This window comes from Pinus tabuliformis, chromosome 7 (genome assembly GCF_031772625.1).
Source record: "Pinus tabuliformis cultivar Carrire ecotype Pingquan chromosome 7, CPIR1, whole genome shotgun sequence".
Lineage (NCBI taxonomy): Eukaryota > Viridiplantae > Streptophyta > Pinopsida > Pinales > Pinaceae > Pinus > Pinus tabuliformis.
The window spans coordinates 631,133,694-631,277,872 of record NC_142293.1 but is presented as its reverse complement, the minus strand read 5'-3'; positions in this window follow the sequence as shown (position 1 = coordinate 631,277,872).

Here is a 144,179-nt window from a genome sequence, read left to right as displayed (position 1 = left end):
AAACTTGAAAATGTAACCATACGTAATTGCCCATTGTTAAGGAGAATATCAAAGATTATGTTAATGCTATTCAAATCCAATAAAATGGATTGTTATCGTCACGTTGCTTGAAAGATGAGGGGAAAATTGCCCATTGTTAAGGAGAATATCAAAGACGATGATAAAGCTATTGAAATCCAATAAAATGGATTGGGATTGTCACGTTGCTTGAAAGATGAGGGAAACATTGATAATGATGAGGATGAAAGTATTGTACTTGAATTTCAGCACGAAAAAGATAAAGAGTATTATGAGTGAATTAACCATTTATTTTATACTTTGCTAATTTCAACTTAAAAGGCTTCTTATATGTCTCTCGTTAATAGAATATGAGCTTCAGCACATTCAAATTTTAATATTCGGCGTATGCCATGTTCGTTGAAGTTTCCAATCTATGAATATTTTTTTCAAATACTATATTATGAATTGAATTATGATCACAATTCCTTGCATGAGCCGGTGTGATAATGATAGAGGGCAAAACCATGTACAACAAACTAAAGAAAAATTTCACATCCACCGTCGGCTCGCTTCTTATACTTTGAAATCTGTTAGATACATATGTTAATACAAATAATTTCTTTAAAATATACACATGTTTATTAGTGTGATACATACATGAAATAAAATAAAAATACAAAGTTATCACTTTATAAACTTTATGGTTGTTTGTTTATTGTTCGGTATAGATGTTATTTTATAATATTGAGTTGAAAAGTGTACTTGTTGTCTTAATAGTTGAAATAGAATTTTCTATAAAATAAGAAATTGTAACTATAAAATGTTGCTAGAATCTGTAGATATGAGTTGATGTGAGTAAGATGTTTAAACCTTATATTTCTCAAAAATATTTTAACATGTTATTTAAATAAATTATTTGAAGATCTATATTAATCAATTTATATGAATATCAATTTCATATATAGCAAAAATGGAGGCATTAAATTTGCAATTGAAACTACAAACTTAGTTGTGCAAACTTAATGGCAATGTCACTGCTAAGATAGCAATAATATAGGTTATTGGAGAATTTTTTTTTGGGATGACACAAATTAAAAGAATGAAAAGAGAGGATACAAAAATTTCATGAATCAATAACAAGTAATAATACAATGGTCCAAAGAGAATAAATAATACCATTATTTTATAGTTTTCAAATATTACATGACTGAAATAACGATAAGAAGCAACAAGTAGCCAAATTAACAACATTATATAACAAATAATGAGGGAGTTTATTAATGTTCCCCTTAATATTAAAGCCTTTCTATTAAGTTTTCCTCATAAAATTAGGCCAATTTTTAATCAACAAAAACTATTATCCATTGCCTTGTGAATTAAGGTGATACAATATTACTTTATTATGAAATGTTTGATTTAAAACATTTACTTATAACGGTTTTAGAATCTTAATGAAGAGAATTTTCATAAATCCTTTGGAGTGAAGTGTTATGCATTACCTTCACTTTGCACATATCCTAGTTGGAATCTCCCTAAAACATAACATACGATAAAAAGCAACAAAATTACTAATGTTTCTTATGCCATTGCCTTACAGCGTTTCTTTTGCAACATGCGGTGCAAATGCTAGTTCTTAGCCTTTTTAAATGAATTTGTGGTTAAAAATTAGAAAATAATGTTCATATTCTTATACCTAACAAGTGGGTTGAGATTGTTGAGATGTGTAGGTCAAAAGGAGGCTTCTAGAAGACCTTTATGTCGCACTCTAAGGCCAAATTCGAATTGAGTGGAAAGAATGATGGCATCATGAGGATATGTGTCACATCTCCTAATTGTATTGAAACTCTAAGAAGACATGTGTCTTATCAATTTCTATTTTGATTAGGAATTTAGAGGTAGAGGGAGAGATTCATGGACTCTCATTAATGAGATGACTTCTCATCCTTTTCTATAAATATGATATCTCTCTCCTTCATTTGTTAGTCTTAGTTAGCTTGGCCTTTTACTTCTTTAGCTTGGAGTTTGTAGTTCTTCTTTAATGGCTTTGGAAAGCTTTAGAGAGCTTTGTTGTATTTTGTAATTTTGAAGAATTTGAATAAAGTTTTGATGTTCTCAACATGGAAGGAGATGTGAAGTAGATGTCATGGATCATATTAGAATGTAAGGTAGAGTAGATTTTATTTTGTAATTTTGCTTTGATTTTATTCATGTATGTCATTTTATTGCTTTCAAATTTGATAGTTTAGATTTTCCATTCATGCAATTTTAATTCATACAAGTGTGTTCAACCAGTTGATTGTAGATTAGTTTTTCTTTACATGTTTTTGCATCAAATAGTGACATGAGATTTACCTCTCTGTCGAACTTTTTCTTAAGATTTTCAAGTTCAATTATGCTTTGATTTCAGTCTTATTTATTTGTTGTTGTTAGCTAGTTTAGATTTCAAATTCTTCATGTTATTTGATGTTATCTCCAGAGCCATGGATTAACCCCGAAAAGCTACTTGATGAGCTATCGGATTATAAGTGAAGTGATTTGATTTTACTTTCACTAATCTGCAAATAGCCAGTTTAGCTATCAAGTTCTTCATGTTATTTGGCGTTATCTCCAGAGTCATGGCTTAACTCCGAAAAGCTACTTGGAGAGGTATCAGATTATAAGTGAAGTGATTTGATTTGACTTTCATTCTGCAAGTAGGTAGTTTAGATATCAATTTCTTCATGTTATTTGACGTTATCTCCGGAGCCATGGCTTAACCCCGAAAAGCTACTTGGCGAGCTATCAGATTATAAGTGAAGTAATTTGATTTTGATTTCATTTAGATATCAATTCTTCATGTTATTTGATGTTATCACCGGAGCCATGGCTTAACCCCGAAAAGCTACTTGGTGAGATATCGAATTATAAGTGAAGCAAATTGATCTTGCTTTCGTTAGTCTGCAATTTTTGGTTTGTTTGAGTGCAATAGTTTAGATTTTATTTTGGTAATTAGATGGGCAGCAGAGACAATGATTTCATGATCAGTATTTCATCTTTTGTTTGGTTTAAGTAGCTTCATATTTACACTTTTGTTCAAGTACTGATTTGATTAATAGCATGTTTTGAGATCTTTTGAAGTGCTAAGTTTTAGAAGTTACCATAAGGGACATAAACCTTGTCTTGAAATCTCTATCAATACTTGACCTTTAAAAGTATTCTTAAGACCTTAGAATATGATTTCCATTTGCGTTAAACACTTTAGGAAACCAACAAGAACAAAACCCCCAAAACAACATAAACTATAAAACAACGAAGTAAGAAAAAGATTAACTAAGCACATATGGTGCACCACACTTCATTAGTCTACGATACCCAGATTGATAATTTATGTAGAGCAATTTAAGACATTAAATTGACTAAACATTTTTTCACCGTTGTCGGGGAAGGCAATTAGGAGGCCTTATTTCTTACATCTAAAAAAAAAAATTGATAATTTATTGAGTATGCTCTCCTCCTGCACTTTGTGTGGTCTAGAGGATCAGAAAAGGGATTGTTATGTAAAAAAAAAGAGGAGACAAAATAAAACTTCATCATTTCAATTGATTCAATAAAATAAATAATTAAATAAATAAATAATGAAGCCCAACTGCTTTGATAGGTTTAGCTGTCCAAGATTGACTGGTTATGGTTTGTAGTGGTCCTCAAAAAACCGTGTCCTATTTTAATAAAATTTTCCGAACTAGCTGCGGAATGTAGCTTGATTCCATGGCTAACTGTGAATTCTGCAACTAATTTCAAGGTTTAGCAGGTTACAAGCATCCAATGAAGAAACTGACCACATGGGCATCTCTGGAATTGTCCTGACATGGATCCTATCCTTGTCATCCAGCCCAGATTGATTAAAAAATTAGCTTAAGACCTCAGTAAATGTCTTATTTTTAGCATGTTTACCTTGAAGTCTTTGCTGCCTGAAATTGAAAATCATTAATCATTGTTATAAAATTTCACAATTTCAGAAGAAGAAAAAAAACAAAACAATCTATGGCTATCTCCAATCCTATCTTTCCTATTGTCAGTCGTTAAACTGAAATACAGTCACGGAGGTTGCATGAGACTGTTAGCATAAAAAACAAGAGGTGTGGTGTAATCAAGATTGAATGCCATTGTATAATTAGTTCCCAAATCGGATTTCGATCATTCCATATCCATATTTTTTTTTACCAGTTGTTCCATTGTACATACACAATCTTCTTTACACAGTCATTTCTCAAACAGTGAAATGAAATTTGAAAAATAGCAGAGAACAGAGGTTCATGAATGATTGGTCTTGTGCACTAGTTGTGATCTTAGGCTCTCTCTCCCTAGTACTTGATTGCATAAAATCTCTTTTCCAATAACTTAAATCTGAAAACTGATGGTTGGTTGTCTCTTAGCTATGAAATGTAGCCTGATTCCGCAGCCATTTTCATACTTCTATAGGTTATAGGTGTCAAGAGATGAAATAAACCACATGAGTAGCTGAGAAAATGTCAGTACATGGATGGTGTCCTATTCATTTGATTCAAGTCGATGAAAAAGACCCCGGTCAAAGGGAAGTCAAGGTGTGTGTTATCACTAAGTCGCCGCATGTCAAAAAAAAATAAATTGAATCAATGAAATGAATAAGTTATTTTCTCACTTTTCTGAAGGTATTCATTAATTTTGAACTGACGATGAAAGATGAATGGCTAAATTTTTATTCAAGATTTTTAGCTATAGAAATTGTGCACATTCTGCAGATAAAGTCTAATTCTGTAGTTGTTCTCCAGCTAAAAAAAAAATCTCATTGTTCAAATCAGCCCAACTTTCTCATACGAAATCAGATTTTGATGATTCAAGTATCATTGGAAAGATCTCAACAAGATCTACACAATGAGAAATTAATATTTAGAGTTTGAAATAGTAAATAATGAAATAAATTGTTGAAAAGAAGCAACATTCAACTCGAGGCACTAATTCCAAAGCAGGGATAAATTCTTTTGATTTTTCCTTTGAAAACTTGTTTCACTAATACAAATTCTTAGTTTTGTGTGTAAATATCATAACTAGAGAGATTGGCCATCTCTCTCCTTTAATAATCTTACATTTCATTGCAGAAGAAGTATTAGTTTTTTTGCAGGTTTCAGGAGGAATGACAAATGACTACAAGTGAATGGTGTCTCTCTAAGAGACCAATTTGTTTCATAAGAGGGTGATCAGCAACAAAGAGGAAATATGCTGATGCAAAATCAGATCCAAATACTTGAAAATATTTCAGATACTATTTTTTCCATCACATCCATACCTCATAATAAACCATTCACCTCATTTCACTTCATACTTTCCATTTACATTCACATACACTTTCCATCTCTTTTTGTCCATTCATAATCCACAATAAAAGAAAGAGCTCATTCACATGCTTATTTCCCATTGCCCATTACCATCTTCCATTTTCATCTTTCATTTCTTGTCATTTTCATTTCGCAAATAAGCCCTGCTTCAATGCAAATTATTGAGTCCATAGTCCTTTGAGTCTAAGTTCTTTGTAAAAACACCTTGACGCTTGCATGCCTTAATGGCAAGTCCTCATGCTGACAAACAATGGGAATACATTAATGTCCCTTGTTCATTAGATATTATAGGTGACTCGACATCAGCAAATTCATTCATACCTAGCAAGATGTGTTTGGGCATCTTGACTCTCATTGTCATCAATGGTGAGAGTTCTCGTGTTGACTAGTGGCATCCATCAATCGCCACGAAGTCAACAATTTCCTGCTATGTTCGAGATCAGAACATTTTTTTCACATAGTAGGAATTGTGCCAATGAGTTTTGAAGACATGAAGACTATTATTTCCATCATTTTGGAGCAGATTCAACAAGTTTTAGTAGAAGCAATAAAAAGTCATCTTAACTTTTTATCCATGACTCCTCTTGTTTAGCCATTTGAAGAAGAATATGATCATAATTTTACAGCCATCACATATACAACTCATCCATTCGAAAGGGTAAGTTAAGGTACATCATTTTCTAACTTTTGACCATAGAATTCCATAAAACGCTACAATGATAATTGTTGGAAAAACATTTCTCTTCCTCATTTCATAAAATTGCCAATACCATCAGTTGGGGGGGAGGGGAATACATTTATGTTCATATCTTTCCATGTCCATATCATACTCAAGAGCCCACATACTTCCAACATATATTAACTATTACATTGTTATTATGAGCATACAATGGCTTTTCAAAAAAAATTGTTTAAAGGATAAAATGGATACAACCAAAATCATAGTTGTCACACAAGAACCAACCATCATGCAATCCAATAAAGATATACTTTGCAACAATAATCAAAATATCATTATGAGAAGTTCAAAGATTAAAATAGAATGCAACAACAAAAAAATTGGTTGTAACAGAAGAACCAACCATGTTGCAATTCAAGTAAAACACTTTGCAAAAATATGAAGTTATCAAATGATATCATGCAAAGTTAAGCCAAAGCTCAAGGATCAAAAGAGTTAATGTAACATATATTGCATGAGGACATGAAATAGCTTCAGTTGGAGGGTATGTTGGGTCTTGAAAATGTCATTCATTTCCATTACACTTTCACTATTATGTCCATTATATCACCTCCATTTCACTACTATGTCACTACATTCATCCTACTTTCATTATCATTGGGCCACATTTATGTTTTTCCAAACTTTATTGATTCTTAGCCTTTTTAAATGAATTTTTGGTTAAAAATTAGAAAATAATGTGCATATACTTATACCTAACAAGTGGGTTGAGATTTTTGACATGTGTAGATCAAAAGGAGGCTTCTAGAAGACCTTTATGTCGCACTCTAAGGCCAAATTCGAATTTGAGTGGAAAGAATGATGGCATCATGAGGATATGTGCCACATCTCCTAATTGTATTGAAACTCTAAGAAGACATGTGTCACATCTCCTTCATTTGTTAGTCTTAGCTTAGCTTGGCTTTTTACTTCTTTAGCTTGGAGTTTGTAGTTCTTCCTTGATGGCTTTGGAATGCTTTAGAAAGATTTGTTGTACTTTGTAATTTTAAAGAATTTGAATAAAGCTTTAATGTTCTCAACATGGAAGGAGAAGTGAACTAGATGTCATGGAGCATATTAGAATGTAAGGTAGAGTAGATTTCATTTTGTAATTTTGCTTTGATTTCATTCATGTATGTCATTTTATTGCTTTCAAATTTGATAGTTTAGATTTTCCATTTATGCAATTTTAATTCATGCAGATGTGTTCAACCAGTTGATTGTAGATTAGTTTTTCTTTACATATTTTTTCCTCAAATAGTGACATGAGATTTGCCTCTCTGCTAAACTTTTTCTTAAGCTTTTCAATTTCAATTATGCTTTGATTTCAGTCTTATTTATTTGTTGTTGTTAGCTAGTTTAGATATCAAATTCTTCATGTTATTTGACGTTATCTCCGGAGCCATGGCTTAACCCCAAAAAGCTACTTGGGGAGCTATCGGATTATAAGTGAAGTGATTTGATTTTACTTTCATTAATCTGCAAGTAGGTAGTTTAGATATCAAGTTCTTCATGTTATTTGACGTTATCTCTGGAGCCATGGCTTAACCCCGAAAAGCTACTTGGAGAGCTATCGGATTATAAGTGAAGTGATTTGATTTTACTTTCATTCTGGAAGTAGGTAGTTTAGATATCAAGTTCTTCATGTTATTTGATGTTATCTCCGGAGCGATGGCTTAACCCCCAAAAGCTACTTGGCGAGCTATCAGATTATAAGTGAAGTAATTTGATTTTGCTTTCATTTAGATATCAATTCTTCATGTTATTTGATGTTATCTTAGGAGCCATTGCTTAACCCTGAAAAGCTACTTGGCGAGCTATCGGATTATAAGTGAAATAAATTGATCTTGCTTTCGTCAGTCTGCAATTTTTGGTTTGTTTGAGTGCAATAGTTTAGATTTTATTTCTGTAATTAGATGGGTAGTAGAGACAGTGATTTCATGATCATAGTTTCATCTTTTGTTTGATTTAAGTAGCTGCATATTTACACTTTTGTTCAAGTATTGATTTGATCAATAGTATGTTTTGAGATCTTTTGAAGTGCTAAGTTTTGGAAGTTACCATAAGATACATAAACCTTGTCTTGAAATCTCTATCCATACTTGACCTTTAAAAGTTTTCTGAAGACCTTAGAATAGGATTTCTATTTGCATTAAACACTTTAGGAATCTAATAAGAACAAAACCCTAAAAACAACATAAACTATAAAACAATGAAGTAAGAAAAAAATTAACTAAGAACATATGGTGCACCACACTTCATCAGTTTACGATACCCGTATTGATAATTTATGTAGAGCAATTTAAGACATTAAATTGACTAGATATGAGTTCTGTTGGACATTTGGAGATCCCAATTATAGGGAAAAACATGAGGGTCCTTACAAGGATGAGGCATGAGGAGAAAGAAGAACTTGGTGTTAATAACCAAGGCATGACCCAACCTTTTTAGGTTGTGCATGAAAATCAATTTACAAGTTCAAGATAAACTAAAGGAGAGTGCTCGAAGGTGTCAAAGTCGTTCGAGACATCGTTGAAATCGTCGAGGAAAGAAAATGATGGGAACACATCCCCATCATTCCATGGAAGTTTCCATGGCAAGAAAAGAGCTGAGGCAAGCTCTCATCCCCATACTTACACCAGAGACAACAAGGGAAGGTATAACCACTTTCGATCTTCGAATGTTCATTTCAATTATGATCATGTTGTTAATAATGAACATAAAACATGGCATCAAAAAACATGCACCTTTTGTGGATTACATAACCATACATTTCCTAAGTGTTGGAAAGGAATGGAAAAACACAAAAGGATGAGGCATGAAAGACACTCTCAACAACATGGAAAGAAACAGGTTAAGCAGATATGGAGGAAGAAAACCTACTGCAGTCACTACGACAAAAGTGGCCATCAAAGAGCCACTTGTTGGAGGCTCCATCCAGAGCAATGCCTTCAAGACAAAGCATTGGTGTGTGAACTAGGTGAAGCAATCGTTCGACAATCGAATGCGCGAAAAAGAGGTGACCCATTCACATTGATAAGTGAAAAATGGTTTCTAGATATGTCAATGTTTCATGGTCGTTCTTTTGTAAATCATTTGTTGCATTTTAAAATGTAAAAGTGATGATGTGTTTTCCATCACTTGTTCAGCAACAATGATGTCTGGTCTTATTTTGTGTTGCATGATAAATTGTGAAAGTGATGTTATGTTTCCATCAGTTGCCAAAACAATAGTGTTTGGCTTTATGTTTGTAAATCACGTGTTGTAGTGATGATGTGTTTTCCATCACTTGTTAAAGAAACAATGATAGGTTAGCCTTGCAAAACAATGTACTACAGGTTGCAGTGGTAGTAGGTTTCAACTCATCTCTTAAGGCTTTGAAGAACAAAGGTGAAGGAGATGGAAGCGAGACCTTTCTAGGATACTTGTGATGCAGACATGGTACATAGAAGTTGCAAATTATTTTTCAGGCTTTTGGAGAACCAAAAGCTCCTCAGTGGGGAGGATTGATCTAGGAGGCTCTAGAGAGACACATAGGACAAAGAGGGCTTATGAACGCTCAAAAATCAAAGTGCTAAGAATGACTTCGACCTAGGACTAGAGCGTAGATCTCATCGTACTGATCACGAAGGTATGAACGGTTTGTCAATCTGAGTTCGTATAACGGAGAATAGGCTAATCAAAGTTTTTCTCAAAGTTGGGTTGTGGGCTACGTTTAAGTTTCATACAATTTTACTGACCCCAAGGCATAAACCTAGCTCCCAAAATTGGTCGAAATTGCGGCCTTGTTAATTTGCCCAATGACCCTTATTTTCTAAAAGTTTAAAAATGACCCCCCTCTTATATATATATATATATATATATATATATATATATATATATATATATATATATATATATATATATATATATATATATATATATATATATATATATATATATATATATATATATATATTAATATGGTGGCGAACCACCACCCCCACCACCCCTGAACATATATCATAACAAATTTTATAAATTGTTTGGGATGATGGGCCATCACCCCCGGTGGCCCTCCCGCAACCATACCCAAATAAAAACATTGTTAATTTTTGGCTCAGCTACCATCACCCTCCTCACATAAATATTAAACAATGTAATATGGGGGTGGGCACGGGCCACCGCCAGTGGACCTGGCCCACGTGCCAACCACCATTAAAACATGCACATCACACGCAATACGGGACTAGTAGGGGTCGAACCTGCCCGGACCACGTGGCCAGCCCCCAAGCGGACGGCCCCAAAAACTTTAAGCTCCCAACGTACCACCAACGACCGCCTAAATTGTAGTACAATGGCAGCCCGTAACACCCCAAATAAGATCATCATTAATTATATTGTGGTGAAATGGGGAGGCACGGGATTTGATCCCCCGACCCCTTGTGAATGGCTTGACTATTAATACCACCTGTGCTAGCCAATTACATTGGTATTTCCACCCATATTTTAATATAAGAACAAATAGATTTTGCAGTGCATGGAGTTCGAGGAAGATGGAGGAACCAGGAGCGGGCACACAAATCAAGGTGAATTAATTAATTTTTAATGCAAGAACCATGAATTTTGTAGGAGGGCCAAATTTCCACTTTTTCAGATTTTGACAAATTTTATATGGATTCAGCACCTCTCATCACCACAAACGTAATGGCGCTATCCGTTTCCCCATCAGTGTTCTACATTTTTCATTCATTTTCATAATGCATGTGGAACCATGGTTGCTGCAAAAACATGGAGCGAAACCATGAGCCTTGACATTTGCCCGAGGAGGTAATTTTTCTCCATGTTAGAATATAGTCAAGTTTATACTTGTTTTTCACGATTTTCCATAGGGATCGCAATGGCAAGATCAGATTCACCATTTGAGTTGCATATTTCCAGTCCACCAATGCAACAGAATCTTTGAGGAATCTAGGGGTAATCTAAAAGATTCCTTGAGCCCCAGTTTCTTAACTTCTCAGAATTTAGATTTTGGACAATCAATTTTGCACTATACGATGCCACATATCTGATGGTGCATTCAAATTTCTCATTCTCTCATTTTATTCTTCAGCCACTTTTCTAAGTGGAATGTAGGTATCAACATCCATGTGCGAGCAGTCATGTGATTGATGCCATGAGATCGATGGCACGAAAAGCTTCAGCAATTTGACATCTGCTTCTTTAGATGGCCCTTTGTTGTGAGGTATATGATGTGTTCATGTACTTCTTATTTATGAATTATGTTGCACAGATCCTTGATTAATGTTGATGCAGGATCTTGTTTCTTACATGTTTTCATGATTCCTTGCTTGATGTGATGCAGAATCATCGATGTGATGTACTTGCTGTCATGTTTCATCATGTTATGTTTTGAGATTCCTTTGTTGTATGTTGCTGGGATACTCTTGTTGTCATCATGCATGTTTTTCATTGATATCCCTTTTATGCCATGTTAGTGATATGCTCATCGTGCATATGTTTTGTGTCATACTAATAGGAGTATTTTGACTAAGAGTTCCTGTAGTGGAACATTTCTTAGAGCCACTCCTGTGTGAGAAACTTTTCCTTGTATGATTGCGACATCATCTCTTGTGTACATCATCACTATTGAAAGCACTTAATGCAACGGCCTACACCATCTTGACACTGGGGTGTGAAGACATAGTCCCTCCTAGACGAACTCCCTTATGAACGACTTATGTTTTTGCATTGCTGATGATTGTCTTGTTCCTTTTCTTTACAACATGCACATGTATTCACTCATGTTGTTTTAAAATGCAATTTAACACATCACAAAAGTAAAAGGTCTTGGAAGGGTCCTTTGTCACACCCTGTCCTGGATCGCTGCTTATAGGTTGACAATTGTTACACATGTAACAATAGACCCAATTTCCACACTAGTTCTACAGTCATTTCTTATTTACATGAATCTTTAAAATACTTGCTAAAATAATTTATAGAGATAATAAACATATTCTAATATAACTTGTAACAACATAAAAATAGAATATGCATGAGTTACATAATGTTGTTATAGAGGAAAAATAAATGTGCAACAACTGCCACAAAGTGGTTTTAAACTGTCACAATTGGTCATTCTATGCCCTAGAAGAGGTTTTCACAGTATTATTTTTATTTATGTGTTTTTATTACTCTTTTATTTTTATTGCTAGGTGTAACAGGTGCCAATAGAAGCTAGTTTTCAGTTGTTACAATTATTAGAGAATTAAGAAATTGGCAGCACAAGGGAATTTTCCCCTACCTTCGTAATCTGAAGTTCACAATCTGTGACAGTGTTGATGAATGATTCCTTTGAAGAAAATTTTTGACATAGCCAAAGACGATGCCCATTAGCAAAAAATGGTGTCCTGGAACTGTCAATGTTTACTAAATTTATAGTCCCATTGTCGAAGACTATGTCAACTTCATAAAACCTAGCCACCTAGTGTATAAATTCCCTTCAAAGTCCTTAAATATTGAATCAAATAAAATAGTCAAATTTCCTTTTTGAAATTTATTCTTTTTAGCGAATTTATCATGCCACTTAGCTCTTTGTTGTTGGAAAATGTTTGTTTTTTGAATGGAAGCTAACCGTTTCTCATCTAGTTCATTAAGTTGTTTCAACCGATGTTTCTGTGCAGTTGCTAGATCCAAATTTACTTGTAGCATTTTTATTAATGTCTTAATTTCAAATTCTATAGGAAACAAAGGATTTTTACCATACACTAATTCATATGGTGAGAACCCTGTAGTATTCCTCCATGTAGTCTGGTATGCCCATAGTGCCTCTGGAAGTTTATCAACCCAATTTCTTTGATGGCTAGCTACGATATTGGTAAGAATGCCCTCAATAACCTTGTTGGGTCTTTCTACTTGACCATTTTCTTACAGATGATAAGGTGAAGTGATTCTACGAAAGATTTTGTATTTTTAAACCAGGTTCTTAATCAAATGAGATATAAATTGGGGTCCTCTTGGGTACTCCAAAGCGGAAAAAAATATCTTCAAACAAGAATTTTGAAACAACCGTCTTTGTAGCTCTAGTTAATGCTTTCACCTCAACCCTTTTTATGACATAGTCTTTGTAGACCAAAATGTAGTATTTCTGCTGAGATGACGGGTTAATTGGTCCTACAAAATCTAGGGCCCATTTCTGAAATGGTTCTAACACTATTTGAGGTTGCAATGACATCTTGTCTGATTGGAGTGGTTGACCCATTCTCTGGCAGCTGTCACATCCCTTCACAAATTTCTTAGCATCCTGGAATATTGTGGTCCAATATTATCCTGTTGAGAGCACCTTGTATCCTATTCTCTTATTTGCAAAGTTTCATCTGCGAGGTTCTTCATGAAAAGCTTGGAGGATATAAAAAATTTCATCCTCCCTTACATAACGTCTGATTTGATGTTCTAACCCAATGTGATAGATATTTCCTTCTATCCATGAGTATCTAGCACTTTTCTAGACAATTCTTTTATTTTCCCTATAGGATAAGTGTTGAGGGAATTTTCATGTAGCAAGATAATTAACTATGTCTTCATACCACAGTGAGTGAACTGAAATAAGAAAAATATATTCATCAAGAAAATAATCTGCAGTAGACATGCTTTGACTACCAACATTCAGCCTAGAAAGAAAAATAGCCACCACATTATCTTTCCCAAGTTTATCTAGGATAGTTATATCAAAATTCCTATAACAACAATAACCACCTTGTAATCCTACCCTTCGTGGCTGGTTTTTTCATCAAAAAATGAATAGGAAAATGGCGATTGTGTATAAACACTTGATATCCTGTGATGTAGTGCCAAAATTTATTGATGGCATGCACTACTACAAGGAAGTCCTTCTCGGTCACTGTGTAATTGAGTTTAGTTGGAGTCAAGTTTTTACTTATATAATAAATGGCATATGGTTTCCTATCCTCCAACTGGAAAAACACAACTCCCACAACAGTATCATATGTGCCTGTCGATATATGGAACGGAAAATTCCAGTTCAAACCTCGCAAAACAAGAGATGTTGATACACACAATTTTAATTTTGCAAAGGTCTGCTCACATTTTCCTGTCCATACAAACTATGCATCTTTCATAAGAAAAGAAAATAAAGGAGATGCAATCTTTGAAACTTTTTCTATAAACCTCCTAGAATAATCTGCATGACCCAAGAAACTATGTACCTCTTTCTTTGCCTTGGGGATTGGGATTTTCAAGATTACCTCTATCTTAGTAGGGTCCATTTTAATCTTGCCAGCTGAAATAAGATCTCCCAACACGATCCCTTCATTCATCATCATGTGACATTTTTCACTGCTCAAAGCAACATTAGTTTGTTCACATTGTTCTATAACTTTTTCCAAATTAACTAATGTTGTTTCGAAGGGATCCCCTTAGGGTGTAAATTTGTCCATGAAAACTTCTAGACAATCATTCAACACATCCGATAAAATTCCCAGTATCATCCTTTGGAAAGTTACTGGTGTGTTATAGAATCCAAAAGGAAGAACCTTGTATGTGAAAGTTCCCCAAGGTCATGTATAGGTCATTTTATCTTGTTATTTTGGGGCAATATGTATTTGGTTATACCCACTAAACCCATCTAAGAATGAGAATAAATTCTTTCCAGACAGGGTATCAAGGACTTGGTCTATAAATGGCAAGGGGAAATGGTCCTTTTGAGTGGCTTTCTTAAGTTCTCTATAATCCACACAGACCTTCCACTTGCCATTCTTTTTGGGGACAATGACAAGTGAAGATACCCATTGACTATCAAAAATGGGATAAATGAAGTTGGCATTTAGGAGTTTATGAAATTATTCTTTTACTACCTCCTTTAATGCAGGGTTCATGTGTCACTATGGTTGTCTCACTAGATCGAAACCATCCTTCAAATAGATGCGATGAGTGCACAAACTAGGATGGATACCCTTAATATCTACATAATCCCATGTAAATGCCTTTTGTACTTCTGTAACAGTTGTAACAACAATCTTTTCTGCTTAGCAGTCAAGTTTAGATTGACATTAAGATATTTTCCTAGTTCTATTTCAATAGGACTGTTGTTAATACTTGGAGCGGTCTTCATCTCTTCAAGGCTCAAATATTCTACAACATCTTCCTCCCCTAAGTCTTCAATGGAAGTAACAGAAAGTGAACTGATAATAAAACCACTTATGATATCGTCTTCCGTTTCATTCTTAAAGTATTATGCCTTCATGAGGGTGAGAAGTGGTTGTGAGTGTTCATCCCACAAGAGGTTTCCTGAATCTGTATATGGTTTTGCAGGGGGATAATTGCCAAGATTCTTAGTGGTCTGGCCATCAGAAATCATCATAGACCTAGACCTCCATCCTATGAATGCATTTGTAATGGCTAGTGACGACCTTCCTAAGATTAAAGGATGCCCCCCCCAGGTTTGATTTAGTTTGTAAAATAAGGAAGTAAATAGGATATCACCAAGAATCTACTGTAATCACTATGCCTTCTAACATCCCCTCAGATTTGACTCTGGATCTATATGCTAATTCCAACACCGTAGGTGTGTGCCTTAGTCTATGTAACCCTGAGGATATGAAGAGATATTTCGTCATTATATTAATGGTTGCCCCTAAATCCATTAGTGTGTTGGTAATGGGCTTGTCATCGATGTAAACAGTGACCATAATATTCCTTGGATCATTGTATTTGGTTAAAAGGGGTTGATCAATCATCAACTCAAACAACTTTCCCATCACATGAATAGTAGGAGGGTCCTTAGTCTTCCTTCCAAGTTTTTTAGCACACAGGCCCCTTATTGTTTTTGCGTAAACAGACACATCTATGATAGTTTGTAGTAGAGGAATCCTTATGTGTAAGTTTCTCAATGCCCTAAGGAAATCTGATTCCATGTGCTAAGTCATACTAGTTTCTGCTAACGTTCGAGGATATGAAGGGTCTTTAGTTGTTATATTCAAATCGGTTATTACAACTGTATTAGCTTTACTTGAACTAGCTGTTACAAGCACAAAATTCCTTTCCAAATTAGTTGTTATAGGTGTGACAACAGCTTCAAAATTTGTAGGACCCACCTAGGTGACTCATATTCTTCTTTGGTTATCATAGGGGAGATATTTGGGTTAACCACTTTCCCTGACTCATGATGGATTTCATAATACCTGACATAAGTGATACAATAAGTTTGAAAAGTAGTCAAGGGTTCAATGTTATAGGCCACCTTATTTTCCAAGTTAAGGTTAGGTTGCACAGATAATTGGGGTTGTGTAGAAGGTGTAGCAATAAGTGTTTGAAGAGGTGGTAGTTGTAACTACTATTGTATTGGTATTATAGGGGGGATTGGAACCAGGGAATTTCCTCTCCAATTCCAAGTCCAAGGATATGGTTGTGATGGAGGGCATTAGAAAGGTGATGAGGGAGACCACTGATTCCAAGGTGAAGAATATTGTGCTGGAGGAGGGGCAAAGCACTGCCATGGAAATTATTTAACATTATATGTATTATTCAATGGATTGAAAGAATAAAAGTCTTGAGGAATACTTGGGGGTTGTGGTTGCCATGGTTTTTTGGATCGAATGAAGTAGGAAGAATGAACCTCCTTGCTTGATTCCTTAAGCACGACTTTCAATTTGGGAAGCTCCAAGAAATGACCTGTGGAATACTCTAGATCACAAATGTTGCACAAGCCGATGTTGTTTACCCTACATTCCTTCTAGGAATGTTTGTCTTTGCATATCAAGCTGAACATGGCTAAAGATGTATCAACCTCGTCCTATGCTTTCTTCACTTGTGCCATCGTTATATGAGCAGACAGGGTATTGAGAAGATCAGTTTTAAGATTCTCGAACAAATTTCTAATTTCTGCCCTAGTCACACCATCATTTACAAATTTCTATATCTAGGCAGAGGCATATCGTACCATGCTTCTCCCCTTCGATGATCCTCTAGAGCATCTCAAACAAAGATTTATTATCTCGGAAAAGGATTCCTAAGATATGTCTGCCTTCCCTAGTAGATTCGGGATATCAAGGCGATCATCTCTCATTCTCCTTATGAATATGGTCTTCAAGATTTCTTGATCTAAGTCACTATGTGTAGATCTTTGCAAATTGTAATGGAATCACTCCACATAGTCCTCCAAGCTTTCTTCCTCCTTTTGTGTCATCCTAAATATTTCTTCCCTCAAACCGTTGGTTCTGCAATAATCCTGATACTTAAATAGGAATGTAGCTTTCCTGTCGCTCCACATATGAATGATAACAGAGCCTATTAACATGAACCATCTCAATGCTGATCATTTCATAGTAGCAATGAATAATTACAACTTCTAAGCATATAAAATATAATCATAGCTCCTACACAAGACATCAAATTCAAACAAGAAGGTGTCAGGGTCTTCTACAGTCATTCCTTGAAAAGATGGGAGAGATGACAAAGGAATGTTTTTCATGGGAGCCTCACCTCTGATATCACTTATTGGAAACTCAAAGGTGGTAATGGTGGCATATATTTTAGTGTTATTATTGTTGTCCCCCATTGTTGATTCTCTTGACCCTTGCTGTGACAGGTCTTCTTCAGACCATTTTTGTGACTGTCTTGTGGGTGAAGATTTGTTAATTGATAACTCAGGCTGCTTTAGGGCTGTCTGTTTCACTGCATTGCCCAAATCAAGATATTGATAAGTCAATGAATGCTTTTCCATATTAGGCTCCTAGTGTTCCCCAGTGGTTTCCCCTTGACCCTCAGCCCTAAGGTCCTTATCACTAGCCTTCTACTGCTACTCTTGATTTCAAAACTTAGTTTTGGGAGTGGTTACATTAGTTTTAGGATGGTATGATATGGAGACAGAGGAACCGGATGCTTCTATTCTTATAATGGGAGTAACAACTCCTTTTGGCCCTGTTTTCCTTGTGTCCCTCTAAGAAATTGACTGTTCTTTTTCTGCTTTTGAGATCAGTTCATGAATAAATGTTTTCCTTCCCAAATATGTGCTCTTCTTATTTCTTTTATGACCCATTTTTCCTATAATTTATTAGAGTGGTTGTGTTTTGGGATTTCTATTATTCCTACACTTTACACATGGACCCTATGCGTATTCATTCATGCCCTAAGTGTCTCATCTTATACAGTGGTGAGCCCACTCAAGTATATTAGAGCAATGAACAGTTCCCTACCTCTTGTCTTACCGCCCAACACCTATAAATCTAAGAACACATCTAAAGAATCAAGGAATTCACATAGCCTATGTGTCATAGTGACCACAATAGTGAGCCCACATAGGTATATTAGAGCGATGCGCAAGTTCTTACCTCTCATATTATTGCCTAGTACATATAGAATATAAACACTCTGTTAATAAAATGCACTTGGTTGATTGCATCATCAACTGCCTTCCTTGGCATTAGTGCCAAAATGTTTAGTTGGTTCAATCGCTGTTAATTTGACTGAATGACAACCATTAATTATCAACCTAGGGTAGGTCTATTTGTTTCAAAGGAGTATGCACTGTCTATGCTAATACACTTCTGCGAAGAGTAAAAATAAAAGACAGAAATGAATGTCGTTGAATTTGTTTACCGAAAGAAACACTCACCTAGAAATAAAAAAATTGTTCTACAAAAATGAAACCACACTTCATTTTGCCAAGGAAAATACACGCCACACACCATGTCACTAACTAAGCCAGCTGACTAAATATTATGCTCAAATAAATCCTGTGTGATAGCATATCAAAAATTTGGAAAAAGAAGTAAACCCATTCTAGCAAATTACACGACGACAGAAATAAATTCACACTTACTAAAAGGAACAATGATTAATCTACCACTATGTTAAAGCTGCTAATGCAATCCCTGCTAAAGAGGAGGGCCCTTCCTCCTGAGTAGGGAGAAGGGATGAAATGCGAATTAGTTAAATTCCCAACACCACATTTGTAAAAACGCCAATAATGCTACTCTTTGTATTAAAATGGTTAATATGGATTACATAAGAAAAATGATGATATGGTCCCTTTTACATGGAACTGAGTCCCCTTTATAATATTTACATGCCCAAAATAAGAAACAGATCATTCATGAGAATCTCATGATTGTCATGCTAATCAATGTCAAGAGAGAATAGAAATCGTTACAACATGTTCTAAATACAAGGCCTATTGTTGTTACAACATTTCTCAAAATCACAACTTCATTGATTCCTTAACCAACCATAGATAATACAATATTTACGACAACTGTCCTCTGAAATAGTACCCATAGTCCTAGATAGTTGTGATGTAGTCAACATCCCGCAGTGTAACAACAATGCTTGAGGTGTAATAGTCAATTTGGGGTGTAACAACAATGGTCTAAAATGACAAGTACTCAAAACCCCTTTGTAAATTATCACACCATTGTTCATCCTTTGGTCGTGGACTTTGGAGCATCACCTAAAAGAAACAAATCTAGAGAACCTTTTCCATATTTGCCTTAGTTAGCCAATAAAAAGATATCACCTCATTCAGATTTTACAAAAATGGCAAAATAATTTGCCATAACAAAAATGGATTCTTATAACCGGGAAAAAAGTAATGATGATATAAAGTCCATAGGTTCAGAGGTGAAATGGTCAAGAATGGAGGGGAAAAGATGTCTAAAATATGCATAAAACCTACACCCTACAAGAAGCTTCGGAAGAAAAGTGTCAATCCAATGAATAAGGATACCATAAACATGAAGGATTAAAAACAAGAAAAATGAATAAGGATACCATAAACATGAAGGATTAAAAACAAGAAAATAAAAGTCAGATAATTTCAACAAAGTAAGATGTTATCTAATTGTTTTAATCTCTTAAATATTCCAAGGATGTGTATAACATGACTAAACCAATTATGCTTAGCTTATTAGCTTCCCCATGTATAAGTTGTAGCTATGCTTGTCCCTTGTAATGTAAAACATGAGTTCGAGTTTAAATCACTAGGGTCCTTAGGAATCATAGTTAAAAACCTGGAATGAAAATATGCATGATTATGTTTCAGGTTTGGGTACTTCTTAGAAAGTTCATGTGTTCAACTCCCTTAGTCACCGTAGATCATCGTGTGTGTATGTGGGAATTGGTGATCAACTTTTTAGCATGTTAGTTGTCACAATCTTATTTTCTATTCTTGGGTCACTTTCGTATTCCAGCTTTAGAAGGTTGAGGGATACCATATTTTATTATGGGTTTTCATGGGTATGGGTATGGTCATTGTCTACTCTCCTTCTCAGCTATATAAGCTTTTCAATGGCAAAAACTAGATGAAAAACAAACTAATGATTATTTTTATGTTTACTAGAATTGTTTTTTTTACATTTTATTTGCATCAAACGGATGGGTTTGAGTGACCAATCACATTATGATGTGTGATTTTACATCCATAATTTTTCCTTAGTATTCAATCTCTGCATATTTTATTTTGGCATTGTTTTCAATGAGAACTAAACCGGTTATAAACAATTAGCACTTATATGGTAACAAACCAAAGGTCACGTTCTAGTTTGTATAACACCTCCCTTAAACTATGTGGAAAGTGGAAACACTAATACTTAACATAGAAGGAAAACATGAACATTATCCGCTTAAAGTGGGAGAAAAGATACAAATTACATGAAAAAATGTAGAGTGTATTAATGAAGTAGTGGTTAGAGATTGGTTAATGCTTGATCATTAAAAAATAGTTAAATATAATATATTAAAATAAAAGGGAAGAAATGTTAAATAATGGTTGTCCCCATTTTGTATGTGGTTTACCTATATGACTAAAGATATGGAATGCAGAAGATAGTTTTTAGTAGTCGAGTATAATTATTATTTTAGCTTCTAATTTTCTATTTCAATTTTTATCAGTAATTTCAAGTGAAAATCTATTTTCTTTATGGATGAGATACATGATATTGAAATCTATTCTCTAAACACTAAAAATATGCTTCATACATGTATATCATCATTAATATTTTCACATAACTAATGGTCATGTATATCATGATTAATATTTTCACATAACTAATGGTCATTATGGGGATCATATATTGCAATATTACACAACTAGTAGAAGTTATAGTGAAATAATTTCTTATCATGAGCATTTTTTTATGTATTTGTTGTTACAATATAGGATTATAACATCATTGTTTCAAGCCCCTATAGCCCATTCTTCCCTTAACAATATTTCGTCGTTGGTAAACATCAACGTGATGATGAGCACGACTTTTGCATTTCTATAATAACAAAATAATCAAAACATCGCTATATTTAGATTGGATCATGGTTGGATCACATTACATCAAAGTCGCATCATAATTTCATCTCTAAATCTCTCATGTGTTATGTGCATTGTAGCTGCATTTCATTCATCAAGGTATACAGTATCAAGTCACAGTCAAATTAGTGCCACAATATTATATATAATCAATTAAAAAAATCGTGTTATGAAAATTTCATTGAGTTTGCACACAATAGTGAGTTTGTCAGAATGCATCATACTCAATATACCAATTATATTATAACATGGGATAATACATGCATTTATATGACAATATCAGCGATCACATTTGCAAACATTCTTAAGCGTCCAAGACAAAATCCCAATTTTTCTAAAATAAAGCTCTTTAAATGCTCATTTTCAAGGAATTAGTCATTTGAAATCAAAATAACATTTTTTCATAGTGGCGAGAATTACATAAAATGCATTCATATTGCTATTCTTATTATACTCAAATACGAAAAAAGCTAAACATCGAGCAATGCTACCATCATTATAGATAAATTATATTGCTTGATTTAGTTGTGATACTTGCCCTGGGTGAACACAAATATTATTATGGGAGAGATGGTGGAATTTGTACATGAATTGTTTTCTATGAATTCAAATGGATTATAGTATCCTCGAAAAAATGACAAACATATATTAAACTACTAGTTGGGCCAAAACATTGGTTGGTTTTTAAAATGTGTATAGGTATGTTATTTTCAATGATTTTACTTCTAACGTTGAGGGTACTAAATATAAAATAAATAAAAAGGTTCTTAGGTTATGTTGTTATACATGGTTCCACTAATTTGATGATATTTTTAATTGTGGATATTTTTCTATTTAGAAAGGAATAATTATAGTCATTTATGTTACTTTCTCACGTAAATGTGGTTAGTGAAGTTTTTTAATTTACTTCTTATATAAAGTTTAGATGGTCCATTCGTACAAATTATTGTATAGATTTGTTAATGGATAGATGGTGAGATACCATGGATTTATAATGGGAAAAATATCCAAGTTTCAAGGATGTTTACTATACCTTTTATAAACCCATATTTGGTATGGGAATTTATTTTAAGCTTTAAATATATTCATCGGATTATTTATTGGCTTTTGGGATTTTTATTTTTGTTTCTTTGAGATTTATTTGAATTATGTATTTTCAATGGATTATTTATTGGCTTTTGGGCTTTTTATTTTGTTTCTTTGAGATTTATTTGAACTATGTATTTCCAATGGGTTTAAGGGAGTTCTTCTCATTTTGGGATTTTATTGAATTATGTGAGATAAAAAGAGGAATTAAGGAGAATTCCAAATCTTTTTCTGGTTGTGGAGAGAGATAATTTCCTGAATGTGGTTAGGATGAACTCTTCGTGAGCTCTTCCAGAGAGGAAGATACCCCATGTACTATTAGGATTTGAGAAAGTGCTTCGAGGGACATTCTTCAAGCTTCTCAATCATTCTCGAATTTCTCTTACTGCTTGATGATTCATGTCCCACAACATGGATTAGAACTAAGGAGTTCTTAAAAAACCCCAAAAATGTTTTATCTTTAAAGAGCTTGAAATTTTAATCTAAATGAATAAAAACTGCTAATTGCAATAAAGGTTACCAAGCTTGAACTCCTTGCTTACTTGGACAGGCAAAATTTGGAGTGGCCCCAAACCAAAGCAAATGTGTGGCTCTTCACTCATGTCTTATAGTGATTTCCGCCCTCTAGCTACCCTATAACTAAGATCACATCAAAAACTTTGTGAAATAAGGTATGCTCTAATCCCTTTAGAACCTCCCCGACAATGATGCCAAAAATGTTGGGGAAATTATATGTGTTATAATTCCAACATTAAATTATCAATATAGGGTCGTAAAACTTAGAGGCACAAGTGCAAGTAATGCAAGATCAGAGCAGCTAACCTAAACTAAAGTGAGAAATCAATTTATTGTTTAAGTACAAAATTGTTATTCATAGTTTGAAACTAATATAGTGAGGAAAACATGCTCAAACAAACCGAATAAGAACTTCTAATCAATGTGCAAACGAAACTAACTCTAATTAATCAGAAGCCAAGCAATACAAATTACTATTCAAATGATTTTAATCTAAATGGAAATATCAATCTAAATAATAAGATCTATTTAATCTAAGTACAAGAATATTAAATCAATCAAGATTAATTTAAAATGATACCAAACTTATGTTAAATCTTAATTCAATAAAATTCACTCTCGTTGAAACGATCTTAAACTAAGGCAGTGGTCAAAGATGACTTCAACTAATGTAATTCCAAAGATCACACAAATCAATAAGCATTCAAACTTTAACCTCTAACATCACTCTGAAATTGCTTCAAAAGCAACTAAGTAAACCAAGATTCTAATTGACATGCTTTCAGATTTAAAAGACTACAAAATAAGAAACTATTTTATCCTTAGATTACTTTAATCAAACTCAAAAAATCATTCAAGCATGAGCGAATTAACCAACAATTCTATCAATAACTAATTAGAATTATAACTCATCTCAAAACTAAACAACAACTCCAAACAATGATTTAATGGTCTCGTTGCATTGCTTTCAAATATTTGATTGCTGAAACATAATGTTACAAGAAATTATAGTCAATCAGTAAGGTATAGAATCAATTTTAATTCATATCTAAAATAAATAGAGTTATTGATCTCTTTTTTATCCAATTAAGAAGAACCTTTGAGTATTCCAATCGTAAACCTCTAACAAAGGGATTATTTATGCTATATAATCGATGATGAACACCATTCATTAACTTGCAATGAATTTGAGATAATATGTCTATTTAATTCAAGAATAAAAATTAGAACCTTCAGTACATAATCAGAATTATGAGATCTAATTAACAAATGCTTTCAAACTAAAATCCCTACGTCTAGATCTATCATGTGATTTTTTACAAAACTTCCTTCCAGGTGGTGGTGGGCCCTTGCCACTTCCAGAGAAATTCTAAATTAACACAATACTCTCTTTAAAAAAATCAAAAACGCATTAACACTCATAACAAATCGAGTGCAGAATTAGAGTTGTATTAAAATTCAAAACATAAGTTTATATACATACATTCTTTCAATCCTTCTGAGGCAAGGAGAAACATATTACATCAATCCTTTCGATATATCCTTTTTCTTCCTCCACACAAGCCATGGCTAAGCCATTTATAAAATTTACAAGGTGAATTTTAACTCTAGCAATCATTTTCCTTAATTCTGGAAAATTGCATAATTTTAACAAATTGACCCCAAGGATATTTTCATATCTTCTTAACCATGACGAATTTTGGAAAATTGTTTGGAAGGAACCTAATTTGTCATATTTTCAACAAAAAAATATCTTTCATTTATCTCATTCAACTCCATTTCCTTAGAAAGTGTGCCCAAAGTTGGATGTTTGGCTCTTTTTGCAAATTTGGGCAAGATTCTAGAATTATGGAAAAAAGTGTTTTTTTATAAAAAACTACCTCAAGGACCCGCATATAACTTTTGAACCAAATCGAATATTGAGAGATAATTTTGGTTATGTATAATTATCTATATTGGTAAAAAAACCATTTGCTCATATTTTCAAGGCTCGCCTCCAGATGCATGAAAATCGAGGTCAAACATGGCATTTTGAAAACTCTACGGATTTTGAGCAAATTTGTCGATTTCTTCTAGAGACCCACATGTACAACCTGGGTGCAATCCAACTCAACTCATGGGAAGGTGCTAGAACATAATTTTGGACAATAACCTTCCTCAGTTTTCCCTAGAAGCATGCTGAGATGTTGAATCTCAAAATTGGATATTTTCACTGATAGAAATTTATTCTGTACTCAACCTATAGCAACTAGTTTAATTGGCTTGTGAAGAATTTTGGCAATGGAACTTGGAAGCAAATGAACTTAGAAAAAACCGTCATTATTAAATCATGACTAAATCATCTCTAATCATAGAAAACTTAAGAAATTTAATGATAATTAACCACGAGGCATAGTATATGTATTGGCGCAAGTTGTGGAATTGAGATGGAGGGATACTAGGGTTGAGGGAACTTTGGACAATAGGGTATGACCCCTATCTATTACCAATAGGGTTAGAGATGTTTCTACCCTATCTTAATAGGGTTGAATAATTCTCCTCTGTTGTCTGGTATTTTCAGAGTATACCCAATTTGGCATCATACGCACAAGCATGGATTATCGAGAATATCACTCCTTATTTGGCCAATGAGTTGAGAGTGTACTTGGGGTGTACAACCCAAGTCGGCTATGATGCAGGTGTTCTACAACATGAATATTCAGGTTCATCGATGGGAATATCAGTAGGCAATATGAGGGGTTAAGATAACACTATGTAGTTTTGGGTTGAGATTGAGCTCCCTAACATGATTAGATGGTCAAGATGTGCTCCCCTGTGTATTTGGATATCCTATTTCTCAATATTAGGTCATAGATATATAACTCCCCAATGAGATTCTGAGTCGAGATGTGCTCCCTGATGTGTTTATAGGTTAAGATGTTGTCTTGATGATATGCTCTCTGATGATTATTGATGATGAGATTCCAAGTAGTAATCCAATGGAAAGAGGGTTGTAGATTGAGCTCTTGTCCCATGCCAAAATTCTTCTTCATTTAGAAATTTTAGAGATGTTCAACATATGAGAAGGAACAATTAAGAGATGGGAAAGAGTAAGCAAGGGATAGATCGAGATGTATATTGATGATTTATGATGATGAGATACCTGAGATGATCATGCTGTGATGACTACATGAAAAAGATGATCAATGATTATTCATGATCACACTTGAAGATACCAAAATGGCATGCTAAAATATTGGTAGGTGGAATTCTCCTAGTTGAGACTGAGTGTTAAAAGTATGAAACTGTAGTCAAATTCCACTTTGGAAAGCTCATGTGATAAATATAATGATTGAAATAGATTCCTATTTTCGAGAGGATCAAAATCGAGCTAAATATCACCTAATTTGGAGAAGCAGAAGTTGGTTTTCAAATTTATTTATTTACTCACGTAAATTGGATTTGGTCGATCCTAAGCACATGTATAATTAGACAAGTCGGCCTCAAAATCAAGTGGACCCTCATGAAACCCTATAAATATAAGAGACCACAAACTCATTTAAACAAAATCATCACGAACTTTCTTCTCTCTTCTATTGTTTTCTTCAAACAGGTCTGACGGAGGAAAGCTCACACAAAGGGTCTGAAGGTACAAGGTTGAAGCTTGCACATGTCTAGGGTTTTTGAGTCTCGGATGCTCGCACATAGCTAAAGTTTTTTATCCCTTTATGCTTGCATATTATGGTCATGGGAGCATTCGAGAAGTCTTGGACACATGCACAATCTGTTTATGGGAGCATCCAAGAGGATATGGTTTTTATAGTCTAGTTTGGTCGCCGAATGAATGCACATAATGGTCTAGGGAGTGTCCGAGCTACCATTAATGGTCACACATAAGGCTAATGGATGTGTCCATGGATTGAGGTAGTTCTGAGTATGTTTGTGCCGCGGACGCCCTCATCTAGTTCTCTAGAGAGAGTCTGGATCTGTCTGAGACGCACTCATCCTATTCTGCAGAGTGCGTCCATATCTGACTTAGATGGTTGCACACAGTATCTCTCCATGCATCTGGGACCTAAATATGAGTTATCGGTATGCAACAACGTTCATCACAATGGAAATAGTATCCAACAATTAACTATAGTTAGTGATAGTGCATTACAAACATAGTTAATGATAAAATGAGAAAATCACCTGGTACACATTTTTTTGAGGTAGAAAAAAATCACTCGATTTTGAAAAATGGTGATTCAGAATAGACCTTTTTTTAGCATTTTTTTGCCACTTCAAATTTTTTTACGTATCAGATATGAACAATTTTTTTAAATGTTATTGATTTTCATCCTGATTCTGAAAAGTGTTGATGCAACATCAACACATTTTTTTAGAGGGTTTATTTTTGACACTTTAAATTTTTTTATGTATCAAGCATGAGCATTTTTTTTGTTAGTGATTTTCATCTTGATTTTGAAAAGTGTTGATGAGCATCAACCCTTTTTTTCTAAAGGGATTAGTTTTTACACTTTAATTTTTCTAATAAATTAAGTATGGATAATTTTTTTAAATGCTGGTGATTTTATTTTTTTCCCTCGGAAAAAGTCGTAATTTCATTAATGAGGAAGAATACATTTTACAGATGCCAATGGAATATATTGTACTATGGGCTAGAAGCCTATCCTGTTGAGTATTAAGAAAAAAAGGAGGTGTACTCCATGCAGGGAGACACTGCTCTGTACTGTGATTTTCAATATAAAATATGTACTTACTCTATGCAGAGAATATCAAAAAATATCTGTCCTGTATAAGACTACTTGAAAAGACATTTATATAATATTATATAAAGACAAAAAATATATAACAAAACCTATGTTTCCAACTCCCATTGAGCTTAACTATTTTGATATTTCTATAAAAGGTCAATGATAATATTGATGGAAGGTTCCATAAGTTTTCTCCAATATGATCCATGTTCCTATAGGCCTGTGCGCTGCTTCCTTGGATAGTAGATCGACAACTATGTTCCGCTCCCTATATATATGTTGACAAGTAAATGTGTCAAATAAGTTTATGAGTCTATATATTTCTTCCATGATGTGTCGCAGAGAAAAAGCATGACAATTTTTAATTTTGCTTATCTAAATGCATTCCATTTTTGAATCTCCAAATAGCTGTGAGTTTCTGCATTGTTTTTCGAAAGAAAAATGTATGGTGAATGTTGCTACTTATAGCCCAACAAAGTTGGTCTTCCCTCTACTCAGTCCCATTTGGATTTTGTAATAATGATTTGTTGTGAGATGAAGGACATCACCCCCCCTGCCCACATCTCATGTCTTCTGTTGAGCCATCAAAATATGCCCAAGGGTGAGATTGGTTTGTACTCTTAGGTACGATATGCCTGGGATGGGGTTTGATTCCTCCTCTAAGATCTGATGATAGTCTGCTAGGGTTCGAGCAGTGATGGCTAGCCACTTGGAGGGGGGGAGTTTTGAAAAAAACACTTTTCTTGGCAATCCATATGGCCCAGCAAGTAAGTAAAAGGATGTTCTTTATTTTTTCTGAGGATATAGTAGACCACCATCCCTCCGAGGATTCCTGAATAGTTGTTCCCTGCCACAGAGGGAGTGAGGGTATTTGTGTGTGAATAGTATTCCATAGCTCTTTTGTGCATGGGCAAGTAAGGAAGATATGATTCACTGTTTCATTGTCCAATTTGCAAAGGTCACACCAAAAGGGTCCATGAATATATCTTTTGATCAAATTTTCTCATGTTGGGATTTTGTGTCTCAGAATGGTCCACATGAGGAGCCTCGACTGGGGGGGTGCTTTTAATTTCCATAGGCTTATCCACCATGGTTCACACAGTGGAGATTTCAATGGGTTCATAAGAGTTATGTTTCCCACTTTTGGTGAGTATTTCCCATGCTTTGCATGTGCCCATATTAGCTCATCCTCCCCTTCCTGTATCTTAATATGGGATTCCGTGAGGGCCTTTGTGTATTCTTTCTAGTGTTGTTGCCATGGTTGAAGGATCTATAAAGCCCTCCCAGATTTCCATGCTTGTTGGAGGAAAGTGGAACATTCATTGTCTGCGATTTGGCTAAGGTGAGAGATCCCTCTGGAAGTGAGGTATGTTCTAAGCTCCTGTGGGAGTCTATGAGCATTCCCACATCCAATCCAGGGATCCATCCCTATTCTAACAGCATCTCTCGACTTTATTCTCTATGTAATTCCATCCCTGATAAGGGGCATTTCTTGTAAGACTGCTTTCCATATGTTCGATTTTCCAGCTTATGTCCACTAGGATTGGCAAAGGCAATCCATAAGATTTAAAGGAGCTATGTATTTAGACATGGCCACCTTATTCCAAAGTCTATGCATTGTGACAAGATGCCACCCTAGTTTTTCCGCCAGGGCTATGGAGAAAGTGCCAAGGCTTTTGATACTCCATCCTCACCATTTCTTTGGGAGTGCCAGAGATTCCCATTTGGACCAGGTAAAAATCCTTCCAGGCTCTTTCCCTTTCCACAAGAATCTGCAACATAGGTTTTTTATTCTAGCCAGTATTCCTTTAGGTATCCCAGATAACGACATCCGATATATTGGAGTTGCTTCCAGCACTGCTTTTATGAGTATTAGTCTTCCTACTCTTGATAAATATTTGAGGTACCAAATGTTTATAATTTTTTCCATTTTGGTTATGAGACAGATCCAACCAACATTCTTATAACCACGTGGCTTTAATATATAGCCGAAGTATTTTAGTCCCTCGTCTAGTTGTTGTAGGTTATAGGGAAATCTTCACATGGCATATTGAATCTCGTATGGTGAGAATCCTATATCCATTATAGAGGAATTTTCATTATTAACCAACATGTGGTTGTAAGGAATATAGTGAAGGAATTAAGAAGTGCAGTCACATTACCAATACTCCCATTTAGGAAGAGAAACACATCATCAACAAAGATAAAGTGTGTCAATGTGCATCCTTCAGTGATGAAGATCCCCCTTAGTCTGCCACTTCGGTGTTCCTCCTTTATCAAATGACTGAGTCCTTCCATGATGAGTAAGAAGAGGAGTGGGGACAGTGGGCATCCTTTCCTGAGGCCTCTTTTAGAGTGGAATAAAGGAGAGGTCACACCATTTATGAGAATGTTGAATGTTACATTTGTAATACAACACATAATCCATCTTATGAAGTCATATGGAAAACCCAATTGTGTTAATAGCATCCTGATGTATAGCCAGTTAACTCTGTCAAATGCTTTCGAGAGGTCAAATTTCAAGACCATAACTTTTAGCTTCTGGGTCTAAATAGAAGGTAGAATTTCCCGCGCAGGTACAATGGCTTCATGAATTTGTCTATTCTATAGGAAGGCAAATTGTTTAGCTGAGATGTGGTTTGATAAGATCGGCCATAGGCAATTTGCTATTATCTTGGAGATGATCTTGTAGATACAGTTACATAAGGAGATGGGCGAGAAGTCATTGAAGGAGGTGGGATTGTCTGATTTGGGTATAAGGGTGATAAAGGTTGAGTTATAGGCCTCATACATTCTTCCAGATGTTCATCATTCTTCTATAACTTGTAATATATCCCCCCCAGAGTATCAAAGAAGGCCAGATAGAATTCCACATTCCAGCCATGCAAACCAGGGCTTTTGTCTAGCTTAAACCATTTGAGAGTGTCCTCTAGTTCTCCCGGGGAGACCTCCTTTGTCAATTCCCAGCCTTCCTCTTGCTCAGCAACCCTTGGGAATAGTTCAGCTATCCTCATGATGTCATCTAGAGTGGCATTTGGGGGTGACTTATAGATGTTCTTGAAGTGGGTAGTGGGCATAGCTTCCAGTTGGGGGAAGGTGTTCACTTTTTCTCCTTGTTCATCTGATCGTTGCCAAATAGTATTTATAAAATTGTGCCCATTTGGAAACTTATGATAGAACTTGGTATTGCCATCCCCTTCCTTAAGCGAAATGGTTCTACTTCTCAGTCTCCAACTCTCTTCTCTATCCTTAAGGATTTGGTTTCTCTTAGCTAGAAGAGAGGTTATCTACTCTTTGTGTTCAGGGGAAGAGAAGATCCCCTCATAGTCATTCTCATACTTCTCAATGGCTTCTTCAATCTGTTTGAGTGTATGGTCTTCCTACGTTCTCTTCTTCTGTTCCCATTATTTTCAGAGGCTTTTGAGCTCTTTCAGATTTTTTGGAAATGCTTCCGATATAGTCCTTTCTACCGCAGGGGGATGAGTCCTCTAGTAATTAGTTACTAGATGGACATATTCAGCATCCCTCAACCATGTAGCATTAAATTTGAAAGGATCTTTTGGTTTGTTCATACCCCCTCTAATTTCCAAATAGATCGACCTATGGTCTGATATTCCGCCTAAGCCCACCCATTGTCTATATCCCTGCCCCAAGGTTAGCATTTTCTCCTTAATGAGGAATCTATCTAGTCTTCTAGAGAGACTCTCCTCCCCCGATCTATTGTTTCTCCAAGTAATCATGATTTTTGGGAAGGAGATATCTATGAGATTATGATCCTCCAGATTGGTCTCGATAAAATATGAGAGGTTATCTCTTTGTGTATTGTGTCCCCATTATTCCACAAAACCAGTGGATAAATTTAAATGTCCCTCTGAACAGGCTTGTCCTTTTGAAGGATGTGTGAGTCTAAGAGTTTGCTCCAATATTCCTCCCTGTTGTGATAGGGGCCATATATGTTGATAATCCTAAGCTCAGAATCGAGCTCTGAGGAATAATTATTAGCTCCTAGGTGGCCTAAACTCCCCCAAGCATTACAGATTCTGATGGATCGATTGTTTACCCCTAATGCGAGACCCCCAGACTACCTTAATGCATCTAGGATATGGAATGTCCATCCAGGTAGCTAAGATTCTAGGAGGTGGGTAATGACACTACCCTGGCCTAGGGTTTCTTGAAGGAATAGAATATCAAAGGTTTCTGCTAAGAGAAATCTCCTCATGGCTAGTCTTTTATTATGGCTAGCCAACCCTCTATAATTGAAGGAGAGAAATTTCATGGAGGAGGGAGCTCTTGGGTATTCACTGCTCTAAGTACCCAGTCGATGGAGTGTTGCTTTCCTGCAACAATCTCTTCCCCAGCTTGTAGCTTAGCTTTGGATAGAGAGGAGGGTCTGCCTCTAGTCATCTTTAGAGGAGGGGGAGAGGTGATAAGGCTGATACCCAAGGTGTCAGGGGCTTGAGAGTGAAACCTGGCTCGGGTGGGGTATCTGAAAGATGGAGGGCTAGAATGAGAGGGAGGAGCATGTATATGGGAATTGGGAGGAGGTTCATCAGGAAAGGATGGCTGAGTGTAGGAGATGGTGGGGGAGGAGGGTTTGATAGGGCATTCCACATCTTTGGGAGGGTTGAAGGTGTGAGTAAGGGGCTCTACCGAATAGAACTAAACATAACTAGTATCAATGCAATGCGGAGAATTATTAGAGTAAAAAGAGGGGGACATTGTATTCGACATACTCGTGGAGAAACCAGCCTCAACAGCCGCCCTTGCTTTGGTTAGAGGAGGAGAGGGTGCGCCGATGGGTGCCTTTCCCTGCTTCTTTCTGGTCACCTTAGTAGGCATAGGTAATGCTTCTGAATGTGCCAAATTTGCTACCTCTTCCACCACTAGAGGGCTACCCTGAGCTTGAGAGTTTTTTTGCAATGTTTCCATCCCCTTATCTCCCTCCCTCACCTTCTTGTTCAGCGGACAATCTTTGTACAGGTGTCCCACTTTGTGGCAACATCTGCAGCGGAAAGGGACACCTTCATATTCTAGGGTTTGTTTTCAGGAGAAGGTTTTCCACTGTAAGGTGATATGCTCATGAAGATCACCCAGAGTATCTAGATGAATGAGTATCCTAGCATATGCCATCATGCCCAAAACCAGATATGATCTATCATGTTCAAGATAGGTTTCCAGAGTGTTGCCGATGCGCTGAACTATATCCTCTGACCAGAATTGAAGGGGTAGTCCAGGTAGCTGAACCCATATAGGCCTGAATCCTATCTGTTCTTTTTCTAGATCAAATAGAGGGTTCCAACACCGGAGAAGAACTAGAGCATGCTCGAAATGCCAGAAGGATGATAGGACCCAATTTGTGTGCTCAGCTCTGGCAAAGCGCAGAGCGAACCAGCCTCTAACAAAGGTTTGTACAGTTGGGAGGTCCGCCAGGTGCTGCCCCCATACCTCAGAGGTCCACATCTTAAGCCTAGCCGCTGTGTAGCTACGACCACGAATTCTTCCAACCAAAACCCAGTTCGTTGTGTCCATGGTGTCACCCCACTGAATATCCTCCCCGAGTCTGAGAATAACGTCTTCGCTTCTGGCTTTGAAGCACTTCCTTTTTTTCCCCATCGCGTCGGCTCTTCAGGGGCATCTAAATTTTCCATCAGCTGGTTAGGGTTTGTATCAGGGATATCAGGGTAGGGATGTTCAGCCACTAGGATTTGTTCCGAAAGAGGGGGCACCACTGTGTAACTACCCGATGGTGGCGCATCAGGTACCAAAGCTTGTGCGTTTCCCTTGGCTTGGTTGTGGATTCTTAAGGGGTTCCTTGAAGATTCACCAGGGTGAGATGAGAGGGGGGTTTGTGAGCTAGTCGCCTCAGGGTTAGGATGGAGGCAGGCGGATATGAAAGTTGTAGCCAAGGGTGACTGTGGCAGTGAGGGAGGAAACAGCCAGATTGGAGGAGGCTCCGAGAATGTCACTGTGGAGCAGGAAGGTCCCGAGATCAAAGGTAGACCTGCAATGGTAGCCGACAGGTCACAGTAGAAAGGAAGGAGTTCATCCACGGTGGAGCGAGGGGTTTTTGAGATATTGACATTCTCAAATGGGTCCTCTGGATAGTCTACTAGGTCAAGCTCCATGCCTGTTCCAAGGTGATCTCTGCCAACTGCCTCCAGGACCATCGTAACCGTCGTCGCGGTGAGGGTATCAGAATTCGGTGGGTATGCAGTGAACGGGGAGGAGGATGGTAAGCAATGATGTTACGGAGGGCCTCGATGAGATATGGGTACCAGGAACCGCTACGGGTGATATAGCCGGAGGGAAATGGACGACGACAACTAGGGGTAGGTAGGGTGGGTAGGGTGTAGTTGTGGCGATCATTTGCAGAAAAACCCTAACCCTTTTTAGATAGTCTCCGTAGCTCCATCCTCTTAAACATCATTGTTATGAAACCCCATCAAGTCACTCAATTCCCCACCTCCCATGTTGGTGATTTTCATGTTAGTAATAAAACATAAAAATAAAAATAATAAAACATCACCAAAAAAATCAAATACAAAAAATATATATAAGAAAATAAACAAAACACCTATAAAAATGTAAAAGAAGAACTCAAAATTAATTCGTAAAAAAAAAAAAAAAAAAATTGAATAAAAAAATTAATGGAAAAAATGAAAAATTAATAAAAAAATGAAATTTTTTCATTAAAAATATACAATTTAAAGAAAAACAAATTAAACCAAAAAATCCAAAAACATTTTTTTGTTAAAAGATCAAATAAAAAACCTTATTAGAAAAAAAACTTAAAATAATATATATCTAGAATTAAAAAAAATCAATTAAAATAAAAAATAAAAAATATCTAAATTATAATTATAAAAATAAAGAAATAAAAAAAAAAAAATTTAAAGAAAATAACAAAAGAAAGTATAAAAATATATATTAAAAAAAAAATCAAAACCATTAAAAGAAATTATAAAAAATAAAATTAAAAAATAAATTCAAAACCATTAAAAAACTAAAATAAAAAAGAAAGGAAAAAATATATTAGGGAAAAAGTTGAAAACATATTAAAAAAAATTAAAAAATAAATAATAAGAAAATGTATAAAATTAAACAAAGAAAAAAATAATAATAAAATGAAATATAAAATCTAAAAAATAAACAACAACAATAATAATAATAATAATAATAATAAAATCATATTTAAAAATAAATAAATTATCAAAATTAAAAAACAAAATTAAACAAATAAAAATCGAAATATATTTACAAAAATTCAAAACAAAATAATAATAAAAAAAAAAAAACCAAAATTAAAAACAAAACAAAACAAATAAATAAATAAATTGAAAAGTTGAAAAAAAAAAAATGAAAAAAATATGCATATATATTAAAAATAAAAATTAAAAAAGTATATATATATATATATATATATATATATATATATATATAATTAAATTAAAAAAAAAAACATTAAAAAAATGTATATATATTAAAAACAATTAAAAATATATATAAAAAATACAAAAAAATAAAAATAAAAAACCACCCTAGCCCCCTCCCTCACTCCACCCTAGACCCCCCTCACTCCACCCTAGACCCCCCGGGGGCCCACTGCCTCACTTCACTCACCTCCCTCTACTCCCCATAATAATAATAATAATAAAAATCAAATCGTATTTAAAAATAAATAAATTATCAAAATTAAAAAACAAAATTAAAGAAATAAAATCCAAATATATTTAAAAAAATTCAAAACAAAATAATCATAATAAAAAAAAACAAAATTAAAAACATAACAAAACAAATAAATAAATAAATAAATAAATTGAAAAGTTGAAAAAAAACATAAAAAAAATATGCATATATATTAAAAATAATAATTAAAAAAATGTAAAAAATACACACACATATATATATATAATTAAATTAAAAAAAAACATTAAAAAATATGTATATATATTAAAAAAAACAATTAAAAGATATATAAAAATACAAAAAAAATAAAATAAAATAAAAAACCCACCCTACCCCCCCTCCCTCACTTCACCCTAGACACCCCCCACGGGGGCCCACCGCCTCACTTCACTCACCTCCCTCTACCGCCCACCCTCGCACCCCCCGTACACCACCGATGTAGCCTGCCCCACCCTTACGCCCCTTCTCTCTCTCTCCATGCCTTGACCCTTTCCCTCCCCCCAACCCCCGTCCCCTCCCCTCGTACCCTACCCACGCCCCAATCCATTACCCTTCTCCCCTTCCCTCCCCCTCTCCCAGCCCTCAAGCTCCCCCCTCGGATCCCCGGTCCACCTCCCGATAGCCGCCCCCCAACATCTACCCCCCTCCCTTCCCGACCTGCTCTACCTCCCGATCAATGCCCCTCGTCCCCCAGCCCCACCTCTCTGAACACCCTACCCTCCCCACCCAAGCCCTCGCCGCCAGCGACGCGAGGCCGCAGGCCAATTTCGAGAATCAGCCTGCAACCTCCAGCCGCTAGCTAAAGGCCAGAGTGGGGAGGGGAGGGTGGGGGGTGCGGGGGGTGGTAAGGGAGTGTTCGGGGGTAGGGGCTCGAGGGGAGGAGGGGAGGGGACGAGGATATTGAGGTGAGGGAGCGGAGGGGCAAGGGTCAGGGTGGGAGGTGAGGTCCAAGGGGTAGGAGGCGGGGGTCGGGTTGACAGGGGTGGTCTGGGGTTTTTTTAATTGTTTTTTTCTATTTTTTTAATGTTTTTTTCATTTTTTTAATTATTTTCCTTTAATTTTTTTTTTCTTCTTTAATTGTTTTTCTTTGTTTTTTATTTTTTATTTTATTTTATTTTATTTCTTAATTTCTTAATTTTTTATATTTAAATTTCTTTAAGTTTAATTTCTTTTTAATTGAAATATTTTCAATTTTGATTTTAATTTTGTTGTAATTAAAATTTGATGATGATGATGATGATGATGATGATGATGATGATGATGATGATGATGATGGTGATGATGGTGGTTACCCTCAACTTAGACCAAATTGCTCTATTGGACTCATAATTTTCTTTCTTACTTTCTAATTGTCTCGTTCCTCGTCTTTCTTGGCGAGATTGGTGCTTATAATATAATTAATTTTTATTTTATTGTATTTATTTATTTATTTTTTAATTTAATTTTTTTTTGTTTGGTGTTTAATTGCCTTGATTTTTTTTTTTGTTTTTTTGTTTTTAATTTTAATTTTCTTTTATTTAATTTTACTTTTCGGTAGTTATTCAACATTTTTTAAATCATGTTTTTATTTTTTAGTTTTTATATTTAACTTTTAAAAAATTGTTGTTTTTATTTTTTATTTACTTTTTAAAATTATATACATTTTCTAAATTTTTGTGTTTTTGTTTTTATATTCTTTTATCTATTTTGCTTTTATTTATTTATTTTTTATTTAAATTTTTTATTTTTACAACTTCATTATGATTTTTTTTTTAATGGTTTTTTTTTGTTTTTTGTTGTTTTATTCTTATATATTTTATGAAGTCTAATTTATTTTTTGCCATGAATCGTCTCCTTTCTGGGACTTGCCCGATTGGGCCTGGGGTGGCCAGGATAATATTTTTATTAGTTTTTAATTTTTTTAAAATGTTCGTTATATTTTTTATTTTCCTAATTTTTTAATTTTTGATTTTTAGTTTTTTACTTGGTTTTTTTCTCCTCCTTTTTTAAATATTACATGTTATAGTTAATTTTTATTACGTTTAATAATTTGTTTTTTTTTTATTTTTTCTTTTTATGTTTCTTTTGTTCATTTCCTTTCTTTTTTTTCTCATTTTTTTTTTAATTTGTTTTGAATGTATTTTTTTTTTTAGATTTTTATAATTTTTTTTTTTAAATTTAACTATTTTTAATTTTAAGTTTTTTTTATTATTTAAATTTTATAATATAATTTGTTTTACATATATATTTTTAATCTAAATATTCTTATTATTTTTATTTTTTTATTTTTAACGAATTTTTTCATTTTTATTTATTTTTTCTTAAATGATATATATATATATATATATATATATATATATATATATATATATATATATATTAATTTTTTTGTTTTTTTGTTAAATTTTTCATTTTTATAAGTTAATTCTGATTTTTTTATTTTTTTTATTTTTTTAGGTTCGGTACATTTTTATAGTTTATATATATATATATATATATATATATATATATAATGAAATCTAATATATCTTTTGTTATGAATCTTCCCCTTGCCACCCCTCCTGTTGGGCCTCGGGGTGGCTACAGAGTTTTTTTTTTATTTTTTTTATTTTTTTTTAAGTTGTATTTTATTTATGTAATTTTTTTTCTTGTTTTCTATTTTCTGTTTTCTATTTTTTATTTTTTATTCGGTTTTTATTTTATTTTACTTATTTTTTTTCTTTCTTTTTTAAAATTTTACATGGTATGCTTATTTCTTTTTACATTTTATATAGTTTTTTTTTAATATGGCATTGCTATATATTTTTTATATTTCATTTTTTTGCCATGTTTTGTTTATGTTTTATTACTTGTTTTTATTTTTTATTTTTATTTTTTTTCAATATTTGAATTTTTGTGTTTTTTACTATTGTTTTTTTTCCAATATTTCAATTTTTATTTTCTTATGTATCTTTCTTATATATATATATATATATATATATATATATATATATATATATATATATATATATATATATAAGGGTTTCTGTCTATGATTGTCTAGCAACCCGATCTTATTATGTGCAATTTGGTAGTTGATTTTAAAATTTTCATTATAATGAATCGAGTCTATACCACAATGTGTTAATTTCATGGTTCATCTTTAAACTTTTTTGCAACTATCAAGTTGTCTACAATATTTAAAATCTTTGACATTAATGCATAGCGTTTCAATTTAGAAGATAATCGAGTCTTCCTACCTGATCTCCTTGGTAGGGGACTTACCTCAATTTCAACCTTTTCTGAACTTGCATCTTCATTGATTACATCATTTGTTACTTCTTCTTCTTGTTTCTGCTCCTGCTCTTCATCTTTCTCACTATTTTCTTCCAATAGCAATGGAATGTGCTAATCACTGTTAGAGTCATTCTTTCCTTCTTCAACCTGTTCATGAAATATGACATCTCTGCTTGCAAACACCTTGTGAGTCACAGGATTAAATAACTTATATGCCTTGAACTCAGTGCCATATCCAACAATACATTTCAGTGCTTTAGGATCTAACTTCTTCCTATCTGCCTTAGGTATATGAGCATAAGCTTTTGACCCAAATATTCTTAAATGACTAACTGCTGTTTTGAATCCAAACAATGCTTCAAAAGGGGTTTTGAAGCCTAAACATCTAGTAGGACTCCTATTCTTTAAATATACAACAGTGTTAATAGCTTCTGCCCATAGACCATTCGATAGACCCTTACCTTGAAGCATGCCCCTTGCACACTCCACAAGAGTTCTGTTCTTTCGTTCTGCCACTCCATTCTGCTGTGGAGTGTGAGGCACTGTAAACTATTGCACAATCCCATGAGGATTGCAGAAATCCATGAACTCTCCCAACCTGTATTCTCCCCCTTGATCTGAGCGGAGAATTTTTATCCTTTTTCCTGTCTGGCTTTCTACCATGGATTTAAACTCTTTAAAATACTGAAAAGCTTGACTCGTTTTACTCAGAAAGTATACCCATGAAAATCTAGTGCAATCATCTGTAAATAAGAGAAAGTATTATGCTCCTCCTAATGACCTGGTTTGCCTGGGTCCACAGATGTCTGTATGCACCAGTTCTAAAATATCTCTTTCCTTTCTTTTAACATGCAAAGGGAACTCTTCTCTATGCATTTTCCCTAATGCACATCCATCACAATCCAGCTTAACATTATGGAAAACAGGGAGTCCATCAACCATACCTTTTCTCTGAACTAGGATGAGGTCTTGCAGATTAAGATGGCCAAATCTCTGATGCCAGAGATTTTCGGCTGTCAATCCAGCTACAACCATTGCCTGCTGTAGCACACTCTTCACATCTAGTCTATACAAGTTCCCCACGTGCACTCCTGTTGCAACTGTTTCCATCTGGCTATCCTTAATGACACAGTTAGTCTTAAAGAATTGAACTTGCATGTACTCATCAGTAATCATTGAGACAAAGACCAAATTTTTCTTAATTCCTGGAACATACAGTACATTTTTAAGGTGTCTAATGTCACCGCTAGGTAGTTTTACAGGAATTTCACCAAGTCCTTTGATCTCATGTCCACTATCATCTCCTAAATAGATTTTCGACCCACATGAAGTTTCTTCAAGAAATTCAAACCAATCCTTCTTACCAGTCATATGTGAGGATGCACCAGAGTCGACATACCATATGTTGTCCTCATCTTCCTTTGAAGCTAAAATAGCACAATCGACTATAAATAGTCGAAGTTTGTGGCTATGATCCTCCTCTTCCTTAAGAAAGTAACCCTTATGTTTTCTCTGTTTGTTTCTTCCTTCGTCTGCCTGCCTCTTATAACAATCTCTAATCTCATGTCCAGGTTTTCCACAGTAAAAACATTTCTGGATGGGAAAATTATTAGCAGACATACCTTTAACGGTCTTTTCTAAAATGTGTTGGCTCCTCTCTGCTACTGCTGTTGCGGTTGCTGATGCTGCTTCCCTTTAAACTGTCTCCTTTTTGCCATCAGAGCAAGGTCATTGCTCTGAGATTTCAAATTTTGTCGTCGCTCTTCTTCTTGTATCAGAATCCCTGTCAGCTCTTCAAATGAAGGGGCTTTCTCCCTTGCTCACAGCCCTATGATAAATGTCTGGTAATGATCAATCATTCCATTAAACGTGATTGTGACTAGATCTGAATCGGAAACTTTCTCTCCAATATCTCCCAATCTGTCGTTTAGGTCTTTGACTCTCGCAATGAATCCAGGAGTGGATTTATTCTCCTCCATCTTCAATGCAAACAACGTGCCTTTGAGTGACAAGACACAGTTTGAGTTCTGTGTCCGGTATAGGTTTTTAATGGTCATCGAAATGTCAGCGGTTGATTTACAGTCTCTAATATGTGGGATAACATTGTCCTTCACGGACATCTTCAATATGACCTTTGCTTTTGTCTCCCTTTTATCCCAATCTTGTTCTTGTGTGGCTGATCCTGATATCAGCTCATTTCCTATCACGATCTACCACACATTTGCACTTTCAAGTAAAGTTTGCATCTTGAATTTCCAGTTGTTGAAATTTTATCCATCGAGTTTGCCAGACTCGTGAAGATACGGTTCTAAACTGTTATTCATATTGACTTATATCAGATCCGAACCGCTGTTTTGCTGAAAAAAATTGTACCTTCAATGCGCCACCACTAGGCAAGTCTGATCTGCTGCCACCGAACAGATCCGGAACTCCAACGCGCCACCACCGGACAAGTCCAATCTGCTGCCACCGAACAGATCTGGAACTCTAATGCACCACCACCGTGCAAGTCCGATCTACTGCCACCAGTTAGATCACGAACTTCAACGCGCCACCACCGGGCAAGTCTGATCTGCTACCACCAAGTAGATCAAGAACTCCAATATGCCACCACCGGGCTACTCCGCTCTACTGCCACTGAACAGAGTTAGAAATTCAAAGTGCCACCACTGGGCAACTCCGATCTGCAAAAAATTGCAGATTTTTCAAAGAGAAAGAGGTTGGCGCTCCTTCGACAGCGAAATGCCCGCGCCATAAACAAAATCGATGCGAAGCACGAAATTGGCGTGATTAAGGGTTGATTTTCCACGCCAACTGTACTTTCTGGCGCGCTTATCACCCTCAAAACCATGCCAAGTGGCGCGACTGTTCCTTAAAAACCCGCGCCAGCTCTTCTTTCCACTCAAAAATGGTGCAACTGTTCGCGTCAAAACTACGCCAACACTTTCTTGTGCTCAGAGATGATCAGTCATCTGAGACCTATGCTCCAGGTATTATTGCCATCCACCTGATTCTACAAATGCCGCCACTATAGTTCTGTAATCAATGGTGCATCCCAAAAAAAATAAGCCTATCCTTACTCTGTGCTCTGATACCAAGATAAAAATTAGATTTGAATTAAAAAGGAGTTACAGCTCACAGGTGAGTACCACACCTGGAGACTGCACTCATACAAAGAGATCTCTCTCAGTACATTCTACTCTTCATCAAGTGAATGATTACATTATTAAGTACATCACTAGAAATCAGGTAGTTGCAAACAAACTCCTAAACTCTAGGAACAAATCCTAAACTAAAGAGATATGGTACAACTTAGGTAACCATTTCTCCATTAATACAGAATAATATTAATTATTTTCAACTTAAACGATATAAACCCCATACATTTCTGACGGACACTAAACATAGTAGATAAGGCCTGAGCTCCTAGCTTCTTTCCTCTGATCATGTATGGGATTAGGAGGCATATATCTAATATGCCAATCCTATAAATTAATCCCATAGATAATCTCTAATATCGGTAATACATCTAAAACGTTTCTAAGATGATTAATAGGGCCTGCATAACCCATAGGCCCTGGAATTTGGAACGATGTCCTTGGTGCTTTAAACTATCAGTAACACGCTGAAACATTACAATGTGCTCGTATTTCATTCTCGGGGAAAGATATGGCCAATAACTTTATCTTGACGATTCTTAGACGATCTAAGACCTCGAGCATAGCCTATGGCCAATAGCTTTATCTCGAAGATTCTTAGGGGCTCTAACACCTTGTGCATAGGGTATGTGCATTAGATAAGAAATTTAGGACCCAAGGTTCTTCGTTTTAGAGCATTTACTTAACATGAGACCCATCCTTTATGAGTCAAAGCTTCTTCCTAAAGGATTTCTTCTCTTGAACTTTTAATTATTTCTCCTTTAAGTTGATTGACATCTTAGCCAATAAGAGTATTTTTCCTACTCCACCTTTCAAATTTGAATGTGTTTATTATTAATCATTTATACATCGATATTATATTTTCTTATAAATTATTCGATAACTCAAATCTTAAATGTGAATGTCTTAATTAATAATATATAAAATAACACAATATTTCATGTGCCTTAATTACTAAATTTTCTTTGCAATAAAGTAAATATAAAAGTAATTTTTTATTTATATATTTTATTTGCTAACTTAATATTTTTATTTTTATATTTTAATGGTTAAATAATTTATTGTATATTTCTTTTTAATAATATATAATTTATTAATATGTATATTTCTATATTTTAATATTTAAATGTTTTAATATATTTTTTTATGGAGTGGTGCATTGTACACATCATGAGGGTGATGTATGATTACATATTTGTTTAACATAGAGTTGACAAAGTATTTTGTAAATAGAAAAGTAGTGTTTATAAAAAAAATTTGAATATGTTTAATTAGTTTTAATTAAAGGCATCTTAATATTTCACTCATTCTCAATAATAAATAAAATATTTAGATATGCACATGATATAATATAATTTCTTGTCAATTATGAAAAGAGATAGAGTAATTAGAAGTGAAAAAGAAAAAGTGAGACAGATTTTTTTCGACATGAAATGTAAATAAATTCTTTGATATATATATATATATATATAGAGAGAGAGAGAGAGAGAGAGAGATTAAAAAAATAATATATATAATAAAATATTCAAAATCCAAATAAAAAAAATAATTAAAAGTTCAAAAACAAAATAAAAAATATCAACTACTTAATATAAAATTAATATATGATATTTATTCAATATGTGTCATCAATAAAATATTTTAATATGAAAGATTAAGTAACATTAATGTATACTTAAAAATATATTAATAACAAAAAATCCATTTTAATGTGGACAACGTAGTCCATAGATACAATGTATCCATGTTATACCATATAAAGAAATTGAAAACAAAATGTTTTAATGGTTACAATTATTGAAGTCTATTTTAAATTTTATTCTTTTTATGTATATCTTTTGTTTCCCAGAAATCCAACAAAGTTTTTTGGACTTACAAGCTCATGTACTCTCTATATCTTTCCAAAATAAAATTTAAAGAACGGAAAAATACACATTGTATATATAGAGAGACATAACCACTACAAATTCATTAGGATCGATCAAGGGATGACACAGGTGCAATTTTTTCCCAAATTGCATGCTTTAAAATTTGTTTTCACCTTAATATATTTGATCCTTCTCAACACATGTTAAATCTGTGCTTAAGATAAATCTATACAAAATAATCTACCTTAATTAAAAAAAATATAAAACTTAACAATTTTTCCTCAAAATTGGCATATTAATACCTTTTAATTTATTTTAATTTCGTGTCATAGGTGACACATGATCATGTTATGGTGACCCCATCATCAGGAAACATCTAACTTATTTTATTAATATTGAAATTTCTAATTTTCTATCGCCCTCTAATATGATTTAGGAGTCATCGATAGGGTTGTGAGCTAAGAGTAGAATGCATATTTAGAAATGTGTGCCACACTGAACACTTATCCCTTCCTTTTTCTAGCATGTCATTGAAATCCTTCTATTTCTTTGGGTTACCAACGTGAACTCATGTCCCCTCATTATAAATGCATGAGGGTAGTTGAAGGATGATAGAGGTACAATGTTATTCCTCACTCCGTGAATTTTGTTTCTCCATTGCAATGAGCCATGTATGTCTACGCGGGTTGGCTCCTTCCTTTGGTGAACTTGACAGTGGTTTATGTGTGTTCATTGATAATAGCCATGTGAGCCAAGAGAGGAATATTTTTTTCAAAATATGTGTCACGATTAACAATTGTCTCTTATGATTCGTAATGTGTCATAAAAACCATTCTCTTGCTTGGGATCATCAACTTATGTCCTCTCATTATAAATGCATGGGCTTAATTGAAAGGTGGAGAAGGTATAATGTTATCTGGGTTGGTCTAGAGGAGGCCTCATCACTTTGCTACTTATGTTTCTTTATTGTAGTAAACCCTACATGTCTCAACCACTTGGATACTTCCTTTGGAAAATTTGATATTCATTTATGTTCTGGTGGCAATACAACATCTATTCATGTCATTTATTTAAGTTTTAGGAGCCAAATTATATAAAAAAAAATTCATTTTATTTTTACACAATACAACGAGTGGGCGAGTCTTCAAATTAGTGGTTTTTCTACCAACCTCAGCACTACAACGAATTCATTTCACAAGTATCTCATTTAAATGTCATGTGTTGGTTTGTGGTATATGGTATCCTTGAAATTTCTCTGTATGGTTTTAGTGACAACAGTTTACCTTTCAGATTAATAGTGTAATTTAGGATTCTGATTTTTCATGCCTCTTGTATCTATAAATTTTGGCATCATTCTATGTTGTGAAATTGGCATGTCACAAGTTTCATGGGTAACTATTTTTTTTCATGCCATTATAGATTTTAGGCATCAATTTTGTGGTTTATCTTACCTTTAAGTGGGCTTTTAACCTCATAGTGCAGTTGCGTTCTATCTATGATGAGTATCCCTTTTGGGGTTTTTAGGGGTATATGACTATAGTTTATCGGGTTCATTCATCACTTATAGATCTTGGGTTCCAATTGTGGAGTCTACGAATGTCCTACTTGTGCTCTAATTGAGGTTTAAAAAATCTAGGGTTTTCCCTTTTCTTTGTTCTACCGGTCAATATTTTTCCCATGGTTTTATGGACTACTCGTTCCTCTTTATAACTATGCCTCCTTGACAGAGAGTGGAAAGTGGTAGAGGTGGCATGAGTAGTTCTACCCCTCATCATCGAAGATTGTTTGGCTTGGATTTGGTTGTAACTTATTTCTCATTTGGTCCCTCTAGAAGTTCAGAGGGAAATTCTTCACCTTCAACCAAAGGAGTTTGGTGACCATCCTTACATATCTTATCATGGAATGGGAAAATTTGGCCTCAAATTGATTCCTGATCTAGGGAAATCCAAAAAATGAAGATTACATTTCCTACATTATTTTCCTGGGCACCAACAATTGGATACTCTCTTCCGTATGCCTCTCGTAGATAAGCAAGAGGAAAATTATAAAATGTTTGCAAGACAGGGCGATATTAAACAACTTCTATGGAATTTACGTTTCTTCCTAGATGATATAGTTTGACGTTTGAGTAGGATCAAAAGATATGTGGTCTTCGACTCTGAGTCATAGAAGCTCAATGACCCGCTTGTAGTCATCAATGCTCCACTAGCCAATACATCTCTACTTGCTAATACCTCTCCTCTTTCTCCAATTATTATATCAAATTGATGTGGGCTTTGATGGTTCAGTTCTTTTACTACCTTGAGCTACATTATCACTTATCTCCCTGGATCTCTTGGAGGTGCTCTTGGTGTTTTCTCTCACAACTCTTAGCGGTGCAGGGAGGTTCCTAGGAAGTGTGGTGGACTGCCTTACCTACAAGATGTTATGACATGCTTTCTGGCATTTTCAATTTTTTTTCTATATTATGGACAATATTATTGTTTTCAACGGATGACATGATCTCTGGTCTTTTTTTTTTTCCAAAGGGGTGGCATCTGTTGTATTTTAGCCTCCAAAGTAGGTTTCTCAATGGTTTTTTTTTTAAGGTCCATGTTTTTCTGGTCTTCTCCTTGAGCACTTTCTTGTTACATCAGTGTGTTCTTTGTATCGCACTATGGATCTATTATGATGTCAATCTCTTGGACTTATACTTTCTTCCCTTGGTCTTGTAGCACTTAAATTCCATCCTATTATAACTAGAAGTGATGTTTAGTTTGCTTTGCCTGATTGCAAGCTTGCACTCCCGAATCAATCTTTTTGAAATGTCAAAGACTATATGCTCTCAACGTAAAACTCTGTGTTTATTAATAATAAAAATCATTTACATCTACTTACCCAATCAATCTGTTTGAGATGTCAAAGACTATATGCTCTCAATGTAAAACCCTGTGTTTATTAATAATAAAAATCATTTACATCTACTTACCCAAAAAGAATAGAATCGAATTTGGAGAATATGAAGTTATAAAGCCCTAAGTATCCAAAAAGCAAAGCATGATGGGTTGAAAGCTAATAACATGTCTATTCTAAATATTTTTATAACGAATATATTTTTTAGAGCATCTTTATAAAGTTTTTTGAATCACATGCCTATGTACATCCTAGTCGGTAGTGATATATATAGAGTGTGTCCGGATTTCAAGACCCAATAGGATGGGGACTATTGTTGGGCTGACATTGGACGTAACTAATGGCCTGCTTCGTTTGATTTATGACTTCCATCTGCAATGAATTAACGAATGCTCAACAGCTCAATGCATGTTGGTGCTTGGATGGACGCTATTGTTTCGTTGGCATCGTTTCTAAGGGCGGAGGAAAACGTACAGGTTTGGCTGTGTTTGATTTGTCACTCTCAACCATAACTGCAATGAACTATTAAGTGCTTGAATGATCAGTGGAATCACTGGGGATCAATAAGCACGAAGACATACATATCTTCGAATTTGAAAATGGATAAAAATCATATGGAATCAAATCAAAAGGTTGGTCAAATGTTGACGTCCACATGCCCAGTTGAGCTCAAACTTGCAAAGAACGGCAATTGACATGCCAGCCCATAGTACTAAAGGATATGAAGAATGCCAGTTTCAAAACTTGAAACGCAGGTCTACAATTCTCATTTGTATTTGATCATTGGAATGCCATATAATACGAATTGTTTTTAATTACGGGAATACCAAAATAATAATAGAGTGATATTGATTTTACTTTGAAATTAGTATGTATTAGTTAAAATTAGTCCACTTTGAAATTATTAGGGATTAGAGGAATGAAATTCAGAAAAACAACCATTAAATATGTAATGATTTTTTTGGGTGGGTGTGTAAGGATGTGAATCTTAATAATTCACTTTGAGGATTTCTATTTTCAATTTTATTGGTTTCTATTTCCAATAATTTTTAAATTGATTTTTTTAATATATTTTCTAAATTAAAAATTAAAATTCGTTCATTCATTTAAGATTATAATAAATTTTGGTTTGATTTTAATTATATATTTCATTCATTTAAGATTATAATAAATTTAGTATTGATTTTAGTTCTAATAAATATATAATATAATTAAAATATAAAATTTGTTTATGTATTTTGGATAGATGGTGATTGGGTGCTCAATCAAGACAATTTTTGATGTCAAGTCTCCCTAATCAATTCCTCATCTAGATCATGGTGATATATTAGGTATCATGAGTATGTGGCCATGCCAAATTTATTAAGAAAAATATAAAAAATATTATTTTTATCTTAATTTAAAAGAATTTATATTTTTATATTTTTGAAGTTTTTTTTTTCAATTTTATGAATGCAATAAAAATGAATTACAATAACACCAAAAATTTTATAATTAAATTAGGGCAACGAAATAAAAATCTAGAAGAAAGAAACATTGTTATTATTTATTGTAGTGTATTCAGAGTGTTTAGATTAAATAGAAATATTTATTAAATAAAGAGTAACAAGGTGTTGGAGTATGAATATGGATGGGTTGTCACAAACCAACAAATGAATTGAAAAGCTAAAAGAATAAAAATAGCCTCATATTAACTAACACAAATTAAATAAAATAAAAGATAAGTAACTAGATACATACATATGTGGTAACATTTACAAAAGTTAAACCAAAGTGATCAATTTGTTATTGTATACATTTTTTTTTAAATGAAGGAGTTAATAGATGACATGGAATTAAAACATTAACAAAAATTAAACATTAAAATGATTAGTCTTGATTGGTTGTTGATAAATCAAGATTTAACATGGATGTAGGTTGACCATTGGATTAAGGTGCACTCTATAACCTACTATAAAGGAGATGTTGTAATGCATGTATATAACATAACATAAAATAATAATAACAATAATAATATAGTTACACATTGAAAAATAGTACAAGTCATTTCAATTACACAAAAGTTGACTCCAATACACATAGACATACATATATGGTAAAATTCAAAATGATCAAATAACTTAAATGAGAAATTTTCTTGATCGAAAAAGAAAAGGTGAACTTAGTAGTGTTTCTCACATATTTGTTAAGATAAGGGAATTGCATATCATAATAGGGAAGGGTAATTGACTTAACAAATCAGTGCAACAATGAATATAACATTTTAAGTAATATTTTCTTGTACAACCTCACACAATTGATGAAGACTAAGATCTAATCATGGGAGGCTTATCCTCATCAAGCACTTCTACTATTTTTCAATCCTTATGATCATATCATTTATTTGGTGTGGAGGTAATGCCTTGAACAATGTATTGATATCATTGGCTGTAATACCAGCCAAGTAAACATGGACTTTTAGGACATCCATTAAATGGTGAATGCATGTTAATTTGACAAATATGGTCATGTATCATCTACAAGCAGAGTATTAATCCCAATTTCACAACCCAAGTCTAAGATATGAAATGCATTAGTGACCTCCCCCACTTCTAAGGTAGGTCTGACATTGTGGGATATTGCATACTAGAAAACATTTTTTCAAGAAAAAACATACAATCATAAATAGTTGCAATGCAAACAGTAATTCATAAAATGAATTCCTCATGGAAGCAATTTCTAACTTGAATTGTGACATTCAACAATAATGGTTTGACTAAGTATTATGTTCCATTTGATTTTAAAGTACTAGCTATCTCCATTAACTATATTTAGATGTTTTTCCATGCAATTACAGTCCTATCCATCATGTCATTAACCCTATCCTTAACCCAAGCTCACTTGCATCACTTCTATACCATGGCATTCCACTACCCTCTTTTGTTCCAAATATTTGTAACCATATTCAACATTATCATTCCAAATGACATTACACTTTCATCACTTTGATGATTAACTCTAGTTCTAGTATCAACCCACATTGATACAATAATACAAATTATGTAGAGCTTGTGGAATTTGGGCCCAAGAAACTAAGATTTGGATCATAAATACATCTTAGCTACCAATTAATCTATACAAAAATATTTAAATATGCAAATGATTTACACTATCTATCCTACAACTATGGAATAAACCATTTCAAAGGTACTATTGGTGCCCTTTTATGACGACCATAGAGGCAAGTTCCATAGATATATGATAGATAGTGTAAATCATGCTCATGGGAGTACTATTGGTAGTCTAGAGGCTCTATTAGTGCCCATAGAGGGGAAGTTCCATAGCCATGTTCCTAGAAGACAGGTTGGTGTCTAGCCATGACTGGACTCCAAAGTTTGTGCTTCTTTTAGAATCATGATCAAAGAGGGACATCAGATCTCCACTCCCATATGACATCCTAAGTCCGTGGAAATCATATTCCATTATGTTCACCAAGTTAAGACTATCTAGAGTGAGGGAAAACATTTTGTAATGTCATCCCACACAAATAATTTATGAGAAAGATAGATAGTTTATGTGAGAAGTAGTGGGTAATTACCCATGGCTTTAGCCTATACTTATATGGACAATCTTTGCTGAGACAAGAATTGCCCCAAGTGTCCATTTGTGTTGTAGTTTGCGGATACTACCAATCGAAGTCTAGGCCACAGATGGAATACTTCATGGGAAATGCTATGGATGAATACATGAATTCTTTGAGTAATGACAAATCCCTTGCTATAGTGGTAAAGGTTTGAATGTTGGCATCTCCTCCTCTTACGGGAAGCAATGTGTTCACTAAAGGATCAAATGTAGTGTGGGCATGAATTCATAGATTCTCTTCTAGTTCTTAAAACTTAGGTCCCCTCAAATGTCAAATTGTTAATAGTTATATAATTAATTATAGTTAAATATTTACTCTATACATTATTTGACATGATATTATTTGCTCTACATACTAGAAGTCACTATAAATTGTAACCTTTTAACTACTATACTGAAATAACAAAAAATAAACTATAACAACTAATTAGAACACTATTACCACTTGAAACATGTATCAAATGTATATTATAAAACGAATACTATATGATCAAAATAATATTTACATGGTATAAATAAAAATATGATAATAATAACCTATGTTTGGATTACACTAAATATTTATAATTATTAAATATTCATAATCATTAAAATAGGACAAAAATTATTAACCTTATAAAAATAAAAACAAACAACTACTTTATTTTAAATTATTAATTAATCTAAAATAATTATTTTTAAAAATAGCTTTAGAATTTAACAATGTGACCAAAATTTCAATATTAATACTTTCTAATCTCTTTTAATTCCGAGTCATGGTTGACACATGATGACGTTATGATGACCACAAAACATTACTTTGATTTATTCCACTTGAATTTTCGAATTTGCATCTCACTTTTATATGTTGTTAGCAACCATGTTGGAATTTGGAGAAAATGAGGGTGTGCACCCTTAAGTATCCAAAATACAAAACATGATTGATTCGAATTTGCATCTCACTTTTATATGTTGTTAGCAACCATGTTGGAATTTGGAGAAAATGAGGGTGTGCACCCTTAAGTATCTAAAATACAAAACATGATTGATTCAAAATTAATAACACATCAATTTTAAATATTTTTATAATGAATATACGTATCGATTTGAAATATTTATTACAATGAATATATTCAGCACGTAAGTTATTGATTGTTTCGTTGACAACGTTTCTGGGGCCGGATGAGGAAGTACGGAGTGAACTTTGGTACACTCCGTGTCTGGTAACAAATAAATAATATTATGTGTTCGAAGGATCAATTGAGTAAAATCACTAGACATCAATAAGCACCAAAAAATAGATATCATCGACCTTGAAAACGGATAACAATCATATGGAATCAATTCAAGCGGTTGGTCAGATGTTTATGTCCACATGCATATGATCGATTAAAAAAAACGAACAATGGCCGGCCAAATCTCTTCTCTGGTCGTCTTTTAAAATCTCCAAGGAGTCGGGCAGGATGGACGGACGGCATTTTAATTGCAAGTTGCTTTTCATCTTGTAATTTGTTCATCGAATATAGTTTAAAAATTTACAAAATCGTCAAGTTAGAAACTGTAAAAACTAGTTGGGTAGGTGTGAAAACAATATGGTGAATTTCTTTTGAAATTCTAATATTAGAACCGGGTGGAAAGCCAAGATGAGCTCTGGGCATTGTGAGTTTCGGAGTGATGGGAGAGTGCATTGCCAAGTTCGAAAGGAAATTGTGATGGTCAACCAACATATATAATTTTATCAATCCATTAATGAGCGGAAGCGGTATATGCCACCTATTAAATTTATCACTTATTAAATTTTATATTTTTTAAATCCAACTGTCTACTTGCATTAATAGAAAAATAACATTGTATATATTAATAACCATTTCCAATAAATAACATTGTATATATTAATAATCATTTCCAAAAAATTAAAAATTGGCTAGCACAAGACAACCCTTTGTCCTCTAAAATAAAGACATGAAAAAAGGTCTCTCGTTCCGTGACAAAGATGCAACACTCGTCAATTATTTAACGAAGGGTATTTCACCAAGCAAGTTGGTAAAAGTATGTACTCCTTGATTGATTTTAGTACTACTAATCCATTGTAGTAATATCACAACCTATGCCCTTTTTAGACAAATGTCCCTAAATAATATTTTGGTCACCCATTATAGTGATATCCCAATTTAGGTTGTTTTTATATAAATGTTTTGAAATATTTAAATTAAAAAGAGAGGAAGTTTCACTTTATCATATAAATATAAATTAATGATATTAACTTATGAGGTGTAAATCAATTGGTTTGTGTGTAGTTTAGTTTTACTAGGTCATATATTCAAATTTTATGGACAGACGCTGATTATGGGAGTCACTTTTGGGAGAATTAAACTATTTTAAGGGACCTCTAAGGTGGAGTAGATTGAGGTTGCCCCCTACATAAGCATAACCTAGTCAAAAGTTAAAAAGCCATTTAATAATATTGTCACACCTTGAGAAATTACAATTGCCATTTTTACTTGAAATGCCATATCTTAATGTGAAAGTTGGATAGACAAACCTTAAATATTAAACATTGTACTCATTTTTAATCACATGAATTCCGAAATAATGGTGAATATAAAAGGACTAGGGCTCCCATATAAACATTGATAGACATCAATCCATAATAAATATCAAAATACTTACTTTATAACAAAAATCATAAAAAATAACTAAATTATAACCTTCATATTATTAGTATTATCATTACTTATGTGTGTATGTGTTTTAAACATATATACACTAAAAAAAATATTTGATTTTATTAGACTAAATAAGAATAAAATCTAGTGCAACCATATAAATTAAATGGGTGTAAATGTTGATAGGAATCAATCCATAATAAGCATCAAAACACTTCATAAAAATTAATAAAAGATAAGTAAATTATTATTATTATTATTATTAATATATAAGTTAAACATAGAGATGGCTCTGACGGCGTTCGTTAATCACGACCGCAAGGGTTTCGGGTAGCCGCAGACCGCAGCTGCAGGACCACAGGTTGGAGCGGGAACCGGAAGATAGGGCTCCGATCTGCCGACAGATCGACCTCGACGACGGAAGGCTGCAGTCTCTGACCGGTATGGAGCGTCAACGGGAAACGGACCTCGTGGATTATTCCGAGGATCCGTTAGAAGGACAGTTAATTTTCCATAACCCTAATTTAGCAACCCCGGGTTTCGTTCCACCGACATCTGAAGCACCTCGCGCACAGGATTGCTTGCCGGTGGTCACCTTGCCGGATCCTTCTTCTTCGTCTATCGGCCTGGAGGCACCGCCTCTCTCACCTGGCACAGCTTTACTCCTCACCTCCCTATCGCCTGATACCTTGGCCTTCGATCCGATATCATCACCGCTGCCCGATTCACCTACTGCTCAAGCGGATCTGAGGGAGAATGCGCCTAAACCTCTCCTGGATAATGGGGCAAAACCATCAGGATGCTTCGGCACTTCGGTTATAAACGTTAAACCCTCAAAACCCTTGCCACAGTCTGGGGCTACAAATCCGCTTGTTGATCATCCGTCGGCGCCTCGCACTAAGAAGCGGAAATCGAAGTGTGTCAGGACAACTACGAAAGACATCACCGTAACCTTCGGCAACCCTTCGGATTTTGAAGAAACTATGGCTATAGCTCGTACAATTCTGGTTGGACATGTGCGGGGGCATACTTTCACGGCGGATAGACTGATGCGCTGGGTGAAAGAAATCTGGGGAGCCCTGCTCACACAGATGCTGGAGGTCCAGGTTCTCCCACGAGGGTGGTTCTCCCTCCACTTTGCAAATGAAGGGCACACGAATGCAGTACTTGAAAGATACTGGCATATTGAAACGGCACCTGTGCTATTGAAGCGATGGAGCCCGCTATTTGATCCTGAACGCGAACAAATCGCAGCAGGGCCTCTGTGGGTGCGTCTGCCAGGGCTTCCATTACAATACTGGAGCGAAGAAGCTTTCACCAGAATCGGAAATGCATTGGGGACATATTTGGATCATGATCGATCCTATATCGATACACGGAAGAGAACGGTGGCCCGAATACTGGTACACCTGGATACTCGAGAGGGATTGGAGGAAAAAATCACATTGCAATGGGGAAAGCACAGACGTATACAGATTCTGGATTATGAAGGAGTCCCTTTCCGTTGTAATCGGTGCCACCAAGTGGGTCACCTCTACAAGGATTGCCCATTGATCAAAAGTCTGGATAGCTCTCCAAAGATTTCCCCCATAGCATCCAGAGGGACCTCTCCATACATTCCTCAACCGTCGCATCGGTTCGCAGTATCTCAAGGCATCCCGGAGAGACCAGAGCTGAGCAAGAAGGACACGCCCTCGCCTCCTATGACTCGGGCTCGGGCAGCTGCAGTAGCCGCACAGGCCTCGAGTACTAATCTTATCTCTCCCTCTATCTCTATTGAACAATCATATGAATTTGTTAATTCATTGACATGTTACATGGCGCATTGCATTATCCCCCCGCCTCCTTTGATTCCTTCCACTGCTCCACCCACTTTGTTTCTCTCTCCGTCGCCCCCCTCTGATTCATCCTCTAGGAAAATCCCCCCCCACCCATATTCCCTTCGCCCTCGGACCTCCCAAGCGGAATCCTCTGAACCTCAGATAGGGCTGGGTATTGTCCCTTCGGGTGCGGGATCATTATCCACTAGGGGAAGGAAATCTGATCTCAACAAAGCTATCAGACGCGCTGGAGCTGAAGTCGCATCTGGGCGACAATCCACCATTGACGGGGTCCTTAGAGCAACAAAACCCCCGAAGCGGGGTCCCCCATGAAGTGCCTCTCCTTTAATTGCAGGGGTCTGGCTAGCCCCCCCAAAAAACTAGCTCTCAAACGACTTTTTGAGGTCGAATTCCCTGATATCATTCTCCTTCAAGAAACCCTAGGCTCTGCTGAGTCCATCTCCCTTTCCCGTAGCAACATATCGTCTAGATGGAATTTCATAGCCATGGATGCCAATGGTAGATCAGGTGGATTGGCGATTGGATACAACCCAAAAACCATCAGATTGGACTCTTCCTGGGGAGGACTTGGTTTTATGGGGGTTGACATCTTCTCAATGGATCTGGGTCTTACTCTCCGCATCGTCAACACATATGGTCCATGCCAACAGAGGGAAAGCTTTTGGAGACAGCTCCTCAGCAGAAGCCTGATGTCTCTGGATCGCATCATTCTGGGGGGTGACCTGAATTTTTCTTTGGGGTTCCGGGAGTCATGGGGCTCTATGGCGCAAGTAGACTCCATCACAGATTTCATGAGAAGCATTTTGGAGCAATATGATTTCATTGACATCACTATGCAGAATCCTCTACCAACGTGGAGAAACAGAAGGGTTGGGACAGCGGCACTGGCTCGCAGACTTGATCGATTTTTGCTGAAAGGTCCTCTGATCCATCAGCTACACCATTACAAACAATGGTTAGGATCCGAGGGCATATCGGATCATTCCCCAATCTTAATGGAAATCATGGGCCCTCTTCCAAAGCCAAAAGCCCCTTTCAAGTTTAATCATCTCTGGCTTCTGGATCAAAGCTTCTCCAAATTAGTCACAGACTTCTAGAAAGCTCATCCCATCGATGGAGAATCCTTGATGGCAAGGGGTTTTGTCAAAAATTTGACTGAGCTCAAACACATTGTGATCGAGTGGGCCAAAGCAAAGAAGATAAGAGAGGATGAACAACTCAATATGGTGGAAGAAGAACTTAAAACCCTTTTGGATGAGAGAAATCTGGGATTCGGATCCATGGAGGATAAGGCCCGCCTGGTAGATTTGGAGAATCAAAAGCTTAATATTCTCAAGCTCAGGGAGGAATCGCTCAGACTGCGGAGTAGGGCAATGTGGCTTAAAGCTGGGGATGAGAATACAAGATTCTTCCATAATTTCGCTAAAGGAAGGAGAGTGGAAAATACCATTTGGAACCTCCCCCTCCCGGGAGGAGGATTGGCGGACACCTTTAACAAACTCTCACAACTCGGCACGGCTCATTTCAGAGGGCTATTCAAAAGTCCTGCTGGAACAAATCTGGCTGAAATCATCAACGTGGCCTCTCATTTCCCCAGATTTGTAAATGATGAGGACATTGGCGCACTCACTGACCCTGTCACTATGGAAGAATTGGAAAGTACTATCAAGTGGTTTCAGAAGGAAAAGAGTCCTGGCCCTGACGGATGGACCATTGAGTTTTATATTGCCTTCTTCGACATCATTGGAGGAGATATCCTGAAGGTGGTTGAGGAGAGTAGAATATCGGGCCAGCTCTATCATGCTATAAACTCCACCTTCATTGCCCTCATTCCCAAATCAGACTCCCCATCATCCTTTGATGATTTCCACCCTATCTCATTGTGTAATGTCCTCTACAAAATCATCTCTAAAATCATTGCCAACCGGATCAAGCCCATTCTGTCTAAGCATATTGCTCCTCAGCAATTCGCTTTTTTGGATGATAGACAGATCCACGAAGCCATTGGATCTACCCAGGAAGCTATACACTCCATATGGACCAAGCGCCTCAAATGTATCCTCCTCAAGATCGACCTCTCCAAGGCTTTTGACCGAGTCAGTTGGCTCTTTATTAAGATGATCCTCATCCATTTGGGCTTTCCCCTCCCTCTCATCAATTGGATTATGGCATGCATTACATCCCCTACCTATAGCATTCTGATTAATGGAGCTGCCTCACATTTCTTCCACTCAGAGAGAGGGCTGCGTCAAGGCTGCCCTCTATCACCTCTCTTATTTCTCTTGGTGATGGAAGCTCTAAGCCGATTGATTATCTCAGCAAAAAGGGATGGAACTATCAGGGGCCTTAAAATTTCAGATGAGTGTTTCCTTACACATCTCCTGTTCGTAGATGATGTTCTTATCCTTCTAGATGGCAGCATTCAGGATACCTCTACTTTCAACAGGATCTTAAAGCTATTTGCTCATGCCACAGGGATGGAGGTCAATCGGTCGAAATCTACTATTACATTGGTTGGCACCTCAGTCAATGAATCTTACACAGCAAGCCAAGCCTTTCCATATACCACTCAACCCCTGGACAGGGGGTTAAAATACCTTGGTTACTGGCTAAAACCCACTACCCAAAAGATTGCGGACTGGGTTTGGCTGGTTACAAAAGTGGAAAAAAGGATAACTTGCTGGAGTTTTAGATATCTATCCAGGGCAGGAAGATTAACCTTTATCAAATCTGTTCTGGAAGCAACGCCGGTCTTCTCGATGGCACTCGCCTGGATCCCTCGAAATATCCTATCAAAGCTTCAGCAACTTTGCAACAGATACTTATGGGCTGGTAATAAAGAAAAGCGCACCTTCGCTTGGATTGGTTGGAATAAGATTGCCCTGCCCAAGAAATGGGGTGGCTGGGGTTTGAAGGATCTCCCCACCTTTGCAAGTGCTCTGGCAGCCAAAATGGGCTGGGCTTTGCTGACATCCCATAGCTTATGGACCATCATCACCTACCACAAATACATATGGCCCCTCAACATTATGGAATGGGTCAGACTCCCATCATGGAACAAATCTGGCATATCTTCTATTTGGAAAGCTCTCCTACACTCTCTACCGCTTATCAGGAACAACTTAGTTTGGCGAATAAAGAGAGGAGATAGAGCACGTATCAGAATAGACTGTTGGAGTGGCAGTGGTCGGAGACATCTACTCCCACAAGCTCTGGTGGAATTCCTTACATCACATGGCATCAAGGTGATTGCACAGATAGTGGATCAAGAGCAATCAGACATTTTCCATCAGGCTTGGAAGACAGCTACCCAACTAAACCTCCCGCAGAGATGGCACACAGCTTGGCGCGAATATTGTGCTGCCCTGATGGAATCCCACATTAGAATCATTGAGGGATCAGATGAACTTGTCTGGCACCAGGCTGATAGCGGGATATACACTCCTAAGGAAGGCTACATCCAGTTAATCAATCAGAAGAAACCTGAAGTTTTAGACAGTTGGTGGCAGAATATTTGGAAACTTTCAGCCTCGCCTCGATCAAAGCTCTTTACTTGGTGCGTCCTCAGGAACAGAATCCCCACGGGAGAACATCTTATGCGCCGAGCTCAACATGGACCGACGAGATGTGCCCTGTGCAAAGCTGATACTGAATCTACAGAGCACCTATTCCTGCGATGTAGTACTGTACAGCTCGTGTGGAAAAATATAAAACCTTTTATACACTATTATGGGGAATGGAGTGGTACTGATCCAATCAACGCTTGGATAGAATGGGATAAAAGACACAAGGGCTCGAAGGCTGCAAATTTGCCCATTATAGTAAACTGGTCCATTTGGAAAGCTAGGAATCCTATGATCTTCGAAGAGAAGGCCATCCACTGGCCTCTTATCGAGGCTGGCATCATCTCTGTGTTCAAAGAGCTTCCGGATCCGCCTCCCCCAAAAATCCGACGACCAAATCCTCCCCCCATCATTGACCAGGGTACCCCTTGGGCTTATTTTGATGGAGCAGCAAATGTACAAAGCTGTGGGGGTGGTTTCATTCTGCACTTAACTGATAAACACTCCTACAACATTAAAGTGGGATTGGGTGCTGGAACAAACAACTTCGCTGAGCTTATTACATTGCGCCACCTTCTACACTTTGCATTAAGCCATCACTGCACTAGCATCAACATATTCGGGGATTCACAGATTATCATAAATTGGTTCAATGATATTTCTACATGTCACATGCACACACTCAGCATCATTCTTGTTGAAGTTCTTCAGCTCAAAGAGGCATTTAACCATATCACTGTTTCACACATCTACAGGGAACATAACAAGGATGCTGATAAACTGTCCAAGGAGGCCGCGCTGATGGAACAAGGATTTTGGGAGATCACCGAGATTCTGGACCAACAGGAACAAAATTTTTACCATCGCCCTTATATAGACCCGGGATACCCTACAGCGGGTCTACATCCTACTTAATTATACAGGAATATGGCAGCAGCACTATATATGACAGTTTTTGTATAGTCCTTTTTTGTAACAGACTGAAGGATGCCGAAAGGCATTAAAACTATTAACAGCCCAAACAGTAATACTCTGTGCGGTATAACCAAACAGCACAATCATGCAATTTTTGTAAAATGTACAGATGTATAGTGAACATGGCATATGCGATAAGCATCTACATATGTAATTTTTCATATTAATGAAATATTACGGATTTTTCCAGTGGAAAAAATAAGTTAAACATATATACATTTAAAAAAACATAAAACAATATTTTGATGTGCAATTAGTTTTTATTACAATACCATGACATATTAATATGCGATGCCTAAAAAGCCATAACTACTTAATCTACATTTTTTTCATTAAAGTGACGTGAAAATAGCATAACCACTACAGAGATAATATCGACTTTCCGGCTAATAACTATTGACAATTAAATTAAAATTTTGAACATATATACTAAATGTTAAAATATGGAATGTTTTCAATTTTCCATATAAAATTATAACCAAAGCCTAAATTGGATTGAATTAAATTTTCCTATCTATAAAATAAAGATCCGTTTTAACCTCAGATCTATCAAGTTACATGAGGGATCAAATCTCTAAAGGTAAAAACCTCTTTTTTGAGTGCCAAACTTGAGAAAATGTTTGCACCTCGATAGATTTGAAATATCTCCGTACTTGATAGACCTACAATTAAGATAGATCTAAATTAATTTGCGTAGTATGAGGTTAAACAAAATATATTAAACATTTAATTATTATGGTCATTTTAAATATGCTAAATATGTTTAATATTAATCTTAATTAATCTCAACTTAAGCTCAACTTCATTCAAAAAAAATTGTAATTCAATAATATTAATATAGCCTATATCCACAATCAAAAAAGAGAAGAAAAATGCAAGATTAAAAACTTGAAACAATGATTTACTATTGGGATTTGCGTTTGATAAGTCGAATTCAATATCTTAGTGTAAAATTTGGATTGAGAAAACTTAAATATTAAAAGTTGTAATTGTTTCTAACCACGGGAATGCCAAAATAGTAGTGCATATGGAAGAACATAATTGTTTTTAATTATGGGAATGACAAGATAGCAACATAATAATGTTCATATTATAATGATTATTTTAATTTGAAGGTATTATGCATTAACTAATTTATAGGGAAAATGATGCAGGGTGACCCCCGCTTACACCCACAGTATGCAAATAAAATGCATAAGTACATTTGTCCCAGGAATTTTAACTGTTTAAAGAGTGAAAACCTCAACCATCAATGGTGAAGGACCCCTTTAATAGTTTCATGCAGAATGATTTATAGACTAACAAAGTCTAATTATTAATCCACCTTATCCTTTATATCGGAACTAAATCACCCCACTTAACCCTTCTATCGGCGCTTTACTCATTATAAACCCTTTATTCTTTTAATCAGGACTCATTAACCCTTATAAACCTTCATTAACCCTTAGCCGCATATATATCTAGCCATGCCCACTCTTTAGCTTAGGTTATATGCGGACTTAACCATAAAACCCTCTCTTGGTGCTTTATTTCTATTATAATTCCTTTATAATAGAAATACACACAAACATTCATAAAAGTACCTTTTTCGCACTTTTCAAAGCCCTTGCACAGTTTCCAATGTTTTCCCTTTATCATTGATCACAATCGTGACTCTCTGTGGGTCACATTAAAATGTGTTCACCATCTGCTCCGATATGCAATTAACCTTCCAGATCTCAAAAGTATAAAGGCTAAACCTCAATACTTTATCAAGTCTACTCCATCACTCATCGCATTACTTCTCGGCCGATACAAATCCATTTAATAACTGCGATGCAAATAAATCTTCATCGTCCATTCCTTTCTCCTGATCCGATGGTCAACATTCACTCCAAACATTCGAACTGGCATGTCAATCCCCTACCATTGATCTACGTTTAGTGGATCCGATGGTTGACAGGGATTTCAGGTGGATGAGTAGCACGAGGATTAACCGCCCGAAAAGTGGTTCCCTCTCTCCACCTTTGTGCTACGTGTTGAATGATTAATGGAATCAGAGCCAATCAGAAAATACCACTTATGGTATTTATTTTGCCCAAAATCCACTTCCACTATCACAAAACCACTTCTTCGCTCTTCCACTTCACTTAAACTTTACACCATTTCTTCAGGTTTCTATGGTTTCAAGTTTACCTTCAGGGTTTTGACCTTTCCGCTATTCTGTTGCATTCTTCCTGAGCTTAACTCCACTAATTCTCGAATTTCTTCCTCTCCAGAGCATTACTCTGAATCTCCAATTGAATTCAATGATCCATTATGATTCCCATGAATCATTCTCCTCTCTGTGTTTCGACTCGACTCTACCTGCATACAACTATTAGAAAATTCCAATTCAACACACGAAACACACTTATACAGGTTTTGAAATTAATCTCTATATTTATAAATATACACAATGATTACAAAATCAGATCTCTGTTTCTTAGGCCTGATCTTCAATATCAGTGGCCTCCTCTTTACTCTGCCCGTAGGCTTACATTTATACCAGAAAAGTTCTGTTGAACTAATTCTGGTTCAAATCCTAGATCTACTGAACTGACTCCTAAATTTCCTCTATGTCCAATTCTAACTTCAATTAATTCCTAAGAACTCTCTCTAGTTCCTCGAGTCATGAAACTACCTTTAGAGCTTTAATTGACTTCTAACTCTCTTGTCATTATTAACCACTCATGTTCTCCTTTATTCGAGAGAATTTACAAACATCATCACACATCTAATTAATTCCTATTCTAATCACTTAAAAGCCTAAATATTACATTAATTTGAGACTTAGGAAGCCAACTTCCCTAAAACACATGACCCCCGTATCTCTACTAAAATACAATGATTTTCCTTAGGTCGAATGCTCCTGCATCAGACTCCCAAAGTAGAAAATATTCATTATCTTATGATCATGTGTCTTCATGTGTTGATATAAAACCTCTAGGGTCCCAAACTTTAGTTTGTAACTGTCTGAAAGCTCTGCACCTTTGCTGCTGCTGTAAGTCTGCTATTTTCTATTTCATATTCCTCTCCTTTTCAAGCAGTTTCAAATTCTGAATGATCAAGTTTCCTGCTGCTATCATTTTCCTTCCTATGGTTTGTTTCATCATTAGATGCCATAATTCTTCAATCTCCATCTCTAGTACATCCTTGGACTACTCTATACTTTGCCACTTACTTCTGCCTCTTTCTCTTTATTTCAGGTTGTTGCTGATGTCCACCAGCTCTTCAATATGTTGTTCTTCTTCTTGGAGTTGTCGAATGGTATCACTTACTCTTACTCTTCCTCTCATTCTTACTTGTTCTGTTATTCTTGCTGCCTCCCTTTCATCCTTACCCTCTTTCATGATTATTTTTGTCTGCACTAAATCATGACATTACAACATTCTCTCTACCAATTGAGCATCTTTGTTCCATGGATTGAATTCTTCCACATAATCTTCTTCTTTCATATTTATTTGGCTGCTCATCTGTGCCAAATTTCCTTTAGCATATGCACCAAAACCTGCACTCACAAAACACTTGTTAAAATAAAAAACATAAGGCTTTTATGCCTTATCTTACTTTGGCAACAATTCAATTTGTTGCTCTATTTCCTTCTCCTCTGTCAACACATCTATATGTTGTTTTGAATTCTCAAAAGAATTCATGAGACTGTCAACTAGTCTCTCCCCCACATCATCTGCTCTAATGATGTCTTCCTACGGTTGTCCACTGTAGCGAACTCCTTCTTCTGTAATCACACTGTCATACTCTGAATTTTCCAGCAAATATTCCAGCAATGCAATTTCTATGTGACACTTCATAAGTACTTCATCATCACTTATAATTCTCGCATTTATAAACAAATTATCGATTTGAAAATGACAAGGTTCAACAGTCTCAACTGTTGCTTCACATATCGGTTCTTCAGACTGAATTTCATCTCCTTCTTTCACAAGAAATTCTTCTTGTGTTGTCACAGTTTCAAATATCAATGCATTATTAAGTTCTTTCTGCTGCAACAAATCATTGCTTCTCTCATTTAAGAGACATTCTCCATCCTCCTTTACTTCAGAGTTTTTATCTTCTAAAAGATACTCTTCCATACTTTTGACAGCTTCAAAAGATTTCTCATCCTCTGCAAAACACTCCTTTGTAAGTGTTCCTTCTCCCAAGGTTAAATCCTTTGCATAGGTTTCTTCCTTCTTAACATCTTTCAGTAGATGCCCTTCTTTCTTATTGATTGTCTCAACAGTTTCCATGGCTATTTCCATTGTGCCTATCATCATAGTTAATTGATGATCCTTTACTATGTTTTCAGCTAACATAGTCTATTCTTCAACTTTTCCTTTAATCTCTTATTGTTTACCTTCTCCAAGAGCTATCATTGTCTCACCATCTACATTAATATTCTCCTCCATTTGTTTTGCATCCACAGACGAACTATCAGTCTTAAAAACATAAGACCCTATGGTCCGACTTTATGTTTCAGCCATCATATCTCCTTGCTGTTCTAAATCCTTCATATGATTTAGAAATTCTTCGATGGTCTCCTCTTCAATCTCGTCAAGCCCTTCACTTGGTTGCTTGATATCTTTCCCCAAGTGTATATGAGACCTATCTCTCTCATCTTCTTCCAGAATAGAATTTAGATTCTGCCTATCTTCTTCCTCCTTTATGAAAATATCAGTAAGTTGTCCTTCTTTACATGTTTCACTTGCAAGCATACAAAAATTGTCAGATTTAAAACCATGTGACCCTTTGGCCTCACTTGAAGTTTCAGTCTTCAAGCCTTCATCTTTTCTCAGAACTCCACCCTGTTCTGCTTCACAAATGGACACTTCCATTTTCAATTCCAACTTAGCTTCTTTGAGTTTTTCCATCAACCATGTTACTTGTCTCTGTTGTAGCTTTCTTTGCAACTTATGCCACTTCACTGGCTTCTTCCTCAAGACCCAACCTTGTCTCTGGCTTTCCTCTAGTAATCCCCTTAATGCATTGAGTTGTTCTTTTAACTCAATAATCTCTTTGTCAAGCTCCTCTTGACTCATCCTCTTGCCATTTGCCTTGGCATCCTCTCTCTTCATCTTTCTTCTACTGTGGTCTTCCTCAGAACCTCTACTATGACTATCAGTAGCCATTGCCTTCTCCTCTCTCTTCATGGGCTCCTCACTCACTCACTATGAGTTGCATTAAAGCCTCTACAACAACAAGTCCTCCTTGTTGCAACTTACCTCACCAAGCTTTCCTCTGTACTTGGTCTTTTGGCAAGCCCTTGGTTCTCTATCTTTGGAACCTCCTTTCAGCACTTCTCTCTGCTCCTTCTAGGCTTCACCTCATCTACACTACTCAAGAACAAAAATGTCCTCTTGTATTTCAATCACAATGAAATACTTGGCTCTGACCACCTCTTCTTTCACTTAGAAAGTCTTACCAGCTTCCTTCATCCCTTAGCAATTCTACCCACATCCTCTATGGAATTGCCTTTGTGATCTGCAAAATTCCCTCTTCAGTAACAAGTCTCCTTCTTGCTACATATGCCTCACTAAGCTTCTATCCTTTGAGCTCATCCTTTTAGCATCTCTCTGGTTCTTTCCTTTGGAACCAATTGATCACTCCTTCCTCTAGATTACTGCAACCTCCACACCTTCTTATGCTGTCACCTGCATATCAATGTATAAAGACACATTCTCAAACCAAAATAGAACACATCACCTCACCTTCAAGATCTCAGCATGATCTTGTTTCACCATTCCACCTATACCTTTAATGGATTCTCCTATATCTTTTGCATCTACAAAGTTCTGCTACACATCACCTCTATGTACCTACTTTCTGTCAGATTAGAATTTGATCCTTCCTTGCTTGCATAAACATCTTAACACATAACTTTGTTCTCAATTATTTCCCATAGAATTTCTTTGTTCTATTTTAGCACCAATTGTTTTAATTACAATTGTGCTCTGATACCAAATGATGCAAGGTTACCCTCGCTTACACCCACAGTATGCATATAAAATGAATAAGTACAGTTGTCCCAGGAATTTTAACTCTCTAACAAGTCAAAACCTCAACCATCAATGGTTAAGGACCCCTTTAATAGTCTCATGCGGAATGATTTATAGACTAACAAAATCTAATCATTAATCCACCTTCTCCTTTATATCAGAACTCAATCACCCTGCTTAACCCTTCTATCGGTGCTTTACTCATTATAAACCCTTTATTCTTTCAATCGAGACTCACTAACCCCTATAAGCCTTCATTAACCCTTAGCCGCATATATATCTAGCCATACAAACTCTTTAACTTAGGTTATATGCAGACTTAACCATAAAACCTTCTCTCAGTGCTTTATTTCTATTATAATTCCTTTATAATAGAAATACACACAAACATTCATAAACTTACCTTTTCTGCACTCTTTAAATCCCTTGCACAGTTTCCAATGTTTCCCCTTTATCACTGATCACAATCGCGACTCTCCATGGGTCACATTAACATGTGTTCCCCATCTCCTCCGATATGTGATTAACCTTCCAGATCTCAAAAGTATAAAAGCCACACCTCAATACTTTATCGGGTCCACTCCATCACTCATTGCATTACTTCTCCGCTGATACAAATCCATTTAATAACTATGATGCGAATAAATCTCAGCCGTCCATTCCTTTCTCCTGATCCAATGGTCAACATTCACTCTGAACATTCAAACTGGCATGTCAATCCCCTACCGTCGATCTACGCTTAGTGGATCCGATGGTTGATAGGGATTTCGGGTGGATGAGTAGCACGAGGATTAACCACCCGAAAAGCAGTTTCCTCTCTCCACCTTTGTGCTATGTGTTGAATGATGAGTGGAATCAAAGCCAATCAGAAAATACCGCTTACGGTATTTCTTCTACCCAAAATCCACTTCCACTGTCGCAAAACCACTTCTTCGCTCTTCTGCTTCACTTAAACTTTACACCATTTCATTAGGTTTCTATGGTTTCGGGTTTTGCTTCAGGGTTTCAACATTTCCGCTATTTTGCCGCATTCATCCTGAGCTTAACTCCTCTAATTCTCAAATCGCTTCCTCTCCAGAGCATTACTCTGAATCTCCAATTGAATTCAATGATCCATTATGATTCCTCTGAATCATTCTTCTCTTTGTGTTTCGCCTCGGCTCTTCCTGCATATAACTATTATAGAATTCTGACTCAACACTCGAAACACACTTATATAGGTTTTGAAATTAAACTCTATATTTATAAATATACATAATGATTACAGAATGAGATCTCTGTTTCTCAGCCATGATTTTCAATATTAGTGGCCTCCTCTTTACTCTGCTCATAGGCTTACATTTATACCAGAAATGTTCTATTGAACTAATTCTGGTTCAAATCCTAGATCTACTGAACCGACTCCTAAATGTCATCTCTGTCCACGTATAACTTCAATTAATTCCTAAGAACTCTCTCTAATTCCTTGAATAATGAAACTACCCTTAGAGTTATAATTGAATTTTAACTCTCTTGTCATTATTAACCACTCATGTTCTCCTTTATTTGAGAACATTTACAAACATCCTCACACATCTAATTAATTCCTATTCTAATCACTTAAAAGCCCAAATATTACATTAATTTGAGACTTAGGAAACCAACTTCCATAAAACACATGTCCCCCCTATGTCTACTAAAATACAATGATTTTCCTTGGTTTGAATGCTCCTACATCAGAAAATAAAAATAAAAATTGGTGGAGTCATATAAATAAAATAGCTTGTAAACATTAATATAAATCAATCCATAATAAATATCAACACATTTACTTTATAATAAATAATAAAAAATAACTAGATTATAACTTTATTATTATTATTATTATTATTACTGTTAAAAAATAATAATATATAAGTTAAACATATAAACATTTAAAGAAACATACAACAATATTCTTAACCATGGAGATTTATCTCTACATTACCATGGAGATTCGTAAGATTCCTCATATGTAATCAGGCTTTGTTACAACACCAAGGGATTTTTTTTATGTGACATACGATGTGGGTTAAGTCCCTTTGTAACACATTTTCGTTGTAATTATGTAACTATCGAAATTAAAAATCATTGAGAGGAGTAAGGGAAATTTTTGGGGCGAAATTTAGCAAATGGGCTATTTTTTGAACAATTTTTGGAAAAAAAATAATTATTCACTAATTTGATTAAAAATTCACCTAATTTTTACATATATATGATTAGATGGACATTATTTGCAAACAATTTACCAATTTTAATATAAAATTACATGGATTTTTGTTGAATATTTTCTTATATTCTATACATGTGAATTTTCAAACCAGAATAGTCGCCTATAATTTACTTTATATAAGACAATATTTAAATCCTTAAAAAATACCGTGAGAAAGACACAAATTACATTGTGTGAGGAGGGAGATTTCTTGAGGAAGTGGGTTGTTTTAAATACCATTCATGGGGAAACTAAGACTTTAATGGGCTGACTATGTATTAATTCAGCTAGAAAAATAAAGGAAAATCGCATGTGTCTTTGGGAAAGAAGTACAATCAAAGGAAATGACAAATAAAATGAGTAGTATGGGTCTCACTGTCAACATTTGTTGGTCCACATATACCACCTAGAAATGGGAAAAACAATTGTGGTAGAGAAGGAGGAGGAGATACTTCAGTCATATCAGTTACCATGACCATGATAAGAGTATGTCATGAGCATACTATTGAAAACCAGGTGGAGGGACATCGAATGGCTCTTGTTGAAAAAAGTAGAGGAGGTCAAAATGATCCTCTTGAAGGAGGGAGTGGAGGCTAAATGCCCGTGTGGATTTTCTTGAACCTACTTACATAAACAAACTTCTTTTTTCCTTTATTACAAGAGTGGTAAAAGTGACTTGGACCCTTTCATTAATTACTTACATTGAGTTTCCCCATGTCCTCTTTTAAGATCAAGGTGACCCCCACTAAAACTTCCTTGCCACTATATAGTTATGTGTGCTATCATTTTAATTTGCATAAATATATATGTAGAAGTTCATATGGTTTTAATTATATTACTACTGTGGTTATAACTGATGTCCATTAGTAAATTAATTTTTAATTACTATTGGAAATCCCTAATCGGTGGTTTAATTATTGATATAAATTAAAATTTTATGGTATCTCTCGCATTTATAGCTAGATGTCATGGTGATTTAACTCATACGATTGCTCAAGGGATTAAGTATTAGTGCCTTCATTGATGACCATTTACTACCTCTTAGGCATCAGTAGCCATCAATTCCTGTCTGGATGCTACTTCAGTTGACACTAGTATCCTCGCCCTCACCCCCTGCCTCCAGTGTGCTCCATTTATGTTATTTCACATGCCACAACACTTAGTCACATGGATCTTATCCTCGCTAGGGGGATGGGAATTCAATGCTTCTGATTCTGTTCACCAGATCTACAATTCCACTCCTCACATTTTAACCCTAACCTCACCCCATGTTGGTTATTCCCACATTCTATTACGCACTCTTCCACGAGAAAATGAAAGCTTTCTCTCAATGGTTTATGCCATGCCACTAGTTTTTAGTGCACTAAATGTCAGTAATGTTGCCCCATCCTTAGTATCCTATGGTTTCCCACATCCACAAAAGAGTTTATGAACCCTCATGACATTTTTCTCCAGGAAAATGGATGAGTTAACAAGTATTCTAATGCACCATTCCGCTCCGTAGCACGGTGAAGCCTTCAAAAACCATCAATGGAGCACACTAAGTGCCTCCTATCCGATTCAGGTAACCCTTGCTTAAAATCTCAGATTTTAGTTTTGTTCTTTTTATATTCTTGTGTATATATAATCCCTGCAAGGCTAACTATGTTATAAATTTGCAGGGAGCTGGCCATGTTTCCTTCAAAGGTGCAGGAAGGTGTTTCAGGTGTTCTTGTCTTGGTTGCAGTCCTCCCCCCAGAACTCACAGTATGTGTCTTTTTTTTCAACAATAGAGATTTAGCAGTGATTCTCTGTACCAATACCCAAATTTCTTACCTCATTAACCCTTTTTCTCATGATCTGGAATGCCCACTTTCGTTCATCTCCAAAAAAATTTTGTCGCATGCCCTAGTTCAAATGGTATTGTGAGTCTTGCTATGACTTTATTTCTAGAGTTAAAAGGGTATTGTCTAGGGATTCTTATCGATTCCTAGTTTTATTAGTTTATTCCTCTATCTCTAAATTTGGACAAGAACAGGTACCTTTCAACATCATATCCCTCCTGTGTATCGCTTGTCCCCACTACTTATGTGCTAAGGTCACACTCAGATTTTTCTAGGTTCTTTTCGTGGTTTGAACCCCTCTCCTCTTAGTGACTCACTCCAACATTAGGGTTGGAAAATGATGTTATTATGCTTGATGAACTCATTCGAGGTTGAATGGATTTATTTTTCTTTTTCGTTGATACTAGATTTATCTTGATCCGTTACTAGGTTCCTGAGGGTATACAATCTCGACCCAATCTATTTATTTTTTCTTCTGCTAGGATTTGAGGCTCCCCTTGTATTCATGTGTCTTCTAATTTAGCAGGTCTCCATTTAGTGATTACAGTTCTGCTGGTCTGGATGTATCTTGCATGGGGTTTACTTTTGGTTCCCTTGGAACGTTGTTATGCAAAAATTTTATTAATTTATGAAGATGTAACTTTTTCATATGCTTTAGAGGACATATTTATGTTTGTTCCTATATATCTACTATTTAAAAGATCTGACCCATGCTCTAATTATGACTGTGCTACTGTATCTTGCTTTTTGATTTGCTATGCTGATACAATTTTTTGTAAACTATTTGAGTTCTTCCTTCTCATTGCTGAGAGACTTTTGATGTCAATAAACTAAATAATTTATCATGTTTAGTGTTAATGAGATGATCCCTGTATTCAAGGCAAACTATGACAAAATTATCTTTTCTTATTATAATATTATGATTTTTAACGTATATGTTGGGCTCATGATGAATTATTTCTGCAAGTTGTCCTTGTTCATCCCAAATACTTCTTTTATCACCATTTTGTTTTGTACTTCTTTACTCAAGGCCTATCTTGCTTCTTGGCCTTTGTTCCTATATTTTTTCTAAATTGCTAAGAAACTTTGTGACTATCATATGAAATTTCTACTCTTGACATATGACCTTCTAGAGGTTAAATAGTTTACAATTCCCTTTATCATGAATTTAGTACAGATGTATGTGATTTGAATACACTGCCACTTGATCCAGAATGATTAAATAAATTGATAATTATGTGTTAAGAGAAACATCATTTATCGGTTCCTTTCTTAAAGATTTATTGTGTAAAATTTATCTCTTTTTGTTAACTGCATATGTCGATTTTGTAGCACATCTTAATAGTATTGTTATCTACCTAGAGTCATAAGACTTATGTGTAAGATCATAATATATTGGAAAGGCTACATTCTGGTAATTCGATTGACTCCAAAGTTTCAAAAATAAACTACATTCATTGTAATTTGCTTACATATTATAGATTGATTTGATAACTCATTTGCTAGATACAATTTTGGTATCGCTTCCTAGGTTACTAGGCATGAAGATTGTCCTCTTTCCTTTCCCTGAAGCTACATCTGAGAAGCGACATGGAACATTTCACTTCCGTTCACCTGCAAAATTCTTATCTCACTTTGTTGTTCCTTTCTTCCATGCTTTGATGTGGTTAAATTTAACTCATGTACTCATCCCAAGATTCTAATAAGTCCTCAAAAAAGTGTGATTTGATAGCCATGTTTTCACCATCAACCTTCTATTGCTTGAAAAATATGCGTTATCACTATTCCTAACTTGTTAGATAATTTTACCACAGTCTTATCATTTACATTGGAGAAAACAAACAAGTATATAAATAGAACATCCACACATTACCTATTTTTCATCTACATATGAATACATGTAACCGAGTAGATATATATATATATATATATATATATATATATATATATATATATATTCCGATATGACAATTAATTAATTCTATAGTACAATTCATACATAAAGAAATATTTGAGTAATTGGAGTTCATCCCAGGAGGATTTTTCCTCATAGAAACATTTCATATTTCTTCTTCAAAACTCAAACTTTTACATCTACTGTGACAGAAATAACTCCATATGAACAAAGATTTCCATTTTTATTATCATACCATTCAATTATGAAGAAAAAAGAATACTAATTAAGATGCACACATACTCCATTTACTTTAAACATACCATACAAATGTACAAAATAACAATAGAAATAACCTTAAATCAACAGTTTAGTCTGAAGAATAGACTTGGAAAGAATGATTTTCCTCCCAACCATGAACCTCCTCCTTTGGTTCTCCCCCATGCTGAGATATTTCTTTTCCCTAGAATCCACCACTTCTGCTATTCTGGTAAAGTCATTTTTATGCCTCACTTTCCCTAGTAGACTTTCTATAATGTTGTCTCATTTTTTCTGGGTTCTGCCTATCCCCATATCCTAGGCTTTTCCAAATTTTTTTTTTAAGAGGATTATTTTTCCTCCTTTAAAGCCTGTATTTTCCATTATGGTGCTTATTCACCCTTTTTAGTGTTGTTTTCCCCGCTCTATCTAATTTTCTTAGATTTTTCTCTCCTCATTTAGTCAATCACATAATTTTGCTCGCATGATTTTTTTTGGAGTAAATTGGGAAATAATTCTTTCTTTTTTTCATCCAAACCATCCAACCTAGATCATGGATTGGAATAATGATCTCATTCGTTCATTTTTTATTTTCCAAGTTAGTTCTTCAAATGATATATTAATTTATTTTGAATAAATTAATTACATTATCATAGTTGTTCCTACAAGGGAAATCTTTGCTTTCATGCCATTTCTAAGAGTAATTTGACTATTAAAACAATAACAATAATTTGACTACAATAGTTTCTGGAACATAGGGGGAATTACATCTTCCCCACCTAATAGAAAAGAGAACCATCCTTCGTGTTTATTATTTGGTCATTACTTTGTCAAACAAAGTTGGATAAGTTTTTTTCATGTTGTCTTCCAGTTCCCAAGTAGCCTCCTCGAGAGTAAATTGCCTCCACTTCACGTTAACCCTAGCAATGATTTATTACAAAGTACGGTCTCATTCGGCTCCATGATATAGAGTGGTTCTTGTAGAAAGTATCCTTAGGGATACACCTGTAACAAATTTTGGTCAAATATATGAGAAAGATCATGAACATATTTTTTTAGTAATGATACATGAAACACATTATGAACCTTAACATGTCCAGGTAGAGCCAACTGGTATTCTACTAGACCTTCTCGATCTAGAATTTTCAAATGGGCCACAAAATCGTGTTGCTAATTTAGCACACCCTCTCATTCTGAGAGTACTTTTCTGAGTCCCACTTTGAACTATTTCTGTGTCATCTTTTTGTTTGCATAGCTCTTTTGTCAATCTTGTGCGGTTTTAATATTCTGTTGAATTTTTTGCACCATCTCCTCCATTTACTACATAACATCTGGCCGAAGAATCAACCTATCCTTAGGTTGCCTCCAACTAAGTTTTGTATGGAATTTTCTACCATACAAGGCTTCAAAGGGGCTCATTTCGATAGATTCTGGATAGTTGTTGTTGTAGGAAAATTCAACTAGATGCATAAAATCTTCCCACATTGTGGGCCTGTACATCATATATATCCAGAGCATATCCTCCAAAATATGATTAGTTCTCTCAGTTTTCGCGTCCTTTTGTGGATGGTATGCAATACTGAAGTTCAACTTAGTTCCCAAGCCCCTGAAACAATTCCTTCCAAAAGTTGGAAGTAAATTTCGCATCTCTATCTGAAACTATCATTTGGTATGCTATGAAGTCTGAAAATGTCCTTCATGAAGATATTAACAATTTGTGCAGTCCCAAAAGTGGAGTTTACTAGTACAAAGTGCACTGCTTTAGTCAATGTATCAACTACCACCATAATGGAGTCATGTTGATACTTGGTCTTCGGTAACCCTATTATAAAATCCATGGAGATCACTTCCCACTTCCATTCTGTTATGGGAAGCGGGTTCAGTAATCTTGTTGGATTTTGGTGCTCCACTTTCACTTGTTGACACTCCAGGCATTTGGCTAGATAATCTACTACCTCTTTCTTCATACCCGACCAAAAAAATTGTTTTCTTAAGGATGTTATCATTTTCTGGTATCCCAGATGACTAGTGTATGGTCTCTTATGGTGCTCATCCAGAATCATTTGTTTTAGTACTTCTACATTAGGAATATACATCCTATTCTGATAAGTAATTAAAACTTTTGAGTTTAAATCATACCCCAAAATTCCTTCTTGTTCCATTTTTAGCCAGATTTCTTAATATTGAGGGTCTTGTTGCATTGCTAGCTACACCTTTGCTTCAAAATATTTCTTTACATTGTTTCCTGCACTTCCTATCAAAGAATGAGTATGTCTACTTAGTGCATCAACTATTTTGTTTTCCTTTCTCTTAATGTGCTTTATTTCAATTTCAAATTCACTAATGAATGTTAACCAGCTTGCCTCTCTTGCATTTAGATCAGGCTGACTAAAGAAATACTTTAAGTTGACATGGTTAGTTATTAAAACATACTTCTTTCCCAGTGAATAATTCCTCCACTTTTTTCAAGGCATGGGTTACTGCCGCTAGCTCCAAGTCATAGATAGCCTGATTTTGTTCATGTTTTTTTAGTTTTCTCAACTCATATGCTATCACAACATTGTCTTGTAGTAGCACAGCCCCAAATCATTCTAAACAATCACCTGTGCACACTGTAAACTCCTTATTTGAGACTGTTATCTTAAGAATAGGAGCTATTTTCATCATTTGTTTCAGTTTGTTGAAAATCTCCTAACGCTTCTGTGTCCATTCGAACATTACTCCTTTCTTCTGTAGGGAGGTAATGGCATAAGGTAATTTTGAAAATCCCTCCACAAATATTTGGTAATACCCAACAATCCCCATAAAGGAGTGGACTGTTGATACATATTTTGGTGTTGGCCAATTCATAATGGCTCTAATGTTCTCAAGATCCACCACCAATCCTTCTTTAGAGATAATATGGCCCAAATACTGGATTCTAGGTTTGTAGAATTCACACTTACTGCTCTTTGCATAAAGCTAATGCTCCCTTAATGTTTGCAACACCAACCTGATATGCTCTTGGTGTTCTTCTTCATTTTTAGAATACACTAATATGTCATCAATGAAACCTAATACAAATCCTTCAAGGTAATGATGGAGCATAGTATTCATGAGAAACATGAACGTCACATGTGCATTGGTGAGACCAAAAGGTAGTACCACAAATTCACAATGACCATACAAAGTCCTAAAAGTTTTCTTATGTATATCCTTGTCTTTTATGTGTAACTGATGAAATCTAGTTTGCAAATCAATCTTCGGAAAGATAGTTTTCCCTCTCACTTGATCAAACATATCTTCAATTTGAGGTATGGGATATAATTTTTGATGGTTAATTTATTTAGTTTCTTATAGTCAATGCACATTCTCAAAGTTCCATCATTTTTCTTAAAAAATAGTACTAGATCTCCCCAAGGTGACACACTCAGTTTGATGTAACCTTTATCTATCACCTCCTATAGTTGCATTTTCCATTCTAATAGTTTTTGGGTACTCATTTGGTACGGTGCCCTGGATACAGGTGTAACACCTGGCACTAAGTCAATCAACAAATCTATGACTCTACGAGCGGATAACTTGGAAATTTCTTCAGGACATACCAAAATTATGTTATTATACATACTTGGTCTACCCTTTCAGTTTTTGTTTTCTGTTTATCTATTTCCACACGAACCATATAAAACTGACATAATTTCCTTGCTATTGTTTTCAACTGTACCACAGTTAGTTGTCTCACAGAGACTGGTTTTGGTTTTCCTCTTATAAGGAATGATTCCCCGTATGATTTAATGCAACTTATAGTGTTTTCTAAGCAATTTATAACAACTTTCTGTTGTTCCAACCAGTCCATAGAAATCAATAGCTCATACATCCCTAAGGGAAGGATGTTCAATTTGATTTCTATAGAATACCCATTTAGATCAACTATACACTATTTTAACACATGGGACACTTTCCATTCCGTACTAGTGGCTAGCTGTACCAACCAAGGACTTTGAAATTTTTCTAATTTTAACTTACATTTTTCCACAAACTGAGGACTATTATAGCTCAAACTAGCCCCGAGGTCTATTAAAATAGACATAGGTTGGTTTTGAATAATTCGTTCAACTTCAATCATTGTATTCTTCTGCTCGTTGATCCTCTAATGTCATGCTAATCCTCGAAATATTTATGGCCACATCGTTCACTGTCAATACCTCACGTGTCACTTGAACATTCTGAATTGGTATAGCATTATGGGGGAATTCTCGCAATAGATGTGGTTCACCATAACCCCAAAATTTCAGTGGCTATTTTTCTTTACCTCCTATTCTCTTTTTGCTGCCCAACTCCACATTTTTTGACCCCGTGTAAGATTGTGCCAGTTGACTTTGATCCCCTTTGTTAAATTTCTTTTGTTGTTGGTCTTTACTAAATTTTTTCAAATAAGTTGTCTTCTGTCACCTCACATTCATCCCCATTTTTTTTATCCTTGTTCTTCCAAGGTCTCGAACCTTCATTCTAACTTCTCAATTGTTGCTATCAAAGTCTGGCCTTCCTAACTACTTCATCCATAGTCCTTGGATTATCGAATTCAATTCTTTCCTTATACACTTGTAACACCCCCTCCCAGGTCTACCCAAAACAACCATGCCAATTGGGGTAAACATGCGGAGAGATACAACTATGATTATATTTGACCTCCTATGTAACCTTAAGGAAGTGGAATCAGTGAAACATCACATACAATCATCCAACGTCATCAACAAAACCCTCAAGAGACAAGTCAACCACTCTGATATCATGTCCATGGGTCCGACTACAATTTTGTAGCTCTGAGGCCATAGTCTCTCTCATGCTATGGGAAGGGGAGTGACCAGAAACCCAAAGTCACTCTCACAGTCCTGCATGCAAGTGACCATGGACCAAAATTACTAGTCACGTGTGAGTGACCCCATGATTTAAGCCAATTTTCTAGGTCAAAATCCTAGCCTCTACCCTGAACTTGTTGTAACTTCTAGAATTCATTAAAAACACAATAACAATGTTGATCAATTAAAAATCACCCTTAGGACTAGGACTGAGCATCCAAACCACATATAGCATATTTTGTTCATGCTTTTTCAGTGTTCTTGACTCATAGGCTAACACAACATTGTCTTGCAGTAGCATACACCCCAATCCTTCTAAACAAGCATCTGTGCACACTGTAAACTCCTTATTTTAGTCTTATATCTTAAGAACAGAAATTATTTTCATCATCTATTTCAATTTGTTGAAACTCTCCTGACACTTGTTTGTCCATTTGAACATTACTCCTCTCTTCCTTAGGGAGGTAATGGGGTGAGGTAATTTTGAAAATCCCTCCACAAATCTTCAGTAATACCTAGTAATCCCCATAAAGGAGTGGATTGTTGATACATATTTTGGTGTTGGCCAATTCATAATGGATCTAACTTTCTGAAGATCTACGACCAATCCTTTTTTGGAGAGAATATCTCCCAAATACTGGATTCTAGGTTTGTAGAATTCACACTTACTACTATTTTCATAAAGATAATGCTCCATTAATGTTTGCAACACCAATCTAAGATGATATTGGTGTTCTTATTCATTTTTAGAATACACTAAGATTTTGTCAATGAAAACTAATACAAATTCATCATGGTACTGATGGAGCACACTATTCATGAGACAGATCAAGGTCGCAATTGCACTGGTGAGACCAAAAGGCAGTACCACAAATTCATAATGACCATACTGAGTCCTAAAATTTTTCTTCTATATATCCTTGTCTTTTATGCGTAAATGATCAAATCCTGTTCACAAATAGCTCTTTCGAAAGACAATTTCCCCCCTCACTTGATCAAATAGATCTTCGATTCGAGGTATGGGATTTATTTTTTTGATGGTTAATTTATTTAGCTTCTTATATTCAATGTACATTCTCAAAGTTCCATCATTTTTCTTAACAAATAGTACCAGATATTACCACAATGACACACTCGGTGTGATGTAATCTTTATCTAACAGCTCCTATAGCTGCATTTTCCATTCTAACAGTTTTGGGGTACTCATTTGGTATGGAGCCCATGATACAGGTGTAGCACTTGACACTAAGTCAGTCAAGAAATCTATGTCTCTACGAGGGGCTCACTTGGGAATTTCTTCGGGAAACACATCCTATAATTCTCTTATTATAGGCAATTTGTCTACCCTTTCAGTTTTTATTTCTTGTTCATCTTTTTCCACATGAACCATATAAAATTGACATCCTTTCCTTTCTTTTATTTTCAATTGCACCGTAGCTATTTGTCTGAAAGAGACTTGTTTTGGTTTTCCTATTATAAGGAATGATTCCCCCTATGATTTAATGCAACTTATACTCTTTCCTAAGCAATTTATAATAACTTTTTGTTGTTCCAACCAATCCATACCAATTAATAGGTCATACGACCCTAAGGGAAGGATGTTTAATTTGATTTCTATAGAATATCCATTTAGATCCACTATACATTATTTTAACACATGGGTCACTTTCCATTTGGTACTAGTGGCTAGCTGTACCAACCAAGGACTTTGAAATTTTTCTGATTTTAACTTACACTTTTCCACAATCTGAGGACTAATATAGCTTAAAATAGCCCCAAGGTCTATTAAAATAGACACAGGTTGGTTTTGAATAATACCTTCAATGTCAATCATTGTATATTGATGTTCTTCCTATTGGTCCTATAATGTCATGCTAATCCTCTGAATGCTTTTGGCCACATCCTTCACTATCAATGCCTCACATGTCACTTGAACATTCTGAATTGATCTAGGGTTATGGGGGAAATCTTGCAATAGATGTGGTTCGCCATAGCCCCATAATTTCAATGACTCTTTTTCATTACCTCATGTGCTCTTTTTGCTACCCAACTCCACATTGTTTGACCCCGTGTAAGATTTTGTCAGTTGACTATGATCCCCTTTGTTAAATTTCTTTCGCTGCTTGTCTTTACTAAATTTTTTCAAATAAGTTGGCTTTCGTCACATCACATTCATCACCATTCCTTTCTTCCTTGCTTTTCCAGGGTCTCGAACCTTCATTCTAACTTCTCAACTATTCGTAGCAAAGTTTGGCCTTCCTCACTGCTTCATCCATAGTCCTTGGATTAGAGAATTCAATTCTTTCCTTATACACTTGTAACACCCCCTCCCAGGTCTACCCAAAACAACCATGCAAATCAGGATAAACATGAGGAGAGATACAACTATGATTAGATTTGACCTCCTATGTAACTTAAAGGGAGCGGAATCATTGAAACATCACATATAGTCATCCAACATCATAAAAAAAAACCCTCAAGTGACAAGTCAACCACTGAGATAGCATGTCTCTGAGTCCCACTACTATTTTGTAGCTCTTAGGCCATATTCGCTCTCATGCTATGGTCAAGGGAGTGATCGAAAACCCAAAGTCGCTCTCACAAGCCTACGTGCCAGTGACTGTGGACCAAAATTGCTAGTCTTGTGCCAGTGGTCCCATGAGTTAAGCCACTTTTCTTGCTCAGAATCCTGGCCTCTGCCCACAACTTGTTGTAACTTCTAGAATTCATTAAAAGCATGATAACAATGTTTATTAATAAAAAATAACCATTAGGGCTAGGTCCGAGCATCCAAATCGTAGATATCATAATTTTGTTCATGTTTTTTCAATTTTCTTGACTCATAGGCTATCACAACATTGTCTTGCAGTAGCACACCCCCCAATCCTTCTAAACAAGCATCATATGCACACTGTAAAGTCCTTATTTGAGTCTATTATATTATGAATAGGAGCTATTTTCATCTTCTATTTTAGTTTGTTCAAAATATCCTGACACTTGTTTGTCCATTCAAACATTACACCTTTCTTTTGTAGGGAGGTAATGGGGTAAGATAATTTTGAATATCCCTCCACAAATCTTCGGTAATACCTAGCAATCCCCATAAAGGAGTGGACTGCTGATACATATTTTGGTGTTGGCCAATTCTCGATGGCTCTAACTTTCTAAGGATCCACTACCAATCCTTCTTTGGGGATAATATGTCCCAAATACTAGATTCTAGGTTTGTAGAATTCACACTTACTGCTCTTTCATAAAGGTGATGCTCTATTAATGTTTGCAAAACCAATCTAACCTTCCCTTTGTGTTCTTATTCATTTTTAGAATACACTAAGATGTCATCAATGAAAATAAATACAAATCTGTCAAGGTACTGATGGAGCACACTATTCATGAGACACATGAAGGTCGCATGTGCATTGGTGAGACCAAAAGGTAGTACCACAAACTCATAATGACCATACTGATTCCAAAATTTTTTCTTATGTATATCCTTGTCTTTTATGCGTAACTGATGAAATCCAATTTGCAAATCAATCTTTGGAAAGACAGTTTGCTCCCTCACTTGATCAAATAGATCTTCGATTTTAGGTATGGGATATCTTCTTTTGATCGTTAATTTATTTAGTTGCTTATAGTCAATGCACATTATAAAAGTGCCATCATTTTTCTTAACGAATAGTACCAGATCTCCCCACGATGACACACTTGGTCTGATGTAACCTTTATCTAACATCTCCTATAGTTGTATTTTCCATTGTAACAGTTTTGGCGTATTCATTCGGTACGAGGCCCTGGATATAGGTGTAGCACCTGGCACTAAGTCAATCAAGAAATCTATGTCTCTATGAGGGGGTATCTTGGGATTTTCCTCAAGAAACACATCCCTGAATTCTCTTATTATAGGTAATTGGTCTACCCTTCCAGTTTTTGCTTGTTGTTCTTCTATTTCCACATGAGCCATATAAAATTGACATCCTTTCCTCGCTTTTATTTTCAATTGTAGGCACTTATTTATCTGACAGAGTTTGTTTTTGGTTTTCCTCTTATAAGGAATGATTCCCCCTATGATTTAATGAAAATTATATTCTTTGCTAAGTGATTTATAACAACTTTTTGTTGTTCCAACCAATCCATACCAATCAATAGGTCATATGAACCTAAGGGAAGGATGTTTAATTTGGTTTTTGTAGAATATCCATTTAGATCCACTATACACTATTTTAACACATGGGTCACTTTCCATTCCATACCTATCTCTAGCTATACCAACAAAGGACTTTGAAATTTTTCTGATTTTAACTTACATTTTTCCACAATCTAAGGACTAATATAGCTTAAACTAGCCCCAAGGTCTATTAAAATAGACACAAGTTAGTTTTGAATAATACTTTCAATGTCAATCATTGTATATTGATGTTCTGCCTCTTGGTCCTCTAATGTCATGCTAATCCTTAGAATGTTTCTGGCCACGTCGTTCACTGCCAATGCCTCACGTGTCACTTGAACATTCTGAATTGATCTAGGGTTATGGGGAAATCCCATAATAGATGTGGTTGGCCATAACCTCATAATTTTAGTGGCTCTTTTTCTTTACCTCTTGTGCTCTTTTGGCTACCCAAATCCACATTTTTTGACCCCATGTAAGATTGTGCCAGTTGACTTTGATCCCCTTTGTTAAATTTCTTTCACTGTGGTTCTTTACTAAATTTTTTCAAATAAGCTGGCTTCTGTCACCTCACATTCATCCCCATTTTTTTGTATCCTTATTCTTCTCAGGTCATGAACCTTCACTATAACTTTTCAACTCTTGGTAGCAAAGTATGGCCTTCCTGACTACTTCATACATAGTCCTTGGATTATGAAATTCAATTCTTTCCTTATACACTTGTAACACCCCCTCAGAGGTCTACCCAAGACAACCATGCCAAACAGGGTAAACATGAGGAGAGATACAACTATGATCAGATTCTACCTCCTATGTCACCTTAAGGAAGTGGAATTAGTGAAACATCACATACAGTCATCCAACATCATCATTAAAATCCTCAAGAGACAAGTCAACCACTCAGATAGCCTGTCCATGGGTCCCACTAATATTTTGTAGCTCTTAGGCCATATTATCTCTCATGCTATTGGCAAGGGAGTGACCAGAAACACAAAGTCGTTCTCACAGTCCTGTGTGCAAGTGACTGTGGACCAAAATTGCTAGTCCTGTGCCAATGACCCTGTGATTTAAGTCACTTTTCTAGCTCAGAATCCTGAACTCTACTTAGAACTTGCTGTAACTTCCAGAATTCATTAAAAACATGATAAAAATGTTGATCAAACAAAAATAACCCTCAGGACTAGGCCTAAGCATCCAAATCATAGATATCATAATCTTGTTCATGTTTTTTTCAGTTTTCTCGACTCATAGGCTATCACAACATTTTATTGTAGTAGAATACTCCCCAATCCTTCTAAAAAAGCATTTGTGCACATTGTAAACTCCTTATTTGAGTCTGTTATCTTAATAATAGGAGCTATTTTAATCATCTATTTTAGTTTGTTGAAACTCTCTTGACACTTCTTTGTCCATTCAAACATTACTCCTTTCTTTTGTAGGGAGGTAATGGGGTAAGGTAATTCTGAAAATCCCTCCACAAATCTTCATAAATACCTAGAAATCCCCATTAAGGAGTTGACTGCTAATACATATTTTGGTGTTGTCCAATTCGTAATGGCTCTAACTTTCTTAGGATCCACCACCAATCATTATTTCGAGATAATATGTCCCAAATACTAGATTATGGGTTTGTAGAATTCACACTTACTTCTCTTTGCATAAAGTTGATGCTACATTAATGTTCGCAACACGAATCTGAGATACTCTTGGTGTTCTTCTTCATTTTTAGAATACACTAAGATGTCGTCAATGAAAACTAATACAAATCTGTTAAGGTACTGATGGATCACACTATTCATGAGACACATGAAGGTTGCAGGTGCATTGGTAAGACCAAAATTTAGTACCACAAATTCATAATGACTATACAGAGTCCTAAATTTGTTATTATGTATATCCTTGTCTTTTATGTATAACTGATGAAATCCAGTTCGCAAATCAATCTTTGGAAAGACAGTTTCCCCCCTCACTTGATCAAACCGATCTTTGATTCGAGGTACGTGATATATTTTTTTTATGGTTAATTTATTTAGCTGCTTATCATCAATGCACATTCTAAAAGTGCCATCATTTTTCTTGAAAAATAGTATAAGATCTCCCCAAGGTGACACACTCAGTCTGATGTAACCTTTATCTAACAACTCCTATAGCTGCATTTTCCATTCCAACAGTTTTGGGGTACTCATTCGGTACAGGGCCCTGGATACAAGTGTAGCACATGGCACTAAGTCAATCAAGAAATCTGTCTCTACGAGGGGGTAACCTGGGAATTTCTTCATCAAACACATCCCAGAATTCTCTTATTATAGGTAATTGGTCTACCCTTTCAGTTTTTGTTTGTTGTTCATCTCTTTCCACATGAACCATATAAAATTGACATCCTTTCCTTGCTGTTATTTTCAATTGTACCACAATTATTTGTCTGACAGATATTGGTTTTGGTTTCCCTCTTACAAGGAATGATTCCCCCTACGATTTAATGAAAATTATAGTCTTTTCTAAGCAATTTATAACAACTTTTTGTTGTTCTAACCAGTCCATACCAATCAATAGGTCATACTATCTGTTATAGACAATTTTGTGCCTTGCAGCAACAAGCATGAATTGTCAATAATCCAAGGGATCCAAAGTTCCCTAAACATGATGTTCCTACCCCTAGAGGAACAAGGTCAGCAAACCAACAGCTCTCAGATCAGTTCTCCACCTGAAAACACTCAAAAACAAGCAATCCTGAAATCAAAGCAGGTGCTCCACTGGGTTTCTGCGCTGAAACACAACTGCTCCATGGTGTACCTGCGTTGCAAAGCAGGCAGAACAAAGCCCACCTGCGTTGGGCGAGTTTGGACATGTGGCAGAGTGAGTCATAGCTTTGGAATCTTCCAAAATTGACACTTGGATCAGGTATTTCACCTTGTGATGAGTCAGAGGCTTTGTTTCTCCAAGTGGAAGCAAGGTTCACCAAGTGGACTCAAGAACTGAAGATCAACTAAAGATTAACTGAAGAGAGAGAGGACACAAGGCAACTACACATCAGTTGCAAGATGACTCATCCTTTCTCAATTCATCTATATATTGAGCTCTCTCCTATGAGCTCAGGAGGCTGGAATATGGTGCAAAGTAATGATATGTTGTTGGTTTCATTCTTGAGTTATTGGGTGATTGTTTGAGAGAGGTGAAGAAGAGCAATTCTTTCTGCTGGGAGGTGTTGCTGGGTTGGAGCCTGCAATGGTTGTAATCCTCTCAGAACCTTTATTTCTTCATTAATAAAAGCTATTGAGGTTCTTCTATGTGCTCTTGTTTCAATTATGTATTGTGATGATTGCATGTTTGGTTTACACTAATCCATGAACCAGTTATGATTGCGTGCCTCTTGTAGTTTCCTTCTTTGTTATTGTGCAGGATCTCATTGCAGCTAGGTGAACAGAATAACAAAGAGCTAGGAGCAAGCGGCCAAAGAAAGAGTTTGGATTCGACATTAAGTGCAAGGCAACGGTTAGTGCTTTCTCCATCCTCTTTTGCTTTCATAAAGAAGTAAACCTTCAGTAGTTTTTTTTATAGTTGTTGCTAAGGAACTGTCACCCTTAGAGTGGGTTAGGGTCATCCGAGTCGGATACTTTTCCCTACAACAAACTGGCGACTCCGCTGGGGATCGTATCCGTTTGATTGTGTTTGTAGTATCTTTGCTATTCATATCCTGAACCAAAGAGTACCGAATCGAAAAGCTTTTGACTATATCAAAAGCGAAGTAGAGGGGCAGCTACTCTTGCTCATTTTCTGAGCAGATTCATGATTTGAAGAGCTGATCTACAAAGATCCTTGTAAGCTCTTAGTGATAGCTTTGCACCTTCTAAATCATCCCTTTGAGTATGCTTGACTGAATGCTTCTGATTTGAGCAAAAACCGTGCATTTTTGAGAAAATTATGACCCGGAAACTGTGAAAACGCAACTCTCGTTTTCCAAAGCAGGTAGTACACAGGCTACCTGCTTTGCAACGCAGGTCCCGAACTGACTACCTGCGCTGAGAGCCAGTTTGACTGTGCAGAGCCTGCGTTGACCCAAATTTGCTTAGTGCATTTGGGGTTTCCTCTTTTCTCTTGCCTGTTTTCACTTAGTTTTGCTGCTAAGTGTCAGTCTTGTAATTGTTTTGAAACCAATATTACTTGCCATCATTCAGCCTCTGTTATATAACGAAATTGTACTTGTTCTTTGTATTTCTTGCTCATTTACAATTTCCCATAACGAAAAGTAAACTAGTCATGCTTTTGGCCTCTTAGATCTGAACCTGTGTTAGGCGTTTTGCTGGTCTAAAGAGTTAGCTTGTTTGCTGTCCATAGCTGATTAGTCATTTTACTTTCGTTAGTTTGGTTTGATTTCATGTATTTCCAGTGATTAAGCAAGTGAATCTTAAGGTGTCTTTTGATTTTGGACAAGCTTGTTTACTTTCGCTTTAAATCGAAATCAAAGTTATATAACCACTTTCTTTTTGTATCCATCCACATTAAGAAAGGGAAAATAAAATACATGCATTGTGCATTTTGCATTTGACTGTATGCTTGACGATTTAGGAAAAATTTGCATTTTAGTGTGTGCTCTATGATCTGTGCGAAAAGATTTGCCTTTCTTTTCCCTCAGTAGTTAAGGTTTTCAAAGTTGAAAGATTGAAAAGTTTGCTTCTCATCTTAGACTGCATTCAGGAATTTGTTATATACATCTCGTGGTGATCCTTAAAGGCAAACTGATAAGCAAGATCAACATTAAAATAAATCCAATTTACATAACAACGCTTTGTAACATAACGCAAACACATAAAGGTCTAGGTAGAGACGTGTTCCGGCATCGTTAAACATAGTGACTGTCGATCTCTACGAAGGTGGGTGATTCCTCCTGAGAGTCGGTGGCACTAATACGGACTTGTGCTCCCACGTACCGTCGCGTATATATTGGGAGACCCCTATAGGCAATTATCCTTTATCCATAGGAAGCCGTGTCGACCGCCCTACTGATCGCGATGCAGTGAACACAGCATTCACGAAGATCGACCACCCGTATCGTAAAACGTATTCTGTGGTTTCGCGAAAAGTTTGGCACACCCTCTGCCTAGAACTCCAGAGCAGTTTCTTTTGGCCTTTTTCAAACTCTATAACTGAAAAAGTCCAGCCGAGCATTTGTCACTTCGGGCTCGTTAAAACATCGAAGGCGACTAGAGTCATATTTAGCTTTTTCTCGACTCTTAAAACATGAAAAAGCAAGTTTGTGTCTAAAAGCGTCGTTAATAAAATTTATTTTAAGCGGAACAAAATCACCTGTTATTCCCACGTTGATCTTTCAGTGGAAAAGTATGGAGCCCACCAACCAAGGAGGCAACCTTGGCGGAAGTCCAAATCCCTTCTCCTCTTGGGGAGATGTTGGTGCGCCTCATATGGCAACATTGTCACTTCCAGGATTGACAATTTTCCTACCTGTATGGCTCTTTTCAACTAATGTAGTCCAGATCGCCACTAATCCTGAGCAGTCGAATCAACAGTCAGACCAGTCTAGGACTACCCACCAGCCTTCCACTTCTTACAATACTTCCTCTGATACTTCATCTTCGCGAGGTAGAACTGGCAAAAGTCAGCCTCCCAAGGAGAAGAAGGAAATGAAGAAGAGAGAAAAGAAGCAGAAGGAGCCTATGGCGAAGGCGACTGGGGGCAAGCAAAAGACAGCTGACAAAAACCCACACACTGCACCGACCGGGCCTAAATCGCCGTGTGTCATTTGCGAAGGGGCCCACTTCCATCGTGATTGTCCTTGTATTCCCCGGATACTAAGGGACTGGTCCCCAAGATTGCACAATCCGGTAGCATCAACCTCTGGCAGTCATGTTGATTGCAGTCCGTCAACTAGCGAGAGTGAAGGACGAAGAGGGAGACCAAGATCACCCTGTATATTGTGTGAAGGCGAGCATGCCATCCACAAATGTCCATTCTTAGATGAGGCAAAGAGAGTTTTGGAAGATCGTCCGGTTTCGCCGTTACGACTTCCTCCTGGATACCAAAAACTCGCACCTAATCCCTCGATAGTTGAAAATCCAGCTGACCCACCCAAGTGGTCAGCTGAAGTGTCGGTCATTGAGAATGAACCTACTGAATCCAGACCAGACGAAAGTCTAAAGGTTGAAACGGCAGTTGACCCGGTTCTTCCTTCAGAGGTTTCATCGTCCAATGACTCCGTCATTGAAGATCTATCTTCAAATGACACCCTCACTGAAGAGGATAAGGATGACACCGTCCATATTCTTTTCATCAACACAGACTCTGATGAGCATCAGGGAAATGCGCCCATTCCTTTATCGCAGGAAGGAACATCGTCAGGGTCGTCTCCGGCCGTATATTCGGTCCCACCACCAAGCAACCTAGTTGTATCCTTTGATTGGAATCAACTAGGCAGACCCCGGTTACCAGCCAGTATCCCATTCAGAATCATAGTCCAAATCTACAGAATGCTGATGGCTGGAACTATCATTGATGAAGGGGCATCTGTGAGTATCCTTTCCTCTGTTGCTTGGAAAGCACTGGGTTGCCCGACGCTTTTACCTGAGATGAGAAATCTATCAGGTTTTGATAAAGGAACCAGTCACCCGTTAGGGATTCTCCCCAATGTTCCGCTTACATTGAAAGGGAAGTCAGTTCGCATGAACATCATGGTCGTCCAGGGACCCTTGGCATATAACTTACTCCTTGGACGAGACTATATATATTGCATGGAGGCAATAGTGTCCTCACTCTTTAGAGTCATGTGTTTTCCGCACGAAGGAAGAATGGTCCAGCTCGTAGACCAACTTTCATTTCCAGGATCACGCATTGCAAATAGTCAAATACCATCCCTTAACGGTTTATTCACTCAAGGAATGCCACCTCCCCCGGTTCTACTTCCCGATGAATGCGAGTAATTCGGAAAGAAAGAACTGGGACCCAGGGGGCATGCACCCTGGCCTGCCTTGGGCAGAGAAAACCTTGGGTATAAAGTTAATTTCCGCAGAAGAATGGACTAGTCCGTACCCCGTCCGGCAGTGGAAGGGAGGGTTGTTCTAGGATAAAATTCTTTTGTCAAAGTTATGTGGGCGAAGCGGTCGCTCCCTTTGTCTAAAGAGGTGGGCTCTCCTAAGGAGGGGGTCTATTTGTGGCAGCAAGAAGCCACCATCTTTGAATGTCAAGCCTCACCCATTAAAACAAGTTGTTTTGAAGGATAAGTAGGGGCAGTCTTCAAAGAAAGAGATGAAATTGCTGCAACAAGTAGTCACCATCCTTAGCAACCTAATGATAGACATCGCCGAAAAGAGAGTTTAGTTTGCGGCAGCAAACAAAACCATTTTTGGATAATAAGTAAGAGATGGCAAAATCTCGAAATTATACTTTATACCTGGGGGCATGCAAACCTTTTGGAGTGCAAGCATGGGACGACTATTTATTTTTTAAATTTTTAGGTCCTTCTAACCCGTTAAACTCGTAGGATTAGCCGTTTCTAGCTTGCATAAAGAAAGGATGAAGGGCAAAAGTTAAAACCTGCCAAATTGGAGTAATTAGTGAGGTATCGCTCCTTAAATAAGATTACCTCACCTAAAGCATTCCTTGTATTAAGACTGGTAAGAATCGAGCAGTTTTGGCAATGTTCATGCTCGTTTAAAAAATAAACGCAATCATCGAGCAGTTTTTGTGCAGAAGTTCATGCTCGTTAAAAAATAAACGTAGAATGTGAGCAATCTTTCCCTAGCAGTTCAAGCTCACGCATAAAAAATGAACCGGTAAACAACCTCGAGAAATGTAACCTTTGAAAGCCATATTAAAAGCCCTTGGTCGTGTTTATATGCCATCACCTCCATCCGTTCATTTGGCCAATCGTTCACCTCCATATGTTTGTTTACCCATTTTGAGGAACAGCTGCGAAGAGTGATTTCACTTAGCCATCCTTGTGACACTGCCGTGATTGGAGAATTCCAACCTGTACCTGGAATCTGCTGCTATCCCTGTTCATCACTCGTTCCTCAAAAGACGAGTCTTCTTTGAGCTCTTTTCACTGACTCGTAAAATATGAAAAGTTTGCCGAGTTTTGGCCTTCCAGCTCGTTAAAGCGACCGGAAAGCTATCCCTCCTCTAGATTTTAATCTTTTTGGACCTGAGGGATTATTGCACAAAAAGATCGAGTGCTTGTTTTGTTCGGCTCGTTAAAGCAACCGAAAATTCATCCCTTCTGTATTGTTTTATACTTTTTCGGACTTAAGGGATTAGATGACGAAAAAAGAATTTTGGAGTTAACTTTTCGTGCCTTTTCAGACTCTCTAAAAATGAAAAGGACCGAGTTTTCCTTGTCGTTAGACTCGTTAAAATGATTAAATAGTGACAAACTTGTCTTTAGACGAGAACGAGTTTCCCTATCGCTAGGCTCGTTAAAACATAGCGATGGGCTTGCCCGAAGGGCAGGTTATAGAACAAGCATATGTTATCCTCCTCAAGCTTGACAAAAATAAAGAGGTACTGGTCAGCAATGACTGGGGAAAAATTGGGAGAACCTCACAGTATTAATGGTAGCAAGTCGCTCTTGAACATGACACTTTGTCCTCTGTCCGCTTCGGGTTGGGTTGTTTCATTCACCGATCGCAGAATCATGGTCCTCACCACACCATCCACAATTGGGGTAATGCTACCAATCCATCACATCAGTGTCGTTATATGTTCAAGAGATGTGGTTCTGTAAAGAGTCAACCCTGTTCCACCCACTGCCATACATTATCCTTCATCCACTTCATGACCGCCACCCTGAACCATACATCACAGTTTGTTTTCACTTCATCATTATCACTAGCTCCGTTCCGTGTCACTGATGTGGGATTCGCTAAGGCCCTCCTTTGACGGATCGCTCCTTGTCGACATCAGCTCATTATCCAAGGAGTTGATCTAGGAACACCCCCCTCAGTACTTTGAAGCTTGCATGCCTCAATGGCAAGTTTCTCACTTCCGGTGACAGGTATACATCAATGACCTTCGACCAGAAGATTTTGCATGGTGGTCGACGCCAAGTCCTTTATTCCCACCATGTAGATTGTACTGCCGTACCTTGAGGGTCATCATCCTTATCGGTGATTCCTCTCGCGCTTGTTAACAGTTTACATTATTGACCGGTAATCAAGCGATGTCTTTCCATGTTCGACTTCAAGAAATTCTCACATGGATCGACTTGTACATCGAGTGAAGATCGGAAGAGACTGAAGACCCCGGATCTAGTTTCATCCATCCGGGCTGCGATATATATTCAGGACATAAAGACATTTGATATGTACATCATTGCAACAGATGATTATCCTTCTCAAAAGATGATAAATTCGGCAGAGAATTATCAGTGAAGGATGATAAATTCGGCAGAGAATTATCAGTCTAGCATCAGACGATCGTCTGTTCTATGTACCAAAATGTATTTATAAAGTTGAACATGGGAATGCCCGCCTCAGCTAGATCATGAAAAATGTATGAAAAATAATGTATTGTATTGTATCTTATTACAGGACACTTCTCAGCAGATTGAATGAACTTCGGATCCTCTCAATAAAGCATTTCACCCGATAAACGACCTCATACTTTAGGGGGCATCTGTTATAGACAATTTTGTGCCTTGCAGCAACAAGCATGAATTGTCAATAATCCAAGGGATCCAAAGTTCCCTAAACATGATGTTCCTACCCCTAGAGGAACAAGGTCAGCAAACCAACAGCTCTCAGATCAGTTCTCCACCTGAAAACACTCAAAAACAAGCAATCCTGAAATCAAAGCAGGTGCTCCACTGGGTTTCTGCGCTGAAACACAACTGCTCCATGGTGTACCTGCGTTGCAAAGCAGGCAGAACAAAGCCCACCTGCGTTGGGCGAGTTTGGACATGTGGCAGAGTGAGTCATAGCTTTGGAATCTTCCAAAATTGACACTTGGATCAGGTATTTCGCCTTGTGATGAGTCAGAGGCTTTGTTTCTCCAAGTGGAAGCAAGGTTCACCAAGTGGACTCAAGAACTGAAGATCAACTAAAGATTAACTGAAGAGAGAGAGGACACAAGGCAGCTACACATCAGTTGCAAGCTGACTCATCCTTTCTCAATTCATCTATATATTGAGCTCTCTCCTATGAGCTCAGGAGGCTGGAATATGGTGCAAAGTAATGATATGCTGTTGGTTTCATTCTTGAGTTATTGGGTGATTGTTTGAAAGAGGTGAAGAAGAGCAATTCTTTCTGCTGGGAGGTGTTGCTGGGTTGGAGCCTGCAATGGTTGTAATCCTCTCAGAACCTTTATTTCTTCATTAATAAAAGCTATTGAGGTTCTTCTATGTGCTCTTGTTTCAATTATGTATTGTGATGATTGCATGTTTGGTTTACACTAATCCATGAACCAGTTATGATTGCGTGCCTCTTGTAGTTTCCTTCTTTGTTATTGTGCAGGATCTCATTGCAGCTGGGTGAGCAGAATAACAAAGAGCTAGGAGCAAGCGGCCAAAGAAGAGAGTTTGGATTCGACATTAAGCACAAGGCAATGGTTAGTGCTTTCTCCATCCTCTTTTGCTTTCATAAAGAAGTAAACCTTCAGTAGTTTGTTTTACAGTTGTTGCTAAGGAACTGTCACCCTTAGAGTGGGTTAGGGTCATCCGAGTCAGATACTTTTCCCTACAACACTATCCTAAGGGAAGGATGTTTAATTTGATTTCTATCGAATATCCATTTAGATCCACTATACACTATTTTAACACATGGGTCACATTCAATTAGTTACCAGTGGCTAGCTGTACCAACCAATGACTTTGAAATTTTTGTGATTTTAACTTTCATTTTTTTACAATCTGAGGACTAATATAGTTTAAACTAGCCCCAATGTCTATTATAATAGACACAAGTTGGTTTTGAATAATACCTTCAATGTCATTCATTGTATATTAATGTTATGCCTGTCGGTCCTCCAATGCCATGCTAATCCTCAGAGTGTTTCTGGCCAGAACGTTCACTGTCAATGCCTCACATGTCACTTGAACATTCTGAATTGGTCTTGGGTTATGGGGGAAATCCTGCGATAGATGTCGTTTACCATGACCCCAGAATTTCAGTGGCTCATTTTCTTTACCTCCTGTGGTCATTTTGCTGCCCAACTCCACATTTTTTGACGCTGTGTAAGATTGTTCCAGTTGTCTTTGATCCCCTTTGTTAAATTTCTTTCACTAGTGGTCTTTACTAAATTTTTTCAAATAAGTTGGCTTATGTCACCTCACATTCATCCCCATTTATTTTTTATCCTTATTCTTTCTCGAACCTTCATTCTAACTTCTCAACCTTTGGTAGCAAAGTCTAGCCTTCATAACTGCTTCATCCATAGTCCTTGGATTATCAAATTCAATTATTCCCTTATATACTTGTAATAACCCCTTCTAGGTCTACCCAAACAAACCATGCCAATCAGGGTAAACATGAGGAGATATACTATTATGATCATCTTCAACCTCCTATGTCACCTTAAGGAAGTGGAATAAGTGAAACATCACATACGGTCATCCAAAACCATCAACAAAACCCTCAAGAGACAAGTCAACCAGACAGATAGCCTGTTCCTAGGTCCCACTACTATTTTGTAGCTCTTAGGACATAGTATCTCTAATGCTATGGGCAAGGGAGTGGCCAGAAACCCAAATTCGCTCTCAAAGGCCTGTGTTATAGTGACTATGGACCAAAATTGCTAGTCCTGTGCCAGTGACCCCAGAATTTAAGCCAATTCTCTAGCGCATAATCCTAGACTCTACCTAGAATTTGTTGTAACTTCCAGAATTGATTAAAAACATGATAACTATGTTGATCAATCAAATATCACCCTCAGGGCTAGGCTTGAGCATCCTGAACCGAGACTGACATTATGTCAAACACTTGGCATCAATGCAACCAAAGGTCTAGGATATAAGACAAAGCATAAATGACTGAAACAACTTATGAAACATAACTAGAAGGATCACCTCCTTCTCCATTGAACTACTACATCATCATTTAGGTCGTGCATCTATCCATTTAACAATTATAGGTAAATATATGAAATAACCATGACCTAAACCAATCATTCATCCATGCTTATAACCAACACAAAACCATATAAATATCATAGATATGACATCCATTGAATTCACATATAAATCAGTGCAAAAGTAAGAGAACTGAGCTTTTATTAATCATAGGGAAATCCGACCCAGTTCAAGACTTCCACATACCACCCAACCATAGACATGGCTAAACCAAATCTCTCTTTCATACATTCACTCGCATTCCATATTCCAAGCATGAATGGTGGATCTCATAGAACAACCAATCCAATAAAAACCAAGGCAATCTGTATGTTTAATCACCTCCACCCTCATAAAATCATGTTCACACCAAAACCAGTTCTCCGATCAAAAATGAAAAAATCTTGGAATTCCATCCGGAACCCATTACTATTCTTGAGGAATTTTCTGTTTCCTTTCCTTGCAAGATTTAGCACAATCTAAATTTTGATCACTATGCCCTAAACCGAGACTGCTCCCTCCAGCTTTATTTTTTATCCCACCAAAACAAGACAAGAGATTCCTAGGCCTTTGGGAATAAGCCTTCAAACCACCTCCGCACCCGATTCTGAAATCTATCCGAAAAAACAAAGCTCAAAACCAAAATAAACATCCCAACATACCATGGTAGCCAGAAAAAGGCTATGCTAGGATGAAATCGATTGTCGTAGGCTCACAAAACCATGCCACCAACGTCAAGAGAACCATATACCAACATGCAAAGCCATGCATGTCCAAACCATCTAGGAAATCACACATGCGAAAGGTTACCTCTAAGTATTCCTAGTGAAGTTGCTTGAGTCATGCTTTTGTTTCCTTGATCCTCTTTCTTTTCCTTTCCTTTCCTTGCTTTCCCTATCCTTTTTTCCAAAATAGAGTGCTCCAAGAAAAGTCTATGTGACCAAGACTGAGAGAGAGAGAGAGAGAATAATCAAAGAGCTCCAAACTTGAACTAACAAAAGGTTACAAACTGATCCTTAGAAGCCTTTTTATGAATGAGGTCTCTATTTTCTTCAATTTCCATTATTTTCCTTAATTTCCTTCTCACATGCAACCTGTGAGCTTTCACCTCACTTTCCTCCTAATTTCCTTTATTTTCATAAATAAATGTGCCAAAAATGGATTTTTGCCTTTTAACACCTTTTCCTTAGACTTTGCTAATTTTCCTTAGCCAAAACACACATCCAAGAAGCCCCACTAGGATATCTTTGCTAATCATTCAGCTTGGAATAAGTGTCCCTTACCCGTGGTCTTATTTTTCCTTTATTAACTTTTCTTACATGAACTTTTCACAGGGCTGTTACAAAACCCTCCCCTTGGGGAACGCCATCCTTGGTGTTAAACCACACCAAGACCTCAACAAAACCACTGAAAAGCAAACATATTGCCTATGGAGCTTTATAACTTAGCTCGTTGCATTATTCATAATGAAGAACGTGATCAAAAGAAAAACATCATGACAAAATGAAAAGATAATAATGATACCACTTATTGGTGCTTTATAACTTATCTCATGGAGTTGTTTACATACATATACGTATACATATACAAATATCAAAACATCAGAAAAACATATGCCAAAGTAAAACAACACCAAACCAAAACTGCTTTGCCTCAACTGATGGACAATGATGGATATAGGGCCCACATTTGATCCGCCATCTCCCATGTAGCTTCTTCAGGCTCAAAGTGCTTCCATTGCACTTTATGTTTCTCTATGGCTTTATTCCTGAGCATGATATGCTTCCATTGCAATATGTACCGAGGCTCTATCTGTAACTCTCCTTCTTGTTCCACATTCAATACAAACCAATCAATAACATGATCAACATCCTTTCTGTACTTATTAAGCAATGAAACATGAAAAACATCATGGACTTTCATTTTTGGAGGTAGTGCAAGTTGATTTTCAATTGGTCCAATCCTCTCAAGGATCTCGAAAGGCCCACAATACCATGTTTAATCCTCAAAGAGATTTTCTTGGGCTTGATGCGCAAATACACATGCCCCCCAACCTTAAACTCTTTGAACACCCTGTGTTGATCTACATAACTCTTCTTCCTATCCCGTGTTTCCTTTAGATTCTTATTTATAACTTGCATTTCCTACTCATTTGTCCATTAACATATCTAGTCCAATAAGTACCTTGTTCACTGGATCACTCCAGCTTATGGGAGTCTTACAACTCTATCCATACAATGCCTCGAAAGGTATCATCCTCAATGACTCTTGATAATCATTGTTGTATGCAAACTCAACCAATGGAATATACTCCTCTGATTTCCTCTCCTGGTGCATCACGTACATCCTCAGCATATCCTCCAAGATCTTGTCTCGAAACCTACCCAAGCCATCTAGCATGAGACGATACTCTGAATCCAAATTCCCTACATCTGTACCTACACTTGTACTTGCACCTAAACCTGTACATGCACCTATGCCTGTATTCTATTGTAACATGTGCATGGTCTCCATGTATTTGTCATCTTGTTGTCCTACCTGCAAGGTCCTATCCTGTAACTTTGTCCCATAGGAGCTTAAGGCTGCTATATGATTTACTTGTACCTTCTTGCTAAGAGCATCTACAACCTGATTCTCCTTCCTTTTGATGTATCTAATATCGAAGTCAAACTCACTTTCGGTAGCCAACTATCTAGCTTGCCAGGCATTCAGATTTGTCTAATAAAACAAATACCTCAACCCACTGTGATGGCCCATCAATGTAATCCTACTACCCAGAAGATAATGTCTTCACATCTTCAATGCATTTATAACCGCTACTACCTCAAGATCATGCATTGGATAGTAATTCTTGTGCTCATTTAGTTTCTATGACTTACAACACACTACTTGTCCTTCTTGCATGAGAACTCCACCAAGTCCCATCTTGTAAGCATTTGTACACACTACAAACTCCTTATCTGGATCTACAATCATTAGCACTCGTGCATGTGTCAACAACTACTTAATATTCTCAAGACTATATTCACATTCACTCGTCCATTCAAACTTGTTACATTTCTGCTACAACGATGTGATAGGATATACAACCCCTTGAATAATCTCACCTCATCTACATTCTTAGGAGTTTCCCATTCCATGATGGCCCTTATTTTTCTAGATCTACCATTACCCCTTCATTAGAGACAACATTTCCCAAGTAGTGTGCCGTAGTCTGAAATAAGTTGCACTTTCTAAGCTTAGCATACAATTGGTGCTCTCTTAGAAATCTCAACATGCTGATAAATGTTCAACATGTTCTTCCGCATTCTTAGAATATACCGGCATGTCATCAATCAATAAAATAAAAGACTTGTCCAAATAAGGATGCAACACACTATTCATTAAACACATGAATGTAGGTGGAGCATTAGTCAAACCAAATGGAACAACAACAAAACCATAATGCTTATACATGTTCCTGAACTTACTCTTGAAGATATCCTCTTCCTTGATGCGTACCTGATGGTATCTCGATCTCAATTCGATCTTAGAGAAAAATGTTGTTCCCTTTAGATGATCAAACAAATCATCAATCATTGGAAAAGGGTACCTATTCTTGATCGTTACCTTATTCAGATGTTTGTAGTTAATGCACAATGTAAGAATATAATCTTTCTTCTTTACGAACAACATTGGTGTACCCCAAGTTGGTACAGTGGATTTGATGTATCCTTTTGGCCAACATTTCCTTTATATTCAACTTCAACTCTACCAACTCTGGTGTGCTCATCCTGTAAGGTGCTTTCGATGTTGGAGCTACCCCTAGCACTAACTAAATAGAAGTGTCTACCTCCTTGTGTGGTGGTAACTCTGTAATATCCTAAGGGAATACATCTTGAAATTGCTACAAAACTGGGTATCTTCTTAGCACATCTACATCCTCAACCTCCTTACCCTTGTCAATAGAAATGTGTACTACAAACATCATAGAACGTTTTCTACAAAAATTCTTACCCTTCATAGTGGTAACCATCCTCATTGATGTAGACTTCTTCTTTCCCTACAAGGTCCTCTTTTCCCCATTATCATCCACACACTCAATGACCTTGTCGAATAAATCTAGTTTGGTTTTGTCAAGGTATAACCAATCCATACCCAAAAGCATACCATATGATCCCAAGGGAAATATATTCAAATGCATTTTGTAGGCATACCATTTAACTCAAATGCTCAAGCTCTTACCCAATGGTGAACTCGCTTCTTTGTACCTATAGCCAACTATACCAACAATGATTATGCATGCACTTATTTTCTCAAACCACACTTATTCACTACACCGGGACTAAAATAACTATAGTTATATCTAGGATCAATCCAAAGAGAAACGACTTGACGAAAAAGCTTACCCTCCATCTCAATTATTGATGCCTGATGATCTGCCTGCTTGTTGTCCACGACAGCATAAATCAAAGGAATTCTATTACCAACATCACCAACTCTATGTGCCTCCTAATAATTTTATATCTAGGCTATACCACCACTCTTATACTGCGGAAAATCCCTCTTACAATGATCCTTACCACATATCCAACACTAGAATGGTTCTCTACCACGGCCTCTAGCCTGTTGCTCTCCATGTTCCTTCTCAGCTGTATTGGATCTCTTGTAAGGAACTTCATTATCTTTCTCACTTGCACCTTGTGGTCTTCCTCACTTTGGTGGTCATTTTCCTTTAGCTTTTTCATTTCTCTTCAAGTCATGTTTCAACTCAACTTTGCGCTTCGACTGCTCATAATAGTGCTTCAACTTTCGGATGGCCTCCTCCAACGATCTAGGCTCATCGAACTCAATCCAGTCTCTGTATGCACTTGGAAATCCACTAATGAATCTCTAAACCTTGGCCATCTCCACTCTAAGGTAAGGCACATATCTCAAAATCTCAATAAATATACTAGTATACTCCCCATCTGTCATAGAACCCATCCAAAACTCATAAAACATTAGCTCTATCACCATAATACCTCTTACAGGTATTTCTTCTTGAAGAGCCTTTCAAATGCATGGCAAGTCAAACACCCTCATGTATGTCCTTGACATTCTTCACGTCTTCCCATCAAACATTCGCGTTACATTTGAGACTGAAAATGGCTATCCTTGCTTTCATCTTTTCCGAGTAATCATGCAATCTAAAGAATTTTCTCACGTTCAGAAACCAAGAATTTTTATATTGCAATTTATTCATCTCTCCATCAAAGGTGGGTGTCTTTTCCTTCTTGAACTCATTTGGTTATGAACTCATCCGGAAAGTATCCCCTATCATTCCTCTTGGATGGATGATAATGATGACGATCATGATGTCTATCAAAACTAGAACTAGAGTAATACATGTGTCTGTCACTCCTCCTATCCAAAGTGTCCTACATCCTGGCATCTTTGATAGTCTCATATCTATCTGAACTATCTCTACTATGATGCCCGTTGTCATATGCCCCATTAGTTATGTTCTCATGTCCATGGTTGATTCAAAGAGGTCCTTGTCATTGCAAATATGACAAACTCTGAAGTAATATTGCATTCACCTTTGCTTGTTTCTCTTGTACCTGCATAACTTTGTCATTTTCTACTTTGCAACTCCTTATTTCTCTTTCAAGCTTCTCAAGGTGTCTACCACATCAGAAGAGTGCCCTAGACCATGCTACCCATTTGATTCAGTGGTAGATTCTATGTAGTCTACAACCTTTCTAGCCATTTCATCTCTTTCCTATAAGGCATACTATGTGAGCTAAACCAAATCACCATAAACCAGTGTACCTTAGCATAACTTGGGGAGGATACCATGTCCACAAGACCATAAAATTAGCATGATACATGTACAACATAACCATAATAACATATAGACATATATCAATAATTTCATCAATGCATAACCATCATACTCATTAGGGTCCAGTCATCAATGCAAGGCCATATCAACAATGCATGCTATGACCTCATGCATGACAACAACCATTACTCCAATTTACACATTGCCTCATGCAACTATCGAACTACGTAATAAATGCCTAATCAGCTACACATATGCATAACCACATGTAGTCAAGCATAAGTGATCAATTCTTGTAATCAATGTACAAGACTGATGCATGTAATCAAATAACCAAGAATGTAACCCGACGTACAAGGATATAATCAAGATGCATGTAATTGTATAATCAGTCATATACTCATGACTATGCATTCCATAAAACTGACAACAAGTTCCTCATGATAACCTTACTACTACCATGATCAATATGATGTAGTTCAACTAGCACATGGAACGCAATGGTAAGAGCCACACATGCAATTGACATGCATGCATGACCGACACATTCACTTGTATCTGTAGCACCAGATATGACCCAAAGAGAGCACAACCATGCTCCAATACCAATCTATCACAACCCTACCCAGGTCTACCCAAAGTAAGCATGCCAACTGGGGTAAACATCAGGAGAGATGCGACTATGATCACATTAGAACTCCTATGTGGCCTTAAGGAAGTGGAATTGATAAAAAATCACATACAGTCATCCAACATCATCAACAAAGCCCTCAGGAGACAAGTCGACCACTTAGATAGCCTGTCCCTGGGTCCCACTACTATTTTGTAGCTCTTAGGCCATAGTCGCTCTCATTCTTTAGGCAAGGGAGTGACAACAAACCCAAAGTCTCTCTCACAGGCCTGCATTTCCAACAACTATGGACCAAAATTGCTAGTTATGTGTAAATCCTCGCCTCTGCCCATAAGTTGTTGTAACTTCTAGAATTGATTAAAAACATGATAAGAATGTTGATAAATAAAAAAGTTCCCACAGGACTAGGCCTGAGCATCCCCAACTGGGACTGACATTCTGTCAAACACTTGGCATCATTGCAACATATAGCTCTAGGATACAAGACAAAGCATAAATTACTAAAAAGACTTATGAAACATAAGCAGAAGGATCACCTCCTTCTCCATTGAACTACTACTTCATTAATTAGATATTGCAGCCATCCATTTAATAGTTGCAAGTAAATATATGAAATAACCATGACATAAACCAATCATTCAACCATATTAATAACCAACATAAAACCATATAAATATCAGAGATATGAAAACCATTAAATACACATATAAATTACTGCAAAAGTAATATAACTTAGCTTTTATTAATCATAGTAAAATCCAACCAAGTTCAAGACTTACACATACCACCCGACCATAGACATGGCTGAACGAAATCTCTCATTCAGATAGTCACCCCATGCCATATTCCAAGCATGAATTTGGGATCTCATAGAACAACTAATACAAGAAAAACCAAGGGAATCTAGAGGCTAAACCACCTCCACCCTCATCAATTCGTGATCACACCAAAACTGATGCTCCGATCACAACTGAATACAATTTGGAATGCCATCTAGAATCCATCACTATACTTGAGGAATTTTCCATCTCCTTGTCTATCACACTTTACCACAATCCAACCCCTGATTACTAGGCTCAAAACCAAGACTACTCCGTAATGCTTTATCGTGTATCCCATCAAGACCAATGAGGGGATCCCTAAACCTTTTGGAATGAACCTCGAGACCACCTCCACCACAGATTCTAAAATCACTCAAGAAAACTAAAGCTCAAAACTGAAATAAGCATCCCAACATACCATGGCATCTGGAAAAAGGCTAGGCGAGGCTGAAATCCACTGTCATAACCCGACAAAACCATGCCAATGACAGGAAGAGAACCATACACCAACATGCAAATCTACACATGTCCAAACCATCTAGGAATCCACACATGAAAAAGGTTGCCTATAAGTATTCCTGTTGAAGTTGCTTCAATCCTGCTTTCCATTCCATGATACTTGCTTTCTTTTCCTTTCCATTCCTTTATTTCCCAAGAGTGAGAGAGAGAGAGAGAATAATGAGAGCGCTCCAAACTTGAACTAACAAAAGGTTACCAACCGATCCTCAGAAGCCTTCTTATGAATGAGGCCTTTATTTTCTTTATTTTCCATTGTTTTCCTTCAATTTCCTCCTCACATGCAACATTTGACTTTTCACCTCACTTTCCTCCTAATTCCCTTTATTTTCATAAATAAATGCACCAAAAATGCCTTTTTTCCTTTTAATGCCTTTGCCTTAGCCTTTGCCAATTTTCGTTAGCCAAATTACACATCTAGTGATGCCCGTTAGGATATCTTTGAGTTTCCCATACCAATGGTATTATTTTTCTTTATTAACTTTTATTATATGAACTTTTGACCAGCGTTGTTACAACACTACTGGTAAACAGTTCAAAATTCTTTGCACCTTGGCTTTTTCTTCTCTAATGTAGGGCACATATTGAAGTAAGTTGGTTAATTTTGTCACAAATTCATCCATGGTATGTTTCCCCAACCTCATCTCATGGAATTATTTTCCCCGATCATCATAGTACCTCTTGCTCAAATAGCGAGATTTAAATTTATGTTGAAAGTCTTCTCACGGAATAGTTTTCTCATCCAAAAAGTTTATAATTTTCATCTCCTCCCACCCTAGGGTGGCCTTTCACTATAGTTTATAAACAACCAATATTACTTTCAGGTTTCTTTGATATTCATACACTTGAAAATACTTGACCATATTTAGGAGCCCAGCTTCCGCATCCTCCTCCCTTTCCCCGTCAAAGGTAGGAGGTTTTATCTTCCAGAATTCTGCCTATAAATATCCTTTTCTCTTATCCTTATGGGATTTTCAGATTTGTCCAGCATTGTCCTTGCCTATTTCCATTTTGACCCTTCTGACTCTACACCCTTGTGACTAGATTTCTCAGTCCATTCTCTAATAAATTTTCTTGTTCTTCGCTAGCTTTTGTTAATTACTCATTACTACTTCGAAGTTGTGTTAGTTCCTCTTGCAAATTCCTCACTATCTCCACAAAATGAGCAGGCATTGGGGTACTACCTTCCCCCAGTTCCACATATAAATCATCCCCTCCAGTAATAGTTGGGGGTGACTCCTCCATCTTTCACTACAGTCTACTTCCTATCAAAACAACCCAACTAATATAAGAAAATTCCCATCTAATACTAATTATTCATAAACAACAAATAGTAATGGCTTTAAGCCTAGTGCAGAAATCTGAGCTCTGATACCATTTGTCATGAACCTACTTACATAAACAATTTTTTTTTCCTTTATTATAGGAGTGGTAAAAGTGACTTGGACCATTTTATTAATTTGTTATATGGAGTTTCCCCATGTCCTCCTTTAACATCAATTCAACCCCCATTAAATAATGGTTTTGACTAATTGCTCAACCTACCAAACATATGAAGCACTATAGACATCCTTTCCACTATATAGTTATGTGCACTATCATTACTAACATCCTTCTAATTATATTAGAAACATGGTTATAGCAGATGCCCATTAGTAAATTTGTTTTGTATCGCTGTTGGAAATCCCTAATCTGTAGTTTAATTATTGATATAAATTAAACTTTAATGTTACCTCCCACATTTCTGGCTAACTGTCATGGTGATTTAACTGATATGATAGCAGAAGGAATTAAGTCTTAATGCCTTCATTGATGGCTATTTATTGCCTCTCAAGCATCGATGCCCGTCAGGTCCTGTATGGATGCTACTTTAGGTGACACTTGTATCCTCACCCTCACCTCCTTCCTCTAGCATGCTCCACGTACCCTATTCCACATGCCACAACACTTAGTCACATGGATCTTGTCCTCGCCAAGGGGAGGAGACTTCATTAGTTTTGATTCCATTTACCATATCTATGGATCCTCTCCTCACATTTGAACCCTAACCTCACCCCATGCTAGCTATGCCCACATTCTATTAGGCACTCTGACACAGGAGCTTGGAATCTTGCTCATAATGGTTTATGCCATACCATCGATTTTATGTGCAATAAATTCTACCATGGTCGCCCCATCCTCTATCTTCAATGGTTTCCCATTTCCAAAGCAGAGTTTATGAACCTTTACAATGGTTTTCTCTAGGAAAATGGATGAGTTAACAAGTCCGTTGATGGGCCATCTTGCTCCCTACTAGGGCGAAGCCTGCAAGAAGCATGAACGCAACATAATAAGCGCCTCCTATCTAGTTAAGGTAACCCTTACTTAAAATATCAAATTTTTATTTTTATTTTTTATTTTTATATTCCTATATATATTTCATTCCTACATGGCTAACTGTGTTATAAATGTGTAGGTATATTGGCATCTTTGCTTTGAAGGCACAAGAAGTGGTTTCAGGAGTTCTTGTCATGGTTGCGGTTCTCCCTCTAGAACTCACAGTATGTTTCTTTCTACGAAACAAGAGAGAGTTAGCAGTGATTATCTATACTGGTACCCAACTTACTTACCTCATTAACCCTTTCTCTCATGATCTGGAATGCCCAGTTCCGTTCATCTCCAACCGACTTTCATTGCTCGCCTTGGTGCAAGTATGGTGAGTCTTGCCATGACTTTATTTCTAGAGTTAAAAGGGTATTGTCTAAGGATTCTTATTGAATGTTGGTTTTATTAATTTATTCTTATATCTTTGAATTTGGACAAGCACATGTACCTTTCAAACTCCTATCCCTCCTATGTACCACTTTTCCCCACTACTTGTGTGCTAAGCTCGCACTTGCCTTTTTCTAGGTTTGTTCTATGGTTCGAACCTGTGTCCTCTTGAAACCTCACTCCAACAATAGGTTTGGAAAAAGGATGTTATTATGCTTGATGAACTCATTCGAGGTTGAATGATTTTATTTTTCTTTGTTGTTGATACTAGAATTGTCACGATGTGTTACTAGGTTCCTAAGGTAATACAATCTCGACCCCATCCAGTTTTTTCCCTAGCTCTAGGACTTGAGGCTCCCCTTGTCTTCATGTGTCTTTTAATTTAGTAGGTCTCCATTTAGTGATTGTAGTTCTATTTGTCTAGATGTATCTTATGAGGGGTTTAATTTTGGTTCCCTTGGAACAATGTTATGCAACACACTGTTTAATTTATAATGTTATAACTTGTTCACATGCTTCAAAGGACATATTTATATTTTTTCCTATATCTCTAATGCTTAAAGCATCTGACCCACCTCTAATCATGACTGTGCTACTGTATCTGACTTTTTGATTCGCTATGCTGATACAATCATTTGTAAATTGCTTGGGTTCTTCCTTCTCATTGTTGATAGACTTTTCATGTCAGAAAATTGAATAATTTATCGTGTTTAGTGTTAATGAAATGATCCTTGTATTCAAGGAACACTTTGCTAGAATTCTCTTTGCTTATTACAATATTAAAAAATTTAATGTATATGTTGGGTCCATGATGAATTATTTCCGCAAGTGGTCCATGTTCATCCCAAATACTTATGTTATCACCATTTTTTTGTACTCCTTTAATCAAGGATTATCCCACTTATTGGACTTTGTTCCTATATTTTTTCTATCACAACCCGAGGGAAATTTGTGCTTGAAATGCTAAGAACCACTAAGATTATTATACAAATTTTCTACTCTTGGCATATGACCTTCTAGAGGTTAAATAGTTTACATTTCCATTGATTGTGAATTTATTACAGACATACCTAATTTGATTACACTACTACTTTAGCCAGAATGATTAAATAAATTCATATTTTTTTGTTTAGAGAAACATCATTTATTGCTTCCTTTCTTAAATCTTTATTGTGTAAAATTTAACTCTCTTTGTTAATTGTATATGTGCAATTTGTAGCGCATATTAATAGTACTTTTATCTACTAGGTCTCATAGGATTTATGTGTAAGATCATAATATATTGGAAAGGCTGCATTCTGGTAATTCGATTAAGTCCACAATTTCGAAAATAAACTACATGCATTCTACTTTACTTACATCTTACATCTTCATTTGATAATTCGTTTAGTAGGTAAGAAAAAATTTTGGCTTCCTGGGTTATCGAGTATGCCGATTATCCTCTTTCCTTTTCGTGAAGCTACATCTGAGAAGCGACATGTAGGATTTCACTTGCGTTCACCTGCAAAATGATTTTCTGATTTAGTTTGATATTCCTTTCTTCCATGCTTTGATGCAGTTAAGTTTAACTCTTAAATTCATCCTAGTATTCTAATCAGTCCACCAAAAGGCATGATTTGGAAGCCATGTTTTCAACATCAACATTCTGTTGTTTTAAAACTTTATGTTATCACTATTCCTAACTTGTTAGCTAATTTTACCACAGTCATATAATTTAAATTGCAGAAAACAAAGAAGTTTATAAAGAGAACATCCACACATTACCCATATTTCACCTACCTATGAATACATGTAATTGAGTATATATATATATATATATATATATATATATATATATATATATATATATATATATATATATTCCATTACGACAATTAATTAATTCTACAATACATGTCATAGATAGAGAAATATTTGAGTAATTGGATTTCATCCCACAAGGATTCTTCCTCGTAGAAACTTTTCATATTTCTTCTTAAGAACTCAAACTTTTACATCTATTACCACATAAATAATTTAATATGCGTAGAGATTTCCATTTCTATAATCATACCATTCAATTGTGAAAAATAAAGATAATTGGTTAAGATGCACTAATACTCCCTTTAGTTTAATCATATCAAACAATTGTACAAAATAATGGTAGAAATAACCTCAAATCAACAGTTTAGTATGAAGAATAGACTTGGAAAGAATGATTTGCCTCCCAACTATGAACCTCCTACTTTAGTTCTTCCCCATGTCGATATCTTTATTTCCCCTAGAATCCACCACCTCTATTGTTCTGGTAAAGGGATTTTTATGCCTCACTTTCCCTAACACACTTTCTATAATGACGTCCCATTTTTCTAGGTTCTACCAATCCCCATAGCTTAGGATTTTTCCTATTTTTTTAAAAGGATTATTTTTCGTCCTTTAAAGCCCATATTTTCGACTATGGTGCTTATTCACCCATTCTAGTGTTGTTTCTCCTGCAATGAGTGATCTTCCTAATTTTTTTTCTCCTCATCAATTCAATCACATAATTTTGCTCAAAGGAATTTTTTAGAGTAAATTGGGAAAGTTTTCCTTTTCTTTTCCATCCAAACCATCCACCCTGGATCATGGATTAGAATAATGATCTCATTCGTTCATTTTTTTCTTTTCAAAATTAGTTTTTCAAATGATATAATTTTTATTTCCAGTCAATTAATTACATCATCATAGTTTTTCCCACAAGGTAAATCCCCGCTTTCATGTCATTTCTAACAGTAATTTGACTTCTAAAAAAATAGCAATAATTTGACTACAATAGTTTCTAGAATATAGGGGGCATTACATGGATCCTACATGACTCATATGCACAAGAAAATAAGGGAGGCTTGGAGGCTTCTGTTGGAAAATAAATGACATGTGATAGAATACACATATACATAGAAGGGAACATGAAAATGGGAGGTCGAGAGGCTCCCAGTAGGTAAGTTGATTTAATAGGAGGGTAGGAAAATATATCAGGACTGAGAGAAATTACAGAGAGGAAGCTCAGATGATAGTCCAGTTGACGAACACAAAGGATTTTTGGCTGATAATCATTAAGCAATAATTATTCCTTATACTTTTGACAAATCCACTCGAGACTGTGATGGTTGATAAATTTTGAGAGGTGGAGGAACAGAGGGATAGTGGATGATAAAACTTTATGGTAGTTATATTGGGTTGGGATGAGAGTATAAGTGAAATTTCAATTGAGAAGCTACTAGAGAGTGCACTCTTATTCTTTCAGAGGTAACACAAATGATAAAACCTCCTTAACATTAACTATTTATCTATTTCTCCACATTTCAATTGAGACTCTTGTGTGTAAATCCCTAGATATGTTGGGATGATGTAAGTCCCTCTAAATAAAGGAGAGATTTCCCTGTCTAATGTGAAATTTTTGAATAGATGGTGGGTGAAGGTAGGTAGCCTTGAGACACCCTGTTTTAGCTGATGTTATTTATTTAATATCTTGAGTAGAAGAAGGTTGTATGAAAATGAAGTGGTTCACTATGTTTATTTTATTTTGATGGTTGCTGGGTCTAGGTAATGAATCCTCGAGAATTCTTGTTTTAGCTAATAATAATGATTTAAAACACCTCTAGAAACACTCTACCTCAAGCTTTGTAATATGGCTCAGGGCTAATAGATGCAAGAAAGACTTGGTAGGAACTTGTTATGGTTGGGTGGATATTTGAAGTCCCAACCTGACATCCCACACATTTCAATCCCTAGGATAGGTGTTTACTCAAGCTTTGTACCTAGAATTTTATGCATATGTTTAATGCATTGATTGAATGAATACAATTATATGATTAATTTGTTGGTTTAATACCGTAATATGGTGAGGAAATGAATTCCTATATAATGCCAAGATTTGTGCCATGGATTACAAATGGATCGCTCTTGGAGGACTGATATAATTGTGACTTCTTATGTTTTCATCTATCGATTAATACATCCTTGCATCAAGTTTTTTATTTACTCTATATAATGACCATGGATGTCAATCTGGCATGGAAATGTATTGTAAGTGCCTAGAATATATTCTTAGGAAAGGATTGTTTATGTATTCATCCCGAGACTACAAATTGGTCTAAATACCGCGTATATTGAGAGAGGGATAAATCTTTGTTTTATGCAATGATTTGACCATTAAGCCTTATTTTTAATAATCTCAAGAGAGATATATCTTTTGTGAATATATATATATATATATATATATATATATATATATATATAGATATATATATATATATATATATATATATATATATATATATATATATATATATATATATATATATATATATATATATATATATATATGTATGTATATATATATACTCGCAGTCAGTGTTGAAGCCTCTATAAGCTTAGGAAGGATAATGTTTCAATACACGCGTATAATTTTTAAAGGACATATGTAAAAATTGATTAAAACAAAGCTCTCATAGGAGGGATGTGGTTGAGATTGGATAAACAAATTCTCCCTGTGTGTTTCACGACATGGACTAACTACCTCTAGTGGATCCTTATCTCTGGCGATGAGATCATTAACTAACACCTGCTAGTGTTGGTCTACCAACAATTGTGATTTCCAACAAGTGGTATCAGAGCGTAGGTCATGAGTTCGATACACACTCATCTCATGTTGGGGGGATATTGTTGGGCATTGGATAAAACAATCTCTCTATGTGTTTCGCGACATGGACTAACTGACTCTCGTGGATCCTTATCTCTGGTGATGTGATTGTTTTCTAACACCTATGGGTTTTGGTCTAATGACAATTGTGATTCCCAACAAAATGGTGTTAATGCCAAAACATACAGGTATCTGAAGCTTAGGAGGGATAATTCAAAGAGGTCTACAATTATATGTCTAGAATCTTATAGAAATGAGTAAGGGTTAAGTTCAAGGTGTTAAGGGGCCTGACCCTTGTCCATGACGGCAAGTGTCATAACCTAGCATCGAGGGTAGAGTAGCCTAAACCATAATCAAGTGCCACAAGGCTAGAACTCCAAGGCCAAAAGGGTAAAAGATATTTGAACTTATGCACCATATGGCCACGAACCATGTCTAAGGGTGCAATAAGGATAGATTCGAGTTGTAGATGCTAGGAAGTAATGGTGTCATCCATATGTCCTAGAGGTTTTACTCTAGAGAATTGAAAGACAACTCTAGACAATATGACCATAATTTAAAAGTGGAAATGATGTGGCAGGGTGGGGTTGATTGTTAAGCATTTGGCATAGAAGGGTGGAAGCCCCCCCAAATCAGTTATAATGTGAAATTGAGTTTACCATGCAAGAAGGGGAGAAGAAGGACCCACATCTAGCATGGAATCTGATCTGGCCTCAGAGCCATGAGGCAACCTAAGAGGAAGACACATGTGATAAATATTTGGAAGTTTCGTGGGACCACATGCATTGAAAATGAATTCCAAGTGGCATTCTTCTACAGAGCCACATTGAGGGTGATGTCAACCTAGTGGCAAAGGTCACTAACATCATCCCGGTGCCTTGTACCTAAAAATTATCTATTTATTCGAGTGAAATCCTGCCAAGAATTAATCTTAGGGATGATGTGGGAGTGGTGGATTACACCTACATAATTGTGAAGGCATGTGATTATAATTGATTTTAGGTGGCGAGCGGCTAGGTGGCTGCTCCATGTAACCCTAATGGTTTAGATGCCTTCTGAAAGAGATTAGAATAGGATGACATGAGGTGATGGAACTCGAGAATGTGATGGTATCTAATGGAGTTATTGCACATTGGTGAGGGGGTCCACGAAGGATCCACACAACCTTAGGAAATCATTCCCGAGAAATTATGATGGGGGACTGTGATGGGCATTTTAGGATTTAATCTCTTGGATGAGGTGTAAAGGAAACCCTCGCATGATGTTTGGGCTAAAATAGGGCCACCTTTATATTATATTCTAAATTTCAAAACCCATTTAATCTATATAATTAAAATTTTTCCGTGGGTGAGACATGTGACTAATGAATAAATGGAGACATGTATATAACTTTAGGGTAATGTGCTTTTCTTAACATGGAAATATAACATCTAGCCAAAATGGTGGAAATTTCTTGAGCTTTTATTCATGAAACTTTGGACACATCAAGACTCATGGGTATTGAGTTGTTGTGGTTGCTGGATATTTTATGTTTTGTGTTCATCAATTTATTTTATGTTTGATTTTTCCATTTGACTGTTGGATTATGCATGGCCATGTTATTTTTTCTTTGTAATTTTCTGACTACTGTCATGAATTTCTTTCATTTTATGGTTTCCCTCTCTTTCCTTTGGATTTTTCCTTCCATTTTCATGCTTTGGGGGCCTTGGAAACATTGGTTGGGGATGGTAGGAAAGCCACAAAAGTTAAGGAGGACCAACATAAATTACAACATGAAATAAGCTCTGCGAATAATTAAAGATCATGAGCAAAAATGAGGAAGGTCAGACATGGGCAGTGCAAAGATAACATGAATGAGGACATGTTGATATTGGGCAAAGGGGCCATAAAAATGTCATTGCTAAAATCCCATTGAAACATCACTCTTCAATGTAATAATAGTCATAAATGAGGAAATATAGATGCCTTCAATTTGAGTGTTCAAGTTGTTCTAATAGAAAACAACAACTAGAAGATTGGTAATAACAATAAGGTGAAAAGACAAAAGGAAGGAATTGGGCAAATAATTCCTTTGGCAAATGTTGTAGAAACTTCATGCATGCTTTCATAAAATAAGGGGGTTCCTTAAACTCTTAATTTAGTTGACATATGTTAATATATATGTTTGTCCATTATTAACTAGACAACAATATGACAACCAAGTGGGCTAGTTCGGTCCATGGGGATAATGGATAATGAGATGGAAATCATGAAAATGGCTCAAAAGGAGGTTCTCTTGACCTTGAATCTAATTACATATGAAATGTATGTTCATAATTATGTTGATATATAATATATGACATTGTGTTTGACAGGGTCTTGTGAGGAATCATTCTTGTCGAAGAATGAGTGTATAAATTTAATTGATGCAAATGTAAATGACTATATGGGATGACATAATCAATTGGCTAATGATATTTCTGGTTGAAAAAGGAATTGTTGGGGTACAGAAAGACATGTTTGACCAATGATTTTAATTCCATAAGAAAAATAATTTTAAGTGCTCATGTTGTGTCATTTAGATGACAAAGGAATATTGATGGTTGTGGGAGAAAGTTTATTAACTAATAATTGGAATCCTTAATTGCACGATTAAGTATTTACTCCATTAAGCATTATGTTCATGCCAAAAGAGAATTTGGTAGAGCACAGAAGCTTTGATGATAACATAAATGAGAAAACCATGATGCTTCTTAGCTAATAATCACAGACCATAATTCTTATTACAACACAACTAAGAAACCCATGAGGCTTGCTAGATAATAATCATATAACAAGCTTATGTGATATCCCAACTGAGAAACCCAAGAGTTTTCATAACTTATAATTAGTGAATGATGATTATGCTTTACAAGCTCATAAATCTACTAGATCCTATGTTGGTTGACAACTTCTAGGAGGTTGAGGCACTCGAGATTAGTGGGTTGATAACACCTAATGGTAGTTCCATGATTTTGTTCTAAGAACATAGGTGGAAGTTCTACTAAGCTACTGAAGAGTGCACTCTTATTCCTTTAGGAATAACGTAGCTGATAAAACCCCCTCACTATTAACTTTATATCTCTCTCCAAGGCTAAACTGAGACTCTTTGTGCTCTACATGAATCCTTGCACTCATCTTTAACCTTTGTGGTGTAACAGTGAGGAGTTCTGAAAACACCTGATAAATGGGCTTTGTTAATGACATCTGCATTGATTTCTAGCCATTGTTGTGTAGAAATGAGGAGTTGTTGAGAAAACATGATAAATGGGATGTGTTAATGATATGTGTGCTGACTTATATCCATTGTTGTGTAACAAAGAGGAGTTTTTGAGAACACCTGATAAACGGGCTTTTTTAATGACATGTGTGTCAATTTGTAGCCACTATTGTGTAACAATGAGAAGTTGTTGAGGACACCTAATAAATGGGATTTTATATTGAAATGTGTTTGAATGGATAAACACCCATTCAAAGGACAATACAAGAGGTGTAGTTTCAATTATTGCAAATTGTTGATGATGAATATCATGAGAGATTGTATGCCATGTTACAAGAAAGCCTGGGAATTTCCTAGTCTAGGTGAATGGAGCTAGTTGTAGTGCAAGTAAGCAACAACTTAAAGATATCCGAGTGTGCAACAAGAGCACCAAGAAAACTACAAAAGAGCCATTGAAATATGGCTTGTTTAATGGGCATATATATCCATTGAGTTGTTAGGAAAGCGACTGTATCTATCTATTTTAATTGTATAAAGTTGTGTATATAAATCTTCGAACCAATTGTGCATGGTTTTAAAACATGTTTCTATTTTGTGTTTGGTTAACGAAGGCAATGTTCCTCAAAGGGGGTGAGGATAGTGACATGTCTTCTACGTTAATTCCCCTTGTAAAACAATTTCCTTGTAATTATGTAACTATAGAGTTAAAAATGGTTAAGAAACGAACACATATTACATTTCTTTAGGAATGAAATCGCTTGAGGAACATGGTTGTTTTAAATATTAGTCATGGTCTGACTAAGTGGTTTTTAATGGGTTGACTATGTATTAATTCAACCAGACAAATCAAGGATACACCCATCTGTGTTTGGGCAAGAACTACAAGAAAAAGAAAGGAAAATTTGAATAAGTAGTATGGGTTGTGTTTACAAAGTTTAGTGGTCTGTGTAGACCACTCAGATAAGAATAAAACCATCATGGCCAAAAAAGAGGAGAAGGAAATACTCCATTCAGTTTAATTTCCATGACCATAAGAAGAGGAGGTCAAGAGGACCCTTGGAAACCCTATGAGAGAGTCCAGTCAAAGAAAGTAAAAGAGGCTAAAAGGCTCTAATTGAAGAAAGGAGTGGAGGCCAAAACACGGTGGATCTTAGACAAATCATAAGCACAAGGGAAGAAGGAGGCTTTGTGGTGCAGGGTAAACCACCCGCATATAACCATCCATAGTCAAATTGATGCCAGGATAACACCCACACATACCCATAGCATGCATTATATCAATAATGAATCCACAACTATCCCAGGTGTCTGACTCTACGATGGAGTCAAACCTTCAGACCATAAATGGTTAAGTGGCCCTCTTATACATTTCTTGTGTATAGGAACTTCAATCACCCCGCCAATACTTCCTCTCTGGACTATATATGAAATCCCATATATCGGCGCTTCTATTCCTTTCATAATCTTTACACAAAGGATTAACACACAATACACATCTTTCCACTTTGGTTACAGCCTTAGTGCAGACCTCGAGGTCAAAACCTCATTGCAATTAACCATTGCAATGTCCTATGGGACTTACACATATGAACCATCCCCCTTCTCCGACTCTGATCTCAGACTATTGGAGCGATAGCACATGCTTTACATTAAAAGGCTCGCACCATATAACTATCAGAAATATTAACTATTCGAGAATACAAAGGAAATTCCCCTCTGAGCACCATATATAGACCTCAAATACTATAGACCCGTTACTATGATTGTCATCAGGTCCATCTCCTCTATGCTGCCTTCATGCTCTCTGATAGCTTGACCTTCCGATCGTTGGTAAATCCCGATGCCAATCGTTGATATATTGCTATTGACGATATCACAACTCCACTAAACACTACTTCTAGCCTTGGTACCTCCTATTTGTGATTTAGCGATTCAATCGTGGTCGTTGATCTTTGAAGATCCAATGGTTGCTGAGCATCAATTCTTTACTTCTCCACTCGTTCCTTTATTTAGACCTGATGACATTTTCAACAATTTCCATGGCTCCTTTGGGGTTCTTCAAAGGTTCTTCCTCCTTTGCTATTTCACTGCATCTCTTCCTTCTGAGCTTCACTTTGCATGAACTTCTACTTTAAAGAAACTCTTGATCTTTTAAGTAGATCAACACGATTTCTCCACATCGCTCTTCTCTCTGCGTTGGACTCCTTAGCGAATTCCTTCTTCACAACTCCTCTATAAAGCAAACTCTTCCTTTCTCTTGGATGGAATGATCCCTAAATGATTCCTCTGAATCGTCTTCATTCCTCTGTGTCCTTCAAAATTCTGCCTGCAACCTATAGTAGAGCCTATGAATTCACAGTAAACTCATACATGTAATACTTCAATATTCTAACACAGTCAGGAAATAACTCTGCATATATTAATGTAAAAATAATGATTACATTCGAGACTCTTCGGTCTCGCATACACACACAGGCCTGATTCCACTATTGGTGGCCTCTTACCTATTGAATACGCAAGTTCACTTATTTATAAGAATGCATTGGATTAGATCATTGGAGGAACCGATCACCCCTCTAACAAAAGCCCTAAAGCTCTACATGCATGCATATGTATGTGGCAAACTTTATCCACTCTACCTTTTTCTTTGTTTTAAAGCAAAAAAGTCTCCTTATCAGCTCAATGGTCCATATCTACTCTAATTAATTCCTAAAAGCTCTCTCTTGCTCCTAGAGAGTTGGATTTGACTTCTACCACTCATGTTTTCATTTATTTATTTTGAGAGCATTTACATATTCTCCCATTATCTAATTAAATCACACTTAAAGGCCTAAATATTACATTGACTTGGAACTTAGGAAAACTATTTCCTAAAATGCATGAACCCCTATGTCTACTATTTACAACGATTTTCCTTGGGCTAAATGCTCTTGCATCAGACCCCCAAAGTAGAAAATATTCATGATCTCCTGATCATGTGTCTTTTGGTCTTGGTATTATTGGATCCCACACTTTGTTCTGTAACTGTCCAGATACTTTTTTCCCTTGTTGCTGCATCATTTTTTCTGTCATTTGCTCCATTTTCTTCTTCTTGTCAATCAACTTCAAACTCTAATTGATCATCCTTCCCACTGCTACTATTTTCCTCCATTTGGACTACTTCATCATTAGCTCCCACATTTCTTCAATTTCTATGTCTAGCATATCTTTGGGTTGGTCCATCTTCTGCTCCTTACTTCTTCCACTTTCTTTGTGTTCCAGGTTGTTGTTGTTGTCTTCTATGCTGGCTTTGCTTGCTGCCATTGTATATATTGCTGTAGACTTTGCCTCCACTTTTTCCTTGCTTCCTATGCTGACTCCTACTTGGCTTGCTGCCATTTTTGTTTTAATTGCTTCATTCTTTGGTTTACTTGTTGCCTCCCTATCATCCTTACCCTCTTTCATGATTAAATCATGACTGTTTAACATTCTTTCCAACGAATTAATTTTTCCATTCCATGGATAGAATTCTTCCATAGAATCTCCTTCTTCCACCTTTATTTGGCTGTTCACTTGTGCCAAATCTCCTCCAACATTTCCAACAAAACCTTCACTCATAAAACACTTGTTAAAATTAAAAATGTAAGCCTGTTGTGCCTTATTTCCCTCTGGCAATAATTCAGTTTGCTGCTCTGTTTTCTCCTTCTCCTATGTTAGCACATCAGTATGGTGATACGAATTCTCCACAAAATTCATGAGACTGTCCATTAGTCTCTCTCTCACACCATCTGTTCTAATGATGTCTTCCTGCTTGGGTTCACAGTAGTGAACTTCTACTCCTTCAACCTACTGTTGGTTATCCTCACTTTGAAATTGTTTGATTCCATCTTCAAACAAACTCTACTCAATCTCTTTGATCACATACTCATACTCATTCATGCTTTTTAATGGACCTGCAAACAAATTATCGCATCTTCCTGTCTCCATGGATACTTGAGACACATCTTCTTCTTCAAAAACTGTAACTATGGCTTCTGTTCTACCATTTGGTTCTCTCATTAGTTTCTCCAACAGTTTAATCTTCTCTTCACACTTAGCAAGCACTTCATCATAATACTCTCTTCTTCCAGCTTCATCATTCACATGCTATGTTACAGTATTAAAATATTGTCTTCCTTTGACCCTTGTAATCTCAAGGTCTTTCTGCTATAGCATATCACTACTTCCCTCATTCAAGAGGTCTCCTCCATCATACCCTGTTCTCCTAGAGTACTCCTCTAGACTTTCGACATCTTCAAAAGACTATCCAACCTCTTCAAAACACTCCCTTGTTAGTATTCCTCTTCCCAAGGTTAAATCCTTTGCATAGGATTCCTCTTTCTTAACATCTTTCAGTAGGTTTCCTTCTTCCCTACTGTCTATCTCAACAGTTTCCATGGCTATCTCCACTGTGCCTATTATCATAGTGAAATGATGATCCTTTACTATGTTTTCAGCTAACATAGTATCTTCCTCAAGTTCACCTTCAATCCCTTGCCGTTTATCTTCTCTGAAGATATCTTCAAATGGCTTCTTTTCTCCTACAATATCTGCCATCATACACAAACTATCAGTTTTGAAAATATAAGACCCCATGGTCTCACTTAATGGTTCAGCCATCATATCTCCTTGTTGTTCTAAATCATTCATATGATTTAGAAATGCTGCTATTGTCTCCTCTTCAATCTCCTCAAGCCCTTCACTTAGTTGCTTGATATCTTCCTCCAACTAGATATGAGATCTATCTATCTCATCTTTTTCTAGAATAGAATTTAGATTCTACTTGTCTTCTTCTTTTATGACAATATTAGTAAATTGTCCTTCACCTGCAAACATACACAAATTGTTAGATTTAAAATCATCATACCTGTTGGTCTCACTTGATGTGTCAGTCTTCAAATCTTCATCTTAGCTTTCTCCCAGAATTTCTCCTCGTTTTGGTTTACAAACGGATTCTTCCATTTCTAATTCAACTTCCTTGTATTTTTTCTTTAGCCACTTCACTTGCTTTTGTTGTAGCCTTCTCTACATCTCATGCCATTCCACTGGCTTCTTCCTCAAGACCCAACCTAGTCTCTGGCTTTCCTCAAGCATTCTCCTTAATGCATTGAGTTGTTCTTTTAATTCAGCAACCTCTTTGTCAATTTCTTCTTGACTCATCCTCTTGCCATTTTCTTTGGCATCCTCTTTCTTATATCCTCTGCTGTGGCTTCTCTCTGAACCTCTGTTATGACTATTAGTAATCATCTTCTTCTTTTCCTTCTTCATGAGCTCCTTTGCAACAAGCCTCTACAACAGCTAGTCCTCCTAGCTGTAATATTACCTCACGAAGCCCTCCTCACTCAGTGTTTTGGTAAGCATAGGTCCTCTGCCTAGAACCTTCTCTTGAGCAACACCTTTTCTCCTTCTAGGCTTCTGCAATCTCTCACTCTCTCTTGAGAACACTTTAGCTATCCTCTCTATCAAATTCTTGTTCAATTCTTCAGGTTCACTGCTACTTCTTCCTTTAGAGTATTCTTCTTACTCTGTCTTCAAGAACACATTTTTTCTCTTCTCACAACTTCTCTTGCTGTCACCTGTGCATTAGTATAAAACACACATTCTTAATTTAAAATAGAACACAACATATTACCTCTCCTTCAAGATCTCAGCATGATCTTGTTTCACCCATTCTTCTATACTTTGAATGGCTCGTCCTCTGTTTTGTCCCCAAGTCTTCTTTCCTTTAGAACTTGCATTAAGTAATCTTGCTTTCTCTTTCCTTTAAGGAATTCTCTGTTCCTGCCTACTCCAGGCCTCTACTGGAATGCTACAATCTTCTAAGAACTTAAAAGTTCCCCTTACGGATTACAAATCTACTATGATACAAAATTCTTCTCTGATACCACTAATGGTGCAAGGTAAACCACCGACATATAACCATCCATAGTCAAACTGATGCCAGGGTAACACCCACACATACCCACAGTATGCATTTTATCAATAATGCATCCACAACTGTCCCAGGTGTCTGACTCTACGATAGAGTCAAACCTTCAGACCATAAATGGTCAAGTGGCCCTCTTATATAGTTCTTGTGTATAGGAACTTCAATCACCCCGCCAATACTTCCTCTTAGGACTATATATGAAATCCCATATATCAGTGTTTTTATTCCTTTCATAATCCTTACACAAAGGATTAACACACAATAAACATCTTTCTTCTTTGGTTACGGCCTTAGCACAGACCTCGAGGTTAAAAACTCATCGCAATTGGCCATCACAATGTCCTATGGGACTTACACATATGAACCATCCCCTTCTCCGACTCCAATCTCCGACTATCAGAGCAATAACAGATGCTTTACATTAAAAGGCCTACACCATATAACTATCGGAAATATTAACTATTTGGGAATACAAAGTAAATCCCCTCCGAGCAGCATATATGGACCTCAAATACTATAGACCTGCGACTATGATTGTTGTCGGGTCCATCTCCTCTATGCTGCCTTCCCGCTCTCCGATAGCCCGACCTTCGGATTGCTGATAAATCCCGATGCCGATCATCGATATATCACTATCGCGATATCGCAACTCCTCTAAACACTATTGTTGTCCTTGGTACCTCTGATTGCGATTTAGCAATTCAATCGTAGCCGTTGATATTTGAAGATGCAACGACCGCTAAGCATCAATTCCTTACTTCTCTACTTGTCCCTTTATTTAGACATTATGCCATTTTCAATGGTTTTTGCAGCTCCTTTGGGGTTCTTCAAAGCTTCTTCCTCCTTTGCTATTTCGTTGCAACTCTTCTTTCTGAGCTTCACTTTACATGCACTTCTACTTCAAAGCAATTCTTGATATTTTAAGTAGATCAATACGATTTCTCCGCGTCGCTCTTCTCTCTGTGCTGGACTCCTTAGTGAATTCTTGCTTTGCAACTCCTCTCTAAAGCAAACTTTGCCTTTCACTTGGATTCAATGATCCCTATACGATCCCTTTGAATCGTCTTCATTCTTTTACGTCCTTCAGAATTCTGCCTGCAACCTATAGCAATGCTTACAAATTCACAGTAAACTCATACATGGAATACTTCAATATTGTGACACAGTCAGGAAATAACTCTGCATATATTAATGTAAAAACACTGATTACATTCGAGACTCTTCGGTCTTGCACACACACAAGCCTGATTCTACTATTGGTGGCCTCTTACCTATTGAATGCCCAGTTTCACTTATTTATAAGAATGCATTGGATTGGATCATTGGAGGATCCGATCGCCCCTCTAACAAAAGCCCTAAAGCTCTACATGCATGCATACGTATGTGGCATACTTTACCCACTCTAGCTTCTTCTCCGTTTTAATACAGAAAAGTCTCCTTATTAGCTCAATGGTCCATATCTAATCTAATTAATTTCGAAAAGCTCTCTCTTGCTCCTAGAGAGTTGGATTCGACTTCTACCACTCATGTTCTCATTTATTTATTTTCAGAGCATTTACATATTTTCTCATTATCTAATTAAATCACACTTAAAGGCCTAAATATTACATTGACATGGAACTTAGGAACACTATTTCCTAAAATGCATGACACCTTATGTCTACTATTTACAACAATTTTCTTTGGGCTGAATGCTCCGACATCACTTTGTCATCAAAATTGGCATATTAATACCTTTCAAATATTAATCTCTTTTAATTCGGCTCATGGGTGACACATGATGATGTTATGATGAAGACATAATCGTGAAACATTTAATTTGTTTTGTTCATATTAAAATTTCTAATTTGCATCAGCCCTTTTATATGATTAAGGAGACCATATCTTCATGTAAGGGTTCGAATTTGGAGAAAATGAGGGTATACACACCTTAATTATCCAAAAAGAAAAACATGAATGGTTGAAAACTAATAACATATCAATTTTAAATGTTTTATGTAATGAACATTTTTATAAAGTTATTCATTATTTTCTTTAAATGTTATTTCAATCACCTGCCTTTCTATGTTTTAGTAGGTAGTGGTATATATGTATATGGTCCGGATTTCAAGAGCCAATATGTAAGGACCTGCGGTTTGTGCGACGGGCAAGAAGACTCCACCGTGCGAAGGACTTGTGAGAAATGCGAAGTAAATGAACCTTGGACAAATTTATAAGGTGTTGGGCGAGTTGACGCGGCAGTCCCACGAGTTGGGCTTGCTGACCCTCCTCTTGGGTGAGGCAACACATTGTAAATGAGTCGGCTTGGGCGTTGGGCGTAGGTTGGCCAGGTGACATAACCAGCCACCCGCCCATATATATTGGTGTGTGTTTGTGGAGGCAAAGGCATCATTCGATCATCACAAGTTTGATCAAAGGAGTTCTGCAGTGCATGGATGAGCCCGCACTTCGGGTGGAACTCTGTTGAAAAACTCGTGTAGAAAACTCGAGCAGAAAACATGGGCGAAAAACCCATGCAGGAAACTCGTGCAGAAAACTTGGGTGAGGTCGTTCAGGCAGAACTCGAGCGAGGTCGTTTAGGCAGAACTTGGGCGAGCTCGTCGGGTAGGAAACTCGGGCGAGGTCGTTCGGGCGAGCTAGGTGAGGTCATTGGCGACCCAGGTGAAGTCGTTCGGGCGAGCCAGGTGAGGTCGTTAGGTGATCCAGGTGAAGTCGTTCGGGCGAGCCGGGTGAGGTCATTGGGTGACCTGGGTGAAGTCATTCGAGCGAGCCAGGTGAAGTCGTGTGGTGACCCGAGTGAGGTCGGTCATGCAAACCAGGTGAAGTCGTGTGGCGACTTGGGTGAAGTTGTTCGGGTGAATGATTTTGGGTGAATGGGTGGATGTGTGGACGGGTAGTTGAGTGAGGGCCCGAGCACGATGAAATGGTGGAAATGATGAAGTGTTGGAGTTGTGAACGGAGGTGTGACTCGTGTGGAGGCACCTGTGTGTGGCAACTTGGTTATGATGAGGTGCGCGCAAGTTGGGCAAACATCACGATCGTGCGACGAGGCGAACGAAGGGTTGGTGAGTCGTGCAGTGACCGTGCAGAGGCGCTGACGAGCTAGGCAACTGAGTTTGCCAAAATTGGAAATTTGGCTAAGTGTAAATTTGGGATTTCCCAAGATTTAACTTGTACTTATAAAAGAAGATTATATATATATATATATATATATATATATATATATATATTGATTCGGATAGGCTCATATTGTAGGGAGTTGACCCTTCCTTTATACTGTTGTGCATTTCTATTATATAACGTTGTTTATGTGAATATTATGGACTTTCACTGTATAAAGGACAAATATAATACTTGGTAATGAAAAATAAACTAAGTATGGAATGTTAGGCGTAGTCTACAATCGTAAGTATTGGTGAAAAGAAAACAGTTGGTAGTGCCGCACCTCACTACAGTGCAGTTGGAAGAGTACCGCCAGTGTAGGGGCGTGACAGGTGGTATTAGAGCAGGTGAAGTGCAAAGGGGATTTGCGGAAGACGTTGATCCCACTATCACTTTGTGACAAGTGGTATCAGAGCTGATAATCAGGAAGCTGTTCGAGTTGACGATGAAGTGTTGATCCCACTGCAGTATCGTGATAGGTGGTATCAGACCTAGTCCAAGTTTTGTAGGAAACTTGGTGAATTGAATCAAGGAGCTAATTCTACGAGTACCGAAGACTTGAAAGGAAGTTCAAGTTTTGCAGGTGACAGGTGGAATATCAGGGTGATTCGGGTGAATGGTAAAATAGGTTTAGCAGAGGAGAAGCTTAGTGCTTGGGCCAAGCTGAACGACAAGGCATGGCAGGTTTGAAAGAATGCGAAGGTAAGCTCTTGCTTACCTTATACAGGTTGAAGTGGTTGAAAGAGGAGAACCCACAGATTTGAAAAGAACTTGAAGTCTTGGAAAAGAATGTTGAAGACGAACTTCTTCAACTTGGTTGGACAACGGAGCAGGATGAAGTTGCAGATTATGCTAACAAGGAAGAGGAAGCTGTGATGATTGAGGATGTTGCAGATGTAACAATGATAGAGGATGAACTTGAGATTGTTCAAGTTGAACCAGGATCGTGCAGTTTGCATACATGGATGGATGGGGATACTCACATGGAGGAGCCTCATGATGATGATGTAAGTACTATTGATACTTGTGTTTCATTTGAGCTTTTGGGAGATGAACCATATGCAGGGAAGGGCAAAGCCAGTTTGCCGATGCTAGGGAGCATCTTACCATGGATGTCTATGATGAGACCTTGTATGGAGAAGCAAGGATTGTTGACTATTGCAGGACTTGTTGGGGTTGTTTGTGACCTTATGGTAGAAGGTCCAAAGGACCATGACAAAGGAGGAACATGATGATCATTGTGGAGGAATGGGTCATGCTTTAGCCACATGGAGAATTGGCTAAGTGCCCGACATGACTCATCGAAAAATTGGAGGAGGGCACACACTTGGATATAATGATACTTGGGTGGACTTCTCATGGACGAGACCAAGAGATAGTCTTGGGGAACCTTTAGTGGGGGAGCTATGATGGGGAGACTCATGTGATGATGATATGGTTGGGTGACCGAGTTCACTAGACCGAAGATTGCAGCCTTGGATGAGGATGACCGATTGTTGTGATGGGTCTACTTGGTTGGACTACATGGGCAACTTAGTCATGGACATCAGGTTGGAGACATGGAGCATGGAAATCTTATGTAGGGACATTATGCAGGAGCACTTGTAGAGGCGTCACTTATGGGCATCCAATGTGGAGTGCCAAGGCAGGGATGTTGTGCAGGTGGATTGCTGGTGTGACATGGCGATGTTTTACTTATGAGCCACTGGAGAGGTTGTGCACTCTTGTTCAACAAGGCCACGGACTTGGATGGAGTTGTGAGCAGACTATGGGGATTTCTACTACATGGAGCGCTGAGGCATCTTGCAGAGACCTTTGGGTCGAGACTTGTATGCTTGCTAGAGTGCTAGTTGGAGATGACTCATGGAGATGATGATGGCATGAGATTGTTGTGACTTTGGGGTGTTGGAGTTACAACGATGATGATGCCTTGGTGACAACACTTGGGCATGGGTTGAGCTGAGACTTAACCACTTTTGACACATGGGAGCTGATTGATCTATGATCATGGATAGCACATGGATAGATGAGACAGGTGTATACCTATTTCTATGGTAGAATTGAGTGATGGCACATCATATATATGATGGAGGTTGCTTCATGGACCTAGTGTTGGCACATCGAGAGTTGGGATTTTAATGAGATGATCTCTTCACTTTGAGGAGATAGATGTTTTGCAGATGGATGATGTTGGGATGGATGCGGTAGATTTCATGTAGCACATTGGTACCAAACATCATGGACAACATGTTGTAGACGAGATGGAGGTTACTTCATGGACTTGAGCATGGCTTATACTTGTATGGAGATGGATTCTTGATTGAGTTGAGGATGTGACAGGGTGTTTTGAGAAACGATTGATGATGGCATGAGGATGTGCATTCTCATGGGTTGAGTGTGACAGTTGGATTAGCTACCCAACTAGTTCGAGCCATGAGAGAGCTCAGTGTGCAGAGATGTGTTAGCATTTTTTGGAGTATCATGACAGCAGTTCACACCATGACGATACATGATGAGGTAGACACGATATGTTGCAGAAAGCATGTTGCTTGAGATGGAGGGGCCAACGTTCCACGATGGGGAGCAACATGTGGAGATTGTGATAGGGTGGTTGATGATCATGGATTGCGATTATTTCCGATATATGACATGCTAATGGGGTGTATGCCTTGGTATGGTGATCTTGGTAACAGGTGGTTGCCGGGATGAGATATTGTTGAGGACGACAATGACTTCAAATAAGGGAGGATGTAAGGACCTGCGGTCAGTGCGACGGGCAGGGCGACTCCACCATGCGAAGGACTTGTGTGAAATGCAAAGTAAATGAATCTTGGACGAGTTTATAAGGTGTTTGGTGAGTTGAGTGGGCGGTCCCACGAGTTGGGCGGGCCGACCCTCCTCTTGGGCGAGACAACACATTGTAAATGAGTTGGCTTGGGCGTTAGCGTAGATCAGCTGGGTGACATAACCAGCCACCCGCCCATATATATTGGCATGCGTTTGTGGAGGCAAATGCATCATTCGATCATCACGAGTTCGATCAAAGGAGTTCTACAGTGCGTGGATGAGCCCGCACTTCGGGCGGAACTCGGGTGAAAAACTTGTGCAGAAAACTCGGGCAGAAAACTCGGGTGAAAAACTCGTGTAGGAAACTTGTGTAGAAAACATGGGCGAAGTCATTCAGGCAAAACTCGGGCGAAGTCGTTCAAGTAGAACTTGGGTGAGGTCGTTTGGGCGAATCGGGTGAGCTCGTTCGGGCGAGCCGGGTGAGGTCGTCGGGTGACCCAGGTGAAGTCGTTCGGGCAACCAGGGTGAGGTCGTTGGGCGACTCGGGTGAAATCCTTCGGGCGAGCCGGGTGAAGTCTTGTGGTGACCCGGGTGAGGTTGTTCAAGCGAACTAGGTGAAGTTGTGTGGCGACCCGGGTGAAGTCATGTGACGACTCGTGTGAAGTTGTTCGGGTGAACGAGTTTAGGTGAACAGGTGGATGTGCAGACGGGCGGTTTGGTGAGGGCTCGCCGTGCACAACAAAACGGTGGAAACAATGAAGTGTTGTAGTTGTGAACGGAGGTGTGACTCGTGCGAAGGCGCCCGTGTGTGGCGACTTGGTTATGACAAGGCTCGCCCAAGTTAGGCGAACAACACGATCGTGTGATGAGGTGAATGAAGGGTTGGTAAGTCGTGCGGCGACCGTGCAGAGGTGCCGACAAACTGGGCAACTGAGTTTGCCGAAGTCGGAAATTTGGCTAAGTGTAAATTTGGGGTTTCTCAAGATTCAACTTGTACTTATAAAAAAAGATTATATATATATATATATATATATATATATATAATGATTCGGGTAGACTCATATTGCAGGAAGTTTCCCCTTTCTTTATATTGTTGTGCATTTCTATTGTATAATGCTGCTTATGTGAATGTTATGGGCTTTCATTGTATAAAAGACAAATATAATACTTGATAATGAAAAATAAACTAAGTATGGAATGTTAGGTGTAGTCTACAATCGTAAGTATTGGTGAAAAGAAAATGGTTGGTAGTGCCGCACCTCACTACAGTGCGGTTGGAAGAGTACCACCAGTGTAGGGGCGTGACACAATACGTCATAGACTACTGTTGGACCGACATTGGATGCGAGTAAAAGCGGACCTTTAGATTTATCACTTTCACCTTCAATAACTTAATGGATGTTCAACAGCCCAATGCATGTGGTGCTTGGACGGACGCTATTGTTCCGTTGACATCGTTTCTAGGGCCGGAGGAGGTAGTACAAGTTTGGCTGTGTTTGATTTATCACTCGCAACGATAACTGCAATGAACTTTGGTACCCTTCGTGTCTGGTCACAAGTAAATAATATTATGCGCTTCAAAGATCATGGATAAAATCACTGGAGATCAAAATGCACCAAAACATAGATATCACCGAACTTGAAAACGGATAACAATCATATCAAAAGGTTGGGCAGTTGTTGACTTCTACATGCCCATGATTGGTTAAAAAACGACGAGTCGAGGGTTCCATGAGCCAATGTATTTTTTTCTTGTCGTGTTCTAAAATCTCTGACTAGCCAGGTGCAAAGCCCAGATGAGCTGTCGGCATCCTTAGTTGAGCATTGGTTGGAGAGTGCATAGCCAAGCTCTATAACTCGCAGAGAAAGGCAATTGACAGGTGAGCGCAGAGTACTAAAGGGTATGAAGAATGCGACCTATAAAAGTTGAAAAAGATGTCCGCTATTCTCATTTGTATTTGATCATTCGAATGCTACATCACGGTGTAATTATGTATTTAGTTAAAATAAGCCGAGTTTCAAATTATTAGGAAATAGAGGAATGAGAGTCAGAAAAACAAACGTTAAACGTTAAGATATGTGATGGTTTTTCATTTCGGGTGTATGAAGATGTGAAACTTAATAATGTCCCATTCGTTAACTCAAAGTTTATTGGACTTCTCTGGCCATTTTAAAATTATAATAAAATATTAAGTTAAAATTTTAACATATTGATTAAACTAAAAATTAAAATTCATCAATTTACCATTATAATAAATGTATTAATATAATAATTAAAATATAAAATTTATTATTTTTGGCATATTGCTTCGTCAATTTTCTGTGCACAATAAAAATAAATTACAATTTTATAAAAAAAAAAATTACAATTTTATAAAAAAAAAATGTACAATTAAGTTATAGCAAAAAATTAAAAATGTAGAACAAATGGATGGTGTTATTATTTTAATATTATTTAGATTAAACATATATATTGGTTACATCAAGAGTAACAAAGTGCTGGAGAATCGATATAGATGAATGGTCATAAACCAACCAATAAATTATAAAAAATTTAAAAAATAAGCCTCCATAATAACGCAAATTATAAAAAATAAATAGTTTTTTGTATTATGTTTATAAAACATTAAATCAACTTAGATTTAAGTTAAATATGTATCTATTAATTATAAAGTGATTAAATTTATTAATGTATATTTTTTTAAATGAAGGAGCTCATAGATTATATGGAATTAAAATATTAACCGAAAATTACACGTTAAAAAAATTGGTCTCTTTTGGTAGTTAACATGTATGTATATAATAATTTACTGTGAAAAAAATATTAACATGTTATTATTATTGTTATTGTTATTATTGTTGTTATTATTATTATTATTATTAAAAATAAAATCATTTCAATTGCATTTAAGTGGGCTCCACTACCTATAGCCACAAATCTGTGATCAAATTCAAAATGATCAAATAAATGAAAATAATTAAATGTGAAATTCACTTGATCCAAAAAGTAAAGGTGAACTTAATAGTGTTTCTCATATATCCCTTAATATAAGGGAATTACATATCATAGTAACGAAGAGTAATCGAGTGAACAAATCAATGCAACAACGAATACAACTTGTCAAGTATTATTTCCTCATACCTCCTGACACAATTCATGTATAGTAGGATCTAATCGTGGGAGACTCGTCTTCCTTGGACACTTTTACTATTTTTCCATCTCTATGATCACTTATTTGGTGTGGAGGAAATGTCTTAAACAATGTATTGATACTGATATTAGTGGAAGAAATATCAATGAAAACATGGAATTTTAAGATCTCTATGAAATGGTGAATGAATGTTAATTTGATAAATGCAGGAATTGTATCATTTAAAAGAAGATTTTTAATTTCAATGTACAACTCAATTTTATTGTAACATTTTTATGTTTTCTTTTTAAACACTGATTATTTTTACACAATAAACTATTATTAGATTGAATGACTATTAAGGTCGTGATTACATTTATGAAATGATTTAAATATTTTATTATTATTTACATTAATAAATAAACTATTTAGAATTTTTAGGAAATATTACTAGAGTTTTAGAAGACTTTTTTCCAACTTAGAAAAACTTGTTGGTGGTTAAGTCCATATGATGGACTTTTCCTAAAAATTCTCCTAAAAATCCTTAGGAGAAACTAATTAGAAATATTGAGATAACGGGAGAGAAATATTATGTTAATCACTTAGTTGGGGAGAAATACTAAGTGGGGTAGAATATAGCACAATGACAAAGAAATTTGTGCTTTAAAGGAAATAAAAGTTTTTTTTTTTAAACTAAAACAAAAAGCCTCAGAAAAAGGTGGGAAAACCTTAATGTAGGATGTTGGTAAAAAAAAGACTGTTGGGAAGAAAGATATAAAATAAAGCACTTAGTAATAAAAAGGTAGTTGGTTCTTGAACGCGGAAAGTCTAAGCTTGGGGGGACTCATGGAGACAGTTTATGGTAGGGTGGATCATGCGTGGTTCTTGAATATTCGGTATACATCCGTTAGGATTATGCATGAAGAGTTATTTATTATGTTATGTGATGAGGTTATCTTCCTATGATGCATGTACGCATCTATATAAAAAAAAATATATATGGAAATTTCAGAGTGAGAATAGTGACATAGTAATTCTAGAGTTAATGTTTGAGCACAAAATAAAGATTTAAGAATGCTTATATGGTTGCATGAAATTAGATTTGTGTGATTAATTATTAATCTTGAATTACCTAGAAGCATAAATCACTGACAAATTTATCCATGATTGTAGTCCCAACGTGATTGGGATTTCTTTTGGAAAAGTACTTAATGATTGCCAATGGAAACTTCTTCTTATTAATTCATAGAGGATTGGGATTTCTTTTGGAAAAGTACTTAATGATTGCCAATGGAAACTTCTTCTTATTAATTCATAGAGGCTTTACTGCATCTTTCTAAGTACCATCAAAACTTTGTATGATAAAGAATGTATTTGGGCTACAAAGCTTGCATTTTGTTGACATAGAGTCACTCTCGTTCACAAGATACAGTAAGATAATGACCATTTTATTGACCCAATTATTATCAAGTTTATACTGGTTGACATAGACTCACTCTCATTGATACAGTAAGATAATGACCATTTTATTGACCCAATTGTTATTAAGTTTATACTGGTTGACATAGACTCACTCTCATTTAAAGGATAAATGAATACAGTAAAATAATGAATATTTTAATAATGAATATTTTATTGACCCAACATTTATCAAGTTTATAGTTCTAACCCATGGATAAACATTGGGTATACAGGATGGAACTAATTCCTTTCGGAAAGGAAATATAGGGATAATGAGATTTTCTTATCCCTTAATGTATTATATTCTTCTATCGTGAAACTAGTTAGAAGAAAAAAAATTACTTTCTATAAATATGAATTTATGACTCCAACATAGTAAACTGTATGAATAAAAAATTCAGGTAACTAGGGACTAGCATTAAGAGAACTAGCATAACTACGGATTAGTATTAAGAGAGCTAGCATAATACGATAAGGACAATCACATAATAGCTATTCTAGAATTATGTTACAGCTGAAAAGACCAAAATCTACGTTACGGTAAAAATTATTTACTGACTATGAACTAAATTATCCAATCATCTACGTTACGGTAAAAATTATTTACTGACTATGAACTAAATTATCCAATCATATGTATGATTAGTCTCGGTATTGAAAATAATTTTATTATTCCTTCGGAAATTAAAACATGAAAAAAATATGTCAATGTAAAAACCAAAACATTGTTTTTAAAATTAGATAGAAGGAAAAATAATTTTCTTATCTTTCTATATGACTTTGGGGCTCTTGTAGCTATAGTTAAATATGGAAATAAAATAAATTCTATTTAACAAAGGAAAATATAATACTTGTCGACACTGGAACACAATCAAAGATTATTGATAATTTTTTATGATACGTTAAATTGAAAGAAAAGGGAAAAAATATAATTAGAGTGAAGTTACGAATTACGTTTCAATATAATGTTGAATAAACATTACAGGTAATATACATCAATCTATAAGGACAAGAATAATACTCTTAATTGAGAAAAATAAAGAAGGAATACTAATTTTCGTTAACTTGTTACTTCATTAATAAATTTCATATATGCAAATGAATTCAAAGAGAAGTAAATAAAATAGTTCAAATTACTTTTAGCCAAAAGATAATAATATACATAAATTTGTTTTTCATGTAACACCATTAGAATCATGATGTAAATGGCTACAACTAGAAACATGCATAATTCTATACAAGTTGGAAAAATGACTGGAGAAGAAAATTAAACCATGCTATAAAAACTAATGATCAGGCATGAAATTCAAGCCACAAGCCATAATATAGCTTAATTTTGTCACCCTAAAAAAATATTATATAATAGTGTATGTCATAATGACATTCTTTCTCGTGCGTGTGCGTATTAGAAGAAGAAAAAAAGACTAATCAAAATCATTTACTATTTTAGTATGAGAACTCTTCATACACAATTCGAACCCGATACAGGGAGGTTCAAAATACTGGTCTAACAAATTTAATGGAGGAAACGAATCCGGTAAGGGTTTAAATTAATTTAAAATAAAACTCAAGGAACGTAATACTAGGTTTCAAAATCCTAATTGCAGCTACCATCTTTTGGCATGTGCAACTACCATCTTTCGCCATGTGCATTGGAAAGTTTTAAGAACTACTCTAAATTTATATATATAATAAATGGGCGAATCCCATGATATATAGGAAAATGGGAGGCGATTTTATAAATAATATAATATGTATATATAATATTTTTGGCGAATCTGTCACTAGATTATATTATCTTGTAAAGTCATGGCGAATCCTTCACTGAATGATAAAATCATGTAAGATATTGGCAAACCATCCACTGAACAATAAAACATTGTGAAGTCTTGGTGAATGTTTTGTTAAAATATGAAACTATATAATATAATAGGAAAACATATTCATTAAACTGTAATATACTAATATACATGTTTGGAAAAAGGAAACATAATTTTCTCTTCCTACAAACAATGTTGCAACTTTCAGTGGTCGCGTTTGTCAAGGTTCTTATCGTACACTCTTTCATATCCTTCTATTAGTTTTGATAATATTCCACAACAAAGTTCTTGTAGGTGTAATATTCCACAACAAAGAGAAATTTTTGAAAGGACTGCCATTATAAGATCTAAAAATACCCATCTTCAATACCTGCCTCATGCGAGGGTAATCAATATCTCGAGGATATGCACTAGCACCAACAATGATAAGCTTGATCCTAAAGAGGGTGGAATTATTCTCAAGCATCTCATAGTCAATGGATCCTATAACCCAAGAAAACAAAACTGACCATTAACACTTTGAACACTCCCCCAAAAGATTGGTTCAATATTGGTCAATGATGAAACTCTTTCCCTCCTAATTATTATTAGAATGGAAATGTGAGCTCACCTATGGACTCATCTAGATGATATGGCATTGATTCAAAGTAAATTGATGTAACAAATACTTGCTTTTTTTGTCATGAATCCATGAGACAGATGTCCTCCATGTGACAAGTCGAAACCCTAAACATTGCAAAGAAAATTTTTACATGTTACATGCCAAAATAGGGATGATAATCTTATCGAAGGAGGTCTGTAGTTTAGAACCATCCACATCATAATGCAATGATGTGGTTGGAGGAGATTTGTATAAACAACAACACTAGTTGGGGATTGAGATAATGGTCGAAAATTAACACCTTATGTACTGCGGTCAAGATGGAATGCTTCGAGGGCCCTCTGCTAACAAAGCCTCTCACTTTGGTCAATGAATTCATTGCCAAAATATTATATGTATGGCATAAATCCCAACACAACAGAATAGTGAATAAATATAGAAAAGTTTCCAAAATTTTTATCCATTATTGTGATAATAGATACCCATGCAACAATTATAGGTCTCTACACTATAACGCTGAACCCATAAACCATTACACACATGTCAAACATTCAAACTAAAAAATGCAGGTCCAAAAGCTAAGGGAAACTGAGTTTAACAAAAAAAAATACCAATTGGAAAGAAGAAACTGCCAAGCAGCTCAAACAAAATCACAATCATGATGGTGGCATTCTTCACATTCCTAGTTATATCTTCAGGCACTTACCTCTTACCAGGGAGTTGTTCTGAATACTTTTTTGTTAGACATGATCCAATAGCTTCCATCACTGCCCAATATGTAAAATTTTCAGAAGAAATAAGTTCCAAGCCATTGAATTGTGATTGCTTTTCTTTCCCAATTATCACATTCATTTCAGGATCAAGCTCACTTAGAGGAGTATATACAAAGCTCTGCTTTCCCTCTGCATGGTGTAATTTACAAACTAGAAAAAGAAATCACAATAAATTTAGTACCCTCAGTAACTAAAGCACGGTTTGACAGGAGCATTAATTATATTATTGAGGTGTGCAATTTCCATTTGCTGGCATCCAAGGGGAATCCAGATCAAGAACAAATTCTTTATCAAGCAATTCACTAACCATTAACTCAACAAATCTATAAATAAAGTTGAGGTATTTGACATAGTTCATTAAATGAAGATAAGAAGCTTATTTGTAGTAACTCAATTCATAAATGAATCTTCTAAACATCTCCAAGTTAAACTATATTCAACTATGATCTATGTTTTCTTCACTTGGTCTTAAAATAGAAAGATTATCAAGGATTTCACATAGGCTATCTATACATGTAGAAATTTCAACCAAAAGCAAATACATAAATAAATAAATCATAGCGTGAATTGTGAACAACCTGCACACTTGGGCAGTTGCAAGGTTGCTCCAGCACAAATGCCAAAGGATTTCCCATTGTCAAGCTGGTTATGAAACAAAAAGGTTTATATGATGGGCATGGCCTCAAAGTTTCAAACCTCCTAATTTTATACTTTTCTATTGCCAAGGAACCCCCAAAACTAGTAGTGAAGTTTTTGGCATCAAATTTGTAGTTGGGTTCAAATTATATTGAGCCAACAAGCCCATCCCTACTGCTCCACTACCCCTTATGACCTGCAATGAATATGTTTGTACTTGAAACAAGAGCTATCCTCTGTGCCCACTTCAAAATGTGGAAAATAATCAAATATCATGAGATATGTGAATCAAGAACTTGTTGTATTGTGGATAATTTTCTCACAGAGGTAGACATGAAAAGCACCAAAAGTAGCACCAATTCGAATTTTCCTCTTGCACGTTACTGAATCCGGTTCGAATTGCAGATAATATAAATAACAAGAATATCACACATGCAGGAGTAACTGACTTGGGTTTGAATCACAGATAATATATAGAACAAGAATATCACACATGTTCGCTGGATAATATATATAACAAGAATATCACCTCGGAAAGCTCCAACAAAGAAAGGCCATGGATAAGTTCTATCAACCTCCATATTGCAACCCACCATCGAAATTTAAACTTTGGAGTAATTTTTATGCCTTCATATAGGTATTTTATTGGATGATGTACCTGAATAGGAGGGATCTCCTTGTCTACAGAATTATTATACCTTATTTCCTATCCAAATGGCTCTAGAGGCAATCAAGGGCAATGATTTATGTTATTTGGGTGCTCTATCATCAAACAGTCCAACAAGGAAGCCTCCTACCAAGTATCCTATCCTCAAATAAGGGGAGAATAACACCCCATACCTCCTGAGAAAAAAACAATTGAACACCATCATATGCTCTATTGTTTCCCCTTCACATTTGCGTAAAGTACAAATTCAAAGACCCTACCTTTCCTTATTTTGCAGAACCTCTCATGTCAAAACATTATTCGTTAGGGCCAACCACATAAAAATCATGTATTTCATTGAAGATTTAAGTTTCCAAATCTTCCCCACCACCAAGCTACTACTACTGCTTCATCATCAAAGATAGCCTTGTACCGCAAGCTAGCTATCAACAATCATATGGTAGGATCGTTCAACCATTCAACTTTCTTGCATGAAGAAGACATGGAGACAACTCTTTGCTCCTAAATGCAACCAATGTTGACTTAGAAAAAAAACAATTTTCTTGATTTTGTACTGAGCAACAACAAAATATACATAATTTCGTTGTGACAGAGTTGCTAAGATGGAATCTTCATCTATGAACATTTACCTATCATGATGAGAAAATGCAAATAAAATTTCTTTCTTATTCCATAGACTCCAACTGTGAGATAAGAAAAAACACAGCAAGTTTGTTTACCCCAACACACCAACAAGTAGCAAGCCCCAACTTTATAATATAAGAAAGTAGTAGGTATCCCAAAGGCCTATAGGGGATCTAATGGAAATAAGTGACTGTTGTTAGAATACTTCCAATCAATATATAAATATATAAATATATAAATGTATATTTATTATTACTTTAATTGAAAATCTTAAATTAAATAATAAAATTTAATTACCTCTCTCCCAACCTAAATTTCTTATTAGCATAATTCACTACCTTCATACGTCTCGCATTTTTTAACAGAGTTGTAACATATGGATTAATTTCCCTTTTGGTGCACAATCTCTGCCTTTTAGGGCAATATGGTACAATGGCCCAACCCCTACAGATCATTACGACAAACTAAGAATAACAAAGAAGATGAAAGGTTATACAAACTAGGATATTTTTCAAAAAGCTAATCCAACATCAGTACCTTAACTTTTTCATGAAGATATCATATTGAGAGGGTTTGAAAAATGGTGGGAAATCTGGGCAACGACTATCTCTCTTTTGCGAGGGTGGTGCGAAAAGAGTGATAATATTTTACTGTTTTGATTTTTCCTTTGTTAAATAAAAAAATCAATATTAATGGAGATATTGGTATATTTTACTAAATTTTGTGAATTGACTAAATGTAACTTTAACCATTCACGTTAAGATGTATTTTACAATATAATTTCCTAGATCTATTTAATATCTTCATTGTCATAAAAGCCAACCTATATCCATCTAAACTCCACATATGCCACTCTTAGAGGGATGAAATCTATTTATCCCTCTGAGCGCTTGGTAGACTTGGAATTAAGATGGATCTAAGATGACATAATTTCCCCTTTAAACATTCTATGGTCACATGAATACCATGGTATCACCATGGGTTATCATAAACCTAAAGCTTAAAAACTATTATTAGTAATTTATAAAAATTAATAAAATTAATAATTATTTTTTATTTTTTATTTTTATTTTAACCAAGTTAAAATGTTTAAGTGACATTAAAGATCCATTTTTATTCTTGATCTATGAAGCCCCTCAGAGGGATCAAATATATTTTCACTCTATGCTAGTTTACATATCACGATATTTGATCCCCCTTTAAATAGGCTACATTCCACGTGAATACGATGGGTCAATACTATGTGCCATATTTATTTTTATTAATACTAATATTAGGGTTAATAATGTTTTTTGCATGGTATTAATAATAATTTGGCCCATGGTATTTGGCCCATAGGCTTCACCTAAATATAAAACATTTTTTGAGTGTTCGTAAATATAAGGTGACTTATGGAGTAAATATAAAAAAATGTTTTATTTATTTATCATAGCTCTCTTTTATTTATATTTTTATTAATTTACCATACCTCTTTTATAAATATGGTATTTGGCCCATAGGATTCACTTAAATAAAACCTTTTTTTTTAGCCTTCTTATATAGAAAGAGGGTTATGGACTAAATATAAAAAGAGGTTTTATTTATTTACCTTACCTCTAGTTTATTTATATTTTTATTTATTTACCATACCTTTGGAGTAAGTATAAAAAGGGGTTTTATTTATTTACCATACCTCCACTTTATTTATATTTTTATTTATTTACCATAGTTTTGGAGTAAGTATAAAAAGAGGTTTTATTTATTTACCATACCTCTACTTTATTTTATTTTTATTTGGTTACGCCTTTGCCATCGATGAAAATCAGATTTGAAAACAGGGAGCCATTCACAGAAGAAATCATGGCGATTGGGACCAAATACAACCTCCCAAACGACCTCAAGTTTTATTTATTTACCATACCTTCACTTTATTTATATTTTTATTTATTTACAGCCTTGCCATCAATGAAAACCAGAGTTGAAAATAGGGAGCTGAAGAAATCAGGGCAATTTGGACCAAATAGAACCTCCCAAACCACCTCCTAAACCAGAAAATGGGTGATTGCAAACAAATTTAACATTGCGAAGCAGAAAATCACGCGATTGTAATGGAATATAACATCTAAAATTAGGCGATCGGGTCAAATGAATATTTTTATAGTTTATCCACTTTTTTTGGGCTAAAATGAAAAAAATAATTATGTTTAAATAAAAGTTGGGCTAAATATATGAAATGGGTGTTTTATAAAAATCTCATCCCTCTAAAATGAAAAACCCCTTAAATTTCGCCCTTGGGCTAAAATTCGCCCCTAAAATTTACCATGGGCATATGCATGTGAGCACGAGAGTGAGCCAACCTATGGCCATGCAAAAGTATAGTTACCGTTCATGCTAAAATAAAAATCCAAAGTAGAAAAATGACTCCTTCGAAATTTGTACCTCTAAGGCATAAAGAAGTGCTAATTATTAGGGAATGTAAGGAACAAACTATGTATAATAAGCACGTAAGAATATATATAAAGCTACCATAATATTATAAAAACCCTCAGTAAGTCTTAAAAGAAGAAAATTGGGTTATTGACCAAGGAAAATCTGGGTTAACATCATAATAACCATACAATTGTTGAGAAATACGTGTGAGATGAAGCAAAGGTATAAAGAAAAGATTACAAATGTTTTTCCATTAAATGGTGGGAATTTGTTCCCAAAACTTCGGAGAGGAAAAAATTTGATCTACTATATTGAAGGGAGTTTCTGGTGACGCTGAGCTTTATACTCCGTAACGAATATTTATTTTTTTTCCACAAAAACCAGAGAAAATATATAAATTGAGTCAACACCCTAACAACATGATAAATGGCATAATGAATTCCCAAGAATATAATATAATAGTGTGTGACCTGAGGAATAGTTAGCTTGGAATTAATATTCCTTTCCACTCAAGTTGAATTCCACGAGACTACTTCTGTGGTCACATACACACTGTTAATCCCTACAAAAAGGAAAGGATTAAGGTAGAAACCCCATAGTAATTAGATGGAAAAGAAAATTTTGAATATAACCCTGAACTTCACGGAAAACAAATGTACACTGTCTTACCATGTTTTACATTTATGGCCATAGAAAAATCACCATATATTTCCACCCTTGGAAGAAATAACTCAATGTGAGCACAGTCTCTATCATCAAGAATTAGAAATACATGAGGTTGTTGTATAGCGACTATTTTGTAGACTAAGAAAAGAAAAACGAACAAAAAAAAATGAAAACGTGAATTGGGTGATAGGGTTTTCAATCTCCCTAATTGAAATTCCACCGTCAGATCAAAACGTTTAGATCTTAACCCTTCACAAGGAATGTACATACAAGCCATCTGAAGGTCACATATAATAATGTGGCATGCAACTACCTTTCCAGGTATGAAATACGAAAGGCCTCCACTAAATTGTTATTTAATACACCTAAATTAATCAGAGGTTGGGTATCACATATTACTACAATGCCAATTAGTGGGAAATGGAGAATATAAATGTGCCTTGAGAGTCGAACCAAAATTAATTACACTAGGTATACAGTTTTTTTCTATATGACCCATGAGAAATTTAAAAGTATATGAACAACACAAAAATATATGAACAACCAAGAGATTCCAATACTTCGTGGTTAAACCCTAGGTAATTAAATCCATATTTACAAAGAGCCCGTTGGGGTATACTAGTAATGGAACTACAATCATATTCGTTAGTAGAAATTAGTGGGAGGTCACAAACCCCGGAAATAAATTAAAAACCAAACACAAAAGGCTTTCATTACTCCATTTGGATTGATAGAAGGTAACACTAGATTTTGGTAGGATAATCCATGCCAAAATTAATACACGATAATTGGGAGAGCATAATGAAGAGACCACCCAAAAATAATTACAATGGCTTTTTAATTTAATTATTTCCATCATTAATTGAAAATAAATTAAAAACCAAATACAAAAGGTTTTCATTACTCCATTTGGATTGATAGAAGGTAACACTAGATTTTATTAGGGTAATCCATGCCAAAATTGATACACGATAAAATATTATTCCTTGTGAAAGGAATTAGTAATTTGTAATGGAGAGAATGATGGAGAGACAACCCAAAAACAATTACAATGGATCTTTTAGTTTAATTATTTCCATCATAAGTTATAAGAGAACATAATGTATAGAGTAAATCAAGAAATCTATACTCTGAAAGTACGATATTCTGAGTAGCTACAAAGTAAAAACAAAAAAAGTATGTAAGGGAGGTATGTTACGTCTATGATATGAAATGGAATAGTCACCTCTTCAATTCTAAGGTAGGTCTAACAATGTGGGATATTTCATACTCTAGAAGGAGTTTTCTAGTAAAAAATTACAATCACAAATAAATGTAACACAAACAACAATTCAAAAAATACATTCCTCGTGGACCCAATTTCTAACATGTATTGCAATATTCAATAATAAAGGTTTATATAAGTACTATGTTCCATTTTTTCTAGAAAGTACTAACTATCTCCAAATAGCTAGATTTGAATTTTTTTCCATGTAATTACAATCATATCTATCGGTTGATTAACCCTAGCTCACTTGCATCACATCTAGACCATGAGATTCCGCTGCCCTATTTTGTACCAATTACTTGTAACCATAGCTCAAATGTATTAAGTGACATTAGACTTTCCTAACTTTTGTGATTAACTCTAACTCTAGTGTCATCCACTTTGGTACAATGTCGAAAGATATATGTATGCCTTGGGTAATTTTAGCATAGAAAACTCTAATTTGCATCATAAATCCATCTGAAATGCAATTTAATCTAAATAAAAAAAACTTGACAATGCAAATTATATACACTATCTATCCTAAATCTTTGGAATAAACCATTTAAAAAGTAGTATTATATTTCAACAAAATCCTTCTGAGAAAATACCACAATAAATTTATATAGCCTTTATACAATATTTAATACTAAAAATAAATATTCATTTACCATATCAAATAAACTTCACAAGACTGAGATATAAAATTTACATCCAATAATAATAAAAAGATCATTACAAAATAATATTCTACCTGTGATGATATATAAATATTAACTTTTGATAAAGATAATTCTAAAATAATATATGATATGAGTATTAGATAATTTATACATATAATAATATGTACGATTAACCATATTGGAGACGTTCAAACTTATTTGTGTTCAATCTTAACATAAAATATGAGACACATTTTAGAAAGTTTTTAGAATTTATTCTTTTAATTTTGAGTCATTGGTGACAAATGATGATGTTATTATGACCACATCTTCACCAAGAATTTATTTTTTCTTATTCCTATTGAAATTTCTAATTTGAATCTCACTTTGATATGTTTTTAGTGACCATTTTTTTAAGTAAATATTTAAATTAGGAGAAAATGATGTTATGCATGCCTCAATTAACTAAAATACAAAACATGATTGGTTCAAAATTAATAGCATATTAATTTTAAATATTTTTGATAATAAGTATGTGTATCAATTTGAAATATTTACTAGCTTAGATCTATCTTAGCTCTTGATCTATCAAGCGCTGAATGAGATCAAATCTCTTGAGGTGAATCCCTCTCTTTTGAGTGAAAAATTTGAGGAAAGGTTTGCACCTAGATAGATTTGATCACTCTCAGCTCTTCATAGATCCAATTTTAAGATGGATCTAGGTTGGTTCTAGTTATGAGAGATAACACAATTTCTTGGTTATCTATGACAAGTTTATTTTAACTTTTCTCATTTACGTTTGTTTGTTAAGTATAGCTTGATATCAACTCTAAATCCTCATAAGTCTAAAAATTTATGATGGATCTATGCTAGATATCATGTCTTTGTGCAAATTTGCACTAAATCTATCTTACATAATTATTTGATATATATATATATATATATATATATCTATATATATATATATATATATATATATGTCTATATATATATGTATGTATGTATTGAAGTTAATGCAATCCAATAGTATTCACTTACTGTCAAACTCATGAGATCCAAATTAAATGTCCACTCTTGGAAATATTTCCACCTAAAACAGATCTATTCACACATGGTATCCATCTCACTAGAACTCGACTAATATTTAAAAATAGAATAATAATTTTTTTAATGAATAATATTTGTTTTTTTTCTTTAAATATTTTCTTTTATAATTCATTTTCAATAATATATATATATATATATATATATATATATATATATATATATATATTTCAAATAAGTTCATGTTAGTGAGATTCCTAAATATTTTTAATCTATTACCGATGTGCAATTCACATCACAACATGAATACCAAGTAAGATCATTGTGAGCATCATAAGGAAAGATGGATGAGATATGTATATAGATTGTGAAACGATGCAATAGACTCATCTGCCAAACCCAATCAAACTAAACCCTAGGCTAGAAAATAACCTTTATTTGACAGGTTGCATCAATAAATCCATGTTATATGATAATGCAATACATTAATATATAATGATATAAATGAAATGCAATAATATTCACTAAAATCAATGCAATCAATTAATTCAATCACGCTTCACCTAATGTATCACATATTATTCACTGAAATCAATGTAATCGATTAATTCAATCACACTTAAATTAATGAAATCCAATAGTATTCACTAAAATCAATGCAATTAATTAATTTAAGAAGACTTAAACTAATGCATAAAATAATATTCACTAAAATCAATGCAATTAATAATCTAACTTTACCTAATATATCCAAATAATATTTACTAAATTAAATGCAATAAATTAATTCAATCACACGTAGACTAATGCAATCCCATAGTATTCATGAAAATCAATGAAATCAATTAATTCAATGACACTTAAACCAATGCAATAGTTGAAAACTATTATAACTATTTTTGATAGATTTTAATGGTATACTGCTCATTATAACATACATCTTTCATATTCAACATCAAATTGACATGTGAGACATCCATCAATAATATTGAATCTATGAAGGGATTTGATCTACTCATTTTAACTATAAGAACTTGGCAAGAACTAACTAGCCTGTTATCGGGCCTTTAGTGCACTGATAGCGGGTCCACCATGCCCAGGCCCATGCCCATGTCCATAACATACACCATGTCAGACATCCCAATCCCCAGCAAATTCCCGGCGACTCCACCTTTTCTATTCATGGATAATTTATTTAATGCGGTTTAAGAGTATTAGTGAAAGCAGCATGATTTCCAGTACTTCTCATATTTATTATCAGCAGATTCCCATTTATATTTCCCACTTCCGGAGGCCATTTGTATTTCAAATTTGTCTTCTCGCTTTGTTTTGAAATTTGTTGTTCCGCCTTGTTATCGCAGGGCATGCTCTCTTTCATACACTTGCGGCATGCTCTTTGGCAGACCCTGTGGAGACGAGATCACGAGATCGACGAGCTCTTGTTGTCGCCATGGTAACGGGGCCTCGGATGGCTGGCATGGCAATGCAGTGTACATTCTAAATACAAGCACACAGAATTTGTGATGGTTATGAGAATGAGGTGGTCTGAATGAAAGCATTGTTCACAATCACCAAATTCTTGAAGAAGCCATCCACCTGGTTTCTCAAAAGTTCTTAAATCTTCGTCAACCCTTGGAAATTGGGTACAATAAGGGTACAATTGGAATTTGTAGGTAGAGCAAAAAATTGGAACTAGTCTTGGCTTGGGAAATCGAAGGGGAAGCTCTTTGTTGTTCTCTCGCTGAGTTGCATGGCAGTCGAGTTTTATGTATACAAACTATGTGTGTGTTTGCATGACACGTCACCAATTTCGTTCTGTAGATTGAATGAACCAGTAGAAAACATTAATCCTTTAAAGAGACGAGAAATTATAATTAATGGTTTTTCTAGTAAATGTTAAAAATCATCCCAAAAAGGCTATATTTTATTGGAATTATCATGTGGAAAGGTGTACTAAGAACATGATAGACAACTCTTCAGCGGAATATTAGTGCTAATAGCTTTGTGAAGTAACTTAAATTTGGTCGTCTCCTACTCAGCCACGTTAAAACCAAAATATATGATTGTTTTGTTCAAATGAATCCGAGTTTGTCCAGGTTAAAGAAATATAGATGTTTTCACTTTTACGAAGAGAAAGGGTTAACGAAGATTTAAGAACTTTTGAGAAACTAGGTGGATGGCTTCTTCAAGAATTTGGTGATTGTGAACAATGCTTTCATTCAGACCACCTCATTCTCATAACCATCACAAATTCTGTGTGCTTGTATTTACAATGTACACTGCATTGCCATGCCAGCCATCCGAGGCCCCGTTACCATGGCCACAGCAAGAGCTCGTCGATCTCGTGATCTCGTCTCCACAGGGTCTGCCAAAGAGCATGCCGCAAGTGTATGAAAGAGAGCATGCCCTGCGATAACAAGGCGGAACAACAAATTTCAAAACAAAGCGGGAAAACAAATTTCAAATTCAAATGGCCTCCGGAAGTGGGAAATATAAATGGGAATCTGCTGATAATAAATGAGAAGTACTGGAAATCATGCTGCTTTCACTAATACTCTTAAACCACATTAAATAAACTATCGCTGAATAGAAAAGGTGGAGTCGCCGGGAATTCGCCGGGGATCGGGATGTCCGACATGGTGTATGTTATGGACATGGGCATGGGCCTGGGCATGGTGGACCCGCTATCGGTGCATTAAAGGCCCGATAGCAGGCTAGTTAGCTCTTGCCTAAGAACTTTACCTTGCTAACCAATAGTATTCACTAAAATCAATGCAATTAATTAATCCAAACACACTTAAAGTAACGCATCCAATAATATTCACTGAAATCAGTGCAATCAATTAATTCAATCTCACTTTAACTAATGTATCCAAATAATATTCACTAAAATTAATCCAATTTGTGAGAGATTTTTTGGCGAAAATCACATGGAATACCATTTGTCGATGCGTTTCGAACCAACTAGTGTGGTTCATCGTCAGGACAAGTTGAAGAAACAGATCCATCTTAGCATATTAAATAGTCTGAGCAGAGCCTCCAATGGCTAACTTGACCAACGACTAGTTGCACTCTAGGACCGGGGTCAAAATTATTTTATTAATTTAATTAGTAATATTTAGGACCAAAAAAATATATATATAAATATATAAAATATTTTTAATGGGTATTTAGTTCAAAAAATATTATTAAAAATTATAAGTTAATTAGTATTTAAAAGGAAATATAGTTAAATAAAGGACCTTATAATATATGAATAAATTAAATGCCTAAATACAAATATATAAAGTAATATATAAAATAATTTTATTTAAAAGTATTATTAAAAATTACAAGTTAATTAATAATTAAATGGAAAATTAGTTACATAAAGGACCTTATAATACCTGAATAAAATAAAGTAATAAAGGACCTTATAATACCTGAATAAAATAAAGTAATATCAGAAGGATGTTAGGTTAGTTAGAAAATTAGTTAAAAAGTATAAGTTGATTAGAATTTAAATGGAAAATTAGTTATATAAAGGACCTTATAATATAAGAATAAATTATATGCATAAATATAAATATATGAAGTAATATAAAATATATATAAAAATAATTGAAATGGGTGTTTATTTAGAAGTATTATTAAAATTATAAGCTAATTAGTATTCAAATGGAAAATTAGTCACAAAGGACCTTATAATACCTGAAGTAATAAGCTGTTAGAATAAATAAATATAAGAAATGAGAAAATTGACTCTCTAAAAATAAATAAATAAATAAATGAAAGGAGAAAAATAATGATGAGATAACATAAAAGTCTTAAAAAATAAATAAATAATAAAAAATAAAAAATAAAATAAAATAAAATAAATAAATAAATAAATAAAAATAAATAAATAAATAAAATAATAAGAATAAGAATATCCATTCCTTGATATTCTTATTTCTAAGAATAGTGATGGTTCCCTCGCCCATCGAGTTTTTCGGAAGAAAACTCATAAGGAGCAGTGTCTTCATGCCAGTTCCCACCATTTCCCGGCTCGAAAGATGGGTGTTATCAATACCCTTGCTACTCGGGCCCTAAGGATCTCGGACAAGAAGAGTTTTGAGAAAGAAAAATCCCATCTACTTGATGTCTTTGTTGAGAATGGTTATAGTAGATACATGGGTCAGAGGGCTTTCCTTAAAGCTTCCAAGAATTCTCTGACTAAAAGGGAACCAAAGGAAGGAATTCCAGGTGTCCATCTTCCGTATGTTCAGGGGACCACTGATAGAATTGGAAGGATTCTCAGGAAGCATAGTATCCCTGTGAGCTTTAGGCCCCTGAACACCATTCGTATGTCCCTCAGATCGGTGAAGGATCCTATCGACCCTAAGGATATGAAAGGTGTTTATATGATCCCTTGTTCCTGTGGGACCCCCTATATTGGGGGGACTGGTCGCTCCATTAATCAAAGGATTAGCGAGCACGCAGCGGACCTTAAGCATAGGAGAGCTAAGTCTTCCTCTTTAGTTGAACATGCTGAGAAAACCAATCATCATGTTTGTATTGAGGAGGCTAGTGTTATTGCTAAGGTTTCGCATTTCCATCATCGAAAATTTAGGGAAGCACTTGAGATTGAAAAGAGGCCAAGCAATCTCAATAGAGAGGATGGCTGGAAAATCAATAGGTGTTGGGTCCCATCACTCTCTTCCTAGTCGTTTTTCCGCCCTCCTCTTAAGGTTTTGTTTTTTTTTTTAATTACTTTTTATTTATTTATTATTTTTATTTATTTATTATTATTATTATTATTATTATTATTTATTTATTTATTTTATTTTTATTTATTTATTTATTTATTTAATTATTATTTTTTTTATTATTTATTATTTATTATTTATTTATTTTTGGAGAGTTAATTTTCTCATTTCTTATATTTATTTATTCTAATAGCTTATTACTTCAGGTATTATAAGGTCCTTTGTGACTAGTTTTCCATTTGAATACTAATTAACTTATAATTTTAATAATACTTCTAAATAAACACCCATTTCAATTATTTTTATGTATATTCTATATTACTTCATATATTTATATTTATGCATATAATTTATTCTTATATTATAAGGTCCTTTGTGTAACTAATTTTCTATTTAATTATTAATTAACTTATAATTTTTAATAATAATTTTAAATAAAATTATTTTATATATTACTTTATATATTTGTATTTAGGCATTTAATTTATTCATATATTGTAAGGTCCTTTATTTAACTATATTTCCTTTTAAATACTAATTAACTTATAATTTTTAATAATATTTTTTTGAACTAAATACCCATTAAAAATATTTTATATATATTTATATATATATTTTTTGGTCCTAAATATTACTAATTAAATTAATAAAATAATTTTGACCCCGATCCTAGAGTCCAACTAGCCATTGGTCAAGTTAGTCGTTGGAGGCTCTGCTCAGACTATTTAACATGCTAAGATGGATATGTTTGTTTAACTTCTCCTGACGATGAACCACACTAGTTGGCTCGAAACGCGTCGACAAATGGTATTCCATGTGATTTTCGCCGAAAAATCTCTCACAAACTTGATATGGATCACAAAAGCCTGAACTCTATAATAAAATTAATCCAATGAATTAATTCAAT